A 136,845-nucleotide genomic window follows, 5' to 3' on the forward strand; every position below is an offset into this window, starting at 1 on the left:
TTGCTAACATCAAGCAGTGCTAAGATAGCTTTGATCTACGTAGTTGCATTAAAGGTACTCAAGGGGTGCAACTGAAGGAGCCACAGGCCAAAACCCTCATCCCACCAGGTTCTTCAACACATTTATTTCCTTTCCATCTTCCAGTGCCTTCAGTTCCAGTTTGGCCCCATTTTATTTTACATCTCTCTGATTTTTTTCTATATCCCTAATACTTCTGCAGGTCTTCCATTTTCTGATGGCATCTTAAAGCCTCCCCTCAGACTCTTCACATTTTCTTGTTCAGTTTCTAAGACACAGAATCGAAGATATCTTTATTTCGAACTGTTTTCTTGTCACTTTAGAAAAACAATGTTGTTTATTGAGATCATCTGAGAGGTTTTAATCTTTCACTAAAGAAACACAAGGGTACAGTCAGTTTGAATAAGAGCAGGGATGTTTCAAGACACTGTTGCTGGGTGGTGAGAAATTGGAGAAAACTTCAAAGAAATATACATAATGTGAGTTCTTCACAGAAGTAATAATTGCAATATTTGGCTTTCTATCCTGCCAGATAAAGATGTTCTTCAGAGCTGACGTGAAAGAGCTGGGAGACTCTTTCATGGTATCTCACTTCCTTTCTCTGTTAACATGCAATGAGATGAGCAATAGCCAGGAAATGATAAGGGATAGGGAGAGTTTTTCAGTTTCTTTTTTTAACGTCTCTGAAGAGGTAAGAGCATGAACGCATGGTGTGCCATAGCACACTTTCCTCCCCTTAGTAACACTCATACTTTCTGTCTGTTGTCACATAGAGATCAACGCTCTGGCTCCTCTCCTCTCTCTCAGTCTGTTTACATTGTTTCAGGCTTTCAAGGCCATCTCTGCACAGAAAAGGGCTGTAAGACTTTTCTTTTTTTAAACTGAGAGGAGACCTGCAGTCTACTCCGTTGACCTAGGACTCACACAATTCTCTCTTATCCTTTGCCAGTACACCAGAGTTTATTTTTTGTTGCCTCTGTGAAAGGAGTAGGATAACTAGGTAGTAGCGCTTGAATCCATGATGTCAGGGAGCATGGAACATGCAGTTAATCTAAACTGCAACAGAAACTGGGGGAAAGAGGGCAAACAGATCCTTTTCAGGCACATCAAGCTTTTATCAGAAATTTGGGTAAACTACTGTTCATGTAAGAATTGAAAAGATATAATAATTTATCTTTTAAAACAACCAATTCCTCTTAGTTCTCATTAGCAGCATGGGGCTCAGCTACAGCCCAGTGGAAAGTCCAGTGGTGAAGGTGGTTATGGAGTAAGTATGTGGAGTTTCTTGCAAAAACCTTTCTCAATTCCTGTACAACTTGCATTAAATCTCAATCATTCATCACATTCCTGTACTTCTGGCTCACACACTGGGATGTCCCGATTGGGATGCCTGGTAGCTGCACTTCTATAAGAACTGTAAAGAGGGCTAAGATAGGGTTTTGTTTTCAATGCAAATACACAAATGGCATGTCTGTAGGTGGCAGAGTTGATCTAAGTTCTGGGTTACTTGCAAATTCTGTGGTACCTACTTCTGTTTCTTTACAAATACGATTGTTAGGTGCAATTGCTAAGTTGCAGTAGGTTTCTAACAAGCCCTGGTGAAAAAGGAAACAAATTGCGCTGTGTACTGATTGGGCTGCCCAGGTGCCATGAAACAGTTGGATGTGTTTGGATACTGCTACAACTTGCACTATGCTTGTAGAGTGCAACATGGAATGTAAAATGAGAGAACACTGCTAGCATAATAACGTATTTAGAAAGGAATTCAAACTATATCTATGGTACATATATATGTTTATTTGCATAGGTACATATATGGACTTTACATTTGCAACAGGACTTGCATGTATTATTTGTGCATTATTTTCAGCAGTTCAGTAGCTCAAAGAGAGAAACACTTTTGCAAAACAGCTGATGCTGAAATTACAAATTTTTTCCTGCCTAATTGTTAGGAACTCTTTTTGAGAAACTGCAACAGAAGTCCTGCTTGCTTAACTGGCTCACAGGAATTGTTCTTCATGACTATCGCTGATGTGGAGAGTAAAACTAGAAGATATGACAAATCAAAGCCAGAATAGCCAGCCAGCAATAACACCAAATAAGCCTTGAGTCAAGCTTTAAGCGGTATTTGGTGAAAAATGGTTCAGTGATCATAAAAAGAACAATAACATTTTCAGTAGCCTTACACCATTTGTTTTTCTACTGCTGTTTTGACGGAAGAGGTAACACTTTTTTACCTACTCTTTCTGAAGAAAGCGTAAATTTTAATGCTTTCTCACTGTCAAAAGGAAAAAAAACTTCTCAAAAGTTTTGCTGCTCTTTTTCTCTGCTTAGTCTTTCAGGAGACTAGAAACAAAAAATATTCTCAGCCATCCAATGCAGCTTACAATCAAACACAAATTGTTTTGTTGCATTTTGACAAAATCATAATATCAGAAATTGGTTTTGGACAACAACCTTGCCCTGTAAAAACTGTTATGTTAGGATATGTCTTTGAAGTGTCCCATTTCAGCCATGTTTAAGGTCAAAGTTATACTGGTCAAGTTCCTTACTGCTTTCTTCACTGTATTCAAGCAAGCAGCAGAGGGCACAGCTGTCTGCTGAAAGCCGTCAGAGCAGGAGGTTGTGTGACTGTGCCTCATTCTGCTTAAAATGTTTTGGTTAAAACAATGCACTTTCCACAGCTGGTAATACTTCTGAAAGAAGAATTTTTCTTTATTTATTTATCCACCAGTCAGTTCTGTACAAAATCATGAGCTTTATGTATGCCTGAGGTAAATTCCAGAATATAGGTATTATCACAGGTGGCTCAAGTAGTTATTGACATACTTTTTTCTACAGAACTCTGAAAATTACATACCTTTGAAACAGGCAATACTGGTCACTCCATACATACTGCTTAATTTTTTTTCACAATCAATGGCAATAACACTTGGCAAAGCTATACCCAAATTAATCAGCAGCTCTAACTGAAGAGTCCAAATCCTGAAAATGTGTCATGTAGGTAACAATTTTCAGCTGTCTCATGGCTCAGAAATGTGATTTTTGACTTCTGCCCTCAAGTCCTGGATTCTTTTCAAGGTGAAAGACAACTGTGAAGAGCAAGCCTGCCTTCAGCAGGCTTTGATTTTCTCTGTCTTTGCCAGTAAATGTTTAAGCATCTGGAAATGAAAGGGCTGAAAACACCTCATGTAGGGCAACTAAAACACACCATTATAGCAGTCTGTTGTTCTTTCATATGTTGTATCTATAAACCAGAATAAGTCTGTGGCAGCTGTGTATGCTTCTTTCATACTAAGATACAGAATTAAAAGTGAAAAATCTCCTACATCACTACCACATCATTTCTGAAATTAGATTGTTTAATGTTGTATCAACATAGCTGCAAATAATAAAATGTATATCTATTACCATGCCATGTCCACCGTATGAGGTTGAATTTTGGGTGGCCCATCAAGTCTGTTCCTGTATTTAAATCTGTGAGGTCTAGTTCAATACATTCCCTGAATATGAGGTGCATAATGACATTTATAATGTTTTGTTGATATTTGCTAGAAAGTACGGGCTACATAGGCTCACAGAACATCTGGTAACAGAAAAGATTATGGATACTTTATTATTTGGATACAGACTCTTCTTGCTTCAGACTTTGGCTGTTCCTGTAATTAGGAGAGGGAGTTATAGAATAGATCATTTTATATTTTATAGGCCTGTCTGCAAGTAAAAATAGAGATGTATTACCTTCCATCAATTGAAATTAAATGCCCAGTTAGTATTAAAAGCCTGAAGCTGTAGCCCAGGGCAGATAAAACTCACCAGTTAAGCTGACCTTTTCATAATCACAGAGAGGGGCCAGGCTTGCTCCTGTCCGCAATAACCAGCCGTGCATGGACAAACCGAGCTGTCTTTCTCCCATTAGCAGAATCCAGTACAGGAAACAGGCAAGAGGTAATATAAGACAAAAGCTCTTTCACAGCCATTGGGGTCCTATTGTCTCTTGCCTTTATGCCGCAGGCCAATATTTACTGTTTATTCTTTTATTTTTAAGGCAACCCTTATCTCTTGCACCTTGTGCAATACTTCACACAAAGAGAGTCTGAACTTCCTCAGATCGAGTGATGCCTAATGCCTTGGAAATTGCTCTCCTTCTAGTTCACTCCAAAGCTTTCATAACTGCAGTGTTCCTTCCACTAGCTTATTTACAATAGCTATAGGGGAAGATTATCTAATACATCTTATTTAACTTTCATTAGAGTATTACAAATAACAATATATTGATTCTCTGTAAACATTAACCAGAAAGGATCACTAAGAGCTAGTGAAATATTTTTAAATATTTGTATTTTTTTCGCAAATATGTTCACTATCAAGTTATGTAGTGTTTGACACTCAAAAAATGAAAAGTTTCCTTTGAATGTTCCTCTAGTTTAAAATTTTTCAGAAATGTTTTCTGTTCTTTCTGACCAGTGTCCTTAAAATAAGACTATGTTGTATTCATTTCTATACCATGTTCATTTTTAATTTTATATGAGCAAACAAGGTCAACAGAAGTCCTGCTATGCATAAAGTTAAACACATCTATAGTGGTTTCCATGTTCAGAGCTTCAGATACTAAAACTTGGTCCACACTCATCTGGAAAACCAGGGATTCACTTCTATTTATAACGTGAAGGTTTTGCCAAGGATATCACATTTCTTTAATCTCAGTTTCCTGGAAAGATGCTAATGCTTGCCCTCCAGAGTGTGGATAGCCAAAAATGTGGAGGCAATGATCAGTGGTTGATGGAATAAAGGCTGTGTTTTAAGACGCCTGTTACCATCCATGATCCTCAGCCTTCTTACGCCCTGTGCTACTGGGGCACTTTTTGTGAATGCTATCTCAGCAATTTATTCCCATAATTCTAATGCATTAGTATAATGTGACAACATGTAGACTTCAAATACTCTGGAGACATGCACAGGAGAGATAAAAATAATTATAAAATGCTTTAAATAATTTTATTTCATTTACATTTATAGATAGTTTACTTCAATTCCCTTTACAACTTGTAAAAAGCTTTTATTTTGGAAAAAAGTTCAATGCCCTTTGAGTTTAGAGGTCTTTCCTTCTAGCGTGAAGTTGTAAAAAGCCTTGAAATTGCTTTTCTCAGACAGAACAGAGAACTGAAAGAAGTTGTGTAAATGGCAAGTGCTGTTCAACAAGCAGTAAGATATAAGCCACCCTTCCAAAGTTGCAACACCTTATTTCCTGGGACTTTGTTTAAAGTCAAATCTAATTTCTTTGTTATCTGGAGAAAGGCTGATTCTACAGCCATAGCATAACTTCATAATTAAAAAAAAATAGTTAAGTAGTCTATTCAAAGAAATAATGGATTCTTTTCCTTTGAATCCTCATTCATGGGTTCTTTGTGAGCCTAAGAGGTCTTTCATAACATTAACCTTATGTTTACATTCATGCAGAAAAACAGCAAATAAAATTGGTTTTTACAAGTTTTAATTTGAAGTTCTGAGAACCAGCAGCTTACACTTATATTAAGAAAACTAGAAATTGAATTTTACAAACAGTGATAGGGTCATAGTCAAATGCTGAAGTGCACTTAGGGAGGTATAAAAGGGTGTAATGGGAGGAATCATAAGCCAGTTGTGTTTGGTTTCAAGAAGCAAACCAGTTGTTGTGTCAGTCACACACAGTCTGCTGCATTTAAATCAAACCTCTAGAATTACTTTAGAGCCTGGCTGATGAGATAGTTAAAAAGGTCACAATTCTGAAATTTTGGCTCCTCTTACAAGAGATCATTTTACTGAATCTCTGCCATGCTCACCTCGCACAGAAAGAATATTTTTCATAGTCAGAAAATTGACATTCATTATCTGATCAAACAAAAGATACTATGGCAATTTTTCCACATTATATTCCCATTGCATCTGTCTAAAAAGACAAGATTTATAATTCCTTTGGCTACTTTTCCTAAAACTTCATTCCTTTTTTTTTTCTTGGAAAATTCAAAATTCAGTTCTTTAAAGATTTTACAAATTTTGTGGATGGCTGCTAAATCCCCCCACAAATACCTTCAAATCAGTTCTGATTCTCAAAGTGAAAAACTCTTGAGCCATAAACAACTTTTCCCCAATGTAACAGGCTTATCTGTTCCTCCAGGACACCTAACTGTCCAAGGAGACCGGTGGGAAGCTGGGCCTTTTCCATGTCACTAATAACCTTGTAACTTGGACTCAAACCCCGAATCTTCACCTGCAGCAGCAGAAAGGTTGCAAGACCTGAGTACCCAGGACAAAGGCGGCTTTTTTCAAGGCTTCTGGGTTGCCTGCCATACAACTTTGTTCTCCAGAGCAGAGAGCTGCATCTTTTTAGTATCTGGTGCCTGCTTTGGTTTCTGAAGCTTCAAAATTTAGTCACTAACACCAGCCTGCATCTGTTGCAGTGCTAAATGTGGCTGTAATTTGTCACAGTCATTCCAGACCATGGCAGCCAAGACAGTGGCAGGCCTCTTGGTTCCCCTTGCCCCAACACGGCGCTTGAAGGCTTGACGCAAGATGGATTACTGAGTCTTCAGACTCCCCGCTGGAAAACAAGTTAATAACTGGCTAGGTCCAGCCTATCTAATATTTCTAGCTGATCTATTAGTTTTACTATCTTCATTTCTTACATAGTTCACACAGCAACGTTGCCCAAGGACCATAAATTGTGCTCCCTTTACTTCAAGCAGAAATTTCATGATGTAGCGAAACACTGATATCATCTTAGTAACCCAACCAGGAAATTGGTCAGGGACTAAGCAGGTGAAACTGTCTGTCTTACAGCAGAAGTTTGTGGTGGCAATTTTCCTTTGAACACTTTCCATTCTCATACAACATAATTTTTCAATAAAAAATTAACAGAAAACTGCAATCTGCCTATAACTACGATGCACCTAAAAGCTTTCATATTCCTAGGCATCAATGCCACAAGTTTTACAGGTTATAAAATTACTTGCACAAGGGTATCTGAAATTCCTGACGTCAGCTGTGGACATCTGGAAAGGCAGATATAGTAGTTTCCTATTACTGAGAAGAGTGTGAAAAACAGAAAAACGTCAACAGGTTCCATTTTTGCAACGCAGGATGACAAGGCAATGTTTACATAGCCTATGATGAACATTATTTTATATAGAAATAATTACTCCCTACATTCAGTTCATATGGTTACAAAAACAGATAATACCACAACTATTTAACTATGCCATGGTACGTGTCAAGTATATGGACCAAAAAATACAATCTTGCTTTTAAGCATGTATGAGACAGAGATGAAGCCAAACAAACCCGGTATGTTGGTAGAACTTGACTGTAAAACAAAGAGTCGGGTTAGGGCATGGTAGCTTATTACTGAATGAATAGGTATATTGTGTGTAAATATTCTTGAACTATAAGATAGAATCTTCTTCAGAAGAAAACTTTGGAAGCTAAACTTCAATCGTGGACTTAATGAAGAGTCAGTCCCCATGAAGATTGCTTTGAAGATTCCCAGCAGTACAAAAAGAGGCTTGAGATCATTCCCAAAATATCTGAAGCCAGTAGGACTTAGTAGGCTTTGGATCTCCTCTTTTATTAATGAGATCATTGCTAGTCATATTAATGTAATGTTTAATAATCTATTGACCATTTTGTTGCATGCTGACCTTGTTATTCGTTTTCCACCACTACAAGCTACAGAGATTGATTGGTTTTTAGTCAATGTCAAAATGAATATTCTAAAATCCACACATAGATATCTTAAATAATTGACATGGATTTTCAAAAAGGCTGAGAATCCATTACTTTCTGTGTACTTTGCACTTTTATACCATAATAATCCTTTGAAATGTGAAGATTTAGAGCAAAGTTCTTTGGAGAACATTTGAACAGTTAGAATGATGCATATTTTAATTTGGCATCTAACTCATATCTGTCTTAATATATGTACTGAATCAAAAAGTAAACAGGTTACAGGCTACACTGTTTCCTTATTACAATCCTTTCTCTTATCACAGTTTCTCATGCTATTCTCAAATCATCTGAAAACAATAAAGGTTGGTTAGAAAATATTTCTGTCTTTTACTGTTTAAACAGGCATATAAAAGCCCAGGTGGAAGTTAGAAATTCAGAACACCAAATCAGAGACCTTGCCTTAACGGCTTTCATCAGCAGTTTCTTTTTCAAGAAGACAGTACCTTGCAAGGAGAAAAAAATGGCAAGTTTGAACTGGAGCTATCAAGGCAACAATGGTAAAAGCTATCTGTAATAGAAAATGAGATTTATTTATAATATATTAACATTTCTTTCTTTCCCTTATAAAAATTCTTCAGAATTACATGGATTAACATACCAAGTACCTGTGTTATGTATACAGTTAGTTCCAATGGAAAGTGTTGTGAATTCAGTATTGATACAGAAGTTGAAAATTTCAATTATTTATTTTGCCTAGGACCTGAGCACTGGCACAAGTTGTACCCTATTGCCAATGGAGACCGTCAATCTCCTATTGATATTAAGACCAACGAAGTAAAAAGAGATGCATCTCTGGGGATTCTCCGGATCACTTGGAAGCCTTCCACATGCAAAGAGATTGTCAATGTTGGCCATTCATTCCATGTGAATTTTGAGGACAAAGACAATCAATCGGGTTAGTAAAAAGGGAATTTGGGGAGGCGGATGTGAGATGAGGGTTTTTTTAATCGCCTTCTCTAATTTATATAGAAAACAAGCCTGGCTGCATTTCAGGAATAGTTCTATAGATGAGGGTAGGCTTGCTAATTTCATTACACTAGTTGACAACACTCAGAGTGTAACAGAAGAGCAAAATTACGTTCTTTGAAATAAGGAGTTGTTGGCAAGCGTTCTTGTGTTAATGGCAAAAGAACAGGTAATTTCCCAGTAGGAAACCTCCAGGATAATCACTTATTTGGAGAGATAAAGGTAGGAGGAAAGTTTCTAAACACAATTAAATTGTTCTTTTTTTGATCAACATGCATTGGGAGATTTATACATAGGTAAAAGCTACTTACAGTACAGCTCAATATGAAATCACTCTGGACTAAGTTTTATTTTCCTTCAGAGAGTCTTATTACTTTGATAGCAAAGGAGGAGCTTTCTTTGTGCTGGTGTATGATACTGCAAGTGCTGTGAGAACTCCAGGCACATAGTTCTAAGCATCATGCACAATTACAAGTGCCTATCACCACCGCAGGAATCAATGCATGTTTATGGGCTTGTAAACAAAGAATTAATGATGATTACCAATCAACAATGTTAATACCATCTCAGTACACCTGTGGCATCACAATCTAAATTCAGAAAATGTCAAGTACCTATAACTGCTACTTCTGTGAAGAAAGAGATTTTTAAAATGTTATCATAAATAATAAAAATTTTAGTGGAAGAGAATTCCATAAGTTAGGACTGTTTCTTCTGCAGTTATTAAAATCCAATTACTGTTTCTGGCTAACTGCTCTTTTTTCTACTTTACTTTTCCTTTTTTTTTTTTTGCTGGAGTCTTCACATATGTTTCACCTGAATTTTGTAACCGTATTGAGGAGTCATGCAGATATACTATAACCAATACAGTCATATACATACCTACAATTAAAATGTGCAATAACTTCAGCTTAACTGAAAAAAAAATTTTTTTTTTTGTTTCTTCTCCAAATGTTTAAAAATACTTTAATATCAAAGCATGTTAACACAGAGAAAACTGCTCACAAGTTATAAAATCTTTGAAATTTATAACTTGTCTGTTAGGAAAACTTTATTGATTTTTTTTTTGCCTTACTTCATGTATTTGCAGTGCTGACAGGCGGGCCTCTCACTGCAACATACAGATTGCGGCAGTTTCATTTCCACTGGGGCCAAACGGATGAGCAAGGTTCAGAGCACACGGTGGATGGAAGGAAATATGCCTCAGAGGTAGAGTCAATGACAGAAGAGTCAAAGTCAAGTTTTTGAAGTCTACTCACATATATTATTTCTAGGACAGAAAAAAAAAATCTTATGCAGATAGCTTTGATAATTATTTTGGGATTTGTGGTCAGTACTTATTAATCTAAATTTAGATAATCTAAACACATGTTTAAATATTAAATAGGACTGAAAAGTCCAGGTATAAAAGTAAGTAACACCTGCTAAATGTTAAAAAGGTCAGCTGTACAAGTACATTCAGCTTAATACTAGATCAACTGCTTTTTAGAGAGCCTAATTAGCCAATGCCCCACTGTAACTGTAGCTTGAGCTCCTCAAATCTATAAGCATGCTCATCACTGTAGGGTGTTTTTTTCCCGGCTTTTCAAGAACAGAGGGAAGGGGAAGGGAACCCAGAAGAAAAACAGGTTAAAAAGTTATCTAGTGAGGGCCCTAGCAGCTGTCAAATACATTAAATGTCTTCAGATAATGAAACAAAGCCTGTTTTACAAAAATTAAACTCAACCTCTAAAGATTTTATTTGGTTTCCGGTGTCTTAGTGTCCTGCTAATAGTCATCAATATGCCAACAAACAATTCATGTTCAATCCATCTTATGTTGTCTTTGGCAGCTTTTTAGATTTTAGGAACATTACAACATGAAAATCTAATGAGATGGGTAATACATTTTTAATTTAGGCATTAGGAACACACAGCCAGAAGTGTGTTCCTGATACAAAATTTTCTACTGTTGACAGTGTTTAAGTTATCTCATTTGATACAGCCAAGATAAAAAATGGGTGTCCCTTTGGAATTGCTTTCTGCTGTAAAGAGATAGGACACTTAAGCTGTGTTTAAGCAGCACATGATTAAGTGTTTATTGCTGTGCTTTGAATCAATAATTTAAATAAGTTGAAAAGACAGAATTCAGCTTTAAATAGTAACAGAACTTTTTTTTAAAAAAAACTTAACTGTAAAATTCTGTGCATTATTTTGTAATTTCCGTATTCTGTCTCTGTAATTTAGAATATCTTCATTGTGTTTTAAGCAGTTTTTATATTTTCTGTGACCATGTTGCTGGAGCATTATACAAATCATCCTGGACTAGACTATTGCCATAGAGTCACATAGTTGATAGTGAATTACTAGATATATTCAGAGGTGAGACAACATTTAAAGAAATTATTATGATTTCCAAGTTCTGCAAGTTTTTCAAAATTTCTCTTTCACAAGAAAATAGCTCAAGATATAATAAGCAACATACTAGGATGAAAAAAATCTCCTTAAAACTCTATTAAAGCAAATACTGTAAAAAATGAAGTTATTGAAATATCTGTATTGAATATAAACTCTCTACAACCATGACATTCATGGCCACACCATCAATCTTTTGCAGTAAACGGGACTATTGTGAGTAAATAGTGCAGCATGTGTAATAAAGTGATTACACACCTCAAAATGCTATTTAATGTATTACGTTTTCAAAGACATGGAAATAAAGACACGCACAGGACACTGCTAGCAGTAGAATTAGAAAAATATATGTCACTTGTAAGTTTCCACATCTCTGTGTACTTACCCCTAAATTGCTTTCAGGACTACGTGCAGTTCTGCCTGCCCCAAGATAAAGCCTGAGTATAAGTCCTGACAATGCCAGGGCAATTCAGCAGAACACCATAAATCTTACATTCATAAGCAAGTTCTCAGTTTCACAATCAGAACCTAAGAGGGCAGAGTGGCATTTCTAACTATTTTGCTCTTTTTGTGTCATTTCTTTGCAATAGAACCATCCAAAATGATTCTGTCGATTGCTTTTCAGCTTCATCTCATTCACTGGAATGCAGACAAGTATTCGAATGTAGCTGAGGCTTTCGACAAGCCGGATGGCTTGGCAATTGTCACTGTTTTCCTGAAGGTCAGTTACTGACATACTGAAAACACATGTGTGTCTCTTCCCTTTCCCTGTCAAAACTGTGGATGAGGATTAGGAAAAATACGTCCCTGTGTTAAACTGGTGGAGGTGACTGCCTCTTATTCTGATTTAGCCTATGTTGCCAGCTTTGCCCTACATGCTTCTGCATGGATATTTTACCCAAATCCCCATTTCAGCCACAGACCTATCAAGAACAGCTGTTTAGAGGCATGAGTGGCCAGCGAGCTTGTGCTGTTTCATCTACCTTTGTAACAGGCAATGCTCACACTTTTTTGTGTTTGCTTTCCAATCCATTTATAGCAATGCAAACTTTCATAGAAAAGTAGTTTGAGTTACATGTGCTATTACTGTCTATTAATCAGAAAAGAGAATTCTGAATCAGAACTCCAAGAAATCTTGATTCCATGCACATGACATATTTAGCCTTTTAAAACCAACTGGGACAAGAAGAATAATTCATTATTACTAAGGGCTTTTTTATATTAAGGAAATATAATAAAATAAGAATAAATATTATTATATACTGCTAAAATGCAATTACTTATAATTTACATTACAAAAAAAATACCAGCAAAACCATCTTTCTGAATGCTTTCAAAGCAAATTGCCAGAATAAGTACATATGATCAAAGCAATGACACACTTCCAAACCAGGGATTATTTTCACACTAATATTCTTATTCATGATTCTGTTAGGATAAAATTATTTTTACGTATTTTGGATTTTAAAGTATTTTTTTATTTACAGCTTGGCTTATGCAATGAAAACCTGAAGGGTATCTTGGAGGCCTTGGATTCAGTAAAGACTAAGGTAAACTTCATCACAGCCTTATATACTCTGATAATATATAATATACTCTGTATATTATCATGATATCAATTAAAATATCCAAGGTCTCTCATCTGCATTTTTGAAGACTTCGTAATAATGCATTGGTTCAGCTGAAGAAAGCTGTTGAGACGTGGGAGCTGAAAGCATGATCCGGGACATGGGTTTATGGGTTGCCATCACATATTTTGCATTGTTGGGACCCTACCCTGAAGGCAGCTATGGGCTCTTTGTCTGCAAAGTTCAAAGAGTACATAGTTCCTGATTCCTACCTGATCCCATGCTTCCATCCATCTGTCTATTTAAAATCGTCCCTGGTGTCCACCAACACAAGCCTCACATCAACCAAACTGAAGTTTTGCTTAGTTAAAGGAGGGGAAAAAGGTGAGAAGAAATAACACCAGAACTGCATATTTCTTAATCTCTCTTGTAAAGCAGTGACTGTTCCCACTAAAGGCACAAGCTAAGCAGAGATAGTATCTGAAAATCTGAATTTTGTTGAAGCATGTTAAAAGTACTATATAGCATTTCCCACAGGATTTTAAAAAGGAAGGTAGACTTTGATCCCGAACCTGCAAACATTGTCCACATGTATGTTCTCCCTTCAGCCTCAACACAGACCTGCAAATTAGTTATATACTGTTTTTCTTGCTCGGGAGCACAGAATTCAGTATTTTGAAAAAAAAAACGAAACCAAAATAACTCTTTAGTCAGTAATAACTGAACACTTTCTCTTTGGTATCTGATACCATTTGAGGGGGACTGGTTTTTGTTCATTTGTTTTGGGTTTTTTTATAACTCTGCTCATTGTTGTTGGTGCCAGCCTAGATATATCTGTGTCAAACCTCTCACCCAGGCAAGCAACTCTCCTCCGATGCTATGAGAAAACAACAGTGTTTTGAAATGACCTCCTCTGATTTAGGACACGCTCACTTGTAGCCTGAGATGTAAATCCTGTCTAATTCATCAGTTTCATTAACCCAGCGTATCTTTCACAGGGTAAACAAGCTCCCTTTTCTAATTTTGATCCTTCAAGCCTACTGCCTAAATCATTGGATTACTGGACATACAACGGCTCTCTGACTCATCCTCCCCTCCATGAGAGTGTCATATGGATTATCCTAAAAGAGCCAATTACTATCAGCTCAGAGCAGGTATAGTATTACAAGGAACAAGACTGTTCTTGTCTTCTAGCTCTAAGGGAATTATCACTTTACATTGTATTACTGAATCTTACTAGCTTTGTCTCATTTTTACTGTAAAATGAGATCTACCTTTACACCACACTATTGCTCTTAATAAACACAATTCTGCTTCAGCCAGGTTAAGCTACTCACATATTACAAAGTCTTGTGACTTGAGATGACTTCAGATTGGTGGAGCTGCTCCATTTCTCTAAGAAAGGTGATTTGCTTTTTTAAGCTTTCTTGTGCTTCCGTGTTTCCCAAAGCAGAAGCCAGGCAGAAAGCTGAATTCTTTTCATCTTCATTTCTACAAGACTCTCCCACAAAATTCATATTCTCATTAAATCTCAGCCAAAAACCTGCCCAAGCAGGGAGTTTTGTGATGTGTCACAAGATCAAATAGCCAGAGTACAGTTCTTCATTCAGTGCTATTGTAAAGTGGTTGGGAGTTGTACCAATTGTTTAATTGCATTATTTCCTAATAACGTCTGTAGGAGAAGCTAAATATTCCTCATTGGCCTTACTAATGTAAGTAGTCTTTCTGTTCTACACTCTTTATGAAACTGTCTTATGCAGTTCAATTATTGCCACTTGACCTTCCAAAGGTGTTTGAATTAGTATCTTTCCAGATAAGTCTAGTTAAATGCTTTGAATCTTTGAAAATAAAAAGCATTCATGTAGAAATGAATTGGGTATTACAAGGATCCTTAATATTCCTACAAAGTGTTATTAATTGGGTTATCCAATAGAAATTAGGTACAAACAGTTTAACATAAAAAGCAATGTTTAATGTGAAGTTGAATTAGTTCTAAGGCATTGCGTTTTTACTTTTACAAATAGTGATATTTTTAATTTATAAAACGCCATGCATCTACATAGCTGATAGCACAATGGAACCAGTGTCTGAAACTGGGTATAGGGTTTAATAGGATATTCAAAGATCGTTGTACATTCCAGGACTTATGCGGCATTGTAAATTCTCGTTCACCACTGGATTAATTCAATATTATAAAACTTCTTTTTTTTCAATAAAAAGTTAGTTAGGAACTATAACAATTTCTCACTGACATACAGTATAAAAGTGCAAAGATAAATATATTCCTTCCTTCCTCACCCATTTAGCTGGCTCAATTCCGCACAATCCTGTCTTCTGCTGAAGGGGAAGCACCTTGTCCTGTACTGACCAATCACCGGCAACCCCAACCACTGAAAGGCAGAGTGGTGAGAGGCTAATTCCAGACAACCAAAGCAAATCTGGAGCACAGTCTTCTCATCAAGAGCAACACATCCAAACAAAGACCTTGAAAATAAGAACATGCTTTTTTTGTTAGCTGCAATATTCCTGTCCTTACAGAAGGTGTTGTAATTCTCTGTGACATTCGGGTGGATTTAATCTATATCCTTTTTGTGGTAGACAACTATGGGTTTTAATGCATGACTTTTAACAATGAAAGATACTTCAAATATTTTAATGAATTTTCACATTCCCTCTGAGGTATGACATAAACCATAGTGATAAGAAGCCAAGTAAATTTTCAGAGTTAAATTAATCAGTACTGTTTCCCACAAGGAGATTTTATGTAACTGTATGAGAGGTCTGTTGTTTTCTGCAATGAAATTCCTACTGTTAATAGCAATTACTGATTAATTATTGTTGTTATTGTTAATTTGTTAATCGTGTCTTGTTCTAATTTTGCTGATACAAACTTGACTGAAATTAAATTAATAGAGAAAGCACCTTGAAATTAAGCAGTATTGTAATAATGCTATGCTATCGATGTTTTCAAAGAAACTGTGTGATAATTAGTGTTTTATTTCACCCACAACACCTAATAAAGAATCAGTAGACATAAGTCCACGGAAAAATAAAGCACCTGCATACATTTAAGTCACACACTTACAACACAAGTTTCACCATCTCTCAAGCTAAGCAGTACTCAGCTTTGCAAATGGCTCCAACAATGACAACTGAATTATTTAATAGCCAGCAGTGGCAAAGTTCTGAAGAAGATAAGGTCATACTCTACAGGGAACAACATAAAACATGAGAACAGAAATACAGTTTCCAATTGACCCCATTATGTAATTTAAATGTTATTTGACTAAAATGATGATGTGCCTTCATTAAATTACACAAGTGTCGGGGTCTTACAGCACATGTTGCTATGGATATAGTTTCTTCTTTAAAATTTGCATGTCTTCGACTATACAGTAAAAGCAGTGCTGTAAACTCTTACAGTTCCTCACACTTCCTCCATAAAGTACAGAGAATTTGCAAATCCATGTTCCCCACGTATCCAAAAACTGATTTGCTTGAAAGGCAAAATACTACCTCTGCTGCAGTCAGCTGCATTCAGTGGGGCATACTGTTAGGTTCACTTCTTTTCAGCTAACCAGTCTGTTGTCTCCAGCAACTGGATCAATAAGGCCTTGGTCTGTGACAGGGCTACCATAATGTAGTGGCAACAATTAGGATAACAGAACATGTGAAATGAGTAACTAACGTCTTGCCTCACTCATTACCCTACACGTAGGTGACTGCTATGCCCTTGCTGCCTCGTGCCATTTGCCTGCTAAGCACGATGACAGAAGTCAAAAGACTAACGTAGTTTGGCGGAATGCATTTGTAAAGAAGAGTGAGCACAAACTTCAGATAGGCACATGGCAGCTAAAATGTGATACTTCAGCTTAGTCTTAGACCACCATGTTTTTGAACAAGTATTTCCCTCTTGTCAGAGACGATTCTTCTGCGAATAGTATCAATCCCTGATCCAGAATCATGAACAAGATTGGAACTCACCCATGAGCATGGGAATGAGCTCGGTCTCCACTTCTATTCTAACTAAAAAAACAGACAAAATAACATTCACTCAGATATTCCTTGACAGGGCAAAAAAATTAAACTTCAGAGAGATCATGATGGGCACACACTTGAGCAATAGCAATAAATCTGTTAGGCAGAATAGTAACTTCTTATAAGGAGCTGTTTCATTCAGTCTCTTTGAAGAGCTCTATAGTGTGAGCTGTATGAAGTCTGACACAAAAAAACCCAAGACTAACCCTATAGCTCGGGAACCAAGAGTGTGAGGAGAGAGACAAAGAGATGGTTATAGAACATGTTCTGACCTGTCACAGTGAGACAAAGCTCAACTCAATCGCTTCACTCGGTATGAGTAGACACACGTTTAAATAGAGACATTTTCTTACCTTCAATTAGAAAATGTCAGTGTGCAAGAGTGAACAGCGAGTTAACACCAAGTTCCTCATGAAACTGAAGAATTCTGTGATGGAAACTTTTTGTTATTGACTGAGGATTGTGGTGAAGAGATGCCAAATATCAAGTCAGCATTCAAAGGAACCCTTTCTTTGTCGGAAGAAGACGTGAAAGTAAAAACGACAGACATCCTCAACAGTCTTTCAGAAAACAATCTGCAGAATTGCTTTGAACACTGACAGCACTGTATGCAGCTGTGCGTCAGTTCAGAAGGGAACTATTTTGAAGGTGACTGTAGTTGAATTTCTTAATTTGTTAAATAAAAAAGTTACAGCACAGTCTTGGGGGTTTTGTGTCAGATCTTGTATCTTGTAATTTCTGAGGTTTAAAGTCAGCCTGAGCTGCAGAGTTGTGGGTTCAATCAGTTGGAGACATTTGCATGTATACACAAAGGTGGCAGGAACTGAGCAGCCAGATCTGCTGATTTGTCTCACTTTCATCTCTAACATAAATGACTTCACCCTATTTCTTTTTGTGTAATTCCTCTGGAAAATTACTTTAATAAAATATAAGTGAAAACATCAAGCAGGAACAACAGTGAAAATCAAATTGATCTGATGACGGGAACCAAGAAATGAATAAGCAATTCACTGTAGGGAACAATGTGGCAAAGAAAATGTCCTTGACTTGATAAAGGAAAGGCAAGCTCATTTCATAATATCTCTAGACTTTGACTGCCAGTGCAGGAGACAACTTATCTTTACAGCAAAGAAAAAGAAAAAAATACAAACAGGATTTTATTTTAGGACATAAAGTTATCACTATATTGACATCTAATGGTACTCACTTGCTGTATAAAAGAGATGGGAAGGAACATTACTCAACAAAGTTGTCTGAATGATTTCCCAGTGTCAAAGACTTGAGGAAATTACACAGAAAAACATAAGTATTTTAAGTCTTATTTTAAAAATACTGTTTCTGCCTTTTACCAGAATGAATTGTTTTCTCATTTGCTGCTCAGTATTTCATCTGCACATAAAAACATTGTGTCCTGGCATCGATAGCCAAACCCCACAATAAATTATCTTTAGTCCCAAATGGCAGAGAAACAGGCAGGTGCAAACTACTGCAGACATAACTCATCTAGAGAACTTCTGCTAAGCTTCTCCTCATCTTGCAAAGACTTTCAAGCTAGAGTAACTCTGCTAAAATAAAGTTTCCTTATGCAGCTTCACAGCTGTGAAAAAGCAGTTGTATTTAGCATTTAGCATCTGATCAGTGGAATGGGCTTCAAGTCCGGCTTGTGCAATCCCTTCCATCTTGAGCTCTGCTAGGTGCAGTAACTCACACTCTTTTGTTGGGGTTGTAAGACAAAATTGAGTTGCTTAATGTTCCACATTCATTTTTAATTTAGAAAATCTTTCCTAAATCAACTTTGTCCTAACGCTGAAGGAAGAAGAATACTGTTATAACCAAATAGGTGTCAACTGGCGAGTAGGCTTTAAGAATGCGTGGATAAAATCTTGTGGATGAGATAGATAGCATGAGGTGGCCTAATTAATGGGTCCTGGTACAAATTAGGGATTTTAATGTAGTGTCTATAAGTCTCTTGGGAAAGGAGAGACCTTCTACAAGAAGTCTCACTCCTTGCATAGGATTTACTGGGAATCCTCTGCATTGGTAATGCCATCTATATCAAGCACAGCAATGAAGGGCTGCAGCACTAAGCAGGCTGAGCAGTGCAGAGTGGGAAATGTAGGGCATGGAAGCATGTAACAACAATGCCAGGCAGTGGAAGAAACGACTCAAAACTGATGTCAGCCACAGCAGACCATTTTAGAAAATGTCCAGATGTAATAGTACACTTTGAAACTTTTAAAACTGTTTTTCAAGCAAAATTGTCAAAATTGACACACTTGCTAGCTCTTCTGAATTTCTTGATTGCTTTATTAATCAAAGTACAGGAAAAAAAAATGCTTGAAAAATCCCACCAGGATTAATGGTGTACTGCTGCCTATATTATGGTAATGCATTACAGCTTTCTTGCTGTTTTGGGAGCAGTGACAGCAGCAGCACTTTCTGTTCCTGCAGCCTGAAATGGGCACTTCCCTCACTGCCAAACTATTGCCACCTGATGATCCCCTCTTAGGTTTCTGTTACATTCACTTCCTATTTTGTCTATGGAGAGCCACCACACACATTTGGATAAATCTATGAAATTGAGAGGCTGGAATACCTTATCCCTCATATTCACTGCATTGGTCAATGTGTAGCCTCTGCTTAATTTCTTGTAAATATATGCACACACATTCCAAGGTGAAAATTTAAGAGCAAGAAGGGGAAAGCCCCAAGCTTCCCTTTCTCTTCCCACGCTGGGAAGGAATCAACTTCATACCTCGCATATGCTTTGAACAGCCTTTACCCATCCTCAGGACACCAGTGAGCTTAAAACCATCCCACCCAAGCAAGAGAAACCCGAAGATGGCCAAAGGGCGACAGAGTGTGTCGCGTCTCTGATGATTCTCACTGTGTGTCCCTCGGCAGGATGATGGCTGCCGAAGCAATGCCTCGGTAATCAGATACAGTGGGGCAGGAGGCAGCAGGACTCCACCAAAGTGTTGCTGCAGAGCATGGCCAGGGTATAGCCCTGCAGCTTGGCTTTGTGCAACTCGCATCAGGCACCAGCTGCAGCTCCAGGACTGAATTCAGCAGAGCCCATTAGCTGCCAGGCTCACTCTGACTTTGTCAGTGTTGGGTAAGACAATTTCCTAAGCAGGAAATTTTGACCTTTAGGTCACAGAAGCATCAGATCTGTGCAAGAATACTGGCAGAATGAGGACATGCTTTTTGAGACACCACAAATTTGATTTGTGTTGATCATTTGGCCAACTGTTATTTCCACTGAGATCTTCAGCAAACCGTCTGTTGACTGAAGTTGAAGAGGATAAAGCAGTGAATGAAGCTGAAAAACTAGGGAAAAATACTGCCCGGCATGACAAAATTTAATGCAATAAAACCTCATGTCTATCCAGAACATTCGGTTACTAGAGCAAAGTAATAGCATGAATCAATACAAAAGACCAAGCCATGCACTGCCAATACTTTTCTAAGTGGTACTTCGGAATGTACCCTCTCTAGCCCTGCTGTATTCTCACTGTTTCAGCTGCAGGGCTGTTAAACAGGAGAGAGTTGAGGGCCAGGGCAATCTGGTCATCAGGGCCACCCCTTGAAACCAAACTGCTTCCTCATGATAAGGAGACTCTAACCCTTGACACGTCAACACCGTGCCATCAGAAAACATTTAGATTTACCCTTGAAAATGTGTTAAGACAGATTTGGAAGTAGTAGCACAAAAAGCTGTCAGCAACTGATGCAATAGGATGGCCTCTGTCTTATCGGGAGGCTCCCCATGAAGAAAAGCAAGGATGGGAACATTCACAACCACTTTTGTGCAAGTGATTGGGATTCCCTGCAGTCCTCTAAGGGAGGCCAGTTCTACATGTTCCTCTCCTTCTCTTACCAAACTGTACTCTCTTCCACTCATTGGTGCTGTTCTGAAGTGTTGTCTAATATCCTTTCATAGAACCTTATTTCTTAATTATCTTCACGGAACCATATAAGCCCTTTCTGCAGTGGCTGCATACTTTGGAGGCATGGTTCAATGGTGCCATTGTGTGCATTTTCTGTGAAAATGCACATATGCAAGAGGAATGCCTGAAACAGTCACACTCCAACTATTCAGAGTGCTTTCAGCCCTTGAACAAGTCCTGTAGGATTAACATCAGACAGCGTTTTACAAGGCTGCCGACTAATGATGTTGTATTTCGCATTTCCATTACATATCCCACAGCAAAGTTTGCAACGTGGATTTATTTTTGTTATGGGGCCAAGGGAGAGAAAGGCTCCAGGGAAAGCCTCTAGACAGCTTTAGATAATTATTGCAAAAGAAAGCTCTGCCAAGATCTACAGAATTGTTTCCTATTTCACTCATTGTACCCTGCTTCTGGCCTCCTAGGTTTTCCTGGTATGAACATTGCTGAGCAGTCCTATGATCTTTTAACCTTCCTTCCAAGTATTTATTCTATGCATATTTCTTTCTTCAAGGGACAATTTAACTGATTTGAGCATATCTGATTGATGAGAACGAGGTGGGGGACAAATATTTGGCTCAAGCAGTTGCAAGAACAGACACTTTTTGCATAGGAGATTAATCTCTAAACTGTTTCTGAAATCTCATTTCTGTGGTACTACAGCAGGTCGGGCCAGTTATGAAAGGAGCATCAAATAAATGAGTCAATAGAACAATATTTTAAGTATAAAGGAGTATATATTAAAACCTAATTGTGTTCAAGGTTATGATATACACAGTGTTCATACTCATGTTTTGTAGATCTGCAAGTAGGCAGTGACATAGTTATTCCAATAGGATGGTTAGACTAATGATAAGATTCAGCAGCCCTTGTTTCCAAAAGTTATGCTTTGAAATCTCTAAGCATCACAACATAAGTGACCCAGTTTGCCACAGGGCTGGAGATTCCATTAACTAGAAGATGTTTTAGGTAGTCAGTACTTCAAGGAAATGAAAAGCTTCTTTTAAAACAGATAGACACAGAGTTAAATACTAGTTTGAAAATACAGATGTAATGCAACTATTGCAAACCCATGCAGAAACGTGGTGCAAGGATAGGAACAGAAGAGAGTTTCTGTGCAGGGCTCCCATGCTGGAAGTGGCTCCCCTAGAGCAGACCTACCATTAAAACACAGCTTCCCAAAACCACTTTCTCCCTGAGACACATGCGTGACTTGGCCCTGGCCTGAAGTCAGCTCCTTCTACTCATCCAATTTTTCAGGTTACAAAGCAGAAGGCCTCTTTCCACATAGAGGGGAAAGAGGAGGCTCAATCTCTAATTGCTCCTGTCCTCCTAAATGCTCCCGACTCTGACCACAGGACCAGTTGGCAATAGTTTGACTACATACCTAACAAAGACTGTGGCTTTTTCCATAGTTGAACAACCTTAAACAGCATTAGTTAAAAGTATTCACTTATGTGCTGGTTTCTGTGACACAAAAGTCATAAAAATCTTAAATTGCTGCTGACAGACAAGAGACTAATGAACTGAATGTGCATTAATGCACTCTTTTTGCGAATAAGAGGTACAGAAAGGCTTACAATATCATTCAGAAGATGCATTTTGGCACCTATAATGAAACTTAGGATGAATGTGAGTAGCTAAATTCAGTAGAGAAATGCAGAAAGTGGACATCAGCCTGACTTTCATTTACGAGACATCTAAATACCACAGTTACCCGGGAATGCTGCTCAGGGCTCACACAAGAGCCTGTTTATAGAGACTTGAGTGTCCAGATCAAGTGGAGACAAGGTGTTACACAGCCGCTCCAGTGCGATTCAAAAAGAAGCGAGGTGCTGTTGAAGACCTGGGTCACACTGCTGCACATGGCACTGCTAGTACACACCAGAAGATATATTATGGCCCTTTTTACAGGACCAGGAATTGGGCTGTGTCTTGCTTTCTTTACCATAATAGGCACAGGTATTAAGTTCACTGCAAAGCACAGCAGATACGCTTGATTTCCCTCTGGAAAAGCAGGGGGGGTGGGTAGCTCACATACTCATTCAAGAAGCAGGTGGCTTTTCCGTGCTCAGCTTGAGACATATCTGTTGTTTCTCCAAGGGCCCTGATGGGCAGGTTTTGAACAAGCTACACTGGTGTTTAAGACAAACTCATTACTGATACTACTTCATTGCAGGTGTGGTTTTATGCCCCTCTGTAAACTCAGAAAATAAAGTGATAGCAACAAGAATATGCAAGTAAATAATTTCTTGTTAACTACCTCAACATTCATTTGTTTAGTGGTTTTATACCTTGGCTGGGTAGTTTTTTCCCTGCCAGGCAAGAAAGGTAACTCTCAGTGCCAGTAAGAAGCACTGGTTAGTGTTTGTACAGTACCTACCAATGCAATAGTGCTAAGTACTAGAAGCAAAGAACATCTTAGCACTCAAAAGACACGGAAGCTGAATAATTGGCACAGTGCCCAGACTAGGAACACTACTGACTCTGAAGAGGCGGAATATAACCTTAAGCCATAATAGAAAAGAACTCCAGTACAGACATATGAGTAACAGTGTGTAAAGCACAATTAAACAGTGATACACGCTTTTCAGAAAAAAGAAAAGCAGCTTTCTCTATTTCAACACAAACAGTTCAGTCAGTCATGATTTTCTCTTGCATAAGAGAATTGCATTACTGGAAGCAAGATGCAATAGAAAATAATTTAATATAAACTCTTTTTTAAAATTCTCAACCCATTTTAGCAGGAGTTTAGTGCAAGTGACTCTACAAATACCCCTGAACACAGTCATGATGCAGTGCATCGTTACCAGTCACTGGGGAAAAGTGAAGCACAGTCATGAGACTTCTGTATTGTTTAACCAATATCACACTTAGGAAGTGTGTGTACTCGAATGCTGTTCAGCTCTGATATCCTGGGTGTTCCCATCCTGCTATTAGATGGCCACACTGCAGGGCTAGATTACTTCCTGATTGCCATAACACATAGGTGGAGACAGTGTAGGTTGTATATATCCTCTGTACATTAACACAGAGGGTGAATTTCAGACCAGTAAAAATGACAGTTATTCAATAAATTAAAAAAAAAAGGAAAAAAGAAAGGGAAAAATAAAAAAAAGGAAAAAAAAAAAGGAAAAATAAAAGAGGGAAGAAAAAAAAAGAAGGAAGCAGGCCAGAAAAGAACATTTTGGTAGTGCATGTTCCTGTCCATAAATCCAACTCCCATCTTTCTGTAATCACAAAGATCTTTTTCCAATTAACATACATTTGCCTGTGTGAACCAAGAAGCCTGCCCTGTGTCCTAACAGTGATATTTAGTGATATTTAGACATAACCGAGAGATAGGTGGGTAAATGCTTTCTGGAACCTCACACAGAGAGTCAAGTGAGAGCAGTGCCGCAGCTGAAGTGAGCACAACCCTTCACTTGAATCAGTCAGGAAAGTGAAGCAGAAAGTGGTTTCAAATAACTAGCCAGATTTTCTATATGAATCTTTACTGATCCCTTTGCAAAGACACACACCATGCTGAGAGAAGACCAGCTAAGCCAGAGCGTGATGGACATACAGAGCCTGCTTCACTATGCTGATGTTAGCCGTGCACAGTCCAGGCTCCCTGTACACAAATGCCTTAAATACTTCTTTTTTCCTTTTTTTTAATTTTCTTTTTTTTTTTTTTAAATGCCTATTGAAACTTCCAGCTGCAAGAAAACACAGAAAAACTTACCTGGCTCCTATAGTGGTTGTTTCTGGCATTTAAGTTTTAGGCATGTGTGGAACTATGTTATAGCAATTGTTTATGAAACATAGTGAGCATTGAAATACATAGATTCACCTAAATACAGTCATTTAAATCAGAACGTCTTCTCTTATGTACTTGAAAGTATTCTTTTCTTTTTCATAATCCTTGTTTAAGAACAGGAGCAAGTCATAATCAAGAGCACATCATCAGTACACGAATTATGTTACATATGCATCTTCCACAGCCTTAGGCTTAAGGACACTGTGGGTAACGTTTGGGCTGTTGTGTCAGTGGGAACGCGGCGCCGAGACCATTACCTTATTTACAGTGACATCTACTGGCAAAAGCAATCTGCAAAGGGCCTCTTTTTCTATTTTGAGGTTTTTTCCGCATTTGTTCTCCTATCTTGGGCATTTGTCTTTGTTTTCTTCACTGCTCAGTTGTTCACAGTCAGTTTTACATTTTAGATTATGGAATATAGTTTAGTTATCAACTTTTCAAACCTAGTGTCTCTGTCCTCAGTCAATCATCCATCTATATATCTGTAGAATATGCATCAAAACAGAACAAAGGTTTGTATCATCAGCACCATTTCCCAGTGCTTGTAAGAGTGCTGGGCATCTCCAACATCCAGGAGACACAGTTTCTGCTGAGCTAGCATTATCTCAACATCATCTATTTAGCATACCCTCATAACTTCCCACAGGACCTTCTCTGTAGACTTCTGAAGACTGGTGAAGTCCAATGTCGGCTCAATTCCATTGTACTCAATATAATCTGCTGTGCTCTAGAGTCATCCTCCAGCTCTATCTTTATTTTCAACCATGTATGTGTGTATATATACTCATACACACCACGTATACAATACATGATATACCAAATTGTATATACATATTGATAAACATATGAACAGAGAGAATACATAGCTATTAGTATAGCTGCTAAATATCTTAGGTGCAATATTTAGGAACAGTAATACATTAACACCTAAATCTAATATCTAAAGGATTTCCTCAGGATACCTTCTGAAAACACTACACATCATGTCACAGCTACTCAAATAGTGTTAATTAATAAATAGTGCTTTGCTTTTCTTTTGCCATGTATAGTTATTGCTATATTATCAGGCAGATCAAAATTAATTCAGTCAAACAGGATTGTTGCAGCAAACATTAATGCATGGCTTTGTTCTTCTTAAGAAGGTCCCCCGAACCAGTCATGAAGATGAGCTGAACTATTTTGACAGATTCAATGCTTCTTTTGGGCATTGGGCTAACAGGCTGGAAGTTTTTTGCCTTGTCCCTGAAGACATTTTTAGAAGAGCACACTACAATCTTATATTATTTAGTTTGATACAACAGTATGATGTTGTTCTTATTTATAACTTTATTTGCAATTAATTAGCTAACAAATACTATTTAAATAATATTCAGAAATTTTTGGATTGCCGCTGCCATCTGCAGACCTGGGGATACAGATTCTTTCAGCTATTCATACAAAGGTATCTATGCATTCTACATAACCATGAGGATTTTAAAATAATTTTGGAACATATGTTTGGATGCTGAGATCCTTAGTGATTTCCAGGTAAATCATATATTTGTGAAATAATAAACTACATAAGAAGACTGAGTTTAAACAGGACAAAGAAAACAGAAATCAAGAACAGACTGAAAAAACATCAAGGCTGAATGGGTTCCTTTTTTTTCCTCAAAACCATCAAAGTGCTGCTTTTAAAAAAACATATATTTTATTGAGAGCACATTGTTGTCTGATGTTCATGTAACTATAGAAAAGAGAAGAACTGGGAGCAAAATGTTGACAATTAAATGGCTGATGCTTTACTCAAAATATTTTCAAAACAGAAACAGAAAAAAATAAATCAGAACTTCACAAAAAATACATTTAATCTATCTGTTGTGTGCAACGTATACGACTTACATCTGAAAAATGAAACTGTCAGGAGCATTTACAAAATCAAATTTATGTACCCACCATGTATGTGAATGAAATTAATTAAAGCAGAAGTGATGCAGGAACTCACCATGCAGCACACCAACATGTTAAGTGGAGGCAGAGAATCTTTGTTTTAACAGAATAGTCAAATACTCTCTTGTTGGAGTTGTTCCCTGCTCCCAGGCTGCTGCTCAGAAGTCAACACAGATCACACACACAAATCTTTCACCACAATGAAACCCTGTGTTTGGCAGGAATGAAGGAGAGTTTGATGGAAATAGGAAACAAAACATTAATTTAGACTCTTTTTTTTGTTTAAGCACCTTATCATTATTTCCTTTCTCATGAAGACAGCAGACACCCAGAAGAGGCTGTCTACCCTCAAAGGATAAGCAAGCACCTCATGAATAAAAAGTATGGAATGAACAGTGTCTAAGAGATTAAATCATGTACCCAATCTCTGTTAGGCTACATCCGTAAAAGCAAACCATGGCAAGTCTCAATATGAAAACCAAGCAGGCAATATATATGTGCTACCATGGTGGAAATACCATGCTACTGCTTTGTTGTACGATGATGTATAAGTTAAGGTTTTTATCCTAAGTCTCAAAGAGATGCCAGGGAAAGAGAATCAAAGAAAAATGAGCATAGGCAAGAAATGGTAATTAAAACCAAAAATGGAACAAATTCTTTACTCCACACATAAAACCACAAAGAAAGATCACATTGTGGGAGGAACAAATTATAACAATTAGGCCTGAAGTTAGATGTAGTCTGTCTAGCAGCAGAGTGATAAAACAGATTATTATAATGTTTTTTTTTTTATTCTAGTTAATAGGTAATAGAAGAAGAAATCTTCTTTAGGGCTCCATTCCTCTGGCATTCATACCTTCATGCTGCAGGTGTTCTAAGTACCTCAATTATTTGTGACTTTTAACATCGGAAGGCTAGGCAGGATTTATCACTAGCAATCTGCATCATACCTACCTAAAGCTACAAGAATCTAAATCCCAAATTTCCTTTCCATTAAGTTTATGGAAAATATAATATTTATTTCTATTATGTTCCTTTATTCATATGCCTTATTCCACTTTTTTTCAACAAAGTTATTTTAAAATTGAGTATTTGGAAGACTTGTTTTATTTTCCTGGAACTGATTTCTTGAATTCTTTTAGGTCCCAGATCACATCTGGAACGTCAACAAAGTCCTGTTTGATGGAGCAGAAGACACAAACTCTGCAGCGGCAGAGAAAGCAGAGGTGTATAGCAAGTGAGTGTACAGCAGCAAGCCGACGTCCGCCTGACCTTCAGCCCACTGTATTCCAGAAGGAAAGGCAGCTACATCCCAGTTTTTTTCTTTGACATAAAGACAATTCCCAACTGATGATAAACTCTTTCTTTGCAACATGAAAAACATCATGACCATGACTGGTGAGGGCTATAAATACACCAGAGTGCACTGCTTCCCTCCTGTGCCAAAACCAGCTGAGCTGACCTGAAGGCTCTACTGCAGTTTGTTTAATTCTGAGAATAAGTTCATGGATGAGCAACTATCCACCCATATACAATACTTGACAGCTACTATTTACAGTAATTATAATAATTTATATGGTTTTTTTGGTCACAGAGCATTTCCTTCTGCTTAGTATGAAAACTTCAAGTGTGTCAGAGGGTAAAAGGCAGATCAATGAGACCTGCAGCTGTGGGGGTGAGGACATAGTTTAGCCTTGTCTGCTCTACAGCCATCGTACTACAGCACTGAGCCTACACTTGAGATTTAATTCCCTGGGAGCATGTCATGTAATCTGGTTGAGATTCAGTGGAGCTTGGGCATAAAATAAGTGACTAAGGATACAACCAAGTACTCAGTGCCATGACTGGGTCCATGCTCTCACAGCAGCAGCAGAGAGAGAATCTGGGAAGCTGTTCCCAAAGGATTTCAGGCAACTGAGCATTTCTAGTCTTTTCCAGATACCACCACCAGCCCAGACACAGTACCATGTTAGCTCAACCTGTGAACACAGCATCTCCACATTAGAATTCCTGTGAATGAAAGTTTTTTCTAAAACTTGTTTGCATAACTCCGTAAAACCACTCAACAGTTCAAAAAAACCACTATCAGAAATTGTATGATTGCATGTCTTAACACTGCTAAGGACATTTTACTTCTAACATAAAAAGAATTATCTAATACTACACTGCCCATGGACAGACATAAAATGCGGGATGACAATTTTTCACAAAACTAGAGCTGGAGGCACTAGTTATAAAACTGCAGCCTTCCCTGTAGAACTTTAATCTCTTCAACAGAATATACAAGACACATTCATAAAATCAATTTTTTATTTTGATAAAATCCTTATAAATATCAAAGCGTTGGATCAACTCCACTGTTTTCAATATGTAAAAACAACATAAAACATTTGTTTCTGATACGAAGCAGTAGCCTTATTACCTTCTCTTCTGAAGCAAACAAACTTTATAACCTTTGTACAATTTGTAAGCATTTTGTCCATGTTCTGCAGCTACTCAAATGACAGGCATACACATCAGATCTAACATGAAGTCTAAAGAAGAGTGTGAAAACATGCAGCACACTCCCACTTTTGCCATGCACACTTTCCAGACATCCTCATTCAGAAAAAAACAACCAGAGGCCTTTTCAGCTGTGTTCTTCTCTCTAATACAGAAAACTGAAACTGCATGCAGTTTTTTTCCCCTTTGGCTTATACTTATACCTGCTGCTGCCAAATGCCTTTTATTTCTCTCATGGTCTACTTGTTGTGTTCTTTCCTTTAGAAAACGTTTAGAAGGCACTGGGAGGTCTTGCAGCAAGAGTAACTATATTTTGGGGAGCAGAAAACAAAAAAAAACATCTATCTTAAACTAAGCTAAAATATCTGTGTCTATGCTTAATTTATTAAGTTATAAGAAGGTATAAAAAGTGAATCCTGATTGTGATTTTTGTCATGTTTGTCCATCTATTATCAAAAGACTGTTGAGGTAAAAGCCACAGCCTATAAAACCTATTAAAAAAAAAACCAAAAAATCAAACACAAAATTATGGACAGCAGGCATGGAAGATGAGTTGATCAAAAGTACTACAGAGATTGATGGTAGCTGCTGCCCATCAAATCTCTAGCTGCCTCTTTCTGGTATCACTGGTTTTGACTATGTAGTTTTAACAGTCTGAGGGTAAATCTAATCCTATACTAAGCTACATCCTGTGGCAAATTAATTAAAAATAATAAAAATAAATTTGGTGTTAAACAAAAAATTATATTCAGATAACAAAAGCTCCTGAGAGTAACACAGGCTCAAGTCAATTCATAAAGACAGACATTGCAACACATTGTTATGGAGGGCTTATCTTTTATTAAATATTGACTTAATTCTGGCTTCTTTGGCTTGCTCTAACTGCCACCTTTGGTCTTGGAATATAAGTGCAACCACCCAAGTTCGGTTACAACAACAGAACATCAGCCAGTACCCAGGAGATATTAGACACTTGGCTAGTGCTGTCCTTCACTGCAAGATGTGGAGTTTGCAGCATGTGTGTCACGCAGCATGCAACACGTCTAGCATGAAGCCTGGAGCAACAGCTACTCCTCCTTCCTGGTTTTAAGTGGTAGGAGTCTGATGCTACATGGATATAGTATTACAGCTCCTTATTCACCAAATGCGACAGACTGGGTTTAGGAATGAGCAGTTCCCTCTATGCCCTTCCACCTTTCAGGTTTCAGGACAATTTCATCCATACGTGGTGGAATTCAGGAATACCTAAGTCATCTGACATGATCCTGCAATATACAAAATCCTTACTATTTGCTTTTTTAAAAAAACAATTATCATTACTTCTATGAAGTGATCAGAATAACAGGATCATATAAATGTCTGTTTTACTTCAATGCTATTAATCATTGCGGCTTTTTGTAGGAAGGTGAGCATGCTATCGCAGAAGTCAGCAATGAAGTTATATCAGCCTTAAAATATTTTTTTTCTCGAGAATTACAGTGTGAATTCTTATATAGAAGCTAAGTGTTATGTCAGAGACCAAAAGAATAATCTCAGAACATCCTTTACTGCCATTGACATCAGAAATCCCATTCAGTAATATATTAGCAAGTTCTGGACAACTCCTTCACCACATCTGACCCTTATGGTTAGAACTGCCCTCTCTGTATGTGACACTCACGCCTCAACGCTCCCAAACCAATGCACTCAAACACAGCCAGACCTGTTAACATTTGTGAACCTGCAACAACTCAGGACATGCATTTTAAGAAATGACTGTGTGGTAACCAATAATAAAACAACTTTCTGTTATAAAACGCACAAAAAAAATAAATCACTAAGTGTATTAACTATTGAAATTAATTTAGCCTTTGGTTTCAGCGGGAGACTATTCTGGCTTCACTCCTCTAATTTCTTCTGACTTCTCTTCCCTTCAAAGGCTGGGGAGGCCGATAGTTTCTCAGCAAGCAGCAGGCAACCTCATCCTCAGCAGTGCTCAGGAGGCTGCGGAACTTGGCTAGCTGCAATCAAAAGAGATATAAGCTTCAGCATAAAACCCTCATGATCATACTAATGAAAAGGCAAGTAGTAAACATTAAAGATACTTGTCAGTTCTTTTCTGAACTGGATTTTTCTATGGCATGTGGGGAACGGGAATTTCACCGTTTCTGTCCTTGCAAATGAAAAACGACAACTACCAAGAAAATCTCCCAAAATATGTGTCAGAATGAAACTGTGCATAAGGATTATCTGTTTCCCATATTCACACTTGGTCTTCCATAACCTGATCTAACCTGGAGGTGGGGGTTATATTTTTCAGTTTGATTTTACAGTTTGGAGGTTCTGGAATGTTTTGTCTCCAAAATTAGATTTCTTTCGTGCACCTCTGTACATTTTCTTGTTCTAGGAATACATTCACAAGTAACCCAGAATAGTAGGTCTAGTGCTATATAAGCCTCCTGTAATTAGCACTTTTGACATATTAAACATTTACTCAAATCACGAGAGATTCTAATTGCTTCTCTTGTGGAAACATAGAACAAGCAGTTATTCATACCTCAGTATAAGATTCTCTGCCTAAGCTGATCTCACCAGAAACTCAGATCAGAGCTCCATGTCTAAATCTTAAGAAATCCGAGTCTAAATTCTGACCTGAAGTTTAGTATTTTGTCTAATTTCTAATATTTCCAAAATTTACTATTTCTGTATACCACCTTACTTCCTTTCTAGGCTACCAAAGGTAGAACAGCACAAAAATAATTCCATTATAATAGAGCATTTCGTTGTACTACACATCACATCTTAATTGCATTAAGAGCAAAAACCCAGTCATTACTACCCTACTTCACCTATTCTAAAGCTAACATTTGCAATTCAGGCTCCTTGTGAGTTTCTCAAAACTTAAAATTTATTTAAATTTTTTTCCCAGCCTAAGAAGTGCACCAAAAAGTACATTTATACATTAATACAGTCTGTGAAACATTACTAGTAAAGAATCACTGTATTTGACATTGTTTCCAACACCATGCAAACCTGAGTGTTTGCATGCAGTACTTCACATTTTTAAATGTATTAAATATAGATCAGCACAAATTGCAAGGGAAGTGGGGAAGAGACACAGATGAGAGAAATGGATACCCTGAGCAAAACCATTACTTCAAACAGTTACAAACTGAATTTGAAGTCTCCTGACTAAGCATCGCATTTACTGAACTGTCGTAACATTTTGTGCAAAGACTGAAGTCCGAGTATGTGACGTAGGGCACTGAATTTTCTGAGGTATTAGTAATACTGATGGTGAATGGAATAAACACTGATGCAAAAATCTTGAGGTTTACAGTAAACGTAGAATATTGATAACATATTCCATGTGACATACTTATCAACATCCAATATTAGAAGCTATGACCTGACATACTTCAGTGTCTCCAGTGGTAAAAACTAAGATCATCAGCCCATTGGGTGTCACTGTTGCAACATTAGTACATAGCATGAACCTTAATTTAAAAAGAAATCTAAATAAACTCTTTTATGAGGCATCACACTTTTCCTAAGATAGTCCAACATAAACACCAACTTACTACAATTGTATTTGCTTTTTCATTATTCTAGTAAATTCATCAAGTTTTACATATCTGGAATGCAAGAAGAAATTTAGTATTGATCTGCCAAATTAAAATGACAGCAAAGAAGTTTGAGAAAGATATGCAAATAATCAAATTGAGTGGAATTCCAGGATTCTTTAGTGTCACCAGAACCTTTTATTCATTAAGTTCCTTTTGGGTTATTTTTGATTATTCATTTGTGGAGTATGCAGATCCTTTTTTTTTTTTTTAAAATGTCTAATAAGTAGCTGCTATACAAAGAAAAGCAACAAGAAGTCAGGATAAATATGATAAAAATATTTTGTCCTTTGAAAATTTGATAAGTTTTGCAATGACAAGGTCTGCAAAAATATGTATTTTTGGGTGGCAATTACAGTTTTAAGTCTTACAAAAGCAGTATTTATATAGTAGTGAAAGAATCAAACAATACCTGTTCAGAACAAACATTTATGGGCTCTCTCAAAACAATCCAGATGACACTTTCGAGAAGAGGTGGAACAGTGAGAGAGCCAAAGTAAGTCCAGTAGTCCAGGGACTTGGGAAGCAGACAGCTAGGATCGAAGTTTGTGAATAGTGCTCTTTTACCCTGAAAGCAAGAAAAAACTCGTTGTGGCTCTAGATTAAATATGCTCAGAAAATTATTTCTTACACAAAGTTAAAAAGAAGAAAAAAGTAGGGTAAATTATTTAACACCAGAGGCCAAGATAAAAAAAGGAGGTAGGGCTTGTTCCACTATGAAGTGGGCTGGCAACATCCTGAATGATCACAGCAGGTGAGGCAGTGCCCTTCTGATGAGGTCTTACCTCTGCAACAGCTTTGCTGCCAGAAAGGACACCAAAGGTATTGTGTTAGCATAGGCTCCCCATAGTTACAAAACTCCTTTACACCACCCTAGCCTATGGATTACTGCTTCTACCTTTTCCAGCTACTGGGCCAGAGATGCTCATACGAACCATGATGCTCTGAGTCTGGCTGATTTCTCTTAACAACAGCTTATTTTTAACTCTGTACCTCAGTGAAACAGGGGAGGAAATCTGCTTTTTTTTTTTTTCGTCTGCTTGGTTTTCAAATTCACCTAACAAGAATGCTCCTAAACTGTCCCAAATTACAGTTAGATATGGATAGCTAGGAAACTAGGGACAAAGGAATGTGAAGGAGAAGGCAGTAGCAGCCAGGCTAACAAAAAACCCAAACAAAACAACAAAACCAAGCCCCAGTATTAGTATTGTTTCAGAAGCATCTGTTCACCTTGATTCGGATGGTGTCCAAACTGTCAGTAATCTTCTTCAACTGAAGGTTGCATTCACCAATCTATTGACACCAGAGAAAAAATAAATACTTGCGGTCCAGAGAAAAATAACAAAAATAAATAATCAAAAAGCAAATGAATAATGAAATTGTTTTGTATAACTTTACTTAGGTCACCATGAGTTCTGATGGATTTTGTGAGTACCAGCCTGTGACTAGCTGGTCCTTAGAAATAGTACTGGTTGTACAGAATATCTACTCCCTTGCTTGCAGTATTTATTCTGGCTACTCAGTAATTATTTCAGCTACGAAAGACCCACAAGCTTTACATTGCAGGGAAATAAAAGCAATTTACTTTTCATGGTTTATATGTAGGGTATTAAAAGTTTCAGGCTTACATCTGAAAACTAAATTGCTTAAAACAATGAAAATATCTTTCTTACATAGCCCAAGCAGAATGTGTGCTAAGAAACCCAGCAAAACTTTCCTTGAATCATTATAATGGAATCTAGAAAGACAGAATTGCTGAAGCAGTTCTTTGCAACTGCTGCATGTAACAGCTCCCCGATTGCACCTGTGCCAGTGCCAGCACCAGCAGTGGCCAAGAAGCTGTGGGAGCCGGGCAGAAACTAGGGATTTGAAGACCTATTCTTTGTCACAGATTATACAAATTCTCCATACACTTCTTTGCAGTCAATGAAGCTGTTGCAAGAGTAGCATTTCACCTTAGAATAGGTGCAGGAGGCAACGAGGTACATAGTGATTACAAGGAAATCCTCTGGATTCTGAGGTGGTGTGGGGTTATTTTTCTAGCTTTCAGAAGAAACTGTTAGAAACAAACTGCTACAGAAGCATTTGAACCAAATCAGATCACCCTCCTAAAGAAACATGTTAGTCAAACAAAAGTAAAAGTTATTTGGATCTGTATAGGGGCAGAATTAAGTTCCACATCTAATGTTGTACAGGAATGCAGCCTAGGCAAACTGAAGAGCCTCACTGCCTTGAAAATCTATTAATCTGATATTTTTAATCTTCAAGGAAGCACATCTTTCTATATTGGAAAGTAAACAGCATGAAGGAAACAGTATTATTTAATGCCCACATAAACCAAGTATCTCTTTAGCAATAGTTATATCAATCATCACTATTATTTCTTGGGGCTCATAATGCTTTTTTTTATTAGGAGAGCTGAGGCATTTTCTTACCTTCAGAAATACAGCCATGACTGCTAATCCATCTGGCTGACGCGCTGCCTCAACAAAACTGGAATACTTTTCTGAGTTCCAGTGGACCACATGAAGCTGAAAAGCAAGAGACACAGACAGCATCAACTCTCGCTGAACTTAAATAGTCACAAATTAATACTACAGCTTTACTAGTTCTGATATGCCATTCTTTTGTATTCATAGCTATTCAGTTTTCTAAATGCAAATATTTCATGAAATTGATAAGTATGTTGTTCACAGAAATGGCAAAAGCATTTCCAGTGGCTGGGATTATTCAAAATTTAGTAGCAATCAGCACACCACAGTGCCTGGCAAACTGCTATTGGGTCCCCAGAATTCAAACAGAGAAGCTAAGACAAGATATCCCATGGTTATATAACTAAAGCTTTTAAATCCATTTTTAGCACAACTGATTTTAAAAAAGTGATTGAAAATCATGAGGATGTCATTAGTACTTTGCTCCTCTTTTTCCTTAATCAAGCTTTCAGTAACATTAATCAGCCACATAAATAGCTAGAAAGCAGGCAGAGCTACACACATTAAACTTGCACTGACCCCTTTTTCCCTTGTTTATTTTAAGGTGAACATCAAAATTTCATTTTCTATACTTTCCAAATGTCATTTTCTATGATTACTAGTAGTTAGGCACTTACAAGCAGATTGATTATCTCAGGTTTGAGTACTTGCATTTCCAACATACATTATTCTGGAGTTATCCTATGGTAGTTGCTTAAGCAACTTAAAGACATCACCCAGCCAGGTGGGGAAAGGAAAAGCCCATGATGACTACCCCCATACGACCCCAATCTATCTTGCTAAGGCAGGTTTGATAAATCCTGGTCACGTTCTGCAGCAGGAGCTCCTGGTTCCCAGGAAGTGCCAGAATGTTCCAGCCTTGAGCCATGGTCGGACTGCCAAGCTGGAGAGAGCACAAACACTCACACAGCACTTAAGACTAAGTACTTCACAAACATTAATTACTCTCACAAGTCCTCAGTGGATTAGTAAATGTTACTACTCGTAGTTTTCAGATAAGGAAAGAGAAGGTCAGAAACAAGGCATGGGACTGGCTTTTCTAAAATTGGTGACCATCTTTTCAGACTACGAACTTTGCTCTGTAGGAGTCCTGAAAAGCCGCTCCACTGAATGACTCAAAATGGGATGAACCCCTGAAAAAAAAAGCTTCCTTTTGGAATTCAGCACTTCAAGACCCCTATAGTAAGAGCAATTTAGGAAAGCTGAAACTTGCTTTAATGGCTTTTTATGGGAAGCAACATAGCCGCATGGTTGAAATAGGGTTCTAAGTGCATGAAGATTTTGACTCTCAATCTCAATCCTTGCCTAACCTCTATGAGTTTTAATTTTACATATCTGTAAAACAGAGCTGTTACTTGGTGTTACGGGTTATAATTAATGTTTGTTAAGCACTTGGACTCAAATGTGCTGAAACATTCCAACAAATAAAGAATCCTACTGAAATCAAGTATAATAATAATGTATGGTCACAACTAAACACATGCTGGCTAACACCTTCAGAGATCCTTGAAGGAAAGTTGCTAAAAATATTATGAATTAATCTGAGAGAACACAGTCCACTAAACCATTCTCAGATGCACTACTACCCTGCAGCTCAAGGCGCCTGAACCACTTGCTATTAGAAATTCACAAAAGCTATATTTAACAATTTTTAAACAATTACATTTTTACATACAAAAAAAAGGAAACAGATACTCTCAGTCAGAATTGACTTTTATTGTGGATTTTTAAAAAAGCAAAAAACAATAAAGAACAAAAAGCAAAATTCCCACAACTAAATAAAGCCCTCTTCCACTCCTTCATAGATTTGTCATGTCTTCCCTTCCCTTCCCAGCCAGCTCCCCACCTGCCAAAACTTCCAACCCTCCAAACAAACAGAGCTGTGAAACACTGTTGGGTACTTCCCCATCCTCAATGGCTTGTGACTTCTGTTTAAGGAATATATCCCGTCTTACCACCGCTCTGTCACTGCAGCTTGTGAAGAGACCTTGATCAGACCATATGTTGTCAACAAAGACTGGAGCCGTGGATCCCTTCTGCTTCCTGGTGGGCTTAGGGGGCTGAATCTTGCAGTCTTCTTTACCTGTACACTAATTCTTTCTTCAACTTGGTCAATGCTTTTTCTTGAAATCTTATGCATCTTCCTTAGGAAGTTGAGCACTGAAACCATCTTCACGTCTCCTTCTGAGGTTTTTTTTTTGTGTGTGTGTGAACAGCACTCAGAAGCCTTGATCTTAATTCAGTGTTTCTTATCCCAAAGCCAAAGTGACATCTAGAGAGCTTCTTGTGGAGGGTTACCCAGCCAACAGGTAATGGAAAGGTTTTTAGACTGGCTACAAATTCAGAGATATTTTCTCCTTCCATTTGGTTTCTTAGATGGGAAACATACATATTTTCTCAGCTAGAAATTTGGTTTTGGTACTTAATGGTTTTAAAGCACCTCTATTAAATTCTTTATATTCCATCTCACCTGGTTCCTGTGGAAAACATAAGCCTTTAAACACTGCAAATGTCACTTTTCCACATTAGTGTTAGAAAACTGATTTTTTTTTTGACCACTATCTCTTATAGCATTTCCAGAAAAATCCAATCACATCACTGTGCACACATTTCATTTTTTCCTTCTTTAGTATTATGTCTTTTATTTTTCCATTAACATTTACTTTTTATGTCTTTTTAACACCAGAAAATTCTTCACTGTCTGAACTATGTACTGTTAAAGATCTCAGTCTCATAAAAATGCTCCATGTCACTTCCATTTGCAAAGAGGAATCAGATACTGAAAACTTTTCAAAATAGAGTACTCAAACACACCACAGGAGGCAGAGCAGGAGTGAACTCCCCATGCAGACGGTGCACTCCTCCCTGTGGCACTCTGCCTCCACTGAAACCCAGCGCCTCCACAGGCAGCTGGCACCCCACAAATATTAAGGTGCAGATCCCAAAGGAAGTCATAACCATCTCATTACTAAATGTACCACAAAATGCAACATTCCTAAGTCATGAATAAATTTTACACTGCAGAGGCCCCAAATCAAATAATCCTGGGGTTTGTAACCGAAGCTGACTTTGAAAATATTCTCCAAGGAAGAGACAATGAAACACAAAGTTTAAAATAACTCTTGAACATTAAGTCTTGCTCTTATGAAGCTCTCGTCTTCTGTACTCCTTTTTTTAATCCTCTCCAAAGCTCTCAAATACATTCTTTTTTGAGAAAGGACCAAACATGCAACACTTCAGGAAGACCATTTGTCTTTTGGTAAAATGGGGGAGAATGAAAAGTGGGAAGAGGAAGGGCAATATTATTCTTACAATGGAAAACTAGTCACAAGCTTAGAGGTACAGATGACTCCATGTAAAGCCTTACCTCTGCTGCATACTTCATTCCGTCCACTGCATGCTCAGAACCGGCTTCATCATTGGACCCCCAATGGAAGTGAATCTGGCGCAGCCTGTAGGTCCCACTCAGTGGCCCCCCGGTCAGCACTGGAAACCCAAGCAGAGGAAAAGGCTTCACTGCAGGAATGGGAGCTGCTACCCACATCCTCTAACCTCACACCAGATTTCAGTCTTCAGGCAGTCCCCCACTCCTTCTCAAAAGCTGTCTCAGATGGCTTCTCATTTCTTTGAAAGTTTCTCAATTTCTTTTGAAAGTACTACAGAAACCCTTACTCGTCCAGTATATGACTTTCAAAATCGCATTTATGTGTAGATTAGTGGTCTATGGCCCATTAAAAGGTATGTTGTTATCACCAGGTTTGTCCTGCTAAGGGCTACATATTTCTCAGAAGGTGGAAAAATATTGCTATTTTGCAAGTGGTTTCCTTTCTTGAAGGTATTTGAAAGAATCACTGAGAAATTAAGCTTAAAATAAAGGTTTTATGAATAAAGAGGAGGATCAGAAAAATATAATGTGAACAGAATTTCTTCTCCTCTTTGAAATCTGGATGAAAGTAGGTGGAACGTAAAAACATTTTCAAGCCACTTTCCATTATTTTAAACTAGATTCAGTTACATCAGACTGATGTTTGAGTAAAAAGGAGAATATATTAACATAAATAAAATGAAGCCAACACTACATATGCACTGTACAACTGCAATATTACTGGCACTTAATTAGCCACTTATTTCAAATTAACATACATATTGGTGGGATTTTCATTGTTTTGCTTTTGCAAGTGCTCAGCTTTTGCTAATGAGAGTTGGAACCAAACCATCTCTGCACAGAGACTTGCATGTGAAGCACATTCAGAAAGGTTCCTTATTCACCACAAAACAAATTGCCCCACTTTTCCTAGCTCCGTATCTCCTCTGAGGGTTTGGGAATTAGTCTGGGCTTTTTTACTGGCTCATGATAGAGATTTTATGGGGAAAAGGTGGGAGATTTAAACAGATGGGTTTTAAATTAAGAGTACTGGAGAGGTCAGTAGTCATTTTTTCTCTTTTAGGTTTAGTTCAAAATCGAAACTTTTTTAGGAATAAAATACCAACAAATAAAGATAAAAGAAAAATTTCTTAAGCTGTCTATCTGCTAACACAAGTAGCCAGGCTAATGAAATGGAAGCAGAACTGTTTTTCTGTGGGAAAAATATCTGACCTCCTTAAAACTTCAACCCAAAATTGTGCTTTTACAAAGCCTATAAACCTAGTGAACAAAGGGAATGGGAATGTGGCACTCCTAAAACTTGGAGGCAAATGACCCTAGAAACATGTAAACATTGCTCTTTTAGCTGGTTGAGGTAAAACAGTTATGTAGAAATGCGTCAGCATTCAATGAAACACTTCTGCTGAAAAATGTGGAAAATGGCCTGATAATGTATTTGTGTCACATCATCAGTGATAGTAAAACCCATCGATTCCAACAGTAATTAAGAAAGAGGTCTGTCTGTCAGAAGTTATTTGAGGCAAATATCAGCATCTCCAAAAAAAGGTGGAAGAGAAGGTCTTTGAAACATCAACAAACCAGTTTCAGAGAATGGAGCTAATGTGGTACTGAAGAGGATAAACAGAACTACACAAACAGCTAAACATGACAGCCCAGTTTCAATGCCGGACAAAGTGAAGAAATAGTTCATATGGAATTTAGTTAATATATTCAAAGATGCTAATGTATTTAGTATCAATTAATTTGGGGTATTTTTTCTTTTTTTCTTTTTTTCTTCACCAAACCACCATATGGCAGGAGTGCTTACTTCACAGGAGTGCCCCAGAGGCCAAATTTGGGCCCTAGAAAACTCAGTATTTTTTGCTCATTGACCTGAAAGAAAACAAAAACAATACTGATAAAGTTTGTCAGTGCCGAATATCAGGGAACACAGTGACTAACTCCATTTATGGATAAAGAAGGATGTAAATTATTTGATAAATAATGCATGATGGTGGTCAAAAGGTAAAGCCATGTATGTGGACTAAAGAATCTGGTCTATTCATAGAAGACACGGAGTCTGCTAAAGGAGTCTGGGGATTACATTTGTTAATTATCTGATCAACATTTGTCAGTGCTTTGCCATAACATGAACTACATCCTTGGAGGCATGGCCTGAGGGAAGCAGTAAGAAGAGGATCATATAGCCACTGCTTTGGTACCATTGTAAGCGTACAGAAATACTCTGTTCAAGCCCTGTCACTTGACAGATGGAGTCAGAAAGTGAAAGAGCTTCTTGGTGTGTTTGTATTTAGCACTTTTAGCAAAAACAGGAAAGGAGTTAAAAGACTGAGTTGATCACCAGAAAAAAAGTGAAATTTTGATGTTTTGTCAGTTGTAAGGGTAATTAATAATTAGAACAACTTACCAAACGCTGTGGTAGGTTCATCATCACTGGAAATTTTGAAATCAAGATTGTACGTTTTTCTAAGACATGTGCTTTAGTTCACCCACGCCTACTAGGCTTGAAGCAGAGATTAATTCTGGGAAGTCCCATGGCATCTGACACTCATGAGGTCAGACCAGATCACTGATGGTCAGCTGATGGCTTTCAGGCAACATCTAATGTTGCTTGTATTGACAAAAAATTCAAGAATTAATCTAAGACTGTCTGGGAAAGTAAAGTATGGTGTTTCCTCCATCTAGATCTCTTCCTTTTGCCACTATTAGCCAATAGTTCCTCAGGACTAAAGGACAGGCTGATCACAAAATTAGTCATCTACTGGCTTTGACCCTTGTGAATGCACAATACGAGCTTGGATCCTCAGCTAAACCTCACGCAACCACGAAAAGATTTTATAGCTTGTAGAAACTGCACTCTTATAGTTCCAAGGCAAGGTGTGCCAGTTTTCCTGCTATTCAAGAGACAGTTTTAAAGATGAAGGCACTAACATTACAATGACTCCGCTAAACTAGAGAACTTCAAAATAAGAATTTTTGCTTGCAAAAAGGGAAGCTACATAATCCTAGAAAAGACTGGAAAAATAACAATCTTCAGAGAAGAAAAGGGATCATTTGGGACATAGTTCATTTGTTTTGTATTGGCTCTTTCCTGACACAAGATGTCCAGGTATGGATTTGTAAATAAATCATATAACCAAACCTGCAGCTAAAGTCAGATAAGAGACTTGAGCGATTCGGTTGGAATGAACCTGTAATGAGACACAAAGGATTCATCTGCAGTGAGAGAGAGCAGCATTTGAAAAATGGTACACAACATTTCAAAGAAGGGGACTGGCACTATTTAGCTGGTTGGGGTGGATCACAAACCAGTCGTGTGAAAAGTGAATCCTAGTGCTCTTTGAGAAATGCAACCTCAAACTGGTGTCCAAATATGGTCCCACACTGTATCATGCTGAAAGTCAGGGGAAAAAAGGAATCTCTCATCTGGAGGAGCACACCTTTATTGTTTATTAGTTCATACCTGGCAGTGAGACATGCTCAGGCCATCTGTACTCTAGTCAGGAAACAGCGGAAGAAGACACAGTACAACAAGAAAGGTACAAACCTGATTTGTTGACGGTGTCATCAAACTCAACACTGGTGGAGTGCCCATTGTTAAGGATGATTTTAGCAGAAGTTGGATCATAATTTGGATTTAGAGGACGGAGAGAGGGATCATACTTAGTTTCCTCAGTTTTGATGTCAATAGGTGACTGACGGTCTCCATTAGCAACAGGAAAAACCTCCTTCCAGCGGGCAGGCCCTGCAATGCATTGGAGGATAAGTCTACATTGATGGCAATGTCTGCTTTATATGAAAGAAGACTAACTGAATTGTTCTTGTTTGCATATTTAAATTCAAAAAGGGTTTATCAGAAAAATACAGATCAAAATATTCAGCTAATTTTGCTGCACCACATTGCAACAGCAGCTTTCAGGACCCCTTTATCTACTTTACAGGGTATATCTAACCTTTGAACAAAGACACATGCAGTGGGTAAATTTTTAATTATTCACAGTAAAGACTCAAGTACGCACAAGACATATCCAACAAATGCTCTTTCAAATCGTGCATCATGTATCCAACAGGCACTCTGCCCCAACAATTTCTGGACATGCCATTCTTGCCAAATAGCACGTCTCACTATATCTTTAAGGATTACCTCTTATGTATCCCAAATCCCTGCATTATGGGTGTTTTTTTTAAACCTTAATCATTGGCTGCAAAAGACCTGAGAACACATCTTCTACTGACTAAGCTGAATGAGATGGGGAAATGTCAAAAAAAGATAAAAAGGCTGAGTGGTGAATGGACTCTCCTGAGGCCTCTAACCTACGCATGGCTGTACAACTCATCACCTCCTCCCAGTGCACCAGCCCTGCAAGCCAGCTGTCAGAACACAAGAGTGTCACTCTCTAGCCATAAAGTCTACATGCACACATACGCATGTGCTAGTAGTGCTGACAAAATCAGCAAAGAACAGGAACACTCAATACAGTGGTGCCTGCATGACGTTTGGATTTCTACGCCTCCTACTGATAAATGACAGTGTATCTTCCAGACACAGACTTACACTGTCATTCACCAGAGTTACCTAGAAATTAAAACACTAAAGAAGCTATTACTAAATACTAGTGATGTCAATTTAACCTTTCTCTTTCTCTCTCCATGCAAGCTAAGCCAAAAGTCAGCTGAAAAGCATTGTCTCTGTAAATCAACAATATGGATATGAAAAAAATGGCAAATGTCATTCTAAAATAGCAAGAAAAGCTTCACAGATTAGATGTGTGATGCGTCTGTTCTTATCTAGCAAACATGAAAAAGTCCTTAATAAGAATATATGCGCTATTGTTGAACCATATTTGAATAATAAACAATGTGTGAAGAGGCCATAGAATTAAAACAAGAACAATGAGTTGTTTTGGGAATGTGCTCTGTGAAGTGAAGATAGCAAACAAGGTAAAGAAAGCAAAGAGGCTCTGGCAAAAGGGAAAAGTCTGCAGGGCTAATGATCTTTCAGTATTATAAAGGGCATAGCATTTGTTTTTCCTCCAGGCTTCTCATGGGTAAGAAGTGTAATAAATCAACCAACCAAGAATGGATTTAAGAAAAACTTGAATACGAGCATCAGAAACTGGTCTTGTAAAATCTGCATCACTGGCAATTCTGATAGCTTCCTACACTGAAGGTAACTGATCTCAGTCCAAAAATCAGCCTGTTGGTTTGTGTGTTTCTGGATAGCTTAAATAAACACGATGACAAAAAAGGATTAAAAAGTATTAAATTGTGATTAATAACCTAACATCAAAAGTTGTCAGACAGTTTTCTCTCCTTGACTTCAACAGAAGCGAACATAGCTCAGAAACTCACAGGTGTTAACATAACCCTGGTGCCTCAGCAGTAAATCAGGGAGCGAAGCATCTCACAGTGCCGTGGGGAAGCAGCTTGCACAGACACCTGGGCAGAGCCTGACTCTCCTCTGAGCAGCACTCAGAAATGGAAGCGGGAATGAGTAGTTTCTAAAGACCAGTCTAAGACTTAAACATCTCAGGCAGAATAAAGCCAAAGTCCTTCAGTCATGAGTTTTTTAAAAAGTAATTTTGCTAATGGCTTCATTAATTAAACTCATTAAGCAAACCTCTTCTAAGGCAGAACATTACAATCCTGCTGGACTGAAATATAAACCAGTTTAAACTTACTTTTTCCCCCTTCACAAATGGTCATCAAAGCTTTTCAATATTTTAATTACATACAGTTTGGCATATGATATAATTGTAATTGTGTTTGGATCCTAGTCCCTTGCAGTTAGAGATGTACAATTTTATCAGTTGAAGAAGCACCACTCCATCATTTATACCTAATTAAACGCTGCCATTTATGATGCTTACGAAAAGCTTACTGGTACTTAATTTTAGTGCTTAGACTATTCCTAAGCTGAGGAATGGCAAAATGTATATATATCCTTAACTACTTGGCCCTATTGCTCTACCTCAGCCATAACCAAGATTTAGGACAAAAACATGGAACCATCTGCTGTGAAGATTGCATGCCTTTATTTTAGACACAGAGTTACTAAATGTGATACACACTGCTGTGACTTTCAGATTAGACTATCACTACTTATAGTACCCACCAGCACTGAACACACACAGTTCATGGACTAGATCTCATAAAGAAAGCAATTATGAGTTAGTCATGAAATAAAACTTGCTATAGCACCTAATAGTTGGTGCTCTTTCACTCATAAAGCTGGTGAGTTTCATCAAAAGGCTAGACTAACTTCAAACAAACCTAGAGTAGACATCACAGAATACGGTTCAGTTGCAGTGAGCCTCTGTAACTGCAGAGGGTAAGTGCATAAAAGTGAGTTATTTTTTTGGACAGTTTGCTATTGTATGCAGAAAGTTTATTAGTTTGGTATGGTCTGACTTTTGCAGGATCACATCCTGATTTATTCCTAAAGGGAACCCACTGGCCAGTTTATCATATACAAAATGATTAAACTTATAAAGTTAGGTTTGCAAGAAATTTAGTTGTACATTAAGTTACAGTAAGAGTAGCTCTAACAAAAAGAACTGGCAACTCATAATAGGTAAAATTAAGTGCTGGTTTTTAAAGCAGACATCAAAATTACAGAATTACATAATTACTTTCAGGAAGGAAAAAAACCTTAAGGCATTTTTATCCCTTTTTATTTATAAAGCACCTCAGTGTTATAGTTGTAACCAGATCAAGATAGATTGTTGCACTAAAACATAATACATGCAAGTACTTCCACCTATTTTACTAAACAAATAGTAAACTGAAGGCAATTGATTCTCAATTTGTCTTTTAACTGGGGCAATTCCCCTGTTAACTAAGAGAATTGTCTCTGTGAAGAGTGAGAACACTTCCCTGTTCACAGGAACCTTGAGCAGCTAAGAAAAGCACTTGCGGTGCGACACTGAACTCAGTTCTCAAGATCTCAGTATTACACTTCCATACATAAGCACCATCAAAACTGTGAGGCAGGAACAGTGGCAAGAAAGCAAAGGTCAAGGTTTGCATAGAAATAAAATAACGCTTCTTTGCATTTCATAAATACGTGAATCAAAGCAGGGAAGAATATTTAGTTCTGTGAAAACCAGTCAGACCATGCCCTTATATGTGGGTATTCCATATATGCAGTCGTGTATGTGTAATATTTGACAGTTTACTTTATGAACAGAATGATTTGTGTTGTGGTTATTACTGCCAAGTGTTCCTCCAGTTTATAAAAACAGTGCTTTTATCACTGCAAGTAACAATTGCAGAACTCTGAATGAACGCCGATACCTTTCCAACTCTTTGGCAGTCACCTGTAACATATGATGGCATCAAATTTAACCAATTTCACTTTTTTGCTGCCTCCTTAGATGCAAAAGCTAATCCCAATCTCAGGGAAACTATCCAAGGCCATGCAGGGCAACAAAATTTTTCAAGAATCATAGTGATCTCCTGCATTTGCTGTTCAGAGAATCAAAAAACAAGCAACACCAATAAAACAAATGCACAAAAAAAAAAAAAGAAGAATCTGCGAATAAAACTGATGCTAGGGAAGAACAGTGAATTGTTGTTTATCCATGACTATCATTTAGTCTCCTGTGAGAGGCAGAGTAAAGAAGATTAACAGGTGAAGAACGACCCACCTCAGCTGCAGGGGGGGAAATCCAAGAGAGGAAGAGAGTGAGAAAAATCAAGCTGCAACCCAAATATGTTATCAGCCCATAAACAGAGTTTTATACGAGATATGGGGCCTCAAGCAAGGTCCAGGGCTACCCCGATAGAAATTCAGAGCCCTCCCCTTCCTAGAAGTTGAGGATAGCAATGGGGGGTGGGGGTGGGAGGGGGTGGGTACGATAAGGGAGAGAAAGTGGGCTTCTTATCTGCATGGTGCATGTGAAGTCTTGGAAAACATATGGCAAAAACAAATTTGAAAAACAAGAGGCATTTACGTTTTCAGGGGAGGGCTAAAGTAGACTGCACAACAGTAGATAACACACCTGATCGTTGCAACATCACTGCGATCCACCACAACCCAGTTTTTCAGGAAAAGTATATCCATCCAGAAAAGATTGAATAAAAAGACCAGGAAGGAAAACTACTACTTGCCAAACAGTATTGAAAACTGCAAGTTATATATAAATGAAGCATACTCTTACAGGCATTAGTGTATGCCACCATATAGCATTCTCTTTTACTATCATGGTGTTTTATTTCTCTATTATAATAGACAACATAAGTTATTCCGTTTACTTTATCAGAGCCGACTCCCCAATTTACAAAAGCACTTTCATTTGCATGAGTTGTGAGCCAGTCGTACACAAGAGCTGCGTTTGCATGACTTACAATGCAAAACAGAGGAAAGTCTTTAAACCTGCTGATGAGAACATCTTGGGACTTCAAAGACCGACAAGCTTAAGGAAACCTAGAAACAACTAAAATCCCCCGGCATCTCCTCTTAGGTGCATAGTTATACATTCAAATGACCGACTCTAACACCCAGTATTTCCCACCGTGTAACAGAAGCCAAATGTAACCGGAGTCAGAAAGGCACTGCCGATACAGCAGTTCCCATCAGTGGGACAGTCTACTCTGTAGTTAGACGCAATTGATGAATTAGACGAGCGAACCAAATCCCTGCAGAGAACGAGACAGACCGATTTTCCCAACGCCGACCCAACCCCGACCCGCCTCCGGCAGGCGATGCTGCGCGCAACAAGCCCCTCTCCCGGCAGCCAGCCCCGCATCATTCCCGACAGAAAAAGCTGCTCGGTCTCACGTTGCAAAGCCTCGACGGCATTTCAGCTCGTTTCAGCCTCCCCCGTGCGCTCGGGAGCTGCCGAAGCCGCCCGCGGGTCTGCCCCGGGGGGGGACCGCGCTGCCCACCGCCCCCCTACCGTTGTGCTCCTCGTAGCCCCAGCGCAGCATCGCCCCGGTCTCTGCCACGGCGGGACGAGACGAGACGGGACGGGACGGGACGGGCTGGGACGGGAGAGGCGCCCGCTTTGAAGGGGCCGGGCGGCGACGCCCCGATGCTCGGGAGGCGATAAGGAGCCCGCAGCGCCCCGCGCAGCCCGGCCCGTCCGCGGCGGCTCTCGAGGGGCCGCTCCGCCTGAGCCACGCTGTGAGCCCTCTGTCCCGCAAGTGGCGGGGAAATGGCAGGTCTGCCCCCCTATTCCTCTTTTGTGAGACCTCATCTGGAATACTGTGTCCGGTTCTGGAACCCTCAACGTGAGAGGGATAAGGAGTTGTTGGAACGGGTCCAGAGGAGGGCTGCAAAGATGATCGGAGGGCTGGAGCACCTTCCCTATTGGAACAGGCTGAGAGAGTTGGGGTTGTTCAGCCTGGAGAAGCGAGGGCTCAGAGAAGATCTTACAGCCACCTTCCAGTACCTGAAGGGGCTACAGGAATGCTGGAGAGAAGCTATTCATAAAGGCTTGTGGTGACAGGATGAGGGGGAATGGGTATAAACTGGAGAGGGGCACATTTAGACAGGGCATTAGGAAGAATTTCTTCACCAAGGGGGTGGTGAGGCACTGGCACAGGTTGCCCAGGAAAGTTGTGGCTGCCCCATCCCTGGAGGTGTTCAAGGCCAGGTTGGATGGGGCCTTGGGCAGCCTGATCTAGTGGGAGGTGTCCCTGCCCATCGCAGAGGGGTTGGAACGGGATGATCTTTAAAGTCCCTTCCAACCCAAACTATTCTATGATTCTGTGATTTTATGATTCTATGAAATTAAGTGTCCGTGCCCAGCGCTCCTCACCACGAGGGTACAGCAAAGCGAGGAGCATCGCTGCCGGCCCCCGCTGTGCAGCTTTTCTGCGCCCCCGCTGCTCCCCTCCCGCCTTACTCCGAGGGAAGCGGAGGCCATTCCCATTGCCAGGTTCGCGCTGCGATTCACAGAAGGGGCCCATAAAACAGAAGGTTTTCCCGTAACCCACTTTATCTTTAAATCTCTGTGCTTCAGGGGCTGTCCGACACGTGCTTTGGGACCGTGGCGCCTAACTCGGTGACCACCAGTGACACGCGAAGCCAGCGCAGTTTTCCCGTCCTGGGAGCTGGCTGGGGAGAACGGGAGCAGGCGGGGAGCGGGCGCTAGGACCCGGGCGCTGGCGGAGGAGGACTCAGCGCCCCCTGCCGGCCCCCCTCCCTCCCCCGTGCTGCGGGGGGATTCGCCGCTTCCCCCGGCGCGCAGGAGTGACGTCATCAGGCGCACGACGGCCGCCACCATGGGGAAGAGCAGGGCGCGAGCGGCGAAGGCGGCGAACGTGTTCCGCATCGCTCGCAGCGGCGCCGCTGCTAAGGCCAAGAGCAAGGGCAAAGCGCGGCCCGTCACCTCCGGGCTGAAGCAGGTGTGGGGCGCCGGGCGAGAGGGGGAGGAGGAGCCGGGGAGCGGCGTGGTAGCGCGGTAGTGCCCCACCGGAGGGGCTGGGTCCGGCCGCGGGGCTCCGGCCGGGCTGGCGCGGCTTTGGCACCTCTTAGGCCTCCACTGAGGCCTCCTCTGCGGGGCGGAGGAAGCGACTGCGGGAGAGTTGTGTCCAGTTCCGGAGTCCCCAGCGTAAGAAAGAGATTGAGCTGTTGGAACGGGTCCAGAGCGGGCCACGAAGTTGATCAGAGGGCTGGAGCACCTTCCATACGAGGACAGGCTGAGAGAGTTGGGGTTGTTCAGCCTGGAGAAGAGAAGGCTCCAGGGAGACCTTATAGCGACCTTCCAGTACCTGAAGGGGGCTGTAAGAAAGCTGTGGAGAGACTGTTTACAAGGGCATGTAGTGATAGGCCAAGGGGGAATGGCTGTAAATTGGAAGTGGGAAGATTTAGATGAGACACTAGGAGGAAATTCTTCACGATGGGGGTGGTGAGATACTGGCATAGGTTACCCAGGGAAGTTGTGGATGCCCCCTCCCAGGAGGTCTTTAAGGCCAGGTGGGATGTGGCCTTGAGCAGCCTGATCTAGTGGGAGGTTTCACTGCCCGTGGTGGGGGATGGGATGGAATTAGATGATCTCTTAAGGTCCCTTCCAACCCAAGCCAGTCTATGATCTCATGCATAGAGCTGCTTTACGGATAGGAGTCTGGGTAGAAGACTGTAAAGTACACAAATTCAGTACTTAAAGGGGGATTATGAAAAAGATGAGGAAAAACTTTTTAGCAGGGCCTGCAGCAGTCGGACAAGGGGTAGTGGTTTTAAACTAAAAGAGGAGAAATTTAGACTAGATATTGGGAAGAAATTTTTTTCACTGGGGGTGGTGAAGCACTGGCACAGGTTGCCCAGGGAGATGGTAAATGCCCCATCCCTGGAAACATTCAAGGTCAGGTTGGATGGGGTTCTGAGCAACCTGATGTAGTTGAAGATGTCGCTCCTCACTGCAGGGGGGTTGGACTAGATGATCTTCATGGTCCCTTCCAATCTGTACCATTCTATGAATCTATGAAATCCCTTCTGAAAATTTGGTTTGTGTTATCATTTTCAAAAAGAGAGGCACAAGAAGTTTGTTTGGCTAATCTGCAAGCATCCACAACAGAAGACTTTTTAGCTGTTTTGCTTGAGGAGGCTCATTTAGGAAAGTGATGCTGAAGACAACAGTTGTTTAATGAGCTTACATTTATTACACAATGCTTGCAGATTCACTCATGGTGTAATTCAGGATATGGTATAACAGAATGGCTTGATTCAGGGGGAGTCCTGCTCCTTTCTGTCATGTTCCCAGCCCCCTACCAGGCTCTGGGCTGTGTTCCCACAACTCCCCTTGATATTGGGTCAGGAACCCATCACATAGTAGGTGATTCAACTTGCTAAATCAGCAGCAAGAGGAATTAAAAATGTATTTTGCATTTTTCTCTACCGGGTTGATGAGTTGAACAAACTTGAATATGAATGAGTGTAAAGAGAAACAGTTTGAGGGAGAAGAAGCAGAAAGGATGGAGTCTTTTCTGATACAGAAGCTGTTTATTTGTCTCAGCTGTCAAGTAAAACTATGGCAGTGAGATGCAGTGAACACACATACACACTGGCATACATTTTGCTCTCAAGTTTTATTTTCCCCTTTCTGGCACCTTAGGTGAGCCATGGAACACTCCACAGACACTTCTGTGAGCTGATTTAACACACTAAAGCTATGGAAAAGTAAACAAGCTTAAAATATTAATTCTGCTATTTTCATGTCCAGAGACCACCACAGCCCAGAGGAGGGAGAGCGTGGCTCATGTGACCAGGAATGATGCAGAGGAAGAAGAATGGGGGTGATCTAAGCAAGAGTTTTCCCCTTGGTAGAAGCAAGTCATTATACAGTATCCTCTTCTCAAACCCTGCCTCCAGCCTGAGCCGTGTGATCTGCTGAGAGTTCAGCTCGGCCCTCTAGAAGGGCATATGATAATAAAGCAGAAAATTTAGTGGATTATTGTTCCCACTAGATTTAGCTGTAGTCTGCTGGGCAAACAAAGTTAAATAGCAGCTCTAAAAAAAGGCCCTTCCAGATTTTCTCCTGGAAGCTAAAGCCGCTTGACAAGTTAATCTGGTAGACAGACAGGAACACAGTCTTTGGAAATAAATAGGGAGCCCCAACCAATTTTATATTGCTGGCGTCACATCTTCACTTAGTCTAGAGGGTTCTGCATAATAAAGGGAGAAACAGGTTTAAAAACATATTCATGAAAAGTCAGTAGCTTATTAGGAGTAAAATTTTATTCTGTGTGTTTGAAGCTGTATTCTTTAATTCATTAAGCCTTTGGGGATTTTTATTAAGCATTATAGGAAAACACTCAGAAAAAATTGTTAAAATAGGTTTATTGTTTAATAGATAAAAGCCCATAATAACTATTCAAACGACTTTTGATATAGATACACGCGCTAGCTCCAGAACCTCTCTGTGGAGGAGTCCTGCCAGAGTAGCTGACGATATCAGGTATTAAAACTGACTGGATCTTCTCAGCACTCCTGCGAAACTGGAAAACAGTACCAAACGGACTCCCATCCAGTTTGATTTGAGCTAGGAGCTGAATCTGTATTTCTTGAGGCTGCACCCAGATTATTATGAATTAAACTGCTAATCTGAATAGGCTTGTTTTATCAGCCTCTTGGTCACTTGCTTAGAATAGGTGGAAGTATTGTTAACATACACATGCTCTGAAATTATGGAAGCTTTGAAAAAAAAATGAATACGTGTAACAGTTCACGATTTGCTTCTATGTATGTAAATTGCTGAGGGGTGAATTACAGGGGTGGCCTTTGGAACAACAGTTGGTATCCTGAAATTTGGTGTTGCCTAAACAACACTTCTGTGCTTCTGGAACATCTGCAATGTAATGGAACATTTACAATGTAATAGGCCATTACCTGGCTACAGTCCTGTTCCAAACTTGATGCTTCAGAAGCGACAGGTGCTAGGGCTGAGATCACCTGGATTTTAATTCGCTGCAAGAGTTGATGGCCCCATGCATCCACCCTGCTATTCTATGACAGATTATTGTCCCCAAAGCACAGCACAGTACCTGTCCTTATCTTAGCTCTTCCCCTTCGAAAGCAAGCATCTCTGCTGAAATAACTTATGAAGGCAGACTTAGGGTGATAATTGAGGCTGAGGTGTCTAGGGACCAGATACACATCCTGCTATGCTACAGTCATAGCAGTTTCTTTAAATACCGTAGCAAAACATGGTAAGATGTCGTTGACCAGACCTACAGTGTAAACAAGCAGGAATGTGAGCTGTGGTGCTGAAAAGTGAACTACTGGAAGAAATTAAAAATGGTACGATATTTACAAATGAAGGAAGGAGCCCTTCCTGGAAGCTAAGCCCTTCCACTCAAGCTAAGACAAGCTGAGGGTGGCATAGCAAGGCCTGTCCACAGCCTGGCTTTTGTTTCTCTGTGTTCTGTTTCTGGATTACTGTGGGCTCCCTTTCCAATAGAACAAGTTTAACTGCTTTCATAATTTTCAGTTTATCAGAACATTAGTAGTACATGACTAGGTCATGTAATTAAGTTGCAGATAAACTCAAGTTTAAAAACATACATACTAAAAAGCAGTTTTGGATGACATGCATATAACACTGGCTGTATAATAGCTGTACAAAAACGGTGCAATTTCACATGCCAATGGAATTTCAGTTAAAAATACTGACACCTTTTTTTTCCCTCCCAGATAAACATAAGAAATGCTGAAAAAGTTAGTGCAATAAATAAAGCATTTGCTGAAGTTCAGAAAGAAGTACAGCAGCTATCGAAAGGCACTGCATCAGAAACTCAGAAGAGTCATCAGGTAAACTCCCTTTGTAAAAATCTGAGGGGGTAAATGAAAGGAAAATGCATGTTCAAAGCACTATATGCTGTTTCTAAGGCTACGGGCAATTCATGCGGTTGCTTTATAGCAAAAAAAAAACCAGTGTTATTTCAGTTGTGCAGTAATGTTGAAATCTGGTTAGCATATTGAAGTGCAAATAACTACTAAACTTGAGAGAAGAGAATGGGCAGCCAAGCCAGAGCATGCTTCCAAAATATATACTTAAATTATGTTCTAGCTGTTTTTTAATTGACTTTTGTAAAGTTAATTCCAGCTCCAACCCTGGATTTGAAACTTAGAACTCAACGTGAATAGACACTGAAAGTAAGAATGAACCTTGCTGTTCTGTACCTGAAGCACATGATAGTGCTTTGAACCGAACAGCTCTTAAAGCTTAGGAATCGGTAACAACAAGAGGCATATTCTCTCATCAGAATTACCAACATCTGAAACAGTAATTTCTGTATCGGAGCTCTTGCCTGTAACACTTATGGTTCAAGACTGTGTTTCATTCATCTTCGTCTACTCTATTAAAAACAGGGCTACAGGCAGTCTTGAGAACAAAAAATAATTCACAGAATTTAATTGCAGACGCTCTCTCATATAAACTCTTTAATGCAGACTCTTCCTGATGTACTAGACATATACTTGGGGGAGAGAGAAAGCAAAGGGTCAGGATGAAGTACAGGTGGATCCATCCCAGCTATTATGGGAGGTAGAGGGAGGTAGGAGAAGTGGACATGAGTTTTATTTACTGTATGTTCCTGGGGTGATCAAGTTTCTGTATGGCTGGAAGCAACAGAACAAGTGTCTGTTGTCAGTTGAACAAGTGTCAGAACAAGTACCTTAAGGAGAGGCTGAGGGGAAAAAATGAAACATAGGTGACACTGCCATCAGCAGAGGATGAGGCCGAGCAGTGGTTTCAAGGCAGTGCCTGTGGTCCTGTCCCTGCTGGTTTCCTATTGCATTCAGCCAGGGATTTGGACAATACCACTTCCCATGTGCTGGTAGGGCTGTATGTGATGTAATGCTGAATTTGATCACTCGGGCTGTAACAGTATTTTCTCCAAAGCTGCGAAATTATGTTGTTGAGAGCATTTCTTGAAGTGAAAGCAGAGCCTGTTTCCATTTGGCTGCATGTTACTTTACTAGCATGATGCTTTGTTTTTCTTCTGCAGCAGAAAGTATTGGCTGTTTATCTGGCAAGTGTAGTGAACCCTGTGATTCCCCAAATTATTGAATTATGACTGAAAAAATAACCTTAATTAAACATATAAAGGCAAACTAATCTTCTAAGCAACAGGTATTGATTAGTTTTATTTTTTCAAGCAGAGTAAAAAGATATTGCTTTCTACTTTAAACTGTAACTCATTTTTTTCAGGTTTCCACACATCTGGAAGAGGAGCCAGCAAACGTGGATGCTGCCACAAGCCTATTATCTCAGTTATAATGCAAAGTGGACAATAAAGGGATTGCAAGAAATGAAGATCAAAAATACTGATGGCTTTGTTTGTACAATTTTATTAAAAAAAAAATCTTGTTAATATACAAGTATTGGCACACTTTAATACAAACTACAAACAGACCTTTCCTATCTAGGAAAGTGGAATGTCAGAAGTCAGTGTGAGAAACTTAAAGTGCTAAAACAGAAGGCACTTCACAAAATTGGTTCACTGAAACAATGACTCAAGTCGGTATCCTCAACTTTTCAGCTTGGCAGTGAAAGCTTCAAAATTGATCGAAAAGTTAAAAAAAAAATAGGTTCTTGGCAGTAGAGCTTCAAGGAAAATGCTGTTAACTGTAAGCAAGAAACCTAATCATTTTTTAAAAAATGATCAAAAGGCTATAAAGCATTTTCACTTTTTTCATTGAAGAAAGCTCCAAATAATTGGATTACCCAGAGGACACTCAGGTGAAAATTGTGCCAGAATTCTTGATAAAAGCCCTTTTTTTCTGGTTGTTGAATTTGTTTTGTGAAGTAGTTAAAGGAAGCAAAAGGAAATATACTCCCAGAGTCAGTGAACTAAGAAGTTATACATTCATTATTCAAATACTTAGGTTATGAAGAAGTCTAGAATGTTACAGTTAGAGGTAGATAAGTAGTCTGGTTGACAAAGTATCTAATAATTTAGTATCTGCACATCAAAGAGATCACAGACTCCTTCATTATCATCCAGGTTAAAGTTGTAGTCATCTCCGGGAGTAGGAGAGAGTCGTAAGAGAGGAAAAACTGTAAAGCAGGAATAGTTTAGTGTAAATTAAAACACTTTTGGAATATCAGCCCTATCTCATAATTCAGTAGGTCATCACCAGTATCAGGGTTAGTCTTAGTAATTAAAATAGTCTTGATTATCTGACAAGCATGCTAGGATACATACTGTGAGTAACTGTATTGCTTTCAGACTAAGGCAGTAAGTGATGGGACGTTTTGCTTAGTATTTTAAATGAGTTTGCTACAAAGGAGTGACAGCTGTGGAATATAGATTTAATTTCTCTTCCTACAGCAAAGGAGCTCCTGAGCAGCTTGTGAAACTTTCATCAGAAAGCTATAATTTATATTTTTATTCCTTCACCTTGTTACAGTACTGCTTATATCAGCTTTCAAATATATATAATTTTAAGTAAGAAAGTTACCATTACCCCCATTTTATAGATGAGTGGAGGCTAGCAGTTTCTCTGTGCACAGTATTCCAAGCATGGACTTGAAACCGTCTAGGGAGGGAATGCAAGAACAGAAGCCTCAGCCATCATGCTGCACCTCAGGAACACTAACCTCATGCAGATGAGCTGGGCATACTGTACTTGCTTTAAAAGTGGAGACTATTTCCACTTTAGCTGTGTATCGGCACATTCACATAATCCCATCTTGTCCCTCAGATATTTAATTACATGGTGCTTTCTGATAAGCCCTGAGCTTGTCCGCTTGAAAGGCAGATACTAGAGAGAGGCAGCTCACTCCAGCGTATTTACAGGCCAAGAGGAACACCGCCAGCCAAGTTCACCTCTTTGCTTGGCACCTTAGCGGCACAGAGCAGAGAGGCAGGAAGCATGTGAATTTACTAGCTGGTTCAGTTCTGCACTCATGGCCATGGAGGTGCAAGAGCAGAAACGGGTGCTATTTCTCTGTTCTGTTAGTGTACCACAGCTGGCCATGTATCAGTCTGCAAGCAGACATGTAAATACGTTCTGAATGTTTTCTCAAAGCTCCTGCAGGAAGCCTGAGGCAGAACAGACTTAAACCAGATTTTGTTTTTTTAAGGCAGCACTCTAGTCATCAGCTTGTTTTTCCTTTGTTCCTGAATTAAGGCCTGGTGGGTTATTCATGCATATAAGTGCTTGCTGGATTAAGGCTTTCATATTTTGATTGTTAAATAAAACTTGCAGGGAACAGAAAGTGCAGCAAAGACAAGAACAACAAAGAAAGGAGGCAGTACAGGGGGAAGAAGTAGTTTCATACTGACTCTTAGCATCACATTTAACAGACACCTACCAACAGTGCTGTTCACGCAAAAACCATGCTGCTACTTGTGATTATTAGAAAAGTGAAGATGCCAAATACTTACCATCAGAAGACATGAGTTCATCAATAATATCCCCACTGATATTTCCTGTGAAAGACAGGAGTATGTGTTTATGGAAGTCAACACATATTCTTTGCATTAAAACACTGGACTGTAAAGTACAGTATGGCTTCTGTGCAGTGTAGGAGCTGAGGAGGTAGCATGCCATGTATATGTAAAGTATGTTCACCTTTGTATCACTTTGTTTTTCCTGATAGGTTTCTCCCACTCATCCCTTATAGCCCTAGAGTGATGTATAATATGAAGCTTATTTGGTTGCAGAGAAAGGTCAATATGAGTTTGCTACTCAGAGCTAGCTCAGTGGCTTCATTTGGAGATGAATATGCCTGCTATTTCCTCTGTGGGAAAAGCGCTTATCTTTCCTTCTGTGTAACTCAGCAGCAGCTTGGTTGCAGAGAAGGGCTCAGGAAACTAATAAAACCATTTAAAGAGTAACTGCTTCTTCCTACCTGTGGGCTCCTCCATCTTTGCTATGTCGAATGAGTTTGGCTTGAGAATACAGTTAACATCCAGGGGCAGTAAACCCTGGTAGTCATTTGAGCTAGCTGTAGCTTGGGCGACGTCTCCTGGAAGGCTTGGGTACAACACTGACTCTGGAAGGCTGGAATAAGGAGCTGCTGCGGTTGTACTGTTCTGCTGCACGCTGCCATCTACAAAGGCAGAAAGGAATGTTATAGAGTCTGTAGAGTCTGTTAAGGTAAAAAGGAACACAAAATGCCTGCACTTGGCTTTGTCTTTGGAGGAGAACATGGTCAATGTCTGGGATGAGGTGAGAAGAGTCTCCCTCTTCCAAAGTCACAGGCACAATTTAATCAGGACCCCTCAAAAATGCAGTCTATAACAGTGACAGCATTTTCTTAAACCTTCTTGTATTATCCTATTATTATTAAAATAATACCTGATATTCAGGCAGTCTCTTGCTGTGGCTATGTGGAAGAAGTTAAGCGACCTTGCAGCACAAAAGCTGGAACTGGTGCCTGTATTATCTGTCTCATTAAAAGGTACATGTTCAAATCATACTCGTATACTCCTTCAGAGGTTGGTGATTTCATTCCATACTGCATTCTGGAGATTCACCTCAGAATAATTAACAGGATCACATCCAAAACCTGTTCAGTGTAAGATGCTAAGCTATAAGTACTGTATTCAGTTCTGGGCCCCTCACCACAAGAAGGATGTTGAGGCTCTGGAGCATGTCCAGAGAAGAGCAATGAAGCTGGTGAGGGGGCTGGAGAACAAGTCTTATGAGGAGCGGTTGAAAGAGTTGGGGTTGTTTAGCCTGGAGAAGAGGAGGCTGAGGGGAGACCTTATTGCTCTCTACAACTACCTGAAAGGAGGTTGTGGAGAGGAGGGAGCTGGCCTCTTCTCCCAAGTGACTGAGGACAGGACAAGGGGGAATGGCCTGAAGCTCCGCCAGGGGAGGGTCAGGCTGAATATCAGGAAAAATTCTTCACGGAAAGAGTCATCGGGCACTGGAACAGGCTGCCCAGGGAGGTGGTCGAGTCACCTTCCCTGGAGGTGTTTTAAGGAACGGGTTGATGAAGTGCTTAGGGACATGGTTTAAGGGAGTGTTAGGAATGGTTGGACTCGATGATCCAGTGGGTCCTTTCCAACCTGGTGATTCTATGATTCTAAGGGGAGAATCTGTTTCACCCCACAGAAGAGGAAGAGGCTACTCTGTAACCTCCTAAAAGCTGTTAGTAAACCATTGGGGTAGTTCCATAACAGACAGCTCCTATGCTATGCAAATTCTTGATTTTTCATTTATCTACCACTTTTTCCAACAGTTTCTTCCTTCTCTCCAGTTCCCCTCCCCCCTGCCCCCATCTGAGGTAGGAAAAATCCTGGACTCGCCTGATGGTGTGACTGCAGCTGATGCTTGTGGTACCTCTTCTTCTTGATTCAGATCATGTTTTTCTGGTGGATTTTGAGGAGCTGCAGCAGGTTTAAGGGGAGTTGCTAGAGCTGCAGGTTGAGGTGGGGGCTGTGCAAGGTCCTCGGGCGGAGGAACTGGAAACACCATGGGCTTGGATGAACTTGATTCTTTATTTATAAGCAGCACGTGGATAGGTCCTGAACTACTCTTAAGATTGATCTGGTATTTCTTCTGTCCATTCTGTCCCTGTAAAGGTGGCATATTATGAAAGTTACCATTCCTTGACAACCTGGAGCTTTACAAAACATAACAGTGACTGCACAGAGTTATTTCCCACAGAAAGTAATAAAGATGTTTGAACAATTCTGTTCTCATACTAATGCAGACGATAAATACAGTGTCTTCTAGTTAGATCACTGGCAAGAGCTAATAATTGTCACAAACTTATCAATTCATACTCTGGGAAAAAAATATTTAAAACTAATACATGCAATCTAATAAAAACCCCAACAGATTACAAACCTGTAATGTATTCACCTGACCAGAACACAGTTACAGAGGACACAAATATACAATTCTTTGAAGTGCTTAACTAAATCTGGAATCCAAGTTATGTGAGACTTACAGCAGCGCTACACCTTATCAATAACAATGATAAATAATAATTTCTGTGCATTTAAATTTCTTCCTATTAGACCAAGCTTCAGAATGATCCTGGTTGGAACCAAGCACCCAAAGAGAGCTGGATACCTCATGTAGATTGAATGAGCACAGTTGGTAGAAAATTTCTTAGCTGACTTTCCAGGCCTTCTTTTGGCAAGTTATCTAGGCAATACAGCTGGGACTAACTTCCTATAGCACCATCTCAACGAGACAGCTGACTCCGTAGTGGCTAATTCAGTAAGTATGTTCCAGAAAAAATGAGGATGAGAAAAGTAGGAAAGGAGCCTTGGAAAAGCAGAACCACAGCAAAAACTTCAAAATTGAAATTGGTGATGGGAGATTAAGATCAGCTGTGTTAGTCTTGACAAAAAGACAACAAATCTCCCACCCACAGCATCACAGTTGCTAACTCTGGTCCCACAGAGAACCTTACCATTGCCTGAACTGACTTCAGCAGACACGGAGAAAGCACCACTGAACAGCTTCATGGTTCTACCTTTGGATGCTCTAACGATATAAAGACTGTGCTCAGCCTCACTAAAAACAGCTTGTGAAACTTCTCAGGTGAATCTCAGCCTTCTAAAAGCATAGTGGCTATCATCCTTCATTTAATGCTTCCTCCCAACTATATAAACCCTACCTAAAACAGAGCACTGCAACAAAACAAAAAAATATTAAAGATGGACAGAGTTAAGTAATATGGCCTGCTACCTTAATCTTGCACATTTAAGTTTTTCACCTAAAGAAAGACTGCAGTCTATTTCTCTATCCAGTCTAGTGCCATAAACTAAATCTAAACTAAACCTACAATTAAATCTAAAAATTTTTTTTGTAAGGGATCTCTTTTAACAATACAACACAGAAAAAAAATCACTGCTAATAAGTTTTCAAGGGAATTAATGAAATTACGCTTAATTTGGAATGTTTCAACGGTTAAAAGCAAGAGACAAGAACAGAGGGCAAAGAAACCCAGTACTATATCTTGTTTTCAGTAGAAGACAATGTTCCTATTAGTCTATCCAGGCATACAAAATACGTTTTCCCCCACCCAGCCTCTCCCTTTTCAACTGAAACCATATTCTTTTTTTTTCCCCCTCTCACAAACAGACAGAGATAAATCCTCTCCTCTAATGTAGCTTCCTCATTGTCCCTTTAGAAAATTAGGTAAACAAGAAACCAGTTCATACCATTTCGGGTATAGGTACTTCCAACTGTGTACCACAAGGTGCTTGAATTGCTAGAAGTGTGTCTCCTGATTAAATAGAAAGTGTTAAGTGTTCATATTTTTCTTAAGTCTTGCATGGAATCCCCTCAAGTTATATATGTTAATTCTCTAAGGTAATTTAAAATCGTGCATAATTCTAGCATAAATAAACTTATGGACGGCTTTGCATCGTCTCTGTAAGATCTAAGTATATCCTAGAATATAAATCATAGCATTCCAATACTTAGACCATAGTTTCAAGAACCTTTTCTTCTAGCACTACAAGATTTACTACTTCCTTAACATGTTTGTTCCTGTCCCTAGATCCCATAGTTGTATACTTACTGAGAAGTGAAAATATTTAACTAGTTACTTTTTCAGCTAAAACAGCAATCTGGTCCAGTGCACTTCACGGCTTTGAAGAACAGTAGTAGCACAGAAAGATTTAACAGAAGGAAGAAAAGGCCTTCATAATTGTCTTCAGTGCCATCACTTCCAAGTGTCTAAGCTGATGGTTTCTGTAGCATGTACAACTGGGATGTAACAGCTGGCTATCAAATTCACCTGTGGCTTCTATGCACACTAAAATGGATTATTGCTTAAAGTCAGGAGCTCACAATTACACCCACAGCACTGGCACAACTTGCCTTACACTGCAGGTCACTCACCTGCACACCTTTTCCCTTTTGTCTATGATTTGGAATAATGCTTTTCTTTCTCTGCCTCCTCAGAGACATGAAGCACTATGTTCCTGGCATATTGTGCCTCTGCATTTTGTGATAATTAACTCTTTTCAGTAACAGCTCATGTTTGCTAAACTCTGCAGTGGTTGTCTAATCCTGAGTTTTTATTCAAAAACAAACCCAACCCTCCTTGTGGCAAGGAAGAGATGGTTCTAAGCCTAACTGGACACTGATGAACAATTTTCCCTTGGGCACCGCAGCGTCAGAAAAGGATGTCAATGGAAGCAACTTCTGCCAGCAATTCTTGGCAATTCATTCAAATCTCCTTTTAATTTAGTAGCAATGCCCCATCACTGAACTTCAGCTGGTTCCATTTATATAACATCATCATGAGCTTCCTCTGGCCGCAGCTGCCACCAGAAAATTTTAGGAAATTTGGATCTGCTTGGTCTTTCTGGTGGGACGAATATACCCTGTCCCTAGTTCCATTAAAGGCCTGAGCCCAGTGGCTGCAAAGTATGAATACAGAGACATCCAGAAGTAGTACTCCAAAAACAGCTGAGCTTTCATCCCATACCATCTGTGACTACAAGTGGAAAATGCCAGAACTTGCTGGTCACAAACATTACGAGGGACATCTACTTAATACTGATACTATTGAATACTTCTAAATTCAAAATACTTATAGGGAAAAGGAAGGTTAGTTAGCAAGTTAGTTTTCAAGAGTAAGATGAGGAAATCCCTCACTTTAAGAAATACAGCCTAGCAGCAACTTACCACTGAAACAGTTGCAGATATCTTCATGTGTGACATAAGAAAATGTGATTTATGTTAAGGAACATTTTTCCTTAAAGCAACACAAAACTGGTATTTGTTGACCTTTAAAAGAAGTTTGTCTAAACTCAGGCCAAACTATAAACTTATTGCTGTTACTCAAAGATGTAATCAAGGCACAATTTTAGGCTTTCAGAACAGCTAGTTACACATAGCAGAGTTCTGTCTTTTAAAGAAAAAAACCTCTATCTATGAAAAAAACACGAAGAAAAAATCTCGTACCTTGAATGAGAAGAGATTCTTCTAAAAAAAAGAACACATGTAAAATCTTGTTTTGAAGAATACCATTTACCTCATGAACTTGACACTACAGAATTCAAGTATGTATTAGGACTTCCCAGAATCCCACAAAATTACTGCTAGAGGGGACTTGTCTGCCACGCCATTCCCCTGCCTCAAGGTAGGATCAACTGTTACGACATTCCAGACAGACGTTTGCCCTCTCTCTTCTGGAAAACTCCCAGTGATGGATATTACCACCACCACCCTGCAGTGTCAATTCCAGTGCTAGCCCTCGGAAAGGGAAGTTTCTCCTAACGTTTAACTTCAACCTCCTTTCTACAAAATCCATTTTATAGCAACAGTTTCTGTAGAGCAACTGCAAGCAATTTTTTAAGTATTTATCTTTAGTACTATAGATAAAAAGGGCACTTTTCTGCTCCAAATCTCAGGTGTCTATTTTGCTCAGTATCTTGCAAGACAGGTAAACACATGTACAAGTAATGTAGAAGCAACTCTCTGGTCGTGGGATATTTACACACAGGATGTTTTTCCAATTTCAAATCCAACCATCTTCAGGACTTTGCCAACTCAATTTATCCTTAGGTGATAAATCTTTTCAAGAGAAGGAAGCAACAAAAAAATGATTCATGTAAAGCACTGCTAAGAAAGTATAAATTCAAGTGCTGGAACGCAATGCAATTAATTTAAAATAAGACACCAGCATTATAACACAGACTTAAAAACTACTGAGATACATATATATATATATATGCTAAATTATTTTCAGCACAGCGATTAAAAAGTCACAGAAATAAGATTTATATTTTCTGTCTTTTTGAACTAAAACCAGAAAAAAATATTACCCTTTCCTTGCTTCTGGATAAAACGGACTACGTTATGCGTTACCCACTACCTACACTTTAACTGTTGCTTTAATTCTAGTTCCAGGATGCACACAACTCATTTAAAAGGATATTGGTGGTTTGTGGAATCATCCATGACATTCTTGATACTTTGCTGAAGCCACAGTTTCTGCTGATCCAATTCTTTTTCTTTTAGCTCTAGATCTTCAATTTCAGCCTCCAGATATCTCAGCCTGTCTATGACTTCTTTTGTATTGCAGCCAGCACCTACACCTCTTAAAAAGGCACAAAGGTTCATGAAACCACAAGAAGTGAAAAACTGGAGCAAATATGCAAACTTAAGACTATTTTCAACATTTTGAAAAATCTACTAATATTCAATACAAAGGAAACATGTGTTTACTCTCCCAGCAATGTTTTAACAGAAAAATGAAAATTCTTAACTATAAATAAAATTTAAAATTCCCCTTTACTTATTTTCTTTTGTAATGTAGCTTTTTCTGCATTGGAGCTCATTTTCAGGCCTTCTTCCCCTTTAACTCTTAGCCTTCAGTGACCCAAGAGAAAACAAGCATGGACTACTGGACGTAGAGATAGTGCGTCTCAATACCCTTCTCAGATTCATCTGCAGCAAATCTTTCAACTACAAGCGCTAGTTATAAAGTAGCAGTACCATTTTTCTAAAGTTTCTCTCCCCTATGCTTTAAACTTGATTTTATGTATCAAAGATGCAAAAGAAAACAAAAATAAAGTTAATTTGCAACTTTATTGTAATTCTAAAATGTCATGTTGCTTATTGATAAGCACAACATTAATATTAGTGTCATATCTAATCAGAAGTGGAAAGAGACAATTTTTGTTGCTTCTGACCACATGAAAATTTGCAGAATTGATACAGCTTACTTCCACTGAATACTGTTTTTTGACTTCTTCTCAATGAGATCAATTCCCTCCAAAACGTTGGTGATATCATAGATCCTTCTCTTCTGCCTCACAGCAAGGGTATCAGCAGCCTGTCAAGAGAAGAACATCCAACTATCAGCAACTTGCATGCTGAGAGCAAAAGACATTAAGACATTCCCTTGGAAAAATGCCAAATGATGTCATTCTGAAGGGAGAAGGTGCAGCTCTTCAAAAGCCAGATGCTCAATCACGAATTCACAAGTTCAGCGTCTGCATGTAGCACTCTAAAGCATGCGGAGTGGAGTCACCTCTTTGAATGACAGCAGGCCTGCCCCTGTCAGGAAGGAGAGTTTGCATGCATGGCAAAGAACATGTTTTATATCAGAAGAATGTGCCGTTCAACTGCATGGAGGAGCCTGTAATGCTCTTTTTGGAAAGCAGGAAAAAGGGAAGGCAGACAGCAACACCCTGCACTGCTACTAACCTCTGAAGCCAACAACGTATTAAGTTTATCACCCCTTCCACTGACACTTCAGGCACAGCAAGCAGTCTGTCTTTGGATTAAGCTATGCAGGGATACAAAATGACAGCACTGTAATTTCACTAAGTAGCTGAAGGAGAGCTGCAATACTTCAAGCCAGCATTACCCTCTAACATCCCACTTCACAAATCCACCTTACAGTGTACCTGGGCTTGCTCAGCCTGGCAAACTGAGTACCAAGAGCCATCTCACAGGATCCTGGTAGAGCTCACAAGGATGCTCCCCACTATCACACCACCACTTTTATGTTACAACTAGCTAGGCCGTGTGTCTACGTGCTGTCACAGCTCATCACTCAAAGCAGAGCGTCATAATTCTCTCCATGGTGACTTTTATGTACCTGATGCAAACGGTTAAGATAAAGTAAGTAAACTTGAGCTAGTCATGCCTTCCACACTCACATTTGTGATGCTGTATAACGGCCCAAGTTTAAAGAACATTAGCCAAAAGCAGAGAAAGCAAAGAGGAGTTTCATTCTGTACCTACTCAGGACACTCAGACACAACAATTAAAAGGGATTATGTATATTAAACAGATTAAAAGAAAAAAAAAAAAGAGAAAAAGAAAAAGAAAGATAGCTGGAAAATACGTCTGCATCCCAAATCTGAACTAAAGCCTAAAGCCAAATAACTTCCACTATAGGCACAAAATGATTTATTTCAGTTTGTCCAACAATCTATGAAATCAATGCTTTTAGTAAAGTAGCCTATACGAAGAATACAACCTACGACAACCACAAATAGGAAGGAAAACCAAATCCATTTTATAACAAGTCCATATAATTCCTTTTGCAGTATTTTCTGAACCACAGACAAACTCACTAATCTTCCCAAGAAATTATACTTTCCTATTAGAAAGTTAATTACTAGGATTTAGTACTCAAATTTATACTGGTAAATGTTTTAAAGGAGAAAAAATAAAAAGAAAGAAGAATGGGGTTAAAAAATACTCTTTACAGCAATGAAGTATAAACACAGTGTACCTCGTAAACACTGTTTCCACTGACATTATTACCAACATTTATCTTTTGTATGGGCCCGTGCAGCAGTCTGTTACAAATCTTTTCCTATCTAACAAAACAATATATATATGAATATATAATATATGGTACAATATAATATAAATATATATTGTGAAGCACACAGTTTGGTTCTCTCCAAGGAAACAGGCTCTTCAGTCACTTGTACCAGCAGGTATGCACCTGCTGTCTTCACCAGGCTACTTTAGGGCTACTTCTGCTCCATCTATACACACTGCTTACAACGATTGCAAGAGAAGCCTTCAAAGTCTAGGAACTGACAAAATCTGTATTGCCCGTGCAACATATCATGAGCACCTTGTATATCTCATTCTTAAGAGGCACAATTTCTACAAGCTAAGCTCTCAGTGCAAGGAGTGGACAGTACAGACTTAATCAGCTGCTATTCTGATTAATTACTTTCTGCTTTTTTCCTTTGCTCAACACACATACCTAGGACTTAGTCTGCTGCTTATGGTTTGAACGATGAAGAAGCTGCTCTAGAGACAGATTGCATTACCTCGTAAGATTTTTTTTAAATGCTTGGCTGTGTGCTTAATCAACTTTCAAACTGCTGAAGTTTAAGGCTAGAACAAAAAGGTCACTAATTTTGAGTGCTCAACTTCAGAAGTTTCAAAGCTGGAGTGGTCTCAGTACTTCAAATTCTATTGCATTTTGGATGCCCAAAGCAGAGTTCCCATTACTACCAGCAGTGAAGATTCACTGCTGCTGCAAACCAGGCTCCAGAACCCCAGGTTAGGGACTGAGAAAACAATGGCCACAGTTACATCGTATGTGGCTTGACTAGCACTGCATATAATTCAACCACAGCTATGAAGTCCAGCTACTTACAAGAAGAATCCCAACAATGAAATCAAATTGCAGCTAGTCTGGAAAGTTTAAACCAGACATTCACTAACTTTCTGTTGCTGGTCTTATAAAACTAACTATTTTTTCAAAATTTTATGGTGTGCTTCACAGATATTTTAAAAACCAATTGAAAAGTTATTCCCCAACACTCTAGCAGTTACCAGTATGACACCTGGTAGGTACAAGGCTGAGAAATTAAGTTCATGCATTCAGATCCTCCATACAAACCATGCACTAATGACTTCAATAATTAAAATAGCCTCATGAGACTTCTAAACAAATCTCCTGTTGTCAAAAACCCTTTTAAAACTCACCACTTCTCAGCCCTATGCCAAATGGTTGAAGCAGATCCAGGCAGAACAAGAAAGGGACATTTATAACAAGATGCCTGAATGTAGCCTCCACATTCCTTCCTCTCAATCATTTGTATTTGGAGTTCTTTTATAAAATCTTTTTAATGTAAAGCTGCTGCACTACAGTCGCTCCTCCTAATATTTCCTCACACTCTCAACGTGTATGTATCCAAGACAAGCACTATATGAGTGTCTCATAGGTTTTGAACTGGAAGGAAAACATGCGAGCACAGTGCTTTGGTTCTGTGTGCACTCAGATTGTGCAACTTCTGGAGTACAGAAAATGTGCTGTTCAGCACAGTTTCGGTTGCAGGCATGCACACACACACAAAACTGTCCAGAAATAAAAGAAAAGACAAACAGAAAAAAAGGATAATCAAGAGTTCAGGTGCACTCTCAACTTTTTCTTTGCTCCCTGGGAGCTGGCAAAATGCAGTGGGAATTATCAGCTGCACTTTCACTGTGTTAGCACTAAAGAGCAGAGGAATTTGCTACAGCATCATGGCACAGTCATACCAGAGAAGCTTAATGAAGCAGAAGGGCCAGCAATGCCTGCTTGCTCTCCATTTATCAAAGGAAAGAGGTCCTGCATCTTCCAGACTGTGCTCATAGCAGATGGCAACACCTTCTCCCCAAGAGGACTGTCAACCGTGCAGCGGTAGTTTTAAACTGAAGGGCATGCTTGGCTATCCATACATAAAACTACTGAATATCACCATACGCATAAAGGCTAAAGCAATATAAAATTTAATAGATATGGGTTTTCTTCTGTGGAATAGGGCAAGCGTAAGGCAGTTTTTATGTGCTCCTGATCGATAAATTTGTAAAAGTAGTAGCAAACAAGTATATGGCATTCTGATGCAAACCAAGCTCATTTAAGAAATCAAGGCAGAAGCAACTGTATCCTACTGAAGAGAAAGAATACACAATGTTTTGGGAGTCATTTCAGTGGCTTATCCCTAATTCATCCACCTTGCTCTTTTTCTCTGTTCCTTACAATTTGTAGGTTGCTGCAAAAGGGAACCTCGTTTTCTTTCCCCTCCATCTCATCCCTTAATGTTTTAAATGTATTTTCATAACTAGATTTGTTTATACAGGGTTATTCAGGGACAGTTATGCAATTATATGAGAATAGCTGTTTGCTTTTAAAGTAAGCACTGTAGAATTCAAATTCCAAGCAAAGAAAATTCTCACTTCCACTCCCATGAGTTGTCAGATGTTAGCAGAGACTTGTCCAGCATTAAAACATTTCCAAGCAAAGTTGAGGGCTCCCTGCATCTAAAGTGAGGAACAGCAACCACAAACAAGATGATGCATCACTACTGCTTCATCATGGGTCAGTACACATGTCCTGAAGTATACTCTTACAGACTGCTTAACTACAATTCTAGATGTATCGAAAAATCACAGGGAAACGTCCTATATAAAAGTTTTTCACTCTCAATTGCTTAATCAGAAAGCCAAAAGTACATTTTATGTTTCCAAATTACATTTTCTTCATAGGGCACTGCTGATTTTGCTACAGAAATACTAATTAGCAGCATGACATCAGACGGTCAATACCTGTCAGCAGGGAGACATCTGAAGATGTTCACTGCATAAATCACTTCTTGGCACGCTCTGTTCTGTTTCAAGGCCATCCTGTTCTCCAGTTCCCTGAGCACACCGACACAATGTGCATGCTGGTTTTCATCCTTCCTTAGACGCATGGTTTGTTTATGAGAAATACCAACTACAGAAATGTGTGTCCTGACTCACAGTTTACGATTTATTCACTTTGGTTAGTATTTAGTTCAAATAAACGGTATTCTCTAATTCAGAAACCAGTCTCTGAGAGGTCTTGCACAGAAATGTCTAACTTGCAGTGCCCACTTATTTTTTGCTGGCTATCAATCTTTCTATTCCCTCTGAGTGGATACCTTCCTCACAAATGGGAATGAGAAACCATTCATCCCATCCGTCTACACAGCCCAACTTCCTCTTTGGCTCTTTAAGCTAAGCTTCTCAGCCAGATGTCTTACAAAATGAGTATGTTTTCCTTGTCAAATTGACCTGGTCGGTGTTGCAGCACATGACAGACAACAATGTAAGCTGTACAACAACCTTTGAGACAGGGACAGTTTAGTCCTATTTTACTCAGGAAGGCAGTAGTTAAACACAAAGAAGTTAATCCACTTGTCTGAATGACAGCATAAATAACAGAGGGATATAAAACATAACGGAGAGATATAAAACCTATCAGGGTCCTTCCCACTTCACCCTGAAGTTTCATTAGCCACAGCAACATCACCAAAGTGCTCGCTCTCTGAACAGGGACACACAAAAAAGCTCTGGGAACACCATTTACCTCCTGGAGCCCATTAATCAATCAATAAAGCCCGTTTTCCAGAAAGGACTTCAAGTAACCAAAGTGCCAAGACAGCCTCTTACTGTGCTTTGCTTAACTTTGCAAACTGCCGAGGACCCTAACCAGTCGGACAAAACACACTTTTGCCTCGATGCACTGTGCTAAGTGCATAAGAGCTAAGCAGAGCCCCAGCACCTCAGCTGGCGCGACAGCCTGTCCCAGAGAATCGGCAAGCAGGACATCGAGCTGAGGGTCGCTCCCAAGATAGAGTGACCGCCTGCAACAGGGATCAGGGCTTCGTTAGGGAGATCCTCCCACTGCCACATCCAACACCTTCGCAACTCGGAGGCTGCAGAAGTGGGTGAAGATAATTTGCCACCTACCCTGCCAACTGGGTAGATTTAGATTAGACATAAGAAGGAGTTTCTTCACTGTGAGACTGGTGAGGCACTGGCACAGGTTAGCCAGGGAGGTTGTGGATGCCCCATCCCTGGAGGTGTTCAAGGCCAGGTTGGATGTGGCCTTTGGCAGCCTGATCTAGTGGGATGTCCCTGCCCATGGCAGAGCGGCTGGAACTAGATGATCTTCAAGCTCTCTTCCAACCCAAACTATTCTACAATTCTAAGTTAATTTCTTGAATTTTTATGCTCCGTGGACTTGAAAGCTTTTCTACCTTTGCCCAATAGTAACTGAAGAAGGAGGCACACCCCAATGAAAGCTAAGGCCCAGTGTATTTGGACACCAGTGCAAGGGATGGGTTGAGCATCCAAAATTTTCAAGTACTTCTTGCTGGAGCATCAGGTGTCCTGGATGATCTTTTAGGTCCCTTCCAACGCAAAATATTCTATGATTCTATGATCCTAATTAAAATACTTTTTATATATCTAAAATAGTACTAAAAAGGCGAAGGTCTGTTTTTCAGCATCTTCTCCCCTTGCTAAGAGTGGGGAACGAGTGAGGAAGAGGTTTAAATAACGGTCCGGAGGCTGAGTCAGTGCAGAGAGCAACACAGAAGAGTAAAACATAAATACCAAAAGAAAACAACCCAAAAGCTTCTTTTTATACAGGGTAACCATTTTAACCAATCACAAGAGCGCCGGGACGCGCACTGGGCTGCTGCCCCCCCCCCCGAGCCGCCGCAGCCCGTCAGCGCTGGGGAGGAACAGAGGCGCCGCCCCGCCCGCCCCGCCGCCGCCATGGCGCCCGCGCCCCGCCCTCGCACCGCCTTCAGGTCCAGCACGCCGTCCTTGGCCTCCTGCAGCAGCGACACGAACTTGGTGGTGAGCAGCCCCAGGCTCTTCTCGTGGCGGCTGCTCCCGCCACCCGCCGCCGCCTCGGCCGCCGCGGCCATCGCCGCCCGCGGGGCCGCCCCGCCGCGCCACGTGTCGCGAGCGCCGCAGCCGGCTCGGAGCGCGGCGCGAGGGGGGAGGCGGCGCCGCAGGAAGTGACGCCGCCGCCGTTGCCGGGACAGCGGCGTGTTTGGGCAGCGGGGGGCGCGCGGGGCGGGGCTGGAGCGTCCCCGGGGTGGAGTCTCTCCGCTGTGCCTCTCCGCTGTTGGGGCGCTCGTCCGTCTTTTCGCCGTTTGTGTTTGATAGGCATCCATTTTAATTAATTATAAACTGCGTTGTTGCATCTCCTGAGGAGGCACAGGACACGGTGATAATCCAAGCAAGAAGCACTTGAGAACTTTGGATGCTTACCCCTTCGCTTGAACTGGTGTCCAAATATACCGGGCCGTAGCGTTCGTTCAGGTGTGCCTCCTCCCCTCAGTTACTATTGGGCAAAAGTAGGGAAGCTTTGAAGTCCACAGGGCATAAGAATTCAAGAGATTGACTTAGAATCACAGAACCATAGAATAGTCGGGGTTAGAAGGGACCTTAAAGATCATCCAGTTCCAACGCCCTGCCACGGGCAGGGACATCCCACCAGATCAGGCTGCCCAAGGCCCCATCCAGCCTGGCCTTGAACACCTCCAGGGATGGGACAGCCACGACTTCCCTGGGCAACCTGTGCCAGTGCCTCACCACTCTTATCGTGAAGAAATTCGTCCTTATGTCTAATCTAAATCTGCCCCTCTCCAGTTTATACCCATTGCCCCTCGTCTGATAACAAGCCTTTGCAGACAGTCCCTCTCCAGGTTTCTCGTAGGCCCTCTTCAGGTACTGGAAGGTCACTGTAAGGTCTCCTTGGAGCCTTCTCCACGCTGAACAAACCGAACTCCCGTCCTGTCTTTGTATGGGAGGCGCTCCAACCCTCTGTTCATCATTATAGCCCTCCTCTGGACCCATTCCAACAGCTCTATATCCTTCTTACATTGAGGATTCCAGAACTGGACACAGTACTCCAGGTGAGGTCTCATGAGAGCAGAGGGGCAGAATCCCCTCTCTCGCCCTGCTGGCCACGCCTCTTTTAATGCAGTCCAGGATACAGTTGGCCTTCTGGGCTGCAAGCACACATTGCCAGCTCATGTCGAGCATCTCATCGACCAGCACCCCCAAGTCCTTATCTGCAGGGCTGCTCACAATCACATCATCTCCCATCCTGTGCTGAAATTGGGGATCTCCCTGACCCAGGTGTAGGACCTTGCACTTGGCCTTGTTGAACCTCATGAGATTCACACAGTCCCACTTCTCTAGCTTGTCCAGGTCCCTCTGGATGACATCCCATCCTTCCACTGTAGCAACTGCACCACTCAGCTTGGTGTCATCTGCAATCTTGCTGAGGGTGCACTCAATCTCACTGTCTACATAATTGATGAAGATATTAAACAGCACTGGTCCCAGTACGGACTCCTGTACACTACTTGTCAGGGATCTCCATCTGGACATCAAGCCACTGACCACTGCTCTCTGAATACGACCATCCAGACAGTTTCTTATCTACTGAACAGTCTGCCCATCAAATCCATATCTCTTCAATTTAGAGGGAAGGATGTTGTGGGGGACCGTGTCAAAGGCTTTACAGGCTTAAAGAAAGAAATGTTGTTGGGAAAAGACCTTTGGATACCCCATCACAGGAGGTGGTAAAGCAGGAGGTGGTAGAGCACATTAGGAAGGGACATTGCACTGAATGTGCCATGTCACGTAGCTGTACCTTCACAGACAATAGAAGCACGTTCAAGGTAATGTGTGTATGTATAGGAGCAAGCAGGTATGCATTCTGTTTACACCCTGAGTCATATTCCGTCTGGTCTCAGGTAATACAGGAATTTCCTGACTGAATACATGTTCAATATTGATTTAAATAGTTACATTATCTTTTCTGGAAATGAAAACAAAGCAGAATCTAATAATGCAATCAGTTTTAAATCATCATGATTAATGCAGGAGAACATGCCTTACATCTGGCAAGGGCAAACTTCACATTTTGTTTAGATTTTTATTTATTCAGTTATACATTTAGTAATCCCAGGCTGAAATTTATCCCTGTGAACTGGAAAATTTGGCACAGCTCTAATCTATAGTGTATTCTTAGTATTTTATGATTTTGAGGCCTTTTCCCGAGGTAGAGATCATTTAAATATCTCTTTTAAAGCTCTGAGGAAGCCGTGCAAGCATAGAGGGAAATGGTGCCAAATGTAGGATTAGCTGCCTGAAAAACAAATAATCCAAACACTACTAATGCGTACATGTACCTAAGTAACGTAGCATGAGATTTCTGAGCCAAGAACAAGGAACAAAAAGAATTTATGCTAAAACTATTAATAACTCCCTATGATGAAATCAGAAAATATTTACAGAATGAAAGTATTGGAGGAAAACCCTGAGCCAATTAAATCAGGGTAAGAGCAAGCTCTTTTACCTTCCTGGTGTGTTTGAAGTAATTATTTAGTTCACCCATGGTGTGGCTAGGTTAAATAAAAAATAAGCAAAGAAAAAAGAAGCACACAGGGAAGTGCTTGATAAACACGACAGAAAAGCACTCTGAAATGCACCAGAAATGCTGCAGGATTTCTGCACGACTGACTTCCATATAAGTGCTATAGAACAGCTTTCAAGCCAAGTGTTTCCTCACATAACATGGCTTCTGAAGAAGCATAAGTGTGCAGAGCATGAAGTAAGAATGGCAAGTTATTTCCTTCTGCATTTAGAGAACATTGATACATTTCTGTCAGGGAATCGAGATCCCTGGGATGCCAGCAGGTCAATAAATTAGACTACTTTTAAGCTTCACAGCAAAATATACTAGACTGACATTCGTTAACCCGATTCTGCTAAGAGCTGGTTCTTACACCTGGCTGGTCATTACCATTATGTATTAACTTTGACCTATTATCAACGGTTAGCAGAGATTCAAAGCAGTCAGCCCTTAACAGCTATATCCCACCTTAGCTGGGAGCAAACAGTACCACAAAGTGGAGTCCTCCTGGTTAGCTGCTGATGGCTCCACTCCTGGCTGGCCTGCAGGGCCAGGTGCAGGAACTCTGGAGGCAGGGAACCAGAGCATAAGCAGGTGTCTGCTCCCTGCTCCCTATTAAAATCCCTAGATCTGGGAACTTAACCTTTTGTAAAGCCATGCTATCCCTAGAGCATCCCCAGCCCTCCAGTCTTGGACAATGTTATTGCATGAGTGGGATGGAGGTGGTGTTTTCCCAGGCCACTGCAGGTGCCTTATTCAGTTGTTTGGCTGTTTTTAATTTTCCTTTGCTGCTGCTTCCTTTCTGAAAGCTGCCTTGTTCCCAGCTCTCAAGGCTGTGCTTTGTCAAAGAGCAGTCCATGACCATTGGTGAGTTGGTTTTGGTGCTGTGGCCTCCGCTTTAAACTTGTGCCTATGTTTTCAAGGACTTTGTTACATCCCACGCTTAAGCTGTGTTTCAACAGGAGGCAGCTGGTATCAAACTCTGATTCACATGGCAAGTTCTCACAGCAAGCTTATATCAAGCCCAACAGGCCTTGCACAGTTAGCAAAAGGCCAGGGCCTTTTACTAGTGCTTCCACTGGGCTGATGTGCACAGAAATACCTATATAATTATACCATATCATTGTGCTTATGTCTGGCTTCTGAACAAGCTGATGGTAAAACCAACTTCGCAGCTTCTATCATGATTAGAGCAAGAGCACTCTGCTTTAGCTCCTGCGAGGTGCAGGGTGCGAGGAAATACCGCCATCTGGTGTAGCAACAAATAACTGATTTTACCACTTAGAATTTTACTTACTACTGCAGTATTAAACACCTCAGAGTATGGCATAGTACAAGGACAGTTTAGGATCTTCTAAGTACAAGCAAATGAAATAAATGGCTGAGTGCAGTGCAGATGGTAAAGTATCCATCATGAAAATAGTAGAACAAACATTTTAATATAAAGTTTATGATTAACTTCCATAAGAAGCTGTTCATCACCTCCTACTTCTCAAAAGCCTGGTAGGAAGCCTATTCCGATACAGAACCAAACCATGCTGTCAAAAAGGCCAGTCAAAGTTGCAGGGCTCAAGCTTTCTTCAACAACAGTGGCAGATTAAATGCATTTTTTTGTAAATTCTTATCTCTTATTGCAAGAATCTCTACTTCAATGAAGGAAACCATCAAGCTATCATTTTCGGGCCTTTCCTTCTACATTCTTCTCTCTTATTAAATGTACTAATTCCTAACTTGAGATGATGCTTTTCATCTGCAGAGATTTTGACAAAACAGTTAAAAATAACCAAAGGTTAGAAATCACTGTTTATTATGAAAATATGGTAAAAATATTTACGTCCCATTCTCAAACCATCAATACATCACAAATAATTAATTCTCTAGAAAACAAGGAAAATTGTATTGCAGTGTAGGAATTTGCTTAAGTTTGACATATACACTAAAAATATTTATTATACAATGATCTTCAAAGATCTTGTTGAATATCATTCAGTGCATGTGTAAGTCGTCTTATTTTATTTTCCATGTTTTTTTTATTGTTTGCCGTTTCCTGCAGAAGCTGACGCATTTCTTCTTCAACATAGTAAACCTGAAAAAGCACACAGAGATCAAATTGAATTCTTGGTTTTCCTTAATATGCCCAAACCTGTATAATCTTGGCAATTTTTAACACTGATGAGCACTGCAAGAGTTATATGCTTATGTTTAAATAAGTAATGCACCATTTTTGACATTAAAGCAAAATTCTACTACTGCATCTCAAAAAAAGTATTAATTTGCTAAGAGATGCCAAGTAATGTATCAAACCCAAAATATCTACTGAGCAGAAAAAGCACTGGTTGTCTCACTAAGGAATAATGCAGTATATGACAGGAACAGTAGCTGTTAACAAGCATAGGTGAGTTAAATGGGTTATCTGGCATAATCATTATTTCTTGTGTGTGTAGATAACGAATGTTTAGCTACTGACTCATAACAGCTACGCAGCATGTGACTTTGCTTGAGTGCAGAACCTCATGATGGTACAGTTCTAGAGATTTTCTTGCTGTGCAAAGATTTGAGTACCAAACCAGGGCTGTTTCCATCCAGAGATCAGCCAGATGGATACAAACAGGTGACTTCAAGCACTATTGTCATAGCAGCTGTAGAATAAAAATGCAAATAAAGTAAAAATATAAATTTAGTATTAAAATTACTTTTTCATTTGCTGCTTCAATTTGTTTTTCCTTTTCATTTGCCAACTGCAATAATTCTTCCTGATGAGCTGCCAACATTGACTCAAGTTGTTTTCTAAAAGCATTATCCATTTCATGAAGCTTTTCCACAGCAATCCTAAAAATTGATTAAAAAAAAAAATAATCACACTCTTGCAAGCAACTGAAGTATTTTGCTTTTCCCAGTTCTGCCTTTGATAAGGTTTTAATAACGTAGGTACAAAGACAATTAATTCAATATCTAGTTTCAGAAGATGTCCAATTTTCTTAACTACATCTTCTGGTTTTATGCACTGTGTTTAGGGCTTCTGGCACTCCTCTAAGCAGAAGCATTTAATCACTAGCAAAGAATATGAAGATTCAGGCTTTCTACTGTCAACATGGATAAGAACTCCACCGATTTTTTAACATCTACTTAACATGCTTTTGCTTCCTGAGAAGCAATCTTCTAAACAGCCTGTAAGCCTGTGTCTCACAGAAACAGAAGTGTCTGCTTCACAGAAGTGGAACATTTTCTTGACTCCAAGCAAATTCTGCTTTTAGGAGATAACTCTAAAATATGTAGCAACAGAAAGCAAGACAAATTATTCCACTATGCATTTAATTTACACCAAAATTTTGAAACAAACCAGAATTATTTGGGACAAAACTTCAGTTTCACTACTGATCTTCCAACAATTCCAAAACCTGGTACTGCTGACCATTTGAGGTGGTAAGGTGGTTGTTGGGGTTTGGTTTTGTTTTGTTTTTTCTAAAATCAAACTTGACCACCAAGTTGTTTTCTTTCCTTTTTTAATCAGATGACCTTCCTTAAAAATAAGGGCAAAAAGTGTAATTAATCCAAAAGTTTAATTTAAAAATATAAAGAAAAAAACCTCGGTCATACTAGCTTACTCCTTTGGTAACTGTGTGGTTATTGCTGCTAGATAAATATGCAGTCTTACTAAGCTGCTAATCTTTTCTTAAGAATCATTGTGAGGAAGGAAGAAAAATAAGAGAAAGGGGCCAAAGAACAAAGTAAAAGATCATGCTAACAATCTAAGCTCATCACATGCAGCAGTCTACCATACTTCTGGATATCAGAAAAAAATTCTTCACAGTAAGAGTCATTGGGTACTGGAACAGGCTGCCCAGGGAGGTGGTCGAGTCACCTTCCCTGGAGGTGTTTAAGGAACGGGTGGATGAAGTGCTTAGGGACATGGTTTAGGGAGTGTTAGGAATGGTTGGACTCGATGATCCAATGGGTCCTTTCCAACCTTGTGATTCTGTGATTCTGTGATTCTCCATAGTGCCAGACACATATGAAATAACTGAGAATCATCTTAGTCCCTGACCATTTTTGGGCTATGACTTACTTGTTTCTGTATCATCTCATATTTACTATTAATTGCTCAAAAAATTGTCAGTACAAGAGGAATAATAAATTAAAAAGCTGTTGCTACTTGTATGGGAAGAGAATGACTTTAAGGATAACATATAAGGGTCTGTTGGTCACAGACCGAAAAACTTATTTATGTTTAGCCTAGGTAGTGATAAATATTGAGGATCCATCCTTCATTTCCTACACTACACACAAGATATTTTCATCCTGCAGAGGTGACAGTGAAGCACTGTGGCCTCTCTCATAAGCCCAAATGTAGTTGCTTGGCTTGACCAGTTATTTGCAAGCAGTTTGTCCCGTGCATCCTGATCATGCACTAGAAGCCTGACAGGTTCATGCTCAAAGAAACCCTGCAATACAATGTGCACAAGCACCTTCACTGCGTGACTCCAGCCAGCATCTGTGATGACTTTGTAACAGTCCCTCTGATGTAAATGTGACATGGAGTTTCCTCACACAGGTAAATCAAAAGTATTGTGGTGGAATGCGTGTACTATGGAGGCTCTAAGTATTTTCAAACAAAATGGCAACATAGCTAAGACGTTTGAAGGACGAATGCTGTAACTGAATGCTAATTCCATGAAATGAATAATAGAATCATTTGGTTGGAAAAGACCTTTGAGATCATAAAGTTCAACGGTACCTGTCCACTACTAAACAATATCTCTGAGCACCTCATCTACCCATCTTTTAAACACCTCCAGAAACGGTGTCCAGGAACCACTTTCCTAGGCAGCTTGTCCCAGTGCCTGAAAATCCTTTTGACCAAGAAATTTTTCCTGATGTCTAATCTGAACCTCCCCTAGAGCAACTTGAGGCCATTTCCTCTTGTCCTATCACTAGTTATCTGGAAGAAGAGACCAACACCCACCTCTACAACCTCCTTACAGGGAGTTGTAAACAGTGATAAGGTCTCCCCTCAGCCTCCTTTTCTCCAGGCTAAACAACCCCAGTTCCCTCAGCCGCCTCTCACAAAACTTGTTATCCAGCCCCTGCACCAGCTTCATTGCCCTTCTCTGAACACAGTATTCGAGGTGCGGCCTCAGTAATGCCAAGTATAGTGGAATAATCACTGGCCTGGTCCTGCTGGCCACGCTGCTTCTGATACATGCCAAGATGCCCTTGGCCTTCTTGGCCACCTGGACTTACTGCTGACTCATATTCAGCTGGCTGTAAACTAACACCCCCAGGTCCTCCTCTGCTGGGCAGCTTTTCAGCCATTCTTCTCCAAGCTTGTAGTGCTGCATGGTGTTGTGTCCCAAGAGCAGGACCTGGTACTTCGCCTTGTTGAACTTCATACTGTTGGTTGCAGCCCACCAACCCAGCCTGTTCAGATCGCTCTGTAGTGCCCTCCAGCAGATTGACACTCCCACTCAGCTTAGTGTCATCTGCGAACTTACTAAGGATCCATTCGATCCCTTCATTCAGGTCATTGATAAAGATATTGAACAGAACTGGGCCCAGCCCAGAACTGGGGAACCAGCCACTTTTTCACCCAGCAGAGGGTACGCCTGTTCAGGCCAATGTCAATTTGTTTCTCAAGCAGAATACTGTGAGAAACAGTGTCAAAGGTTTTACTAAAGTCCAAGTACAAGTCACCTGTATAACAAGAATTACTTCTGTGCACAAAGAGCTTGCAGCAACTGGTCTCACCAAGTACTTAAAATGGTATTATGCATTCTTTCACCATATAATCAAATGGTTTTGTATACTTATTAACAATGCAACTCTATAGTAACTGAGCAATCATAAAATAAGCTATTAAAGTTTTCACCTCTGAGTTTGAAGACTTTTATTTCTCTCTTCAATCAGCTTCTTCTCTTTGATATCAAAGTTCTCCTTCATTTGTTTAACTTGAACCTCCAGCTGACTTAACAGGTCTCCTTTACCTTGCCACTTCATTTTCAGTGCGCTGAAAATGAAATGCACATATTTACAACAAACGCTGATACCACTTCTTAGGAGTGTGGAAATTTTTCCATGCTTCCATTTTTCCAAGTTTCTGTGGGTTTTAACAGCAAGCAAGTACTCTCTGAACATAAAATAACTTAATAGCAATGTTGCATACTATTGTGATCCCAAAGAATTACTGCCACTCACCTCTGTGCATTCTTAATGTCATCAAGTTCTACTTCTTTTTCTTCTAGCAGTTGCTTTAATTCTTGTTTTCTATCATTTTGCCTTTTTAATTTTTTCATTAGGTCTTCCAATTGAGCAGCTTTTTCATCCAACTGTACCTGAAAAAATTTCTGAGCTTCCAGATTTTCTTCACGCTGTTTTCTGATTTGTTTGTCTTTTTCTTGTAAGCCCTGTAGAAGATAAATAAATATTTCAGAACACAGAAACTCCCTTCATTTTAAGTTTATTGTTACCCTTAAAGAGTATCCTGTTTAGTTTAAGTTGGAATAAAGCAGAGACAGACATGGGAAAGTTTATTCTTCTAAATGTATTATTTTATGAAAAATACTTAGTAAAGTATAAACAGTTAAATCACTTTCATCAGAAAAAAGTCAATATTAAAAAAAATCAAAACATAAATATGAAATTGAAAACAAGCTAAGAAAAAATTTAGAACTCTACTACAACTTATTCTACACACACAAATCACTGAGCTGATATTCTGGTATGTGGGTACACATTTTGAGTAACGCATCTAACCTTGACTGACATACCACACTACAGAACTTCACTCTGATTAAAAAGCTTAAGTCTAAATTCTCTAAATGAGATGAAGATTAATAGAAGAAAACATACTAGTTCTGCTGTTGAAATATTGATTGCCAAGAACTTAATATAAGAAAATAATATTTACATTGTAAAATAAACCTGAAGCAAACTTAAGAAAATTCTTTCATTTTTCTATTAAACATAGAAAAATAATGTAATCTAACTCTCATAGTTGTTATCAATAATAAACTGAAGCAAGGTAAAGACAAGAAAGTTTTTACATAAATATGGTTCAGTGAGAGATCTGAAGTAGCACCTCTGTATACAAAGTTAACACAAGGCCTTTTTCTGCTCTCAGTGAAGTCAGTTGCCATTGACAGCCTTATTCTACTTTCTGAGCTAGTAAAATAGAAATGCAGAGTCAGCTTTCATTTCAGCTCTTACAATACCTTTCACTTGCAGGTCTTAATTTTAGATAAGCACATCAATTTTCAGACACAGCACTTACTTCTTTTAATCTCCTAATCGTTTCTGTCTGATCATCCACTATTTTGTTTTTAATTCTTATAGTATCAGTGTCCTGTTCCTTTTGCTTTTTTAACATCTCAATCTCATTTGTTAAAACTTCAATTTTTGCCTCCAGTTTTCCCCGATCTTGAGCAAGATGAGCCCCTAGATAAAAGAGGATATTCACACTACAGCACTTAATTTACAGACACCTTCAAGATCTGCATTGTCAGGGTGGTGTGTGGGCAGGAAGGAAGGGAAGAACCACCTTAAAAACCAAATGTGACCATTTCACCCACTCGAAACACTGTAGGGCTTTAATCTGCAGGTAGGTAGTACTTAAGAGGAAATGTAGAACTAAAGGTTTGTATTTTATCCTTTGAAAGCTTCTCTTACAGAAGTCAATAGATTCTTGCAGACCTAACCAACTTCTAAGAACCCACAAGGTGGTGCTGGATCACATCAATGAAGGAAAAAATGAGAAAAGCCTAAGCTTTTTTTGACCCAGTATTTAACACTTCTTTTTAAGATATCTACTGAAATTTTCACATTAGTCTTATCTGACACACAAACAGCATTACATAGCACTTTATAAATCCTTATTTTCCTAGTTTCTTTTATATAAGAGTTCTTTGTGTAACGTTGTGGTATTTTAACATTTTGTGGAAATACATAAACTGCATTCAAAACTTAACTCCCACAACTGCTGCAGTAGTTTCTACCACTACAGAAGATCAATTTTTGCATATCATCTTTACATCTAGAAAAGATCAACAAGGCATCCAGAGACCCTGTCATGATGACAACTATATTAGAGGGTTTATTAATGACATCAAATACCACAATTTTCTCTGTAAAATAAAAAAACCAAACAACTCCTGTTTTACCCTGTTGTGCCAGTTCCTGCCCCCATATTTTCCTTTCCATTTTCAACCCATCAATCACAGATTCCTGGGCTGTCAGCTGAGAAATAAGCTGTCCATTTTCCTTTTTCAGAAGTTCAATTTGAACAGCCTTCTGTTTGTCCTCCTCAATCACAGTTTCAAGTTCTCCAGTTCGACACTGTATGAATGAACATTGGAAAAAGACAGTAAGATCCTTTAAAACAAGTATTCAAAATTTCAAATCAATACTTGGCAGCTAGGAAAGTAATACTGATATACAGCAAATTAAGTTAACTGAGGAATATTCTGCTTGCATACAGGGTTCTATTTGCATCTCTTCCCAGTAATGAAACATGAACGTTTCCTTCAAATAGACATATTTCAGTTCCAGAAAACTATAAAGCAGACTTCTAAATAGCCTAAGATTAAGCCTCACCTTAAATTATCGATGCCATTATAAAACCCCATTTAGAATTATAAAAGTACAACTCAAAAAAAGAAAAAAAAAACCCAGAAAATCGGGTTAAGATATTAAAAACAAAATCAAAAGAAAACAGAGGATGAGTTGAACTTCCACTTCCCAGCATAAATATTTATCTTCAGTTATGCAGGCTACTGTTTGTTTTACAGATTACAGCTGTCTAATATAGCTATTCTAATTTTGTTTTAGCAACATCACTGACTGGCAGAATCCTCTTCTGTATAGAAACAAAATGTTTGGACTGTACTAAGGAGACTGGAAACAGCTGTGCAGGGGTTGCACTGAAGTTCTGACATAAAGATGGACTGGATACATACATGGACTGAATCACACAACAGTTTAAAACTTACATTCCTGAGATTTTTAAGAACTATTTATGGATAATGTAGCACTATAATATGTTACCATACAGAGATCAATAGTGCAAGATAAAGCAACTGTGTGCACAGTATTTAACATTAAAATAAGGCAATTAGTAGTTTTATGCAGCTCAGAGATACTAAGCTGCTAATACCTGCACTTGATTAATTGTGCAATTTCATTTTTACTTCATGTACACTGAACGCTGCAGAACAATATTTCATGACTTGGAATCCACATAGAGTCAGTGGTATTAATGCAGGTTTTAAATCTCTGTTTAGAGTGACCATTACATATAAACTGCTAGCACTCACAATGCAAGGAGTGCACTTCTGAACACATGAATAATGAGTCTAGATTTTGCTATATGAGGAGCAAAGTGTTTGTGAGAAACAGAAGTGCAAGGTTCAAGAATAAATGCTGATGTGGAGTACAATGTTTTAGTGGAATAGGAAATGCACGTCAACACACTTTGTATGGATTGTGACTTTTATAGATAAAATATTAACAAAAAAATCATATATATAGTTAAAAGGTTTTGGAACAAAGTACCTTTAGGTTTCCTGTAGCTTCTTCATTTGACTTTGTTAATTCTGCAATCTTTGCTTTCTGTTCTTGCACTATACTTGTCAGGTCTTGGATTAGACTTGTCATCTCTTTTTCCTTTTGTTCAAGCTCAAAGAGGGCTTGTTTATGTTCAACTAGATCAGCAGAAACATTTTCAAAATCTTCTTTGACCTAAGGTTTTATAAGAAAAGAAGACTTGAAAAATGCTAACATTTGGAAAATGTTTGCATGTATGCATACACACAAAGGACATGTGAATTTTAAATACAGGAAAAAATAGAAGTTAATGAAGAGTACGTGAAATTAGTGACTATCTGAAACTGGGTTTCTGTCAGTTTGTTGGCAATACTTCAACTCAAAAAATTGGTTCTGCTCAGCTACAAATTTATTAAAAAAAAAAGCTAGAAAAAGAAATAATTCAGGGTTGGAGGGGAAGCACAGAAGAAAAAAACATAGCTTGGGAAATGAAAACAATGCCTTGTTTTAATCTTGTTAAGATCGACATTAAAATCTGGGAAGAACTTCAAATTCATTTTATTTTTTTTTTCCTCGCAAGAGAAAGATTTGAAGGGTGAAAAAACAATCTTTTCTTTCCTCTTTTCTCCTATATATCCAATTATTTCAAATCAAGAAATCCAATTTTAATTTAAAGATGAAGCACTTAAAATTTAATTTCACTTTACATATAAAATAATGCGAACACTAGCCATGGAACTAAGTTATCTAAGGAATTTAGTAAATAAGTTTTGAATTTGAATTTCAAAATCCATATCCAAAACTCAATTTTGAAAGCTAAACAGGGAGCTTTATTATTAAATGCACTAGTATATATCTAACCATAAACTTAACAAAACACAAGAGATTGTACAATTACTAAGTACGTTCTAACAGAAGGTCAACATCTTTTAAAGGAAATTAATACCACCAGAAAGAAGTTTTTCTAATTTCTTCAGGCTGACTTTTACTTGCGAAGAAAAACACTGGTTTTTTGAGTGCTGACTTGGCATTTGTTGTTTATGTTCTAATCAGTGGTATCTCAGATTACTACCAGTATTTTTAGATGCATCCTTAGAGCAATGACCTTAAGGATTAAAAAAATAAAACCAAACCACTCCAACAAAAAAAACCCCAATATATTTAAGAGAACTACAACTCCACCTAGTTTGAGACGAAAAGTTCTTCATCCTACCTCTTTAAACCTTTTTGCTTCAATTGTCAAAGCTAAACGAAATTCATCTTCTAACTGTGTGCGTTCCTGGTTTAACATATTGATTTTCTCCTGAAATTCTTTAACACGCTGCTCATGCCTCTGCTCCTCTTTAGCCACAGCTTTTGACAAAGCATCTTGAAATTCAGGTCCATTTAAAGCAACTCGGTTTTCAAGTTCTTTCCTGAAGTTACCAAATGTATATTTGAGACAAGAACTGCAGTACTGCACAATGCTATTTCAATTGGTTTATTAGCATTTCTTAAAAGGCATAACGAATTACAAAAATAAATGTGATAGATTCCTTAGTTTCACAGACAGATTTTAGTCTTCTATGACAATGGCCTTGGGATGGAGAAAAGTTGACTGGTGCTAAAACATGCAAAGGAATAACCTTACTTTTTAATCCAAACTTTTGTAGAAATTATTCAATTGCTTCTGTTAGTTACCATTTGTTTGCTTTGCTGTTACAAAGATCTGGAAGAGATACTGGAATCAAGGGAAAGCACTGTACTTCCAGGTACGCTCTTTTTATGTGCTTCCCTTCACCCTCATCCAACTGCTGTTGCTTCTCACTCAGACCCAAAATCTGAAAAACAGCAACGTGGACCTATAGGGTTCCAGGATAAGCCTCCTTGCTGTCTGGAAGCGTTCCCACAGACTACTGAAGCAAAAATTACCCTACACTTTAAGACTACTCTGTTCATCTGCTTTAAAGCACAAACAAAACATATTCACTGTCCCTCACATTATGTCCTTTGTGGATTTATGAGATAATAATCGGAAGCTCTCAAAACTTTGTATTTGAATACATTTATCCTTGTAAAATTTACCAAGTGTAACGGGCTTATTTTGTTAACCTCCCTCACATACTAGTATGCCATGCACCACTTGTTGCTTTAATTTGTACATATATTTGATTGTATTAGCTAAATAATACTTATGTCCAAGTATTCTCCACAAAAATAAAGTTTTGAGAGGAAAGAGAAAAAACAGCCAAATATACCACCCTAAAGCAAGATACTGTAGAAGCTGACTTTTTTTTTTTTTTAACACCTTGTGTTACTGTAGTATATGCAGATCTTCAGTCAATAATTCAAATGCAATTTTATTTATATCTACTTCCTGGATCAAGTACTTAAAATACAAGAATGCAGCCATATAATAAGAAAGAACCTATCAAATGAAAGACCAGAATAACACAGTTGCCTTATGTGGATTTCTGAGCCAGTAATCTACAATATATGAAGATGTTCTTAAATGATCAAGAAGATGGGTGAGAAGACATCTACATTTTTATAAATGTCATCTCTCTCATTAAAAATGACAAACAAAACCACATCCATAGTTGGCACATCACATTTAAACAAAACACGTGTGCAATGCTAGCATCTCTATTTTGTGAAAACGGTAAGACACCATACCTTTGCTCTTGCTCTCTTAGTATAAGAAGTTCATGTAGTTGTTTTATCTTCTCCTTCTGTTGTCGAAAGGATATTCGAAGTAACTGTACTTCTCTTTCATTTGCTGATGCTTTAAGCTCTGCTTCTTGCACCTGTTTCATCTGTGAAGATAAAAGAGAGGAACAAGATTTTCTTAAAACTGTAGTCTGTTCTTCATGTCCTATACTAGAATACAAAATAACTGGTGCTGTATTTTATAATAGTTTTATAGAAGTCTACCCGGGCAATTATGTTTACAGCATGCACCACAACTATCAGTATTTTTCACAAAATTTTATGGAATTTCATTATGCTATTATTTAAGACTAGATGTTTAAAATTAAGCCTTTGCTTAACCTACTACTACAACAAAAAAAACAACTTCTATGAAGAACCAAGAACATTTACTTAATTTATAAAAAACTTAAAAGTGTCCCCCAGAAGTGGGATGAGTATATTGGCAGAATGATTACAAACTTTTGTACTGTCACATTTGTATTAGTTTTAAGCAAAACATTTTAACTGTGTTCACTATCATTTCTTTTAGACACTCCAGTTACAAACCCCTGCATCTGTCCCAGTTTTACAGTTGCTGAATGGAGCTGCTGGATGAGGGGAGACCTCATTGCTCTCTGCAACTACCTGAAAGGAGGTTGTGGAGAGGAGGGAGCTGGCCTCTTCTCCCAAGTGACAGGGGACAGTACAAGGGGGAATGGCCTCAAGCTCCGCCAGGGGAGATTCAGCCTGGACATCAGGAAAAAATTTTTCACGAAAAGGGTCACTGGGCACTGGAACAGGCTGCCCAGGGAGGTGGTTGAGTCACCTTCCCTGGAGGTGTTTAACGGACGGGTGGATGAGGTGCTCAGGGGCATGGTTTAGGGAGTGTTAGGAATGGTTGGACTTGACGATCCGGTGGGTCCCTTCCAACCTAGTGATTTTATGATTCTATGATTTCCAATGATTTTATGAAAAATTGAGAATCGGTATAAACACCAGGTGGCATACTCCACTTCCTCCACTTAATGCAAGCTCTTATGAAAAAATCCATTTTATAGTCTTAAACCTTTTACATACAAAGCTGTTTTTTTTTTTACTAAGTATGAAAAAAGATATGAAAAAAACTATTAAAAAAGATTACTCATGAAATGATAATTCAGAATCAAGACACTTCAGAAGGCTGCTAGTTAGAAACATGCAACAGAAACAGTAAGGCTGATGTTAAAGGACATATTCTTATTCCTAATAATTACCCATAGCATTCAACCCTTTTGTGCTCAAGCGGTGAGCAGTAACAGCTTTAACTTGCCAACCTGTCCTCCTAAGCCAACCAAGGAGTCTCCATATTCTGTTCTTACACAATTCTAACTCTTTGCTTTCTAGAGTATCAAAGCTGCGAATGGTTAATGGACTGCACAAGATTTTTCTATCAGTTATCTAATGGCAGAGCTAGAAGGCACAAACAATCTAGTTTAGTTTCCAACTTCCACAAGAAAACAAGCAAAAAACCCAACCCCAACAAAGACAAAAAAACCCCCTAAATCTGCTTTCTTTCAGAATTCCATCACAACTATGCCCTCAACGTGATTTCTGAACAATCAAAATGAAAAATAAAAAAAAAATTAAGGAACAGATATATAGAATGTCCTGCACAGACAAATAAACATTGTTTCCAATGTTCATCATCTCCTGCAATTTCCCTTAACATATGCAAAAGATGCGGCACGTCTTGAGTTCCAGCTTGAGAATGCCAGAGGTACACAAAGTTTGTACAATATATTCAGTTGTATCAAAATTGTTGTGAGGCTTGAGTATGAAGCCAAGTCCTCATATTCTTCATGTTAAGTCTCTTTGTTCATGAGTAACATTTAAACATACCCCACTGTATTCCTGCTGTTTCGTGGACGAAGTGAAATAATTCTCTACTAAACTGAAGAACTTAAACCCAAAAATTTGCAGTAAGAACATACGCAAACTTAAAGACTGCCAGAAAACAGGCTACGCATCCAGATGCATAATAACTTATTTATCTTTAATCCTTTAAAGAAGTAATCTAGTAACACTGACTGAAATCTTCAAACAGTGACTACCTAGAGCAAACATGATTTACCAATGAAGGTAACTGCCAATGGGTACAATGAGAAAGTTATATAAAATATTCTAGTATTTGTTAATATTAGAGTTGATAAAATAGGCCAAGGGTATATTAAATCTGAACATTCAAAAAGATAATTTAGGTTCTAGAGCATCATAACTCTTCTTTGAAGCATAAGAGTATTTCTACAGGATTTTAAAGACAGGAACAAAAACCTTCCCCTGAATAAAGTTTTTCATTTAATAAAAATGATGCTACTACCATCAAAAATATGACTAAAGTGACAGGGCCTGTCAGGCCTAAAACTAAATAGGTGACCCATGGATGATTCGTATTGCACTGCTATGTCTACTGTTTTAATCTGTAACTACTCACGCTGCTATTACCGGTAGAATTTTGCTGTGCTATTTTTAAATACATGGGGTGTAAGAAAATGTACCGTAGTTGCATTATCAGTAGAACTGGCTGTGACACCCTACTTGTAGCTCCTCCAGCATAAACGGGATGAGCAAAAGAGCAACATTCTAGCTGACCAGTCAGCATGAGCATGAACACTGTGTGAAAGAACTATGCAGGAATGCTGCACCTCATTGGATCACTTATTTCGAAGATAAGGAGACAGCTTGACATCTCTTATCTCTTGAGCTGTAACCAGACTTCCAAGGTGGGGAGCAATGAGCCTCTGAGACCAGAGATTCAGCGTTTTTAGAATGATGCAAGTTGTTTATTTAATGATATAAAAGCTGACCCTCCTGCAGTGACTTTGAAGACTTCACCTACAAGTGGACGCACTATGTAGGACCTCCCGACTGTCCGAGAAGGCTCTCCAAAGTCCTCACAATAAGGGGCTCTCCAGCTACTGCGGATATGGATGATAATAGGACCATAGGTGATATATCTTTCTTAGTTACCATACATATTTTCTTGTCGTAATGACTAGACATGTTGCCTTTAACGCTGTTACTGTTAACTTGTTGTTAATCACTACTAATCATTTCTCGCCTTTCTTGTTTTAATAAGTTAAATAAAATGATTTCACACAGTATTAAATAGTTTGGGCATGTTATGCTGATCGCACTCTGTGCTTAGCACTGTAGTATAATAATAACTTATTTCTGCAAACTCATTAAAGGAAAAATAAAACAGACATACACCAATAAAAGAGAAGAAAATGCAGGAAAAGAGAAGAAAACACTCATCTTGCTAAATTTAGTACTTTTCAAATGAACAATCTGGTATGTGATCTAAACTGAAGTCACTGCTAGATCCATAACAGCTGCAGGGTATTTACAGGTATTTACAAGGAAGAAAATGGAAAAGCCTCTCATGCTGAAAGAGGAGCCTAAAGTGGAGGGTAGCTAATCCATAACTTAAATGGCACTTGCAGTTTGGCTGTCAGCACACTCCTCCATTCTGTTTTCTTTCAAGGCATCTGAGTGACAACACGTTCTAGCACACCATACTAGCCATTCAGAGACTTTTCAGGATGGATATGTTAGGATTCCATTTCTGTAAGTAGAAGCATTCAGTGACACAGAAGTGGGCTAGTATTGGAATATAATCGAATAATAGGAATAGATACTGGAAGATACAGTATTTGGCCACTGAAAATTCACCAATGAATTATTCAGTCAGAAACAGTGTCAGTAACTGGTCCAGCATTTTGATTTTATGTATTTGTACATTAAGCAAAGTGCCTCTGACATCAAAAACATCAGTATATTCTCCAGCTGTGAAAACAAAACTATAAAATCCCAGCAAACAGACAAACCAAGCAGAATCTTTAAAATAAGTTCTCTGCAATTACTAGTTTATTCCGGTTGCAATTCAAAGCATCCAATTCCTTAGATCACCAAAACAAAAAGAACCACCAGATTTCCATCCCACTAATAAGATCTTTACTGATTTCAGCAACAATTTAAAAAAACCCAATTCTGTCTTTGTTACTGTGTATTCTCAGAAAATAAAACTCTTGGTGTTAGGTACATAGCACTCGTTGTCCTTCTTAAAATCATAATCGCATAACATATTTCTATTTATAACATACATTCATTGACAATTAAAATAGACACTTATTATTAACTACCACTAGGTAGTAAGTAAAACAAAATGATCAGTTTTATTGTGGAACACTCAGACTGGTAAAGCCTAACATTTCTTAATAGGATTTCTAGGATTATAGTAGTCATTGTATTGCCCTTGTATTACTTACGAAAAATATTTACCTCTATTGTTCGTTGCTGCAATCTCTGCGTCTCCATCTTGGACAGCATTTCCTCTAAAGCTTGCATGGTCTTCTTATATTCTGCTTCTTTATTTCTTGCCTGATTTAACTCATTAGTAAGTCTTTCAGTTTCACCTTTCAACTGCTGGATATCTGCTTGCAGTCCTATTTTAACACCTCTCTCTTTCAATATCAATTCCTTTAACCTGAGAACAAATACAATAATGTTATATTTAAAGCATTTTCTCAATGTATTTGGCATCAAGTTAAATACTAAACAGACATTAATAAGTGTTGTAGCACTGTATCATACTCTGTGTTGATTTTTACCATGTACATCATCATGTAAAGCTGTTTAGTAATACTTTACACATGTTTAAAGTCCTTTGTAGCATTTTTATATGGAACTTGAATTTAAAAGAAACCAAGCGGAAGACAGTTTCATAGATAGGTCTTTAAGGAAGTGACATTCTAGTATCATTTTACTTTATATAGAAGTCAAACATATAGTATCAATTTGCAATTTGACAATTTTCTTCAGAAAACTTTGAAATATCCTTAAATATTCTAATAATTTTTGATATAAAATCTACCTCGAAAGAAAACGAACATAATAAGCCTCTTATCCAAGGTGGTAACAAATAATGGCAGGAATTGAACCTAAGACAAAACGAACAAAAGGGGAAATAATCACAGTCATGGATGGTAACTCAAGATGCACTTGGCTTGTCCCTTCCTTACAAGAAAGGAAATGTCTTTGATAAATAGAATGAAGTTAGGACAAATGGAGCAGAAATCTCCAATCATAACTGACAACAAGCAATACTTTGTTAGAATGCTCAGAACTCACAAGGATGATGACAGCAGTCTATACAAAGATATGCTACACCTAACCTGCACAAGCTATTGCCTATAGTCCAACTCTGGCCTACAAAAACCATATTTGTTCAAGTGTGCTGTGCGTGAAAATAAAAAGACAGCTGTATGTGTAGGCAGAAAGGGAGATTGGGAATTGGAAGCTGAACTTGGGGTATGAGACAGCTACTACAGCTTGAGCTGAAAGTACAATTATGGTACGGGTTGCTTGGGAAGTAATGGCTAGAAACGGATGTACATGATAGTGATACTGCACCAAGACGAGAACAGAAAGAAAACTGCAGACCTGCAGAAAAAATTTCATTAGGTAATTCCAAAAGAAATTCTAGCACAACTTCTTGATGTGTTTTTTCAAGTATATCGTTTAAAGCTGTTCTTGTTTCGTAAGTCTATAATTGTATTATCTTGAATTACAAAAAACAACACAACATGGCACTACAGCACTGTTTCCTTACCTGTCTGTAGTATATACCGCCATAGTCTGAATATTCTTTTCTTCTTTTGCATACTTCTGTAGCTCTCTGACATGCTCTATTAACTTTTTCTCTGCTTGCTCTGCTTTCCATCTCCTTTCTTTCTCCTGATCCAGTTCTTGAATCAGCACCTTAGCAAGAATGTGGTAAGCATCAACTTACTAGGAAACATTCAAACGTAGCCAAAAATGACAAGCAATATTTATAATAGTAGAAGAAGACTTTTTCTCTTTCTAGAATTCATGGATGACAGAGGAAAGTGCAAGCAACCAGGCCAAAAACCCCTATAAAACTGAAATAAAATAAATTCTCCTCCAGCAGACACTGCAAGAAATCCACTATTTTTTGATGCTATCCACACAGAATTATTTTTGTCACCTCCACTTTTAAAGTTTCACCAGGAGACACGTGCTTGTTTTCATGTAAAGACAAACTCATTCAACTCAAAATGATGCAAAACATACTCGGTATGTTGATTCCTCTGTGGCATTTGAATTAGTTTCTTCTATTTTTTCTATATTGCTCTGTCTTCCAGTTAATATTTCAGCTTTTCTTCCCACTACTTTCAAGTCTTGAGCTTCTGATGACAAGTTGAAACGAGAGTCTCTCTGGCTGGAGTGTGGACACTTTGAGGAACTCTTCTTCACTCCTCTATAATAGTAGGACATCAAGGCATATTTAAGAATATGCAGTTTAAACAGTAACAGGTTATTCAGACACTTTTACAGAACAAAATTTTACATTTTATATAGAAGCTGAATTTTACAGAGTTCAAAACCACATAGAAAATAATTTGCAAACAGATCATAAAAGAAACAGCTAAATTCAAATCTTCAATTGTAAGATATTTGTGTAGCGCTAGTAAATGCTACCTGAAAAAAAAAAAATCTTATGGTCACATAGATATGAAACAATTTTAGAGAAGCAGAGTACCTATAGAGCTGCAGTGGCTGACTAAACTAGTGTATTTCAGTTTATATAATCTATTCATCACTTCTGATATGTATTATATAAATCAAACAAATTACTACGGCATCCTCAGTTTCATTACAAAATATGGACAGTTATATTCTTGACCATCATTCTGACACTATGAATCTTCTTTTTTTAATTTGACTCAGTTCTGCCTGTGGAGAATTATTCCGTCTCCACAATGTAAAGCAAAGCTGTTAGAATTCTCAACTGGAATCTTTGGTTCTTCGACTTCAGCAAAGCCTTTGACACCGTTTTTCACAGTATTCTACAACTGGGGTTGTTTATCTTAGAGGAGGGTGAGAGGAAACTGAGAGGAAACCTTATCACCATCTACAACTGTCTGGAAGGAGGTTGTAGAGAGGTGAGTGGATGAGAGCAAATAGCCTCAAGCCGCTCCAGAGGAGGTTCAGATTGGACAGTAGGAAAAACTTCTTCACAGAAAGGGTTATCAAGCACTGGAACAGGCTGCCCAGGGAGGCGATTGAGTCACCATCCCAGGAGATATTTGAAAGACAGTTAGATGAAGTGCTTAGGGATATGATTTATTAGTGGACAGGTATGGTTGGAGTTGATGATCTCAGAGGCCTTTTCCAACGTAGGGATTCTACGATTCCTTTTCACCTAATGACAGAAAAACCTCATACAGGGAAATGACTGAGCAAAGAGTGAACTTCAAAAAGTTTCAAATAATATATACTAATACATGAGGAACCAATACAGAAAAAAAAAAGATGCATAAGGTTATATATATAGCAGTCAGATTAAGAAAAAAGGAGCTTGTATATTAAACATTTGTGAGCTGTGCCAGATGATAAGTAGCTTGTTGCCTTTGGGGTGGGTGGAACACTTCAGAAGTTTAAAAACTTTTCCTAATTGACAGATTTGTTATGAAGCCTCAGTAGCTAATAATTTTTAGAGCATTATTAACAGAGCTAATTTACCTTATCTACCACATTCAGCAAAAGGTTTCAAGTCAAACTACATTCACTTTGACAATATTCATAGAATAGTCTGGGTTCGAAGGGATGCTTAAAGGTCCTCTAGTCCGACTCCCCTGCAATCAGCAGGGACATCTTCAACCAGATCAGGTTGCTCAGAGCCCCGTCCAACCTAACTTTGAATGCTTCCAGGGATGGGGCATCTATCACCTCTCTGGGCAATCAGCCCCTCACCACCCTCACTGTAAAAATTTCTTCTTAAAGCAGGATAAAAAAACATTATGCCTTGTCCTATCACAACAGGATCAACTTAATTCATTTGGCTTTATATGGCAAACACTGGGTTACCTGTCAGATACTTTGTTCTTATGATGATTTGCATGACAATTAGTAGACAAGGTAGTTCTGCGGTAAGTAGGGATCTTGCTTCTTTTCACAAGCTTTCTGTTGTTCTCTTTCACACTCTCATTTTCACTCTCAGAAGTTGGATCTGTGTCTCTCTTAGCTTTGAGAGCATTTGGAGTAGCTTCCCTTCTTGAGGCATCAGATACCTAAGAACAGAAAAACTTTATCTATACATTTTACACTTTCTAATTGGCTAACTTCTAACATTTATTCAGGTGTTATTTTTAAATAAGTTAAGAATTAAAAAATAATTGATACATAAGTATATAACTGCTACCATACTACTCCTTCCTTCTTCCTAAAACATTTTATTGTTTTAAAGATAAAATAAACACAAGAGAACAGCACGTTTGAGAACTTGTTGTGTCTTTTTTAAATACCTGAAGGTTGCTTAAAATCCTTAGGCATAAAAGCTTGATGCAAACTGTAAAACAAATACAGCACTTAAAACTGACAAAGGCCTGCAAACGTGGAAGGCATACCATAAATTGTTACAACACAAATCTGACAAAGATATCAGCCTAATGACCTAGCAAAATTAATTTTCACCAACTCTATAATCCAGATATTTGACTGCATTCCATGTTTTACTCAAATTCAGTTACACTTATTGATGGCTTCAGGGTAAAAAAATTTTCTATGTAACGTAATTTGATCAGACAGTATATAGAACTGAAAAGAGAGCTATGTTTTTTATTTAGTATGAAAGTTCTTGTGATTCAAAGTACAATCTTCAGTTTAGAAGACTTGTTTTTATGTTATTCCCAGTTTCTCAAAATTAAATATACATTAGCACAAAGTCAGCACATATACACCAGCAGAAATGCTCCACCCTGTTCCAGCAGACTCTTGCATTATCAAGAGGAACACCTCATTTTATGAGCAGAACTTTCTGTGCAATCACAAGGAAAAAAAAAAAAAATTACCTTTCGCAGTATCTGTGAAATCTGATCTTCTATTTTTTTAAATCTTATGTCACTGTAGATTTTATCAAGTTCAGCCTTCTCTGGTTCTGAAGAGGAGACAAGCTCTGTAGAGGAGCTTATCGTGCTTTGTACTGGTTTTCTTGCACGTTCATGAAAACGAGCTAATGCCTGGTCAATATGTGGCGTCACCACTGGTAAGGTAACATAGTCCTATTAAAAGGAAAAACAACTCTTAACATTAATGCATTTCACACAATATAAAAATAAAATGTATCCATTTTAAAATCGGTAAACAAAAACTATGGCACCTGATTTCTGGATGAAGGGCACCCAGATGAAACCAAACCACCCAGAATGTCTTCTAAACACTGTAAATTTGAACACTTGTCTTCTGCTGGGTCCATTGGTTCACCAGAAATATTTCTTCCATCTAGAGTTTTTAGCTGGGGCAATGTCTGAAGAACAGTTTCTCTATAACCTTGAGGAAAAGATCACACTTAAATTGAAATTAATATTTGACAGAGACATCTATTATATTTTAGGAACACTGTCATCTTAAATTATCAGTTGCAATTTTATTCAAAGAAAAGAAAAGTAGTTGTCTACACTTTTCCCTACCCATCAGGCTTTCAACAGACAACAGTACTAAACAAATTAATTGAGAGGCTGCCTGCTCTGGCCTACATAGGGATTTCTCCACCATTATCAGCACACTGCAGCTGCACACACAACCTTTCAATATTCGCCCATTGCACCGGAACAGCCGACTCAAGTACTAGAATAGACAAACACAATGGAAAAGCAAGTTCTGAAAGGGCTGAAGGTAACTTCATCCTTTCTCAGTGAATGAAGTAAGGCATTATGAAACTGTAAGACACTGAAGTTAAATTTCTTTAACAGAGTAGGGGATCCTAAGCATTGAAGATACTTTTATAAGTGCCACTAAAGAGGCAGATTTGAAGAAGTATGTAAACACAGAAGAAAATTGGTGGAATTTTCTAAGTTATCTCCATAGCTTTAATAGTCCTGCTCCTGCTTCCATGACACCTGAATGCACTTGCAAAATATGTTCATGGAGGCTTTTGAAAACATTACCTAAGGCCTTATTCAGCTTCCCTTAATTATCTCTAAAGTTTCTCCATAAGAACTGTACACATATTACACTGACAATATTTACATGTTTATGATATGGTTGTAATTTAGTACTATTTTAATTCCTACTATTTAATTCTTTATAGCTGGCAATGAAAATTTCAGGTTTAAGTATTTCAGGAAGCACAAGGAGTCATGGACTGACATTTAAGTATTTCCAAAATCATCTTTGAGCTGTTCCAAAGGCATCTATGGTCCATGTCTACCTTCCTGTAGATTTTCCACTTTTTTATACACAAAGAAAATAAAAATGCCTACACCAAACATGATGCTACAGAATTGTAGAATGCTACAGATTGACAGAATTTAGACTTCTTTAGGCTGGCTGGTTTGTGAATGAATTTGCAAGCTTCCGAAACTGGCTGGCAGCTTAAGGGTACAAAGTATTTACCCTAGCATGAGATCCATACCTGCTATATGACAAACAGGATTGGCCTTTCCATTTTTTTCCAGCGTCAGATTTGTCAAACAGCACAGCCCCTTTGTGCATTGAAGTAAATGATGAATATTGTTTATACAATTGCTGTGAAGGTCAATATGGCTGATGTTGTGACTGGTTCCATGAAGGCATAGAAATCCTGAAAGTTTGAGAAAAAAACAGAATATAATGATTTCTGCTATGATCTTAGATTATCAGGTTTCAACCAAATGGCATCTTGTTAAAAAAATATTCGGTAAATCATACGTTATAACTGGAAATGATGTAACTTCTGCTCCACAGCCGTCTACGTATATTAATTACAGTATACTACCACACTGTACAACGCTTAAGCTAGTTACGAGAGCTAACTTTGACGAAACATCAGTTTCAAGCTGTTAAGAAGCATGTAAAAATAAACACCTTGCCTGAAGTTCCTTTTCATAGCTCAGCTCATTAAGAAAATTCTTAGCAATGTTCTTTTTAACTTCCTATTGCAAATTCCTCTCGATTCTATAGCTTATAACCTTAGCTACCACTGACCATTTCAGCAAAACATTCAGAATACACCCACATGATCACCAAAGTTGCATTTTTGACCGATAAAAAGGAAAGATGTAAATATTTTGGAAATATCTCCCAAGACTATTGCATTTTTCACTTTGGAAATAAGTTTGAGACATTTAATGTACTACTTTGTGAACAAGTTCAGCCTCACCAAATACAGGAGGATAAGTTCCAGTTTGTAACAACCCTTGATTTTACAAACACGAAAGCTGAGTGTAGCAGCAATTGCCACCTTAGCAGCATTACTCAGTCAATTGGCTGAACTATTAGACACTTAATTAAAGTGAGGCAAATGTTTTTTATTGCACTCCACATACCAAAGTCACTTACCAGAAAGATCATGTATACGATTATATGACAAATTCAGCATAGTTAAATTAAAGAGTTTTTCCAGCCCTAAACAAAATGAAGGAAAAAAGGAGACAGTAAGATTTTCAGAAGAACGCTCCGCTTTCATGAAATCAAAGCCTGTAAAGTAAGACTTTTAAAATTATAACCACGAGTTATGAAAACAAGCTATAATCATAATATAAAAATCCTTTTATTCCTTTATAAATTAATGTATTTTGCTATGATTAAGCTTATGGGGGCTATGTACTCTTTTAAAGACTTACATAATAATATGCCTAGCAGCTTATATTAACTTAATATAACGCTAATTACTTGCGTACTTTCCAGAAGCAAGCTTTGACACAACTCTTACAAAAGCTTCCTAAGTAGCTAAATAGACAGAAAGAAATATTGCAGACCCTCCACTCTCGTTATCAGGTTACAAGACAGGCTCAGGGTGCGCAGATTCACCAGGGAACTCAGCCCCTCGATCCGGTGGATTTGGTTTGATGATAGGTCTAAATGCTGTAGATTCCGGAGGTGGCCGAGCCCTTCGATCCTGGAGATGCTGTTACAGTGCATGTTGAGCGCGTGCAGGTCAGAGCTCAGCGAGACCTCCAGCAAGCTGTGAGGGAAAGGCACCTGTCATCAGCCAGGCCCCTCCATCCCCGGCCCCCCTTCATTTCGAGCTCCTCCCTTCATTCCGAGGTCCCCCTCTCCGCTCCTTCATCCGCGGTCCCGCTTCATTCCGGGCTTTCTTCCCCTCCTTAATTCCGGGCTCCCCACCTCTTTCCTCCCTTTATTCCCGCCACCCCCTTTTATCCCCGGGCCCGGCCACGGCCTCTCCTCTCCTCTCCCCACCCCGCGCCCCCAGCTCCCCGCCCGCTCCTCACCTCTTAACGCCCTTATCCATCAGGCTGAGCTCGCCGGGGACATCGCGCTCCCCCTCCATCCCGTACCCCTTCCGTCCCAAACCGCCGGACACTTCAAACTTCCCTCGCCTCCCGAGGGCGACGCCCCATACTTTACGGCGGAGGCAACAGCGACTTCACGACAACCCCGTCGCAAAGCAGCACCGCCGCCTTCCACCCTCGAGCGGGGCGGGCACGGCGGGGGGCGGGCGGTGCTGAGGCGGCGAGGCCGCTGCGGGGCGGGGTTGCTCGTGATTCTTCATAGTAGGGTCAGTCGGTTGGGAGAGAGCTCTGAGATCATGGAATGGGAACATACCGATCTGCTACTAAGCCATGTCCTTTAGCAGCTCATCTACCTGTCTTTTAACTACCTGCAGGAATGGTGACTCAGCCACCTTCCCGGGCAGCCGCTGACAGTGCTCGATAACCCTTTCTGTGATTATTTTTTTTTTCCTAATGTCCAATCTGAACCTCCCCTGGAGCAGCTGGAGGGCATTCTCTCTCATCCTATCACCTGTCACTTGGGAGATCAACACCCACCTCTCTATAAGCTCCTTTCAGGTAGTTGTAGACAGTGATAAGGTCTCCCCTCTGCCTCTTCCAGGCTAAACAACCCCAGTTCCTTCAACTGCTCCTCATAAGACTTGTTCCCCAGTCCCTTCACCAGCTTTGTTGCTCTTCTGTGGACACACTCCAGAGCCTCAACATCCTTCTTATAGCGACGGGCCCAAAACTGAACACAGTATTAAAGGTGCAGCCTCACCAGTGGTGAGCACAGGGGGCAGAATCACTTCCCTGGTCCCTCTGGCCACACCATTTCTGATACAAGCCAAGATGCCATCGGCCTTCTTGGCCACCTGGGCACACTGCTGGCTCATGTTCAGTCGGCTGTCAATCAACATCCCCAGGTCCTTCCCCTCTAGGCAGCTTTCTAGCCACTCTTCTCCTAGTCTGTAGCACTGCATAGGGTTGTTGTGCCCCGAGTGCAGGATCCGGCATTTGGCCTTTTTAAACCTCATCCCATTGGTCACAGCCCATCAATTCAGCCTGTTCAGATCCCTTTGCAGAGTCTCCCTACCCTCCATCAGATCCACGCTTCCACCCAGCTTAGTGTTGCCTGTGAACTTGCCAAGGGAACATCAGTGCCATTGCAGCACCTCTTTACAATACCACACAGGGAATGAAAGTAGTGAGTTGATTTCCATTAACTCTTCACCCTTTGCAACTCCAGAAAACAGCATCAGGGCAGAGGGAACTCAAGCAGGGATCTGCTGTAGCTGTTAAGTAGCACTCTTTTTACCTCATTTTACTGAGAGAACTCAGTAGCTGCCACTCAAAAGAAATGTCTTTGTTCCCCTCTGACTATAAAAGCTGCAGTAATGCGGCATTTTATTTTGTTGGTGATATAAACTTTCAGTCTACTCTACATATCAGGGGACTCTCAGGCTTGGTTTACAAACATGTCTAGGTTATTTTAATCTTTTATCTTAGCGCTATATTCATCAGTTGAGTCTTTGGATAATGTCATCAAAGTGGCTGCAACCAGATATTGAGTACATAGTTGGATGTGAGTCAGGAGACACTGGCATATGAGGCCTTAAGATAATCATATAGACTGTGGTGATTTATCCTCTCAGCCAGAGGGAGAAGTTGGACATTTGACAGAAAACGTGGGAAGTGCACATTTATGATTTGCTTCAGAAGTCTCTGTCCTTACATACTGAAAAAGAAACCAGTTTGGCTGTTATGTAACCAGCTGTGTTTTACTGAGTTCTGCCCTGGTAATATTCATATTGGTGTCCAGAACATCAGTTTTTGTTGGATTTTTAGGAATGTTGTCATTATCTCTGTTCTTACTTGCAGACTTACTTGCCTACTCTGGCAACAACGCACCACGAATCTCCAGAGCATTTCATGAAAGTCTAGAAACATTTATCTAAGGTAGGCAGAAAGCAGACACAAAGTAATAAACTCAGTGGGGTTTTCTGAAATCAGGCAGCTTTGTGAAAAGTAAAAAATATGAATTAATCTGCTTCTTGGGATATTTTAGAAATGCCTTGGTTATGCTGGAAATCAACATTCTTTAGGATGAACTGCAAAACAAAACCAGTTATATATGTACTTTAAGCTGCCTTTTAGTGCAATATTGATTTGTTTTTTAAATAGTGATCCAAATATAGCTGTACATGACAGAACACTCAAAGAGTTAGAAGATTGCTGGATATCAAAAATGTGTAATACATTCACTGAGAAGGAAACTCAGAAAAAGCATTGACATTAAAAAGGAAATTAAACATTTTAACTATTTAAAATATTTGTCACTCTTAATTTTCCATTAATAAATAATGGTGAATAAATACCTAGAATTATTTCATTATAATGAAAACTCACTTTAACCAAGTCATTGAAGAAGTGAAAAAATAAGTCTGTGCACATGCCTATTTAACCTACAGGCCTTTTATATGGTAGCATATTACATAAACCTAATTTTTCAGACAAACAATTTTGTTCTTGAGTGAAAATTCTGCTGTTCAGGACAAATCTGAACCAGTGTGCTTTTCAAGACAGCCCCTGTAAAAGCTGTGAGTTTTATTCACTCTGTTACTGAGCTTTGACCTTACAGACAAAAGTGATTCTGCAACTTTACTGGCAAAATGTAAGAACTTTGCAGCCGCTAGTTTGCACACTTAACAACCCTTAAAGTATATGCTGAGAATTTTTGTTTGTTTTTTTTTGTTTATTGGTGGGGTTTTTTTGGTCCCCCCCCCCCAGTTCTCCTCTTTCTGCCCATATTTCTCTACATCTCTTAAAAAGAATAAATATGTTTTTCTTGGGGCAAACAGCTATGGTGACATTAATATATCTGATTGAGAAGTTCCTTTTCTGTATTTTGAATGTAAAATGTACCACAAATTTTGGAATAGGTAGAAAAATCAGTGACTGCACCTTAAAAGGAACACACCAGATTAGTGGGAACTTTCAACCTTCCTCTTTCTGTTCCACAGCCCTCATATAGAAATGGAAACAATGAAACAACCCTTTCTCCTTGTTGCAGTCTCTGAAGATTAATACTTGCTTAGAAAGTGCTTTGTTACTACTATAACACTGAGAGCTGTAGAAGAGCTGGGAGAAAATGGTAATTTTCTTTTCAGTGCTTAATGAGTGAAGTATAAACAAGTTCCAGTATGCTCAGTGACTGATGGGGATTTGGCAAAAACATACTGGTGTTCACTGGTGATCAGTCATTTTAGTGTATTGACAGTGGAAAAATAGTACTGGACTGTTCAATGAATGCCCTTGTCGCTGACAATAACAGGGAGGCCTGATTTCTTTCTTCGTGCTGCCATACCCTTCTCTTTTCTCCGTGTCTCATGCAGAGATCACATTTACCCACTTCTCACAGTTGTCTCTGAAGACATACATAAAAAAATTGAAATCTGTTGATGAAAATAAGCCAAGAAATGAGCATTTACTGTACATTATTTTTATGCAAGTTTCTTTAAAAATACCCCCAGGCCTTAATAATTTCTGAAGTACATATTAAACCAACATGTACATGATTTGCCAATGTTTCTTGAAGTATTTGGTTAATCATCTTCACACACAGGACATCAAAACCTAAAGAATGCTCTCTTCTCCGAATGATTAAGCCAGGCTTCCCTTAACATTTCACTAGCAAGCTGGGCTGGGACGGTCTGCTACCAACAAAGTGAAAGGGAAATATATGTAATCCAGCTTCTGAAGTCGTACAATCTGTTGTGAGGAAAACCCAGCATAAAATGGGAAAAGGAAAGAGCAATGATCTCAGAGATGTGAAAAGAAAAGGAAAGGCCAAGATGCAACTCAAAAGAAATATAGGTTATTTTGATGGGGTAAGTTTTATTATAGGATCAATTGTCGGTGCAGGAATCTTTGTGTCTCCTACGGGTGTGTTAAAGCATTCCTTACTCAATGTCGGCGTTGCACTAACTATTTGGACAGCATCTGGGCTGGTTTCTCTGATGGGTTCCCTCTGCTATGCAGAGCTGGGAACTGCTCTGCCCTTCTCTGGAGGAGAATACAGTCATATTAAAAGAGGCCTTGGATCCCTACCAGCATTCGTATTTATCTGGACATCAACGTTTACCAAGCCGGCATCAAATGCTGCTCGAGCCCTGCTGTTTGCTGAATATGCCACCCAGCCCTTCTACGGCATGTGCCCGGCACCAGAAACACTGAAGAAATGCTTAGCCTTGGCTGTTCTCTGGTCTCTGGGGATTTTGAATGGCTGCAGCGTCAAAATGGCTGCATGGGTGCAGACAATATTCACTCTGCTGAAGATGACAGCCTTATCTGTAATCGCTGTTGGTGGTATAGTTCTCCTTGTTGGGAGAAAGGAGACTCTGGCCAGGTTTGAGGATGCATTCAGCTCAGAGACTCCCGATGCATCACAGGTTGCTGAAGCCTTCTTCCAAGGACTGTATGCATACGGTGGCTGGTGGTCCCTGAATTATATGGCAGGTATCTCACTTCTTTTCTTCAGATTATATTCTGTGGTTGCTCTTGTTATGTTCCTCAGTTCATCTTAGTAGAACTTGTCTGTCTATCAGGACCGTAGGGTCTGTGAAGATACATAGTTTAAGCAAGTCTTGTGTTAGAGCTGGTAGAAGAAGTGATGTTCCTCGCTAGGGAGGCTTCTCTCTTCTTGTGCAGTCTCTAGAATGAGATTGACATTTCCAGAGGAGTACAAGATAAATCCAAAAAGTTCATTTAAAACCTCATGCATAAACATAATTTTTCATACCTTTCTCAGTGTCGGGGCATTTTTAGAAAAGGATGCTTGCATTATGATATCCACACCAAACTATGTGCATAGTAAGGATAAATTTAAAAAGATAATTAATTTCTTTTTAAATAGCTGTGTCTTCTCTGAGATTATCCAGGTGGTTTGCACATGGAAAAAATAATTTTGAATTGTGTTAAAATATGGCAATTTTAAGGGATGATCAGTAGTTACTTCCCTGGGAAAAAAGAGTTTTGCGTGGAAGGTGAAGAATAATCTAAGAAAAGTGGTATAAATACTTTCATATAGTTTATACATAAAACATACAAAATATTTTTTAATATTCTACCCTATTTTGTATCTGATGACATGGCAGTAATAAATAGAGATTTTTTTTTCATGAAATAGAGAGTGTTTCAAAGAGATAATGTTCACAATGTTAGGTGTACATGTCACGAGTTAAATGAATACTGGTTTATACTATCAGATACATAGAATTAAGTTCTAAGCAGATGGATGATGCTCTTGTGTCTTTAACCCTATTTATCCATTGATCTGTATCACATGTAAAACATTAAACAAACCAAATGTGTGAAATGCATAACACAAAGTTCAATGGTGAGAACAGTGTGAAAATTGGCTTAATGTTTAAAAAAATGACTGTTATTAACAAAATTCAGCTATTGCAGAATTAACAGTGTGCTGCAAAAAAAAAGATTGTATGAATCAGCAAAGTATAATTTTGAAATTGGTAAAATATGAATTTATTTTCCTGATTAGTAATAAATACCATATACTGGGCAGCACAGCTGTTTAGACAGATGCAGTCTTTGCAAGAGTCCTCTTCTGAATAGAATTTCATATTCTTCAACAAGTTCATTCCTGTGAGCTTCAGCTAAATCATCAGGTGCCAGCTGGATGACAGGACTGAAACAAGCAACGAAACAAATGGAAAGACAAATTGAAATTGGCCATTTTGGCAGCTGTCCTCTTTGAGCTCAAAATTGCCAAGCGTGTTTCTTACATTTGAAATAAATCCCGAGATCTCTGACAGTCCATAGCTGAACTTCACTTTTATGCTCATTCAGTCCTTCTGTCTCTGTGCACTTCAGCCAGGGCTGGTTGATATACTCAGGAATTCTTCTGTAAATGCTGAGGGAAGTGGGAAGGAGAGAGGAATTGGGACGGAAAGGATAAAGGAGTGAAAGAGACAAAAAAGACCCTTTTTAACAGAGATGAGGATAAATTATTAAGGTGTTCGAAACCTGCTCCATCTTTTGCTGGGACTATTATCTCATGGGCAGGGTTGTGTGCCAGTGCCTCAGTTGTACAGCTGCAAAGTTTGGAGATTTTTCTTATTTGATAAGAGTAGTTTTAAGCTGAGATGCTAGGCTTGGCACTGATCAGTATTCCTTCTCCAGCTTTGCCCTGGAGAAGATAATTAACAGAGGAATCCAGCTGGGAATGGCCCCCTTTTAAAGCCACTGCATTACTGCTCTTCTGTCAGTACCTTCAGTCAATACTCTTACATTTTCTGTATTTCCTGATATAAGGACAAAGAGAAAAGCTTTGTACAGGAATAAGAAAATACACTCAAAGTTCCAGATCAGCACTCATGAGGTGATGTAGAGTCTGATGTTCAGGCTTGTGATATAAAAGTATGGCTACTTGAAAAATTCTTAACAAATCAATTCTCGAATCGAAGTCAAACATTTGTTAAATCAGAGAAAAATTATCATGGAATAAGTAATAGAATGGTTTGAGTTGGAAGGGACCTTAAAGATCATCTAGGTCCAACTCCCCGATCACAAGCAGGGACACCTTGCACTAGGTCAGGTTGCTCAAAGCCTCACTCAACCCGGCCTTGGACACTTCTAGGGAGGGGGCATCCACCACTGCTCTGGGCAACCTGTTCCAGTGCCTCACCATTCTCACAGGCCTCAGTTTACTAGGCCTCTATCCATCCCTCCATCCAAGACAGTTAAAAAACAGCTAAATAAGAAAAAAAGAGATTTGAAAAAAAGAAAAAAAAAAGGATTGTTTAGACTTTTTTGATAACAAACTATTTGAGAACATCTGTAGGACCTCACAAGCAGTGTAGCTTAGGAGCCCTTATTAGGGTTTGGGCAGGACTTTGGAGTTGGTCTTACCAAGCTATGTGCAAATTCACTACTGAAACATACTTACGGAAGCTACGTTACTTGCTTTATTAGTCTTTTTAAATTGTATTTTTCAGAAGAGATGAAAAATCCTAGCAGAAATATCCCCTTAACTGTGATGACTGCTGTTCCAGCAGTAATTGTTTTTTACTTACTGGTGAACATCTCATATCTGACTGTCCTCACACCTAAAGAAATTGTCTCTTCAGGTAAGGATTTGATTTTTTTAAATTAAGAAAGCATGGTCTGTTAGCATATCCATTTGATGTCAGTTTACTCGGTTACTTTTCATCTGTTATAACTTCACTGTCAGGAAGTTTGGGTTTCATTCGAAGTTTTAACAGAGAATTATTTTTTTAATTTTACTGTACAACACAAGTTGGACTGAATGCAGATAGATGTTATTAGGTGTTAAAAATGTCAGCTTATACCTGCGCTGCCTAAAAAACCCAAGCAGAAATGTATTTAAACCTGGAAAACTGGGGAAAGATCAATTCCCTGTTGAGTATGGGGAAGACTTTTGTTTTCCTCTAGTTTTAGTCCTCTCTTCTCCTTCCTTTGCTACCTCATTATGCCTTATGCTAAAGCCGTTACTGTTTAGGAGGTGGACAAGTCAACTATGAGTAATGTAAAGAAAATTGTGGCCAGAAAATGTAGCCATTTAATATGTATGTGTGGTGGTTATTCCTGGCAAATATTGTGATTCCTTAGACGAGCCTCTATGAAAGTCCAGTTAGAGTAAGGCCTCTCTCACATCCTGTACCAGTCAGCTGTCTGTGGAAAGGTCTAAGAGGAGCTGTATTACTCTTTGATTGTCCAAACAGCCTCTTTTAAATACCACTGTAATGAGACTGTGCTGTCAGACCTTGCCTCCAGGAGTCACAAAAACCATGCCTCATTTGGATGGATTAATTATCCCTTTTTTTCTGTGCTCCGTTAGAACAGCTCAATAACATGAATGGGAACGGTGTAACTGTCATTCAGCAATCTTGTGTCACCACTCAGCTATTATCAGGCTGTCTGCTGGGAGAGATGCATACATTTGCAGATCAATCCTATGATGAAAGAGGCAGCTAATGCCAGAGTATCCCTGAATAACAGCTGCAGCTCCAAACATTCTGGGGGAGCTGTGCTTATCTATGACAACTGAGGGAATAGCCTGAAAATTATAGCTTGCTTCAAACATTGCTATGCATTGCTGCAGTCCTTGTTTGTTCACTACATATTTTTGTGGGTTGTTTTTCCTCAGCTCTAATAACTTCCTATGCTGCACAGATCACTGCAGGACCTGTATTCCTTGTGGCAATTGATTATAGGCCCACTAAATATTAGTCCACACTGCAGTATGGGTTATAGCTAATTTCCAAGAAATATCGACTATCTCTAGTACTCAAATGGTCTTTCGCATTTTCCGGCTCCACCCAAAGCCAAGCCTCATTAATAACGTGCTCGCTGATGTGTCCATGCCCGTCCATGTGCTCATGTTGGCAGTTTCCTCGTAACAGTAGTTCAAGTCACCACTGTGGTTGTGCTGGGGCCTAATGTGTTCATTTATTTCCCCACATGCCCTTGCCCATGTGTGTACGTTTGTGATTCGTGTCAGTGAGATGCAGCTTGTTCCTGCTGGGCAGTCCGTTACTCTGGTGTTGGCCCCAGCAGGTTTAGTTGGCTTGCTCCAGCAAGCAGCACTCTTTCTCGCTGTCACCTCCCTCGGAAACTTTAGCTCTTGAATTAAATACCCTTAGGATTAGATTAGTCATGTTTGACTACAGTAACAAAACCACCAGGCATTGCTGGTAAATAGTAGGTATTTCATTTATTTTAAATTTAATTTCTGTTGAGACTGTCAGAGGAACATAGTACCTATACTACATTAATGCTTTGCTTTCTTGCAGTTGCTGTGGCAGTCACGTGGGCTGATCGAGTGATCCCTTCTGTTGCCTGGATCATTCCTGTCTCCGTTGCTGTCTCAATATTTGGTGCCCTAAACAGCAGCATGTTCACACTAGGTCGATTAAGCTATGCTGGAAGTCAGTCAGGTCATTTACCTGTTTTAATATCCATGCTTAATGTACACTCCTGTACTCCAGCACCAGCCATGATTTTTTCAACCATTATTGCATCCATTTTTATAATCCCCTCTGACCTTATTACGTTAACAAATTACTTTGGATTTTCTGCCTGGCTTATGATTGGATTGACCTGTGCAAGCCTGATTGTACTTCGATACCGGGAACCTCATCTACATCGACCATACAAAGTAAATGGAAATAAGTTATAAAATGTTTTTGCAGATTTGTTTGAGTCATGGGTAGCATGCAGAAGTTATGGAACAAGTGCGAGTCAAAAGTGGATGGTCACTACAAAAATACAAATAATAATCACAATCTTGAAAGCCTTATTCAAAAACCTTACTTTGCTGTAGAAGCAAAAGAAGCAAGATGGTTTCTGCCCCAGAGAGTTTTCACCTGAAAACAAGAGATGGATATATGTGCAGAATGGAGGAGATGTGCAAACAGCGCGAAATTATACTAGTATGGAGCAGTAACGAGAACAGCGTGGGATTCGGGCTGGTGGTTCACAGTTAATTAAACCTTGTTCTGCTCTCATCTTTCTTGACACAACCACAGACAGTAAAGGCAGATTTAATTTTAGCAACGTAAGTTAGATTTGTATACTCATTGTCACGTCTTCTAGGCACCCAGCTGCTAGTTTCTTTTAGGAGCCCATAAAATCATATGTAAATGAATGACTTTCGGGGCCTGCCTACCTCTCCCTCTTGACAACAGAAGGAGCCTGAACAAATATCTTTTCTAAGATGCCTACCTTATAGGGAATTTGAGGTCAGATAAATTTCATCTTGAGTAAGATTGCAACAACGTGAGAAATGATACTTTTATGAACGATACTTAAAGTCACATCTGTTCAGTTTATTTTCTAAAACTTTTTTTTTTTTTCTTGCAGGTGTTTCTACCAGTTGCGTTTGTGATGGTGGCAATGTCTTTCTTCCTAGTTTTAGCTCCCATAGTCTGGTCGCCAAACCTGCAATATGTTTATGCTTTCCTGTTCATGTTGGGAAGTCTTATTGTTTATATCCCTTTTGTACATTTTAAATTGCATTTTGCATTTCTTGATAAAATTACTTGCCACTTACAGCTCCTGTTGGAAGTTTGTCCTGCTGATGAGTCTGCTGAGAGCAAGTGTGGATAATGACAAATGTTTAATACCAGTACAACCAACAGCCAACAGAGGATTTTGTTCAACTGAGATTGTAGAAGTTAGATGTGATATATAGGTGTGCATGTGTATGTATGTATATACATATATAGATTAATATATTACATACATATATACATATATACATTTATATACATATAATTATATACACATGCACACATATATACATGCACATGTATGTATAAACACATATATGCATATATATACATTATCATAATAAGTTTGTATATATTTTTGTGTGTCTGTGTGTATACATGTGTATACATAGATGGATAGGTATACTTATTTGACAGGTGCAAAGAATCTCTCTTAAACTGGTAAAAGCTATAAAATGTTCTCTCTCGATCCTAAAGACATAGTTTATATGATAAATGAGTAAATGCATACTTAACTGCATCATTATATGAATATACTTCTGATTTCCAAACTAAATTGTTTGGTTTCTTTTCAGTACGTGTTTATTAGAACTTCTGGTTTTAAAGGCTTTATGCTTCTGTTCATCTGCTATCTTTTTTTGCCTGAATTTATTTTTAATAAAAACCTTGGAAGAATGTCACAAGATTGACTGAGGCCTTTTTAATCCCTGTACATAGTGCATCTTAGCTTTCCAAGAACAAGATGAAATGTTATGAAGCATCAAATAAGGCAATAAGAATTATTTATCCTCTTTGTCACAGCAATATAACTAAAGATATGTGGATTGCTTTACTAAATTGTTTACATCTTTTCATTAATTTTGCCTTATTACTTGGTTTCTTTTGGGTACTATTGAGAAATAACAGCGTTTTAGCTCCCCCCCCCTTTGTTTTGCTTATGAAAGCAAAATAAATAAATCCTTTTTAATTTTGATAATTTGGCCATGTTAGGTTCACTGAGTATTTAAAGTTAAAAACAAAGAACCAGAACACAAGAAATATCACATACTTACCTGATTAATCTAATATATGCTGTTATTTTTATAATTACAATAATATTACATGTGTAAAATGTTTTTTTCAAATCTGTCTGTTAAAACTCAGCAATACAAACAGTAGATGGCTCCAGACTAACATCTCTCGCACAGTGATGTTCTGGGCTGCTGGATGTTATTTTAGTGAAATAATTTAAGAGAGCATTGTGTTATAACACTTACAGTAGAATGAAAAAGTTCCTGCTAGAAGATTGAACTCTGATCTATGAAAAAATTAGAGGTCACAACGATAGATATAGACATTATACGTAACTAATCAAAGCATAGAGTGCCCATCGGTAGTGCTGGGAGCCACCTGAAGGTTTAGAAGGATTTGGCATTGCAGTGGAACAAGCCCCTGAATGAAAACAGGTACATGAAGAAAGTGTCTTTTCTCACAGCTGGTAATGTAGAGAGAATAAACATTTGAAATAAAAATCAGGCCCTTTAAAATGCTATTGGAAGGAAGTCCATGCAAGCCAGAAGTGAAGTTTACATAGCTGAGCTGGAGACTGGATCCTGCTGAGAGCACGACAGTTTAATAAGGCTATCAGAAAAACATTTCTCTTGCTGTTTAAATGTAAAAATTTATGTAAAAATTATAGGAGTAATATTTTAAGAACTGAATTTTAGGGAGTATTAAAAGTAAGGAAGGATTTTCCTGTAAGTAAGGCATGGACCAGGGCTTTGCCAATGCAGGTGTGGTGCCAAGCCCTGCTGCAAATTTTCAACAGACCTTGATCAAATAATCTATTTAAGCACAGATTTTAATCTATAAATAAATATAGAAGCTATTAGAAGACTTAATTTTGTATTGAAGATCACATGGTTAGAAAAAGCAGACATTGAGGGCATGTTGCTCCATTGAATGTGTAATTTCTATGTAATTTCCTGTCAATAGATCTACTTGAGCTTGTTTATCCACTTGAATCCCATAACGAGTTGAGTACTTAGTGGATATATATGTCAGGGTATGTTTGGGTAATTGGAGTATGTATCTATTAATGATACAAATGTTGAATTTAGAGGTTTAGCAGTTTCAACAAATTAGGAAACTCAAAATTCCCAATGAAGTTTATCTATCTTTTTGTAATATGAAGTAGATAGTTTTCCTGTTAACAGAAAACTGGAAAATGGCATATAGACATTGATGTACACACCACTCCCCTCCCCAATTTTCAATGATTATTGCCAAAGAATTAGCAAAGATGAGAACAGTAAAACCAGACCAGAACTAAAACTGCCCATGCAAACTTAATCTGTCCCCTCTGTGGAGGCACTTGACAATGACTTTGACTGTCACATCATAAACTGTTCTGTCATTATATTCTTTTTGGAATAAAAGGGAGGGTGCCCAGGTAATTCACTATTATTTTATTCCCATTTTTCAAGTGTAATCTTGCATATTATTATCACTCTTTGCTTAGATGCTGTTCTTGGTACACGTTATTGATTTCTTACCAACTTTTCTGTGGTCTTCCTCAAGACAGCATCTGAGCACTTCAAAGCCACCCGCTAATTTAAATTCACTCTTGTGAGTAGTGGTATCATCTTTGCTTTGGAGCAAATGTGGTAAGGTGATGTGCAGATTGCACAACAAATGCATTCTGTGATGTCCTCTAAGGTCTTTCAATTCAGATCAAGCACTTAGATGGAGAACCTCAGGTGGAGATTCAGGTCCAACTATGGATGTTTCTTTACCTTAGGAAACAGGACAAGGAGTGGAGAGGAAAAGGAATCAGTGTGCATGCATCTACTATGGATATTCAGCCGCTTTATACAGATTTTGATTTTTACACGTCTTTTTAATGTAAACAGAGGAAATATGGCCAAAATTGTTCACTAATGTTGGTTTCCTAAGCTATCCAAGGTACTTTGGATACGATTTTTCATAGTAATACAATCAGAGTGCATACAGTATCGTGGAATTAAGTTCCAAGAACCGAGAAACAAGGAAAAATTTTCACAGTTATTTTGGTTTAGATGAATAGCAGGAAACCTATAACTCGACCTCTGACTAACTGTGGATAGCTGCAATTGCTTTAAGACATTATGTGATCTATGAAATGTTAAATTACAACTATGAGAGTTTATAATTCCACCAAACCGTAAGGATTTAAAATGGGACATAAAAAATCAGGAAAACAAAACTATGCAGATTTAAAAAAATTTTGGTTTCAATTATTCCAGTTTTACCTTGGAATTTTATGGGGAAATAGAAGTTTGAATTCTTCTGGGCAATATTCAAATTCCTTAACCCAGCAACTCTTCTGCCAGTGCACCTCCTTCACTGCATCAAATTCCATTTCTAGGGTACGTGAAGGACTGGCTACCTGAAATTTAGCATCTTCTTCAACACAAACTGTTGATGTTTTTTCCAGACCTGAGTAAGACAGAAGTCTCCTGAGAAATAATTATCTTTTTAAATAACCTGTTCTTTGGAAAGGAACTCACACAGCCGAGCTGAAACAATATTATACAAGCAATGTCAGATACGGTATTCCGTGTCTTCTCAATCTGAGTCACTTGATGTTCTCTTAATGCAGCCTTTCTTTTGCCTGAGTGTTTTAAAATGCTAAATCTCACATATAGTATTCAATTCATATAGATTTCTTATTGTTGCCGGATCATTCTACATTTCCAAGCACTAAGCATAAAGGAACAGAATTCAAATTTATAACTTGTATTAGCTTCTTCAGCCAAGAGCAATTCAATATTTTAACATTATAGCTTGTTTGCAGTGACACTAGTTGGTCTCAGCTGGTTTCCTACTTGAACATATCTCAGAAAATGCTATATAGAAGTGTGACTGTTTCACTACTAGACTATATCAGATTATTTTTTAAATTTATTTATCTATATTTGACTTCATAATTCTTTTAGCACATGAATACTTGCATGTTTCAGAGCTCCAACCTTACAACAAATAAAATGTGGATAGTTGTTTTTAAATGCTGTACTGGTCCAGTTTTGCATGCAAAGTGCTTAGCTCTTTTTCTAGATTCCTAGCACAATATTTGTATCTATGTCTGCATTATGGGATTTGTTTTTTTGTTTTGTTTGGGTTTTACATGGGGGACGGATATGTGAGGAGCTGCCTGTAGGTGTTAGGCATGTCAAGGCTCAGACCTTCCAACTTCTGTTCTTAGGTTTGATATATGGTACTACGGTTCATACTGAGTTGGTTTGGAGGGATAAAAGCTGTATACGCTTCAGAAACTTTGAAGCTGTTTCTGTTCCACAAACCTAAGCATTTTTACATTAGCAGGTTTGGATAACTTGTATCCAACAGGTTTAAAAGCACTGTTGAGGAACTTTACTATTAATGTTGATTTTCAATAACCTTGCAACACAAGGGAAGATTCAGAAGAGCAAAATAAAGTTAACATGCCAATATTTAGAAAAGAATAAAAGAGATGACCTAAATAATTATAGGCTTGTCAATATGACATAAGTCCTTGGAAGAATAACGGAACAGCTAATATGAAACTGAATTATTAAAGAATTAAAAGATAGTAGCGTAATTAATGCTGGTTCATTTGTGTTTATAGACAATAATCCTATCAAACCAGCTTCACATTATATTTTTTGTAATTTTGATGATTAAAGGATAATAATGTATAATACTCAAACTTCTTTTCTTGAAATGAGTTGAAAAAAGCCTTCTGAAATATCTGGCAGATGACAAAATCAACGTGACACACATTAAATGCTTCAGAAACTGGCAAATGAAATCTCAGTTTAACCTGTGAAAAGGAGTCTCTGAAGCAGCCCCACAGAGATCAGAGCAGAATCAAGCCTTTCACGTGCCTGTCAGCAGTCTGGAAAAATGGAGCTATTGCTGAAAAAAGTTTATACATGACTGAAATGGAGAATGGCAAAAGAAATTGATGACAGAGAACGGAGCCAGAAAAATCAGGATTCTGCGATCAGCTACTCAGAGACAAACAATGTACTCTGTAAAAGTTATGGTAATATGTGTAACAGTCAAAACCACTGCCCCTTTTCTGGTGGTAGCACAGTGTTCAATTAGTTTTGTTGCTGCTGATTATCATAAGTTGTCTTCAGCCATTGTGAGAGGTCAGCTGAGATCCTGCTTCTCTGTGGTGCGTTGGCAGCAATGCTTAGACCTCCTCTGAAGAACTGGTTCCAGTTATCTCTCCACACTGGGGGAAGTGGCTGTGATTTCTCCCTGAATCCCACTGAACAGCAAACATCTAATGAAACAAAACCAACTATGAACAATAGCCAGAACTTTGATATGTTAGCTTAGCCAAGTGGAATTTTTTTTGAATTGATGCTGAGCAAAATATTACTAATCAGCTTTTTAATTCAGCAAATAAAAAGACAACAAGATAAAGATACAGCAAGATCCTGAACCAGAAAGTTGAAGAAATTCAGACTAAAATTGAAGTACTTTATACATTGTTTTGATAGACTCAGTATATTCATTCAGACCTCATTAAAAATAAAAGTATATTCACAAAACACAATAGTAACTTTTATTTTGCCCATTTCTTCTTAACACCTTTTTGCAACAAGTGGGTTGCAGCCTTTGGCATATTTTTTGGCAGAAATTTCTGCCAATGTTTAAAAGTTTCTCTTTTGCAGGACTTTTTGACAGCTTTGGTTTTTCCCCAAAATTATCTAACCATTTCACTTTGTGGTCTTAAGTTCATTCTAAGCCAAAAAGGTTACGGCATTGTTTTGAATTTACTTTCAGAATTGCAGACGATAAACACAACATCTGCCAAAATGTGTCAGTTGAGTTTGATCATATGTATTTCAGTCTCTGTAAAAGATGCTTTTCTGATCTGCAGTTTATTCTCATTGCAAACAGTGTTGGAGTAGTCTGGCAGACCTGCTGCAGGAAGTGCATGTGACATACACAAAAAGTCACCCACATGTGAAAATATGCAGGACACTGAATTGTGGTCTTCAGCTTTGTCTCCAGGATAAGAAGTTTTTAAATACGCTGTCAGAAATGGCATCTCCTCTGTGAGTTCATTGCCATGCAAGCTTACTACCTGTTATCTTACACTTGCTGCTTGATTAAGGTTTTGTTTCCACTAATACTCAAGCCTGGGTGATTGGTCTGATGTGTAAAAAATGCATCACTAAAAATATTTCCCTTGTGAATTTCTCTCATTTGACTTTCTGGTTTGTTGTTAGCTCTTTCTTTATTTGCTGTTATTGAATTTATGTTCACTGTAAATATTTTATTAGACAGAACAAGTCATTGCAGAACATTCCCTGTTCACAAGGGGAAATCACTAAAATTAAGGGTTTTTTTTTATTTTATTTAATGAGATTGATGATGTGATTCTTTCTTCATTTTCTCTTAAGTGAGCTCGATCAGTGTGCTCTAAGAACACTAAAACTGGGCTTAGTGTTCTAGATGCAGTCAGATAAGTAATATAATGTAGACATTGAAGGGTGAAATAGAATTTTTTACTTGGTCTGCATAAGGTATATTCCATATCTGGCCACAGCCTCACTATAAAGTTATTCTTAGCTAGTTATTTGCGAAGGCTTCTAACACCTGCTCTAAAGCAGTGATTCCCAGGAAAGGGCCCTGTGTCCTGGAAACTTGACTTGTATTTCTTGTTTATGGGTTGGTAATACAGAAATTTGTATTTCAGTGTCTGTATCAGAATTATTCAGTACGCCTTGCAGCAGCAGCTTGCCATTTCATTACTCGTGATTTTCCTTAGCTTTGTCAGACCCAAAGAATGTCAGGGATAGTTTTGTATTTCTGATTCAGGCTAGATAAAATATTTTAATGTTAAATATTTATTAAGGAGCCTAAGGCCAAAAGATCTTACGTTAGGGACTTCACTAGGAATGCAACAGTTGGAGCATGTATTCTTGTTCAAAATTACATTTTGTTATTTAATGGCTTTTAATGAATGTAGTATATGGTCTGGTAGTTTTCTGTAATTCCCATTTTTGGAATTTAGATGTAAAGTAGACCAAGTCAAATATCTTAAAACATTAAAAACTTATTGCATTGTCATTATTACATCCAATTTGTGGGATCTCATACATAGTTCCTAATTACTTTTCCAGTACTTTGCATTTGCAAGAGTGCTTTGCATTTGTGGTACCTGATCATCCTTGCAATAATTTGACTTAATATACTTTGGAGAAAAACTCTGCTTCTTGAGTTGATTCTCTTCGTGTCATCTAGATATTTTGATATGGACTTATTTTAGCCTTCTTCCTGTAATCACAATAGTGTCTATGTTTTAGTTGGAGGAAGCACTAAATATTTGCTGGAGCTGAAACCCAGTGATACATTCCCTGCTGAGTACTAACTTCAGCCTTACTAAGGTTAAGCTTACAGGCTTTTAAAAAAATGCCTAATTGGAAGTATCAGTATTTAGGGCATCATCACTATGAGCATAGTGGGATTTTATCTTTGGGTGTTTATATATAATCAATATCAACATTAAGCCTGACAGAAAAGGCTTTTCTTTAAGGGAAAAAAAAAAAAAACCCAAACCAAAAAAAACCCCCTAAAGATGAGCTTTATAATTGATTTTTTTTTGCCTCACAAATCCTTATTTCCTTAAATGCTTGGCAACGTGGCTCTTACTCAACTATTCTAAATCAGATATGTAACTTGAGGCCTAAATTAAAGACTTGTTTTGGTTTTGCTCTCTGTTTTCAGAACTAGCGTACATAACAATGCTGGTCAGGTATTTAAAAAATGTTACACAAAATTATTCCTATGCTCAAGGAATAAACAGTCTACAATTAAATGCTGAAGAACTTTCATCAGAAAAATCCCTCACCAGCAAAGAGAGGGTGGAAAAGAAAGTCACTGGAGACAGAGAAGACACACTGGAGACAGAGAAGCTTCTGTCCTTCTTTTATTACTTACCTGATTGGTTGGAAAGCTCACTGGTTTGTGTATTAATCTTGCAGCCTTTAACTGTGCTTTTCAAGTGCTCTAGACTGTAATCTAGTGTCATGCACTGATCCGTGAGCTCCACACTCGTGTACAGGACTTCTTTTGACCTGCACAGTCGAAGAAGGTGTTTTGATTATCTCTGCCACGATCTGGAGGCCAACAAGGTCACTCCTAGCGTGAATAAAAAAGCAAAATTTATTCTGGTTTCAACCAAAATAAACAGACCAAAAAACCCAGGTGCACAGCCAAGCTGGGGGGGGAGCAACTTCCCAAAATTACAAAACCAGATTTCAATCACATTAGATTACAATCTGATCCCTGAACACGGCCAAGGTCACTCGGATTTGATCTGACACTCACTGAAACCAGTCAAGAAAACACAATAAGAGAAATGATATATATATATCTAGAAAGAAAGAGTGGGAGGAAAAGGAGAGAGAGGAAAAAAGACAAAGGGAAGGAAGGGGTCGCCACTCCCAACAACAGTCACAGACAAAGTGGTCTTTATATCTAGTAAAACGCATGTATAACCTTAAAGCCGATTAATTTACTTAATGTAGGTATAAAGAACTAACTTACTACTCCTCCAGCCTCCCCATACCTTTCCAACCACTTCAGCTGAAGGCCAGGTTGGTATCAGCACTTGCATCCTCCTCATCTGGGACCTCGTGTGAGGGTGAGGCAGCCTTCATCTGCACTAGCATGGCAGTGAAGCCCGCTGAGCAGAGGTTTCCTAGGACCAGCAGAGGTGTCAGGAACTGGTGGCCTTAGGGAAATCACCACAGCTGCCTGATGTCAACACCTGATGTCACAGGTGTCTGATGTCAACCTCTGTGCATTTGTTATACGATGAATAATTTTCCTAGTTGTGATCTAACAGTAGCAGAGGTGGTCAAACGGGTTGACAAATGAAAAATTAATCCCCTCAGAGCCAGAAAGCAGTCTTGTTTCATACCCAAGCTGAGATAAGGTGAATTTAGTGAGAGGTAACAGTACAAAACAAGAGATCAGTGATGTGGCAGAGGAATAGGCAGAAATAAACCTGCAGGTGACCGCAGAGTGATACTGATCAGTGAGCAGCTGGCTCTGTGAGCTGATCTGAAGCACATAAAAAGCAAGAAACTGGGAGACAGGCAGGAAAGCAGCATTTATCTTTGTCTGCTGAGTTTCAATACAGCTTAAAAAATCTGCCTCAAATAAAATGCACTGATTTGAGTTTGCAAATCCAACTTTAATTTAAAGTAGGAGTGTATCCTTGGCTTGCTGGAGTGAAATCCCAGTGAAAGTAACAGGCAGGCTCCCATTAACACTGCAGGATTTTATTTCTTTATTGGCTTGAATCACAATATAGGATGCAAGGGTCTTGTTTGAAATTTCCTTCCACATAAGTCTTAATGCATTTAAGAACATCCTGCCCACATTTTAACTCCTTGAAGGTCCTTTGGGGGTGTTTTTCTTAAATTTCTAAACCATTCTCATTAAATTTGTTAAAATGCATCTGTTAGAACATTTTGACTTATTAAAAAGGACCATTTGTCCCTACATCATGTAGTAACCCAAATGACGTGTTTTAAAATTAATGCAGTAGTCTCTTTTGACACCAGAATTTGTCTCTCGAAATTTTTCCTTGGTGAAATTTTTAAGACTTTTCATCTTTTTTCTTCTTACTATAATTGAATGCAACATCTCTTCTTTTCAGTCCCTTTGTGCACCGAAGACCTACAATAACTGCTGCAGTATTTAGTACTCCGACACTGTTCTTGCACATCCTCATGCCGTTACTACCTGTTGTGATCTTCTCTTTCGGGCCGATAATGGGATACATTCTGCATGTGTCCCCAAAACAAGGGGACCGCATGAGTGTGTAGTATTCTCAGAAGGAAAAACTGAAAGCCTGTGGCACAAACACACTGATTAACGCAGGTGAAAAAGCAGGAATGAACCTGATTTTTCCCCATGGCCTCTTACTGTTTCAGCAGCCTGAGCTGGAGTCAGAGCAGCAGCTTTAACTGAACTTTCCTTACTACTAGAATGTGTTTTTTAAGGGGTGGAGGAGGTTGAGAAAGGACCTTTTCCAGGGACTGTGACTGAAATGACTGGCCTGTTAAATCTCCACATTTCTGGCTCCTTATCTTGACGAGAAATGAAGCCGTCATTCTCTCCGCTCTTTCAGTGTGTGCAGAGACAAAGAAGCATTTCCCTGTCCTTATTCAATGCACTGACTGCCAACGTGTGCTGGCATGGGCTTCTACATCATCTCACCGCTAAGTGAGATAACGCAATTAAAGTAATACTTAAACTAGTGAAAATTATATTGAGGACCATTTCGGTCCCTATTATCCAAGAAATAGCAGAATTTATCATTTTGTTGTATCATTTTGCAATAGCTTTTCTCCTTGTTGCAGAAGTATGAAAGCGTAACATGTCAGTAAAGTTTTTCTTCTTGCCAGTGGAACTTACTATGTACTTGCTGAAATATTTGCTTTTGTCTGAATGAAGTCCAGGAGTCTAATATCGCAACAGAATAGCATCATATGTTTTTCATTTTAAAGTTATTATGTCTTGTTCCCATCTACACCTATTTTCCCTTTCCTATATACATCTGGCAAGTGAACTGTCTCGCTGGTAAAGAGCTAATTTTAAGCAAACATTGCAATATTTTCACTAAATGAGCTTTGAATTTTCTACTGCTTTTATTCACAACTTGAACCTAATTTTAAAGGTTATGGTAATCAAGTCAGGTAGTGAAATATACTGTACTCAATCAAAGCATTTGTATGATCATTTTTTTGCTTTTTCTGAAGAGCAAGTTAAGGAGCAATATTTGTAAGAACTTTGGAAATGAGTATGGGAAAAGAAATGAAGGGAGCAGGAAAGAAATCAGGTAATGAGAAAGCAAAACTTATTTACTGCATTATTGACAATGAATTATGTTCTTAGAAGTGAAGTGCTATTCAAAGCATATAGGATATGCTTCTTCAAGGATATTTGCCTTGAAGAATAAAACTGTTTATATCATAGAAATAGTTTTATATCATATAAACAGTTTTATATCATATAAACAGTTTTATATCGTATAAACAGTTTTATACCTATGAAATGTTTGGTTGCATATTCTTAAAGCTGCACATGTTAAATATCTTAGAAACTTAAACATAGTTATGTTCAAACATACATTTTGCAGAGTTTTCTGTAACATTTGCTTTTTCATATCAATATTTGGACAAAGTAATTTTTTGCTGATATAAATCAGAACAAGGATTTTTTGCACTTAATCTTGAATTTATGCTTGAAATGTTTTTCTAGTCACTTCTTCATTGCAATGGGAATTAGAATAAAAGCAGCAAGAAGAAAGAAAAATTAATTTTATGTTGAAAGACAGAATAAAACTGATTGTGAAGTCTGACTACTGGAAATAAACCTTATATATTACTGTCTCTTTTCTTTAATATTGAGAGAATACAGCTATTTGCAAACCACAAGTCCATGAACCTTATTAAATTCAATATAAACTCTTGGGAAAGGGCTGATGGAAAAGTATTCTAATATTTAAAACATTTGAGACCTGCTTACTTGTGTTTCATCTCTCTCTGAAGGTTTCAAAGTCTTCAGCATCTCCCATGTTTGTAACACAGTGAATCAGCCGAGAAAGGGGATTGGGATCCCTTGATCTTCCTGGCTGGTTGCCTAAGTCACATTGTGTAAATTAGGCTGATCAATCCCTGTAGTTAAGTGCTAAAGACAGACTTTCTTTTAAGAGCTCTCTCTTCTTTTTGAAGATGCAAAGACACAAATGTTCTTACATGAATATTTTTAAAAGATGAGAAATCTTAGGAATGAATCACTGTCAATTCCAACCATTTTTTACTGCAACTATGCGAGCTCTATGAAATAATATGGAATTCTAATGAGATTTTTCAGAGCTGTGTCTACCATCCTCTAAAGCTCAGGGATTTGTCTTTTTAGAGCCAGGATGTAAAAATATGGACACCTAATTAAGCTCAATACTCATTAAGATATTCAGATAGCTTTACTACACCATTAAATCAAGAAATAGAGCAGCAAATATCATGCCCAGTGTAAAAACTATGAAGTCTTTCAATCTCTGACTCACAGCAACATTGGTTGTGAGAACCTCTGTCTGTCATTGAGTTCAATCTGCTGCTGAAATTGGGACTATCATCAACAGTAGTCAGTTGTGCCAATGTCTAGGCACAAATCTTGGAAGCTTCCAAGGATTGAGATTTCACAGCCTTTCTGCGTAACCTGCATTATATTCCCAGTGAAAAAAAATTTCCTCATGTCCAGCCTGAGTCTCTCTTGCTGCATTGCGTGCCACTACAGAGCAGCCGTTGTCTTTGCCATCTGTGCAGCTACCCTTCAAGTAAGTGCTGGTTGCTTTTGCAGTGTCTTCTCTGTCTAACTCCTGCATCTGTTTCCCATAGAGCTGTCATGCCTTTGGAGGCTCTCCCCTGCCTTACCCCTTTCTCTGAATAAAAAGGTTGTGCACTGGAAAATGATCTTTATTTTAAAATGTTAGGAAAGTATGAGATATGAGCAGGTTTCAGAAAATGACCTCAGGGTAAAAGCAGGTTTTTTTGATGAAAATATCAGCTCCCATCCTAGTAGCATAAAAGAATGAAGCAAATAGCATGCCAGAGGAACGATCAGTAAAGAAATAGAGAATAAAAGAGAGCACAGCACCATGCTCTTTTGTAAGTTAAAAGCAGTATGTGCCGTTTCAGTCCTATATCAGAAGGACATAGTAAACCGAGAAAAGATACATGGGCTGCAAGCGTAAGCAAGACAAAGAGTGACTCCTTCCTAGTTGTAGATGCTGAGCCTGGAAAAGAGTGGAAATGCAAAATGCAAAAAGAGGCTTGTAAAGTTGTAAATGACATTGGCAAAGTGCATAGGCAACAATTTTTTCTCTTTTTTTTCAAGACCATAACTAGTAGATATCAATTCATGTTATAAGTTAGCAGCAAAAGCAAAAAGGAGGCTAATTTTCACACAGTGAATAGTCAATTTACCAGTGGATTTTGTGAATGATGGAATTTTACCAGTATTCAAAAAAAAAACTCTCTAAGAATCAACAAATGAAAATCCATTGTGGATTGTTAGCAGTTGTATGTCTATCATAGTAAGGGCTAGTGTTGTAGATTGCTAGAGGCTGAGAAAGTACCCTGGGAAAATTTTCATGACATGCTTGCTCTCCTTTTTATATTTTTTAGTAAGTGTTTGCTGCTGGACAGCATTAGAAGTAGGACAGTAGGAGGTAGAATATCATTTGGTGATCCAGTAAAGTTGTGTAATGTATATCTTTTGTGTTCTTATGAAAATCATATATGCAGTATGAATATTTTTTCCTGAATTTAAATTAAATTCAAAAGAATATGATACATGGATTTCTAAATCCTCCACAGAAGGAGCACTTCTGTCCTGCTAACACCAGTCCACTTTGTAAATCCAGTGGTGTGTGTGAAAAGATGTGAGCTGACTTTGTTGTAGAGTCCAGAGTGGGTATGCTAAGTAAGAAATAGGCAATTTGGAACAGAAATTCACTACACTGTCAAATATTTTTCATATCTTAATCTCCCTGAAACCTCTTCTGTAGGGAAGTAAAATAAGAAAAAAAGCTCTTTAGCTTTTTTGCTATATTATGAGTATTGTTGTTCCCAATTAGTGAAAGTTTCCCCATCCATATTCAGACTTTTAGGTTATGGGCTCTGTTAACTTAGAGGCAAGACTTCAGACAACTGGTGGCAGCTTTTCTGGGGCTTGAAAAGATTTTTTGGGAACACTGTGTTTTTTTATACTGAAAATAACAATGTTCTTCCTAAGGTCAGTATTTTACAATAGTTATAGTCATGTTCAATACTATGAAAGTGATCTCCTTTGTGATATCAATACAATGGTGAAACAGTTTTCCCCTTGCTTTTCAGTGAAAGTTATTATATAAAACTAGTGGCACCGATTTCATAAGGCAACCTCAAGACATTATGCAAACACTCTGCTTTCAATTAACTTAAGCATATGAAGCCATACTCTCAATGTATAGCAAACAAAGGCTGAATCAGAATTTACGAAGTTCCACAGCTTTTTTCTCTTGCAGTCAGGATCAAAAGACATTGACATTTTTGAGCAACTTTCTGTTTGACGTCAAAGAGCTTTGTATCCAGACTAATTGTGTGATTAATCCGAGTGGCAACTGTGCTGTGCAACACAATTTTAGACTGTTTTACAGTCTCTGTCATGTGTGGAGGTGTTCATGGTTCTTGCCCTCCCATGAGAATAATTTTCTTGCAAATGGTTTAACAATATTTGCTACTGTGAACATCTTAATTTCATGTATTTGGTTTCCAAGGCAGGAAGGAACTACCATGAGTTTGTACTTTCCTGGGCTGGCCAGACCCATCTAAGTATTAATTATTATTAAAGTTAATATACCTGGAACTACCTGTGCTGAACATCATGGCTGGGTCTTTCCAGACCTTTGCAGGCTGAAATCCAGCCTGCCTTGGGTCTGGTGCCGGCACTGAGCATCCTGTCATGACTGTCCAGAGACAGCCACATGGACCTGCTCTTGCTCGTGTCCCTCTCCTGGCAGACTATAGTTATAGCTATCTCTTAGGTCTTCAAATGTTGCAAGTATGTATGAATCAGTTATTTTCCTACAGCTTCTACTCACTCATCAGGTAGCAGTCTCTTTCCAGATCATGTCCTCCTCACTGAATATGCCTGCACGATTGCTTGCTGTTACCATGCACTGCAGGCTTTGGAACAGTGCTGGAATTTAAATAAATGAATAGATCACAACTTATCTATAACTACTTCAAGAACACGTATTTTGTTTTAAAAATGCAATTCTGGACTCTTAAATCTACCAAGACCACAAGGAAGAGGGTGGGAAGGGGTTAAAAAAAAAAAAAACAAACCAAAAGAAAAGCAATAAAGGCATTATTAAGAATTGCATTTCAGCTGTGCAGAGCTGAACCAGTCGTACAGAAAGTCTGTAGTGTACTAATATTATCATATTGCTGTTAGTACTTAAATACTGTTCACATCCACACATTTAATTTCACTTTCTAAAACTCTCCTGTAATACTTTGGACTGGAGAGAAGGAAGAAAATATATTCCATCTTTTTACACCTCTCTGGCAAAGGCTATAAATCACTTTCTCTTTAGGGACAAATATGTAATCTCCTATATAATCTCTGACCTTAATAAGAAGACAGAACAACCAAAAGCAATTTTTCTTGTTATAAAACTGTGAATACGTAACCAGTTCTAGACAACCTGGTGACTTTTGATAGGAGTATCTGAAGGAAGGAAGAATTCTCAGAGAGACAATGAATTTCTATTACTAGGCACAAGAGGAAACTGCTTTGAATGTCTACGGAGATAAATTAGTAGGATGTGGAATTAGTGTATTTGGAGTTCTGTGGATTTCCTACCAATTACTGACTTCCTAAGAAGAAAATATATTTCTATATTATGCGATTGGCAAAGTCATGATGAGGTTTTGCAGTGCAAATCCATACCTTACTTCTGTCTAAGATACCTCCTTAAATTTTCCAAACCTGGATACACCTTAAATGAGTTGAGGGGTCATACTCAGTGCAGAGCCCTGAGTTCAAAGTAGGCACAAAACCTGACACTATGTTATACCCATTGCACCCCTCTGGAACTGCATTAGTGAACTATGTTGCACAGTGCCAGTGATGACAAAGGAGGAAATAATAACTGTTAAGCCTTTTTTTCCCCAAGCAAATGAAAACTTCTGTTGTTGGCTTTATTTTCTATTCTAAGTCCATATTACTGTGGTTTGTGTTCAAAATGCAAAGCTGCAGTAATTCAAGCTAGATACTGAATAACTCTGATCTTTTATTTTTTTTTTCTGAAAATTCCTGTTCCTTTTTTACTTTCTCTATTGGTAGTAAATTCCCAAGGTCTGAGGCTTGTGTATGATTCCATTTGGTTTTCTTTCTTTAACACAAATACTTCCTGAGTAAAGAAGATTCTCTACTCTATGATGCACTGTGAAACCTCTTCAGAAACTACTTCACATAGAGTTTCATTAAGTTTGGTTAATCATTCACTTGTGTCACTGCAATTTAAGCAGGATTCATTTAAATTTACAGTAAGTTTAAGCAAGAGGAAAAGCTGGCCTATGTGGGCCATTAAAGACAATAGTGCTCAAAGCCATTTCAACTTCAAGGTGGGCTTTCTCCCCAGAGCCAGCTCTCAGCTATGTAGCAGTGCAGACAAAATGTAAGTTCTGCCCCAAGACGATGGTGTTGGTGACCTTATCCTTCAGTTCTGTGGGTGGCATCATTCAGGCTGTGTGGGCACAGAGTGAATCTTGGGGAAAATGGGATGGGAAGAGGAGATTTCAGGAGTTGGTGTCAACCGTAAAGTGCCAGAGCTGGGGTGGGATGGACTCACAGAGCTCTAGGGAGGAAGGAGGTCTGTGTGTCTTCCCTCACTAATATCTCACTTTCTGCACTGAGCAGAGTCTTCTCCCAGCCCTTGGCAGTGTGCAGTTCATTTGCTCCACTGCAGGACTGGGAGCTGCCCTTCATCCTCACCAAAACTAGCCCCTACATTCAGGGCAGGCAGTAGCAGAGATTGTGTAGACAACAGAGACACTGCACTCCTCAGGCAGGTGAATGTTCTCAGCAACCACCTGCTCTATTTACTTCTTTTTGCAATTATAGAGACCTTCTGCTTGCAAGTCATTTATTTCATATCTAAATGGTTCTAATATTTTTTTTTCCAAGAATAACACCAATTGCAATGCTTTTCTTGATTCATCTACAGCATCATTATTCAGAGCAAAAGACTACACTCAGCAAACATACGTATTAAAAAAGATTGTGGGCTTGGGTGGAATTAATGTCAAAATGCAGATATGATAGAGACAACAATTTGTTCTTCTTTTCATGAGTGTGGCCGCATTCTTATTTTTCTTGTGATGATGTTGACTCTTGGACTTCAGATATTTCTTGTTTATAAGTTAAGGAAGATTTTACCAGTAGAATGACACCTAAGAAAGATAGATACATTGAGTTTTGTAGAATTATAATAGGAAGAGTAAAAGAATTGGTAAATTCAACCTCAAACTCCAGGAATAAGTGAAAGGCAATTATATCAACTGTTTTATATGGCAAGAAATCAAAGTTATTTTATTTATTTATATCCAATCAATAGAATCCTAAGAGTCTGCTTATGTATACATAAGTATTCATTAACTCTAAACCTGTTCAAGTAAGGGCTAAATCCCTCCCACGCTAAAGTTCAAACATGATAAAGCTGCGGTTATAAATTAAAATCTTAGCGCACGTTTACATTTCATTATTTATAACTTCTAAATTCAGTTTTGCATTGCGTATCTAATGTTCTTTTTAGGTAACGAATTCATAATATCAGATGGTAATATCTGTTTAACTTACATGTTTTAAAGCTGTTAATGTAGTTGTAGATATATCTGAAGGAAAAGTTTACATTTTTATTAGACATATTCCACTCTGAATATCATTGAATTGAAGCATAAGATAAGAAGGAAAACAATGATAAGGGAAAAAAAGTATTTTTTATGCAATTTTTTAGAATTCAATTTTGTAGCCTCTCTTTTAACAGGTGGCAGCATGAAATAGATATGAAACATACGGTATAGCTGCACATTACTCCGAAGGAAGCTCCAGGCTGTTGTCTTAGGCAGTTCCCCATCTTTGTTCTTTATTTCAAGTCATATGCTGCAGTGCCAAAGAATTCCATATGTTTTGTGAAGATACTTGCCCGTGTGTTATAGATGACAGACTGCCATGCCTAGAAAGCTCCTGGCTTATTCTTGTCTTGAGTTGGCTCCCCAAGAGAAACAGTAGTTGTTTCAGAGATAAAAGCTGATCCTTGGTTTACACAATGTTGTAGGTTGCCTTTAGTGTTTAAAGACATTGCTATAATTTTTTCAACTTTTCATGAAGGCTCACATAATCCAGATCAGTGCCGAATTGCACATAATGCCCAGAAATAACTGTAGTTAAAAATATGATTAAGTTTTAAAAATTGAATCTACTCTTCTCAACATGTCAACTTCTTTAATCAGAGCAGTTTTGTTTGGGTGGTTGGACTGGGAGTGTTCTTTCAGTTAGTACCCACTCTCTTGATACATAGCAAATCTTTCTGTCGTTTCATGTAAATCCAGAATACTTCAGTTCCCATCCTCACTGCTGTATTCTTGCTGTTCTCTTAAATTGATTTGATCCATCAAAACAGTGGATGTATTTCACTAGAAAATAATGTGACCAAACAGTAGTAAACATAGAGCTGTAAAAGCATTTGGGGATCTTTCATGATGAAAGTGCTATGCTGTAAGTAATTTATTTCCTGGCCTGGAGAAACACTACTTTTTGACCAGCTCGAAGGTACAGCTAAATTGACTAGAGCTTGTACATAACAGAATACATCTCTGGAGATTACCCAAACTGAGAGGAGACCAGATACTTTAATTTGATTTTTTTTAATCACCTTAAATTAAAAAAAGATGGAGGCTATTTAAAATCTGGATACACGTAGAAACTCACATTCATCCTATTATTCAGTATATGCAATGTTTCTTCTGACAAATGTGGCCTTTTCAGTATTCTTTTGTAAAAAAATAAAAAAAAAGATTGGAAGTTCATATTTTATTGCTTTAGCTTGAATTCCCATGTTTGAAAAGATTGATAACACAGGGCAAACAGCCAGGGCTACACCGCAATGTGGAATGGCCTTTTCCTTTGCCGAAATGCTGATTAAATGTGTTCTGACCTATATTGTTTTTTACATCAGTGCCCTTTTGCTTACACACAAAAATGGAAATGGAGATAATTAACCTCAATGAAGTGTGACTTAAACAAGGAACCAGATTTTTATAGGTTCCAAAGTGAAATACTATTTTCTTCTTAAAATCCCTGTGGCTACTTCTGTGTGTTGTGCAGTACACCCAAAGGTTCAGGCTAGAGGTTAGATTTAGAGAGATGCTTCTTTCAGAGGCAAAGCAGGTGACTGTAAAAATTTACTCAGTAGCTCCAGATTTATTTTAAAAAACAGTGCTTAAAGTCACTTCCAGCCCACAGTATTCTGTGACTCCATGGTTCGAAGTTGAAGAGGTTAACCTTCCTTGCATCATTAGTCTCTAAATGTACTGACTACAGAAGTGCTCTAATTAAGTCAGTGTAGCAAATTACTTATTGCTCTTGGAGAGGCTGGAGTTTGACCCCAGAACCCAATTTATGAACTGTTCCTTTTTATTATATTAAAAAAAATAAATCTGCATCTGAACCCCACAAAATTTGTTTTGGGGTATTACAATTTGTGGATGAGTTTTGTGGCATGCATCCAACATCCAATATTTATGCTTGGCTGATGAAAGCACCAGCTGTGAACAATCAAATCTGAATTATAAATATCTGGTTTCTCTATTGTGTTCTTGGGGATGTGCAGTTTAGTGTAGTTGCTTTTGCAGCTGGCCTTTTGTCAGTGCATTTTAAATCGGATGGTTGTGAGGAATGAATTAGTCAATCAGTTTGTAGAATTGGCTCTTGTGGGAAAAAGATGTCCACTGAAAAGTATATTCCTGTAAAACAATATTTGTCAATTTTTAGTCTGTTGGAAAAGGTAAAAAATAAATTCTAAAATCAACTGGGAGACAAGTTAATGATTTTGGATTCATCAAAGTGACAGACGAGATTTGGACCATTAATATCCTGACCATCATCACAATTGTGACCATGTTGAAGTCTGCATTTCAACAAAGGATCAGCATTTGTAGGTAGATATGTGTACATGTCCAACACCTGGAAAACAGCAACCTAATTCAGGGAGAAATCTTCCTATGCAGTTGATATGTCAGCTCATCTACGTTTTAATGCAAAAGACAAAGGTACCTCTTCATACGTTGCAAATCACAGGTTCAGGAGGTTCTGGGTGGAGTTTATAGACACTATGGTTTTTGCCCAGCAGCCTTCGTTTTCCACTTGAAACAACAGACTGGAAAGTTTTCTTGTATTACATGGAATACCAAAACCACTTTCAGGAAAGTGAGTTAACTGAGCTAAGAAGGATCAAAGAGAAGTAAGTGTATCAAGGCAGGAGCAGATCAGTGCTCTTGTCCTCTCCTGGGCTTTTTTGATTTATCCTTTTTTAACTTTATCTCCATAGAAAACATTTTACAGAAAACTGAATTCAGATTGTGATGATTTTAGAATCTCTGCTAAGCGTCATGATTTGTACATATTGCTTTAATGTTTGTTACTTATAACTGCATGCTGTCTCTGAGTAAGCCCTAAGAAAATCACTTTATAACACACGATGTTTTTGCATATGAAGAAGTTTATAGAGTGCCTACAGTTTCATGTAGCTGAAGAAGTGTTTCACTTGAAGCCACCAGCTCCTTACTCTTATGGTCCTAGTTGATGCCAACCAGTTTTATTGAAGTTGAATAAGATTTGATTACAATAGATTGTCTGTCTGTATCTATTGGTGCCCTTGCATAATAATTTGCATAGTTACGATGGTTATACCCATGTGGCAGAAGTGCCTCATATGCATCAGGTGGAGTAACTAATTTTCCTTTGTAGAAATACATCCCTTTCCTCTGTTGCCTGGGTTCAAAACACAGATAGGCCAAAGTTGTTTTAGCTCTGGTCAGCATCCCACGACATCTCCCACTGCACTATACTTCATCACTTTCTGTTGCTAAAGGTGATTTTTCTGAGGTTTACTTATTTGAACACTACTGCAGTATCAAAAACAATTCTACTCGTTTTGCACTCTTATAGTTTTGATCTGTTTAAAGAGGAATTGGTGGTACTGCTTCTGCAAATCTGAGGACTTCTAAACAACCTTTAGAAGGAGATACATATGTTCAACAATGAAAGTCCTTTGATTCTCTTTTCCTGACTTGTCTGGAAGAAGTCTGAGTTGTGCTGGATATCTCTGAATATACAAAAGTAGTGTGGCAACATAATCTGGGTTCACTTCTTCCAAAGAATGTAGCCCTCTGCTCCACTTATTGAAAATGAGCTCTGATCTCACCAAGTATGATCTACCTTAAATAGATTTGGAAGAGACAATCTAGTCTGTATACAACAACATTTCACGGTCAGGTTATTAAGACCTGCTACTGCAGATGTTGATGCTAAAAGTGGAATGTTCTTACTGTTGCTCATGAGTTTTGTTTGGCTGGTCTTTAATCCAACAGCTGTATTTTATCCAGTCCCTATACACAATGACATGAATTGCATAGGTTTATCTTTCAAATCAGTCTTATTAAGCAGTAGGATTTGAAAATCAAGAAACTCCTCTAAATATAGTGACACTATCAACCAGTTGATGTTGCATTAAACAGGTGCTTGACAAATACTAAATATTAGCATGTTTCAGAGATTTAAATAGTCACAGATCAGCGAGTCAGAAAAATGCAGATGTATTCTCTAATCTTACTTGGATAACAGGAATAACAATCTGGGCAATTATCTAGAATAATTCATACAGAGTATGAATTAATACAAACTATGAATTATTGTTTAAATTAGGGAAATGCTTATGATGTTGCTGTTATATGAACTGCTCCTCAAGAGTCTCTGTCTGCCATTGTATTTTCCACTCATGTAGCCACAAATTCTTTCATGTCTCATTCCAATATAAAGATGGTGACAGAAAAAGCTTAAGACAATAAACAAGTCTGTTAGCCACTTTCTGGACTAATCTGAAATATGGAGCAGGGCAAAACTAGCAGAACTGAACAATGAAGCCAGTAGAAGTGCGGCATTGAGGTCAGAGATGGACAAGGTTTTACAGTATTGTGAGGGTTCTTTGATGATATAAGACAAAATTAGATACCAAAAGTAATAGGAAACTACAGCTAAAGAAAAAAAATAATTTATTTTTTTAAAAAAGTTGCAGTGGAGCAGCAGAAGTCTGTGGAAAGGGATAAAACATGTATCATAGACAGGATAAGGAAATTCTTGAAATTATATAAACAAAAATGCAGGTCGAGAAATACGTTGCTTCCTTGAGAGAAGGGATTGTGTTGACAGGTAAAGAGACATTTTAAGGTTCTTAAGAGGACACTACTGCATGGATGAAGTAATGTTGTATCAGCATCATTAACTTTTTGAGCCAAGCTTCAAAGGTCATTAAACTTCTAAGATTAGTTATACAAGATTTACTGTCTATGAAGCAGAAAAACAGTTGAGACAGAAATAAAGCATAGGAATCGAAATACAATTTTATCAAATCTCATAGTTTCCCTAAATCTAGACAACTACGTTCCTAAAAAAATGCAATTTGAGTTAGCTATTTAATTTTAAGCTAGGTAAAGAATGGTGTTTTCATCTTCCACAAAATCCATTTAGCTTTCAACTGCAGAATTTCTCTCTTTTGGTTAAAATAACAATTAAGCACTTAACTTTGTTAATCTTTAACAAAGAAAATGAATGCTGCTTTTAAACTCTTCTTCAAATCTCATACTGTAGCATAACAACAATAATTCCTCTTTTTTATGAGGACTTTAATGTTGCATCCAGCTGCTCTACTAATATAAGAGCTATGCAGTACTGGCTGATTATTTGAAGTTTCTTTTACATAGTTTATGTAGTAGTAGCGATAAATGAAATAGTTTGCCTAAAGTGTTAAAATAATTTAAGAAATGTTGTCACCTGTTTGAAATAAAGACCTGGTATTTTCCATCATTTTTCCTTACTGGGATTTATTTTTTCTGTGTGTACACCAAGCTTCCCTTCTAATGGATCCTGATAGGATTTTTGTTTATTTGTTAGTTTTCTGTTTTTTTTTCATTCTGCAAATGGTGAATAACTAAAATCAGATGAACTACTGCCAAGGTTCCTCAGATCATGTGTACCTAGTGTATGCAACTGTCTATGGATGGTATTCATTTCACCCAACATTTACATGGCGAATATCACTGGACCAATGTGTAGGCCATTTCTGTAATGATGGTGGGGGATAAGTACCTTCAGAAAGCAGAGGACTAAGACTTGTGCGGTAAATCAAGATCTCTCTTGGAGACCATCTAGGTAATGGGCTTAGAACAGACACCTGCCTTGCAGATAGCTGTTTACGTTTGAGTGTAACTGACGTGGAGAAGGAGGCAGATGGTGGGATTGGCTCTTGAGCACTGGCCCAAACTATGTCTCCGTTATATGATGCTAAACAGTAAGTTTCCAGTAAGTTGTAACCATACCAGTGTTACACAAGCTTCAAGTCTCTTCTCAATCTCACTATTCACACCTTGTTACAGAATATTTCAGCTCTGAGGTCATGACTTAAAGGACCTGGGAAGCTTTGGCATTTACACAGTAGTAGCATGGGAGTGGCTATGGGCAAAATGCACTAAATAGTAATTGTATTTTCTTTAATTCAAATAATTTATAGGTAGAAAAATCCATTTAAGCTGTGCTCTATGATAAAAGGCAAATCCAGGCATGTATCCAGGAATGTAGTTTTCTTCTACAGATAAATGCCACAGCTATCAATTATAATTTTGCACTGAAAAAGTGGTCTTCAATATGTGCCGTGTATTATTAGTGATCAAGTTTTCCCTACCAGGATATTCTAGGCATGTAAATGAGGAATCATAGAATCAGAATAGTTTGGGTTGGAAGGAACCTTAAAGATCATCTAATTCCAACCGCCCTGCCATGGCCAGGGACATATCCCACTAGATCAGGCTGCCCAAGGCCCCATCCAGCCTGGCCTTGAACCCTTCCAGGGATGGGGCATCCACAACTTCCTGGGGCAACCTGTTCCAGTGTCTTACCACTCTCATGGTGAAGAAATTCCTGCTTATATCTGATCTAAATCTGCCCCTCTCCAGTCTATAGCCATTGCCCCTTATCCTATCACTATACACCCTTCTAAAAAGTCCCTCCCCATCTTTCTTGCAGGCTTGCTTCAGTTACTGGAAGGTTGCTGTAAGGTCTCCTCAGAGCCTTCTCTTCTCCAGGCTGAACGACCCCAACTCTCAGCCTGTCCTTGTATGGGAGGTGCTCCAGCCCTCTGATCATCCTTGTAGCCCTCCTCTGGACCCATTCCAACAGTTCCATATCCTTCTTATGTTGAGGATTCCAGAACTGGACACAATACTCCAGATGAGGTCTCACAAGAGAGGAATAGAGAGACAGAATCACCTCCCTTGAGGAAGGATCTGAAATGAGGAGTAATACCTTTAATGAAGTAAATAAAATTACACATAAGGTTTTGGATGTATAAGCCATCTTTCAGGTAAATTTTTTGCCTTTGTCTTTTAGAAGGAGGATGTACAAAATCGTATTTTTCTGCTGAAATATGAATGAGGCATTTTCATTGGAAGCTGAATTTAATTTGCTAGAATAAAATGCATGTTCTTTTCTAAAATTTGGTTTTGAGAGATAATTGTTTCTTTGTCATTATTATTTCTAGATTTCTCAGTGGAGGAACAAACAGGAAACAGTTGGCAGAAAATCATATCATTAACAGTCTTAATAAGCTTGTGTTCTGAGTTTTTTAGAAGTGTTCCTCTTTAAAATTATTTTTTTTATTTTAGCACTTTATACTAGATTTCTTCACTTATATCCGGTATCCTGAAATCTTCATTATAGATCCTGGGTTTTATGACACCCTCTTGCTCTTTTAAACTGAAAAAACATCATTCTGAGCTGTTGCTCAGAGCTACAAAAGAATATTTGCAAAAAAAATTTACCAGTTAAATAATTACTCTTGTTTTACATTATCAAAACAGCTGTGTAGAATAACTTCCATTAATAGTATTCACTGAAGTGCATTCATGACACGGGTTAGTGAATATGTAATGAATCATAGAATGATAGAATAGTTAGGATTGGAAGGGACCCTAAAGATCATCTAGTTCCAACTCCCTGCCATGGGCAGGAACCTCTCCCACCAGATCAGGCTGCCCAAGGCCCCATCCAACCTGGCCTTGAACACCTCCAGGGATGGGGCAGCCACAGCTTCCCTGTGCAACCTGTGCCAGTGCCTCACCACTCTCATAGTGAAGAAATTCTTCCTAATGTCCAGTCTAAGTCTGCCCCTCTCCAGTTTATACCCATTCCCACTGGTCCTATCCCCACAAGCCTTTAAGAACAATCCCTCTCCATCTTTCCTGTAAGCCCCCTTTAGGTACTGGAAGGTCACTATAAGATTGCTGAGCCTTCTCTTCTCCAGGCTGAATGAGCCCAACTCTCTCAGCCTGTCCTCGTAGGGAAGGTGCTCCAGCCCTCCAGTCATCTTTGTAGCCCTCCTCTGGACCTGTTCCAACAGCTCTATATCCTTCTTAAGTTGAGGATTCCAAAGTTGGACACAGTATTCCAGATGAGGTCTCACAAGAGAGGAATAGAGGGGCAGAATCACTTAGTATTTTGTCTGTGAGTTTTTTTCCTGATAGTACAAGTGCTATGGAGTCTGGCAAGAGATTTTGCATTTTAAGGTAGTTTGCTTCGTCTGATTTATATTTGCCAATCTCTATTTCCAAAAAAGCCAGCACTGTTCCCAATGTCCATATGTTATTAATGAACACAGAGGAAAAATTGTATTTAGTATCTCTGACTAATGCTGTTTTACAGCTTTCATAGATCCTTTACATCATTTTAGTGCATGGAAAATCTGGGGTTTTTTTTGCATTATCAGACTTGGCTTCCACTGAGACAGGCACTCATGACTGAAAAGCGTGCCACATCATTTATATAGAAGAGATAATGAAGTGTAATCAGCTTTTGCAACAAATGGCAAACCTCCCAATGGCTGACAGGGTTTGTATTTGGTACTATTATATTTTTTCATGAACTCAGTTTGCAAAATCATCATACAGCTTCCATTTTGCATCCTGCTCCATGTGCAGTGTTCTTGCAGGCCAGGTTAAGCTCTATGGGCATCGTTGCTCTCAGCCTTATCTGTCCTCTTCAGGTTTTTAACTTCAGGTATTCCTTGGTAAAAAAATTCCATATCCACTTTTCTGAACTTTTGTATCTCTCTTTTTCTCCTGAAACTTGATTTTATCTTTGCTGTTCAAAGGGTCTTACACCAAGATGTCATTTGTTTTTTCAAGACTGGCAAAAGAAACAAACCCCTATTCATTTATAAAGGGAAGGAAATTCTTTATAAGAAAGTTCATGGGATTTTTCAAACTTTATGGAAGAAATTTCAAATTCTCCTCTACCAGGTTTGATGAACTTTTTATTGATTTAGGTAAGATATCTGTGTCTGCAGTCATTGCTGTCAGAAGAAGTTGATCTCAGTGGTGATGGCCTAGGAAGTGGTGTGCCAGGCATGTAGCCTATTGCTGTGCAGCTCATCAGTGTGTATGGAAAGCTTTGTCATGAGTACACGAAGTCCCTGAAATCTCCCTAGCTCTACTGACAGCAACTCCAGGTGATAGACTGCTGGCATGTCCACTGGCTGGCAGTGGTTTCCAGCGGTTCGATGCCACCAGCTCCACCACTGATGCCCTCACATTTTTGTTGCCTGTGGAGCGACCAGGAATCAAGTACTGTGTCAGAGCCCCTAGGACTGCTGCAATGGTCAATGCAAAGAGTCTAAAATGCAGACAAACTACTGTACTCCACCTTGTTCATTCTGGACTCTTTCATTTGGCTCCATGCCAACCTTTAGCCCTCATATGCTATTTCATTTGCATCCAAGGTCACTGCTCCCATTCCCATTCTTCAGAGGGGAGCTACAACTCACCTCAGTCCTAGTTCTGGATGTATGGAAACCCCTTTGAAGAAGTGCTCTCCCTATCCTTTTTGTTTACTCTGCCGGCATGCTTATCAAGTCACACTGCCTACATTTTCCTCATGCTTATGACATGAATTGCAGCTATATGTAGCATTCATTACTAACAGCATGGAGTCCTGTCCTTCAAATATATCTGAGTGGCCATCATGGGGAAAGACCAGAAAAGTGGAATGTGAAATTGTGAGACAGACATGCCCAGCATGAACTTTATGCTACATAACAGCAAAGGATTACAATTCAAAAGGCTCTAGCTGTTATAACTTGGTCAAGTTTGGGCAACTTTGGTCACAATAGGCTAGAGGTATTAAAGTAGCTGTGGAATGTAGGAGTTAATAACAATTGAAATGCATATACTGTTCTAGAAGATTTGTGCCACAGAGGAGTTATAAAGTAAAAAATAAATAAAACAGTTACACTACAAGTTATCTCTGGAAAAATGTTAGAAAGAATCTGCTCAAATGTTCCTTTCAAAATTCTAAGACCATTATACATGTGTAGTTTTATTCAGTTATCAAGCCAATGCTTGATTGCTTAATTAACTTCTTTCAGTTAAAGCTACGGAGGGTGATTCCCTGTTGACCTTTGTTTCCTGAATGATTCCAAAACTCTAAAGAAGTCGATATTTTACTATCCTCTGAGTAGTGAATGAAAAAAAAATTATAAGTGGCAGTAACACTATAGCTCTATAATCTCAATGCTCAAGAAAATAACTACACAGGGCTTTCAGCACATTACTGTGGATGCATATTTTTTTAATACCAGGTGTTAATACATTATTATTTAATCATCAATTCTTGGTATTAGATCTCTTTTCACTCAAGAAATTAAAAATACTCAATCTGCCACTTACATGAAAGGTATATTTCCTTCATTCATAGATTTATTCATCCTTTCACCCCTCCTAAACTTGCTGTCATGTTCCCTAAACACAAAATAACACCGTCCATGGTGAACATGACAAATTTAGGGCCCAGAAGTATCACTAGTGTTGTCTCTGAAAGCGTTGCTCATTTTCAACTCTACACTGTGCTTAGCATATAGTTGGAGGCCTTTTGAAAGCATTTTAAGAACTAGAAATAAGCAGTTGGGCACTTGTTTGTTCCTGGATCTCAACAACTTTGGCACAGATCATAGAATCGGAATTGTTTTAGTTGGAAGGGACCTTAAAGATCATGCAGTTACAACCCCCCTGCCATGGGAAGAGATACCTTCCACTAGATCAGGTTGCTCAAATCCCCATCCAACCTGCCCTTGAACACCAGTGATGGGGCATCCACAACTTCTCTGGGCAACCCATTCTAGTTCCTCACCACCCTCACAGCAAAAAATGTCTTATTTATATCTAACATAAATCTACCCTCTTTCAGCTTAAAACCAATACCTTAATCCTATCGCTGCACTCTCTGATAGAGTCCCTCCTCAGCTTTCCTGTAGCCCCTTTTAAGCACTGGAAGGCTGCTATAAGGTTTCCCTGGAGCCTTCTCTTCTTGAGGCTAAAGAAGCCCAACTCTCTCAGCCTTTCCTCATGTGGAAGATTCTCCAGCCCTCTGATTCTCTTTGTGGCCCTCCTCTGGACTTGCTCTAACAGATCCATTTCCCTCCTGTGCCGAGGACCCCAGAACTGAACTCAGTACTCCAGGTGAGGTAAAGATATCCTCTCTCACACATCTTTCTTCTGTGTTTCCTAGAGGACCAGTAAACAGATAGAAGTAGAGTTTCCTAGAGGACCAGTAAACAGATAGAATGGAGAATTCACATTCCTCTCTGTGAATTCCACAAGAATTAGAAAGCTAAGGGTACGACTGCAAGCTGAAAGTTTCATTACTCACAGTGGGCTTGGTTAGACAGGATGGCTAAGGTGCGCTGTATTGCTCTTGACATGAGGAAGAAATAACACCTTATCTCCAGAGGCTCTTTGAGCACTTGGGTGGAATTGCAGAGTCTCTTCTCTTTGGTTCTCCACTCTTCAAGGAAGCAGAAACATTGTACTTTGTCCACTTATCATCTCTACAGCTCCCTCAGAGCAAAGCTCTTGAGGAAGCAATGGAGGTCTTCTGCTTAAACAGTTGTCTGTCACCAGCCCCCTTCTAATAAATGTATTGTTGAAAACATGTTAGTTTTGACAAGGGGCTAAATGCTGACAGCTCTGTCTCACAGTAACCTCTTACTCCATATTTTCCATTGGCTTTGGTGGTATCCCTGTGGAATAAGGTGCTATTCAGTTAAAACATCCACATCATGTATTAATCAAAATTACTGTCCTGAGAGACCTTTGGAAAACTAGGGCGCAGTAGCTGATGATTTTTACAGCATTGTAAAATTAGTGGTGACGGGAAGGATCTGTTTCTTTTTTTGAATCAAGCAGAGCATTTGATTAGCTATTTCCTCCCTGGCATTCTTTGGTCCAAATCTAATGCAGTATCGAGTCCACACCCTGGGTGAGCATCAGGCTTTGTTCTGTCCCATACCAGAGACCAGAAGCCTTGGTCCCAAAGGCACACAAAATACACACACTCGCTGGTGCTTTACAGCTTTCATAAAGTGACTAGGCACCTGGATAATGTTTTAGGATCTGGCCTCTTTTAGGATACATGACAAGAGTCCCCATGGTAGCAGACAAGACTTGTAAAATTACCTAATTACAAGAATTCTTTTGGCATTCAGATTTTGGTAAGGGTATTTATCAAGATTCAGCTCTAAGGTTAAGTACGTTCACTACATTATTCCCTTGGATGTAGAAAGATTCTTCATTTGGATAAATGGTCCTTTGTGTATGGAGAATGCACACAGTATGTAACTTACTATGACAGAAGTAGTTTTATCAACTTCTGGGTTCCTTTAAAAGGCTGCAGATCACTGAATAACTGCTCAAGTTTCTTAGTGGTAAACAGTCAGTATGACTTTAAACAAAATTATCAGCTTGTTTTCTCTTAACTATGTAGGTATTCTTACTGGGGTTCACTGTTTCATTTTTAAAAGCATTGATAATTTGATATGATTAACTAGACATATGATAAACTATGTGATAATGA

At 38.7% G+C, this 136,845-nt stretch overlaps 6 protein-coding genes across 9 annotated transcripts; 3 read left to right on the forward strand and 3 right to left on the reverse strand.

Annotated features, from left to right (window-relative positions):
• Window positions 1-7,225: 7,225 nt before the first annotated feature.
• Window positions 7,226-15,991, forward strand: CA1 (carbonic anhydrase 1). Its single transcript, XM_009558086.2, has 8 exons — window positions 7,226-7,341; window positions 8,125-8,279; window positions 8,480-8,677; window positions 9,839-9,957; window positions 11,767-11,862; window positions 12,629-12,691; window positions 13,708-13,863; window positions 15,016-15,991. Exons 2-8 carry the CDS (start codon window positions 8,243-8,245, stop codon window positions 15,124-15,126), a joined length of 780 nt encoding a protein of 259 aa, XP_009556381.2. The 5' UTR covers window positions 7,226-7,341; window positions 8,125-8,242; the 3' UTR covers window positions 15,127-15,991.
• A 13,313-nt stretch (window positions 15,992-29,304) lies between these two features.
• On the reverse strand, window positions 29,305-47,456 carry LOC104056803 (carbonic anhydrase 13). The gene is made up of 7 exons (XM_054060848.1): window positions 47,307-47,456; window positions 41,954-42,151; window positions 38,389-38,507; window positions 34,965-35,060; window positions 33,760-33,822; window positions 32,942-33,097; window positions 29,305-30,927 (listed from the first exon to the last, which is right to left on the reverse strand). Exons 1-7 carry the CDS (start codon window positions 47,335-47,337, stop codon window positions 30,814-30,816), a joined length of 777 nt encoding a protein of 258 aa, XP_053916823.1. The 5' UTR covers window positions 47,338-47,456; the 3' UTR covers window positions 29,305-30,813.
• Window positions 47,457-48,596: 1,140 nt separating this feature from the next.
• Window positions 48,597-54,198, forward strand: RBIS (ribosomal biogenesis factor). Its single transcript, XM_009559991.2, has 3 exons — window positions 48,597-48,759; window positions 52,544-52,660; window positions 54,063-54,198. The coding sequence occupies exons 1-3, from the start codon at window positions 48,637-48,639 to the stop codon at window positions 54,129-54,131; spliced, it is 309 nt and encodes a 102-aa protein (XP_009558286.2). The 5' UTR covers window positions 48,597-48,636; the 3' UTR covers window positions 54,132-54,198.
• Window positions 54,199-54,772: 574 nt separating this feature from the next.
• E2F5 (E2F transcription factor 5) lies at window positions 54,773-70,083 on the reverse strand. 3 transcript variants are annotated; one of them, XM_054060847.1, is made up of 10 exons: window positions 69,862-70,083; window positions 63,511-63,620; window positions 62,719-62,882; window positions 61,466-61,507; window positions 59,989-60,053; window positions 58,117-58,384; window positions 56,712-56,912; window positions 56,245-56,289; window positions 55,322-55,393; window positions 54,773-54,911 (listed from the first exon to the last, which is right to left on the reverse strand). In XM_054060847.1, exons 1-9 carry the CDS (start codon window positions 69,988-69,990, stop codon window positions 55,329-55,331), a joined length of 1,089 nt encoding a protein of 362 aa, XP_053916822.1. In that variant the 5' UTR covers window positions 69,991-70,083; the 3' UTR covers window positions 54,773-54,911; window positions 55,322-55,328. The 3 variants fall into 3 exon arrangements, with proteins under 3 accessions (XP_053916822.1, XP_053916820.1, XP_053916821.1); XM_054060845.1 differs by lacking the exon at window positions 55,322-55,393 and having other exon boundaries at window positions 69,862-70,081; XM_054060846.1 differs by lacking the exon at window positions 54,773-54,911 and having other exon boundaries at window positions 54,970-55,393.
• Window positions 70,084-72,373: 2,290 nt separating this feature from the next.
• Window positions 72,374-97,103, reverse strand: LRRCC1 (leucine rich repeat and coiled-coil centrosomal protein 1). The gene is made up of 19 exons (XM_054060394.1): window positions 96,974-97,103; window positions 96,500-96,705; window positions 96,081-96,146; window positions 95,176-95,343; window positions 93,922-94,091; window positions 93,614-93,823; window positions 92,631-92,833; window positions 90,834-91,020; window positions 90,352-90,500; window positions 89,022-89,226; window positions 84,687-84,826; window positions 83,245-83,446; window positions 82,041-82,226; window positions 80,651-80,825; window positions 79,765-79,928; window positions 78,690-78,898; window positions 78,364-78,501; window positions 75,191-75,326; window positions 72,374-74,583 (listed from the first exon to the last, which is right to left on the reverse strand). The coding sequence occupies exons 1-19, from the start codon at window positions 97,030-97,032 to the stop codon at window positions 74,461-74,463; spliced, it is 3,096 nt and encodes a 1,031-aa protein (XP_053916369.1). The 5' UTR covers window positions 97,033-97,103; the 3' UTR covers window positions 72,374-74,460.
• A 3,543-nt stretch (window positions 97,104-100,646) lies between these two features.
• Window positions 100,647-107,851, forward strand: SLC7A13 (solute carrier family 7 member 13). 2 transcript variants are annotated; one of them, XM_054060839.1, is made up of 4 exons: window positions 100,647-101,491; window positions 103,993-104,121; window positions 105,808-106,172; window positions 106,877-107,851. In XM_054060839.1, the coding sequence occupies exons 1-4, from the start codon at window positions 100,771-100,773 to the stop codon at window positions 107,120-107,122; spliced, it is 1,461 nt and encodes a 486-aa protein (XP_053916814.1). In that variant the 5' UTR covers window positions 100,647-100,770; the 3' UTR covers window positions 107,123-107,851. The 2 variants fall into 2 exon arrangements, with proteins under 2 accessions (XP_053916814.1, XP_009558281.1); XM_009559986.2 differs by having other exon boundaries at window positions 103,990-104,121; window positions 106,877-107,843.
• The last annotated feature ends 28,994 nt before the right edge of the window (window positions 107,852-136,845 follow it).

Source organism: Cuculus canorus, chromosome 2, assembly GCF_017976375.1.
Source record: "Cuculus canorus isolate bCucCan1 chromosome 2, bCucCan1.pri, whole genome shotgun sequence".
Lineage (NCBI taxonomy): Eukaryota > Metazoa > Chordata > Aves > Cuculiformes > Cuculidae > Cuculus > Cuculus canorus.

Coding starts and splice junctions, on each gene's coding strand:
- CA1 (XM_009558086.2), top strand. CDS start 8,243: ATGGCAAGTTTGAACTGGAGCTATCAAGGCAACAATG. Junction 12,692..13,707: donor TGGATTCAGTAAAGACTAAG/GTAAACTTCATC, acceptor TATCTTTCACAG/GGTAAACAAGCTCCCTTTTC. Junction 13,864..15,015: donor TTACTATCAGCTCAGAGCAG/GTATAGTATTAC, acceptor TCACCCATTTAG/CTGGCTCAATTCCGCACAAT.
- LOC104056803 (XM_054060848.1), bottom strand. CDS start 47,337: ATGCTGCGCTGGGGCTACGAGGAGCACAACG. Junction 42,152..47,306: donor GGGCTACGAGGAGCACAACG/GTAGGGGGGCGG, acceptor AATGCATTGCAG/GGCCTGCCCGCTGGAAGGAG. Junction 35,061..38,388: donor GAATGAAGTATGCAGCAGAG/GTAAGGCTTTAC, acceptor CTTGCTTTTCAG/CTTCATGTGGTCCACTGGAA.
- RBIS (XM_009559991.2), top strand. CDS start 48,637: ATGGGGAAGAGCAGGGCGCGAGCGGCGAAGGCGGCGAACGTGTTCCGC. Junction 48,760..52,543: donor TCACCTCCGGGCTGAAGCAG/GTGTGGGGCGCC, acceptor TTTCCCTCCCAG/ATAAACATAAGAAATGCTGA. Junction 52,661..54,062: donor AAACTCAGAAGAGTCATCAG/GTAAACTCCCTT, acceptor CATTTTTTTCAG/GTTTCCACACATCTGGAAGA.
- E2F5 (XM_054060845.1), bottom strand. CDS start 69,990: ATGGCCGCGGCGGCCGAGGCGGCGGCGGGTGGCGGGAGCAGCCGCCAC. Junction 62,883..63,510: donor AAAAACAGTATTCAGTGGAA/GTAAGCTGTATC, acceptor TGCCTTTTTAAG/AGGTGTAGGTGCTGGCTGCA. Junction 60,054..61,465: donor TATCTGCAACTGTTTCAGTG/GTAAGTTGCTGC, acceptor CTATTTAATCAG/GAGACACACTTCTAGCAATT.
- LRRCC1 (XM_054060394.1), bottom strand. CDS start 97,032: ATGGAGGGGGAGCGCGATGTCCCCGGCGAGCTCAGCCTGATGGATAAG. Junction 92,834..93,613: donor TTTCACAGATACTGCGAAAG/GTAATTTTTTTT, acceptor TTCTGTTCTTAG/GTATCTGATGCCTCAAGAAG. Junction 78,502..78,689: donor GACATTAAGAATGCACAGAG/GTGAGTGGCAGT, acceptor TTTCATTTTCAG/CGCACTGAAAATGAAGTGGC.
- SLC7A13 (XM_009559986.2), top strand. CDS start 100,771: ATGGGAAAAGGAAAGAGCAATGATCTCAGAGATGTGAAAAGAAAAGGA. Junction 101,492..103,989: donor GTCCCTGAATTATATGGCAG/GTATCTCACTTC, acceptor TGTATTTTTCAG/AAGAGATGAAAAATCCTAGC. Junction 106,173..106,876: donor ATCTACATCGACCATACAAA/GTAAATGGAAAT, acceptor TTTTTCTTGCAG/GTGTTTCTACCAGTTGCGTT.